Below are 144,179 nucleotides of genomic sequence, written 5' to 3'. Positions count from 1 at the left end.
CTCTAAGTGAGAATCCCTTTCTTGCCTAGATTCTGGTAGCTGTTAGCAACCCTTGACTGCTCTGTCTTCACACGACCTTCTCCATGACTCTGTCTCCCTTTGCCTCTTTCTTATATATACACTCATGATGGCACTTAGGGCCTGCCCAGCTAATCTGAATAATCTCATCTCATGATTCTTAATTTAATTGTATCCAAAAAGACCCTTTTCCCAAATACAGTAAAGTTGACAGGCACCAGAGATTAGGACCTGGACATATCTTTAGAAGCTGTTATCAGCCTTCCACAATGGGTTGCATGGAATGATGTAAATCAGAGGATCAGCACTGATCAAATTCATGTTTTAGAGAAAACAAGAACTCTACAGCATTATAAATATAGGTTAAATATAGGTCAAAGGGAAGGCTGGGGAGGGTGGGTGGGTGAGAAGAAGAGATCAACCAAAGAACATGTATGCATAATCCATGGACACAGACAATAGGGTGCTAAAGGCCTGGGAAGGAGGGGAGGGCTAGAAGGGGTCAATGGAGCAAAAATGGGAACATACGTAACACTTTCTTTTTTTAAAAGATATATTTTGTTGATTTCAGAGATGAAGGAAGAGGGAGAGAGTGATAGAAATATCAATGATGAGATAGAATCATTGATCGGCTGCACACCCCCTACTAGAGATTGAGTCTGCAACCTGGGCATGTGCCCTTGATTAGAATCGAACCCTGGACTCTTCAGTCTGAAGGCTGATGCTCTATCCACTGAGCCAAACCAGCTAGGGCTGTGTTACAATAAAGTTTTCATTAATTAAAAATAAATAAATAAATAAATGTTAGAGTTAATAGTGGAGGTGGGAATCTTTACAGGAGGCTTGGTCAATAGTTCAGATGGTTAATTATGAAAAATTATATAAAGGCATTAATGGTGGGAAGGAGAGAAGTGGCCAAAGATATACCTCGAAGAAGGTAAAGACAGATTAGATAAATATATGGATGAGAGAGGCCTAGAAAACTGGGATGATTCCTAGAGTTCTGAATGGGGTAACTGCATGGGAACTTCCTCTCACTGAGGTAGGTCACACATAAAGAAGCAGGCTTGGTGAAAAGGATTGTGGGTTCAGTTTTGGCAGAAGTGCAGGAGGAGGAATATAGAAGAGGTGCACAATCCTGTATGGTTGTTACAGATCTCACCAGAAGATGGCTCTCATACCTTTTCTTTGCTTCCTATTTCCACCTTGGTTGGAAAAATAATTGTAAGTTCACACTGACACAACACATTGACATATGACTTAAATAAATTGATAAACCCATGTCCCATAATGTAAAAATTATTTCCTGTCCTGCTTCGGGGGTCATCAGGACATTGCATCTGGATGACAGAATTCTACATTAAACAACTGAGGAGGGAGGCATACTACAGGGTGTGGTGCACAGCTGTATTGAGCCTCAGAGATCTGGTTATGATTTCTGGAAGTGCTGAATTGAGGTGTGACCATAAAAGAAGCAGGTGGAGTTGTCTGAGAGACACCCAAGTGTTGTGTACCTGCCAGTGCAATCTAAAGACATTTTATAAGAAGACATGTTCCATTATAGCTATCTCAACAGAACCCTTAGTACACATTTAGAAGAATTTAAAAAGGTTTTAAAAGGCAGAAAAAGATGTAGGGATCAATCACATGAAGATCAAAATATCAACTCTATTACCATGTAAGGCTGTGTTGGAAAATATGATTTGTGTGTGAGGGAGCAAACTTCCTAATAATTCTCCTGAAGTTTATTCCCTGTGATAACCCCAAAGCCAAGGGAAAGTTTGGGTGTTGATGTGAACATGATGAGTTCCCCTAGAAACAATGGCAACATGTCTTGCATGCCCTTCCCCAGCTTCAGTGACTTTGACTCCCAGAACCTGTAGCTCCTCTACAGGGGATTTTGTGGGCTACTGGCGCACTCTGCACATTCACACAGCCTTTGGCCAATGGCTGACAAATGTAGGGAATAAAAGCCCAACTTCTTCAGATTCAGGACAACTTTGAAGCAGAATTTACAGCCTCTAGTTCCCCTTTGCAGGCAAGTGAATCTGTCCACCTTGGGACTTTTCTCTTGCTTGATTTCCTTCTGTGTTCTGCTCCCCCAAATCCCTCACTGGCTCCCAGCTGAGAACACTGCCTATTCAAAATGCTTGTGCCCAGCCCAGCTGGTGTGGCTCAGCTGTTGAGCCTCGACCCAGGAACCAAAAGTTTGTGGGCTTGATCTCCTGTGAGGGGCATGTAGGAGATAGCCAATCGATCAGGTTTCTTTCTCGATGTTTTTATCCTTCTCCCTTCCTTTCTCTCTATATATATATATATATATATATATATATATATATATATATATATATATATATATATATATATAATAAAAATTAATAAATAATAAACAAACATATTAAAATGCCTGCACCCACATTCCTGCCTCTGGGATTTATTTCTGAGGAACCCATCCTAACTCAGGGGTCTAGAATTGATGCAGTTACTCAGAGACCTGCTTGAATTTTGGCATCTATAAGCAGCTCTACTTCTTGCTAAGCCTTTCAATTCCAAACTCTTCCAGATGTCATTTCTAAACTGGCAAGATCTCTTCCCTTTCAAGTTGAGTGCATACTCTTTTGGAAATCATGAAAACACCACAGATGGCCTTATGATATAAATAATTCGTTATGAAGACAATTATTGCTCATCTGTGATGAATCAAATTTCTTTTTATTTAGTCAACAACAAGCTGGACACAGTCATTATATTGCCCTTGGGTCTGTGCAGCCACACATTTGAAAAAGCTGTCCTATATTCTTGCCTCGTGGGGTCATGTGCTGAATATTTATCTGAAATGTCACTACTCATATACTCTCAGACTATCTGTTTCTATGTTAATATTTTTCTTGGCAGTTGGTCACAGGTTCTGCAACCAAAACTACAGCCTTTATTTACAATAGATTCGCATTTCAGTACTTTGCTTAATACCCTTCATAAAAAGAAATCGCTCCTCTGACAATTTAACTAAGATACCCAAAAGGCAAACAAGTCCTTCAACATGAGGAAGATGACTTATTGTTTTGTACTCAGTTTTATGAAAACTTCTAATTTCAGCATCCTTTCTGACCTTTATTGATTTAAGTTGAGATGGTTACCCTTTATTTTTTTTAATATATTTTTATTGATTTCAGAGAGGAAGGACAATGGGCAGGGAGATAGAAACACCAATGATGAGAGAGAATCATTGATCAGCTGTCTCCTGCACACCCCACATGGGGGATCAAGCCCGTCATCTAGCTGTATACCCTGACCAGGAATCGAACCATGACCTCCTGGTTCATAGGTCGATGCTCAACCACTGAGCCACACCAGCTGGGTGAGATGATAACTTGCCCCAGAAGCACATAAAGATATATGTTTCTAATTAGAATGATTAGTGAAAGACACACTGGACTAAGAGTCAGAAAACCCCACTATCTTTTTCCACCTGCTTTGACTTACCCAGTGACTGGGTAAGTCACTGAACCTTTAACTCAGGTATCACAGGAAGGAGTTTGGCCTCATTACCACCAAAGACTACTTTATCTCCAAAGTCCTGTGACTCTGAGTTTTGATTTGACCTGATTAGCCTAAATACACATCAACCTTTGAAAAATATTACAAATTAGTATTTATATTTTTGGTTCTCAAGATGTGATCCTTAAATCAACAATATGAGCATCAGCTAAGAATTTGTTAGCACTACAAATTATTGGCCCCACTCCAGACCTACTTAATCAGAAACTTCAATGCCTGCCAAAGTTTGACACCCACGGATTCATAAAATACAACTCAGAAACTATCATGATGGCAATGATAACAGAAAGTGACTATATAAAAGCCAGTGGTCATCAAAATTATTAAGTGTGGTTTCCAATGGCCACCTAAGAAATTTAACTCAATAGGTCTGGAATAGCTTCCATGAATCTACCTTTTAAATAAACAATCTGGAAGATTTTAGGAACCAAACTTTGGACAGTATATATCTGAAAAGCAGTGACTGAGCTGCTACTCTACCTTCCCAGCATCTAGCACAGAGAGAGTGCTCAAGAACTGATTTATGGAGAAAAGAAAGAAAGGGTAACAAGAGAGGTTAATAGGACAAGAGAAATAGCTGCATATCATGTCACTGCCACGTTCTCAAGGCTGGAAAGTACTAGTATATGTGCCCACTTATTGCATGTCCATTGCTAGAATACCAAGTCCCACTATAATAAGTACCAAATGATTCTTAAGAACAAGTATGTGGGTGGTGTTTTTTTTTATTCTTGATTTCAGAGAGAGGATGGGAGAGGGAAAGAGATAGAAACATCAGTGATGAGAGATAATCATTGATCGGCTGCTTCTGCATGTCCCCCACTGGGGATCGAGCCCACAACCCAGGTATGTCCCCTGACCAGGAGTCAAACTGTGATATCCTGGTTCATAGGACCATGCTCAACCACTGAACCACACCAGCTGGGCCAAGTATGTTTTTAATATAATTTTGAATAAGTGATGAGATGGGCATTACTATGGCATTCTACTCATTATGGAGTAATGGGCAGTCTATACTGGTTATATGTCAAAGCTAAGAGTCAACATGAAAAAGTGTATGACCCTTTGTCATCCCATTATCTCACAGGGAGGGACTCTGTGCACTCCTGCTACTCCACATTCTTATAGTACAAACAAGGGGGGAATATGGAGAATTCACCCAAGAAACCATCTGAATTTACAGGATTGTCATCCTCCTTTGACAATGTGAAGCCTAGTGACCCCCTCTTTGAATTCTCAGACTTAGTGACTCACTCCTATCAAAAAGAATGTGGGAAGAGTGAGGATGCATGAAACGCTGAGGTTAGGTTACAGGAGGCACTGCGGCTTCTGCCTTGCTCCCTCTCACCCATTCTGGGGGAAACCAACTCCCATGTCATAGGAAGGGACACATGGAGAGGAACTGAGGCCTCCTGACAACAACCAACCCCAACCTGCCAGCCATGAGAGAGAACCACTTTAGAAGGGGATCATCCAATCCCACCAAGCCTTCAGACAATTAAAACAAGCATTTGGCATAAATAATATTAGGAGCTCTAGAAAAGACAGCCTCCTGGCACCTGGAAGCCTTAGTTGTCTTCTGAGAAGCTTCAGCAACTCCTAATGGAATGATACCACAGCTGAATTTGGGCAAGGTCTACTGCTAGAGTCTAGGTGGAAAGCCGTTGTCAGGTGATCAGAAAGCTCTAGGAATCTTTCTAAAAGTGCTGCTTATTACTTCACATGCAGCAAGTGGCAGTCTCAAGGCAAACACTACCACTTTGCCTGGGAACTACTACCTCCATCTGGCACGTGGTCTGAGGAAGTTAAAGTGGAGATGGGGAAATTTAAGAAGTTACCCTGTGAAGTCCTTCTGGTTCTTTAATTATAGAGGTATATCATCTACCATGTTTGAAGTAGTTTCACTGTATCAGTGAGCTACTATTGCCACATAACAAACCACATCAAAATGTAGTGGCTTAAAACAATGAACATTTACTTCAGCAACATTTGAGTTGGCTGGAGGTTGGCTGTCCTGTGACAACGTTGCTCACACAATTGTGGTCAATTGGCTGGTAAGCTGAGTGTTGGCTTTATGATCTTGGCCGGGTTCTCTCAAGTGTCTGTGGCCTTAATTGGTTGAATCAGTTGACTCATCTCAGCTCCATGGTAATCTCTCAACCTCCAACAGTCTAACCTAATTCTAGCCTGGTCCTCATGGTGGCTAATAGGTTCCAATAAGGTGGATGGAAACATACAAAACTTTTTGAAATCCAGGCTCAAAATGGAACATTGTCCGTCTGCCACATTCTATTTTATTTCCATTTTTTTAAGAATAGTTTTTATTGATTTTTTAGAGAGAGGGGAAGGGATAAGAGAGGAACATCAATGTGAGTGCTTAACATCCATTGGCCACCTCCTGCACACCCCCTACTGGGGACTGAGCTGCAACTGGGCATGTACCTGATGGGAAATGGAACCAGCAGCCTCTCAGTACATGGGATGACACCCAGCTGAGCCACACCTGCCAGGGCACCTCTGCCACATTCTATTTGGCCAACGCAAGTCACACACTGAATGTAAAGAAATAGATTCCACCTCTTTACAGTAGATGTTGACAATTCGCATTGCAAAGATCATGTATATAGGGTAGAATAAAAATCTGTAATCATTGTTACAATCAATATTTCAAATTTATCAAACCTGATATTAAAGGAGAATCAATAATTATTTTACCAATATGCACCAGATGCTGTGCTACACAGTTTATTTACACTGTCTTGTCTAAAAAGACAAAAAACTATAGATGGTCATATCGTCCAAGGAAGGAAACGGAGACTTAGAGATGTCAAGTGACTTCTCTAATTTAAGTGAATAAATGATTTGGGAATGCCAACAGCAAAAAACTAATATTTAGATTTTTCAGTAAAATAAATAAAAAGCCATTAGGATGCAACAGTTCTGAATATATTAGCAATGCACTGAAATCCATATCTGGCACTTAGCAGTTATTCATTAAATGTTAGTATTCCATCAGCAGCCAGAAGGGAGCTTGCTGTTGAAATTTAGATAGAGACACACACACATACGTTATGTTTTGGCATTACACATGCTCTTGAGATTTGTGAAATGCTCACATGTCCTTATTTGAATCTGCTGTTTGTGCTTTAGCTACTGTGATGGTCATTTTCCTGTTTGCATTCAATCCCCATTTCCACCCTTATCTGCATTGTAGGTGGCTGAGAGTCTTCAAACCACATTTTCCAAGCTTCCTTGAAAGTGGTATCTGACCAGTTTGTGCTTATGGGAGACCCTGGTGAAATATTTGAAGTTGAGAGGAAGGGAGAAGTGAATGTCCTCTGGTTTCTGATTTCTGCATGTGTCTCCATTAGCAACAGCAGCAAGAGAGCCCAGGTCTCCAACCGCACCCAGGGGCCTTAGCAGCTTCACATTCTATCCCTCCTTCCTCCTTTTGGCTCATCCAGCACCTCTTTTGTTTTGCTCTTATATCTCTTCCAGAATCTGTCCAACCAATTCTCTTTACTATATTCCCTCTATTTCAAGTATTTACAGAGGTTTCTGTTTTCCCAACTAGAGATTAATTTGTTTAGAGACAGAGCATGAAGTGCTTAAAATTGTATGCAAAATGCTGTGTGTATTTGAATTTTTAAGAGGTTCCAAAATTTGTATTACATTTCTCAAAGGGGACAATATCCTTCAGGAAATTAATAATGACTTTATGCCCTGGCCAGGTGTCTCAGTTGGTTAGAGTGTTGTCCCATATACCAAAAGGTTGAGGGTTTGATTTCTGATCAGGGTGCGTATCTAGGTTGTGGTTTTGATACCCAAATTGGGGCATGTACAAGAGGCAACAAATCAATGTTTCCCTCTCCCAATAATGTTTCTCTCTCTCCCTTCCTCTCTCTAAAAATCAATAAAAACAGGTGAGGATTAAAAAAAAAAATTACTGCCCTAACCAGTTTGGCTCAGTGGATAGAGCGTCGGCCTGCGGACTGAAGGGTCCCAGGTTTGATTCTGGTCAAGGGCATGAACCTTGGTTGCGGGCACATCCCCAGTGGGAGGTGTGCAGGAGGCAGCTGATTGATGTTACTCTCTCATTGATGTTTCTAACTCTTTATCCCTCTCCCTTCCTCTCTGTAAAAAATCAATAAAATATATTTTTAAAAAATAATTACTTTATAACAGGGTCTAAATTCTGGAAAATCTTTATGTTCAGCAGCCACTGTTCCATGCAGTTTTTGAACTCCTGATTATAAGACCTTCCCTCCTACCTCTACCTTCCTACATTTGTGTTATCAATAATGAGAAATTCCTTGATGGCTGGACACATTTTTGTAACTTGAGCATGATCAACAGAGCATTTTTCTAATTCACACATAAACATCAATCATTTCTTTAAGGGAGCAGTGTAACAAAGCCTGCATTCTCTATGAGTGGTAATAAAAGATGGCACATTCTGTACATTTAAATTATGTGCTACATCACAAGTTTAACAGCTCCCTCAGAAGGAAGTGTTGTGGTACTTACAGCCAGTCACAAAAATAGGACTAGGGAAAACAGAGTCTAGTCTTATCCCCACATTTAGCAAGCTGTGTGATCTTGGGAAAGTCCCCTGGCTTCTCTAGGCCAGAGATTCCATATGTAAAGTGGAGGATTTGGGATACTTCATCTCTTAAAGATGTCTTTCATGTGTCACATTCTTTGATTCCAAATTTTAATATATAATTCCATTAAAAGCCTCCAATTGTGCATCTAGACACAGGTCAAAGGTACCACTGAGCAAGACTTTGAAAAACTAAGAGGGGGCTCTGAACAGAAAGGTGTGGTATTCCCTTGAAGACAATGACATTTTTCAACTTTTCAAAAGTATTCAACTTGTATATTTATAGTGTGGGTTTCTGTAGGTGTATGCATATGCATATGTATGCCTGCATGTTCATAGTATGTGTACACATGTATGCTTGTTCATAATATATATGTATGTATATGTCCCTAGTGTGTGTATGTGTGCCTACATAGTTTAATGACCTCAGTTAGTGGCCTCTCTACATCCATAGCCTTTGGCAGTGCCCTCCCAAACTCTGGCCTTGGCTATGTGATTTGCCAACAGCAAGTTAACAAACTTGACATGAGCAGAGACTTGATAAGTCTTATCCATGTTTCCTTCCTCTCTTATACCTCTACAATGCCAAAAGAACATTCCTGTCCTAGCCTATCGCAGGATGAGACAGGTGGGCTTGAGCCCGTCATCCCAGCCAAGGTCCCTTGAAATATAAACCTCTCTGTGTATATGCACTTTTCAGAAGAGAGGGTTTAAAGCTTGCACGTCTATCAGGCTATCTTTTCTATATCCTATTCCACTTGATTTAAATCAAAGTAGCCAATGAAAGCAAGCCAAAAGTAAAAGCAACACTCAGACTAATCACTCAAAGGCATCAGCAGCATTGTCCCCAGCAGCTTCTTCTGCAAGGAAATACCATGTTAATGGTTCATCAGTGATGAACTCTCTAAATATGGAAGATACACAATATGGCACAGATATTTATGAGTGCGCACAGCAGCAGTGAGGAATTCTCCAGGGATCAGAGAGTGACAGCTTTGATGGACAACAGCTGCCATTTTAAATGTGATAACCACAGGGGTCTTCAACATAGCAATTTAGAAAAAAAAAGACCAATGATCAGTTAAAGCAACTCCCAGCCATTTTGCTGTCTTTAGCCCCCAGGGTACCTGAATGTGTCCTGGGACAAAGTCCCTGAGATGGTCAAAGAAAAGCCAAGGACCAGGTATATGCACTGGTGAATTCTACTGTACACTTATTGAAGAATCCACATCAATACTTCTCAAACTCTTCTAAAAAACTGAAAAGGAGAAACTACCCCCAAATGTATTTTCTAAGGCCAGAATTACCCTGATACCTATGTTAGATAAGGATACTATAAGGAAACCACAAACCAATATCTCTGGTATTTTATTGCCTCAAAAGGATAACAAAGAGTTGATTTTTTCTCCAAGAATCAAGTGCATTTCTGACTAGAACTTTTTTTAAAAATGGTTTGTGTAGATTATAGTATTGGAAGTAGAGACATTTGATTGCAAGAGCCATGGCTTTTTTGAGAGAAACCCTGGTTTTAAGAACCAAGGCTGGGGAACTCAAAGCGTGACATTTGCATCGTAAGTCGTAGCATAGGAAGAAATGCACAGGAATGTAAAGTGATCTCCTGGGCTAGAGATAATGGAAATTGTAGTGGGAGGAATGAGAATCGAAAACAGGAAATAAGAGAGTTGGGTATTAATCTCTGTGAGGGCCCTAAACTTTACCCCATCTATGGTGAGATTCTGGGGGTTGGGAGAAATAACTCAGCTGATTTCTCAGATCACATGAGATGATGCTGGTGCCCCGCTCAGAACCCCTTCACCAGCAGGTTCCCCCATCCTACAACTCTGCTGTGTGTTTGCTAAACTCACAGCTGCCCCCCACCCCTTGTCAGAGAATGGCCTTTATCTGCCAGTAGTTGCATCTACTGGGATATTGCACTCCTCTACCCATGCCTCTTGGAAGCAGCCTATAGCCAATTACTAACTGATGCAGGGAACAACCCAGACCACTCGCCTGAAGATGAAAAAAGGTTGTGTCACCATTTACTTTACAAAACAACGCTTGGGGTCAAAATGAGGCTGGACTTCAGCTGAAATTATAACATTTTATTAGCTTTCTCTTCTCCTAATTGCTTCCTTCACTCTTATAGTATTCACCCTCCTTCTTCTGAAATCCCCGAGTCCCTTTTCCATCAATAATGGCAAGTTACATGAGCTGCCAAGTCAGCATCTGCTCATCAAATACATTCCTCTTTCTCTCTACCAAACTTTGTTGCATTTTAAGAATGCTTGCTTAAAATCAGAAACCCGTTGGAATTCATGAAAATCTATTTCTTTTGACTCTGGTTGAAATGCACAGAAGATAATCTGGTATATTTACATCAAATGCTCCATCTTCTTTATGGTATCTCTTGCTCATCTTCAGGTAAAAACATTAGTGTGTATATATATATATATATATATATATATATATATATATATATATATTGCTTTTTATTATTATTATTGGTGTGAAAAACAGGAAAGAGACACATTTTCCACACTGTCAGGTTTCATAGCTCTTAGCTATGTCTGTCAATCATTCGAAATAAACATCTTTTTCTGTTGTTGTTAATCTTCACCTGAGGATATTTTTTCCATTGCTTTTCAGAGAGAGTGGAAGGGAGGAAGGGAGAGAGGGAGAGAGAAACATGAGAGGGACATTGATTACCTCCCACATGTGCCTGGACTGGAGCCTTGAATGGAACCTGCAACTCAGATATGTGCCCTTGACTAGGAATCTAAACCTGCAACCCTTCGGTGAAATAAACATATTTAAACTACGTTCCTGCATATTTTCATCCACACAGCAACAACTAAATGTCAAGGAAATAGTTTCCTGGGCCAAGGTCAAATAAGCTATCTGATATCAACAGCTTTTCAGAACGTAAAAATCTACTTACTTAACTCAATTAAAGATTTTAAATGGACCCCTGCTTTGGTATCAGGTTGGCTCTTACAGATGGATAATGAGAAAAATGCCTGATATGATCTGAGATCAGTGGAGTTGAAAGTGGGCAGCAATTTCAACACTGTATCTCCACACCTTCTTGGGTATCAGTAGCTTTTCAGGAAACAAAGGCAAATCTTTGTTTTTTACTTTGGTTGTTTTTCTATATTTTTATTTTTAATTATTAAATAGCTCAGGAAGACATAACTTGTAAAGAATAAGATGAATCATTGCATGCCAAACAACCAACTTAAGCTCTAAAGTATTAAATATTCATTCCTCATTCCAATTCCTTTATGTGTTCCTTCCTCTAAAGCAGCTACTAGCTGTGATGTTTATCATTCCCTCATTTTTAAATTATTTTCCTACCTATGTATCGATCAATAACACATAAAATTCTATTTTATGCTTTTAAATTTGTGGCATCTATGTATATCATTTTCCTTCAGCATTATATTCTTGTTTGTTTGTTAATCCTCACCCGAGGATATTTTTCCATTGATTTTTAGAGAGGGTAGAAGGGAGAGGGAGAGACAGAGAAAAACATTGATGTGAGAGACACACAGATTGGTTGCCTCCCTGCACCCTAACTAATTCTAGGGATCGAGCCTGCAACTGAGGTATGTGCCCTTGACCAAAATCAAACCCAGGGCCCTTCTGTCGGAGGGCTGACGCTCTAGCCCCTGAGCCAAACTAGCTAGGGTTTCAGCATTACAATCTTGTGATCCGTTTTCCACATGAGTTAGAACTGTTACTCATTTCCACTTCTGTACAGCACTTCATCATAAGATTCATTCTTATGAATGAATGATGCATACATTGAGAAGTTTCCATTTTTTTACTTTTGTAAATAATGCACCAAAAATAATTCTTATATCTATCTCGTGTTCAATGGCAACAGACTTTCTAGAATACCCATTGTCAATTTTACTTTATTGCCAAAGTTTTCCAAAGTGATGGTACCCATTTATCGTACACAAAGTGTAGAGATTGCAAAATTCCTTTTGCCATGTATGGTAGGTAACAGGTCCTGAAGATCAGGATGTGGACATCTTTGGACGGGGCCATTATTCTGCCTAACACAGAGTTTTCCGCTCAATCACCCATTAGAGGATCTTTGCATTTTCCTAGAATAGGCTTCCCTTAATATCTCTGCTGTTTTCATGCTTTGGCTGGGGGAGGTCTCATTAAACACGCACTCAAAAATCTGAAGGCTCATTTTCATGGCTGCCACATGAACCAAGGAGAGAAAATAAAGAACCGAGATTGTAACTTATATAGGGATACAGTGCCAGTGAACACGTTTCTTTTTCTCACCTCTGTATCTCAATGTCTGACTTTTTTTTTCTTTCTGAAGGCTATTTATTTGAACATATTTTTTATTTATTTATTTTAATATATTTTATTGATTTTTTACAGAGAGGAAGGGAGAGGGATAGAGAGCTAGAAACATCGATGAGAGAGAAACATCGACCAGCTGCCTCTTGCACACCCCCTACTGGGGATGTGCCCGCAACCAATGTACATGCCCCCCCCCCCTTTTTTTAAGCATCTCGCAAGTATCTTTTATTTTTTTTCCAATTTTTTTTATTAAGGTATTATATGTGTACATATCTTACCAGTACATGCCCTTGACCGGAATTGAACCTGGGACCTTTCAGTCGGCAGACCGACGCTCTATCCACTGAGCCAAACCGGTTTCGGCTGAACATATTTTTTAAAGGAATAGTTCATTGATTTTTTTTGAGGGAGAGGGAGAGGGAGAGGAAGGGGGGGGGGGAGGGAGGGAGAGAGAGAGAGAGAGAGAGAGAGAGAGAGAGAGAGAGAGAGAGAGAGAGACACATCGATTTAAGAGCACATCATCAATAGGCTGCCTCCTGCATGCCTCCTGCCTGGGATCGAGCCTACAACCTAGGCATGTGCCCTTCCTTGACCAGGGATCTAACTGGCAACCTCCTGGTGCACAAGAGCCAACACACAACTAACTGAGCCACAAGGGTCAGGGCAAGGAGCCTGAACATATTGCTTGTTCTGGGATCTTGTGAAACTTGCTACAGTTTCTCCTTTTCTACCTAATAACCAGTTACTCAAAATGACAATTTATAAAAGTGATCTAAAATTATAGGGAAGTAGGATAAAAAGTCCCCCACATGAACCCAATTCTGCCTTCTTTCACCAATGGCTATTTCTGAAAATTAACTGAAATCCTGGTTACCATATAACTCTGGCCCATCCTCAGTTGCTCCTTGAGTATATGAGCTTTGAGATGATCTTTCTCCAAACACCAGAGAGTGTAGGTCTTGGGAGGCAGTTGTGGGGGTTTCTTCAAGAGAAAACATGCATGATAATGCAAAAATATGTTAATTCCTAAAGAATCTGGAACTGATATAGACTGTTATGTGTAAATAAACCTACTTAAACACTATATCACAATAAATATATTCAGTCCGTCAAACCCAAAGATTGTGTACTAGTGTGACATTGGTGTTGGCTATTATTTATCCTAATTCTAAGGAAGAAATCAATTAAACTTGAAATAATAACTGTATATAAAGCCACCCTCCTAAGAATCAAGGGAGTTTCTGAAATAAAGCATTAGACAAGCAAAGCCATATTCCCCCCCCCACTCCTCCCCCCCCCAAAAAAAAAATTCCTTTCTCTCATCACTAAAAAGAGATCAAAAGGAGTGTTTGTCAAGAAAAATAGAAAAGAAAATGCTGAATGTTCTAAACACATGGTACCCAGGGGTTGATCATTTTTAAAAAGACTCAATTAAAAAAAAACAAAAAATTGGCAGGAAACTTACAAGCCAGTTACATCATACTTTCTAGTATTTATTTCTGCTATACTAAACTCTAACAGTTCCAAATGGGTTTATTCTATATCCACCCTATCACTTAAAAAATCTCAACAAAATTTAAAGACTGTGGCAAGTTATGTATCTAACTCATTAACCACACTACTATATCAGAGTTAAAAATGATGTTTTGGGGTTCATTTATTTTAATTGAGAGACAGAAATCTCTGAATCTGAATGACCCCATTTTGGAATTTTGGGGAAACTTCCAAAATAGTGAAAAAACACAAATGTTCGTAAGCATGCTCAGAGGTATACTTCCTATATTAATATAACTACTCAATAATAAAGATAGTGATCTCAGGTAATACAAATTAGGAGTAAAACAGTCAATCACATTTCTGGTGAAATCTGTACCGTCTTTCTTTCTCATGAGGAAACAACAGAATATGGATTGTGTCTTCCTCCTTTTTACTCCTCACAGGGATGCAATCTCTTTCTTTACCCCAAAGACCTTTCTTCACTTTGATGTTCTTGGTGCCTGACCTTGACCTTTCCTAACAGAAGCATTGCCTGGGGCCTGAAAGGATTCTATTTTCCAGCCCAGGCTGCAGCCTCTGCCTTCTTTCTGAAGCCATCAGTGAGACTAGAGTGGGCAGGAGAGGGAAAATAGGGGCTATTGGTCAGATTCATCTTTACCCTACTGGGCTCATGCCCATTTTTTCTTTGTGCACACAAACTGCTCCTTTAGAACTTGGGAGCTAAAAGAAAATAGTTTAAAGGAGGACGCTGAGTTTTACAAAAGCCATTTCTTTGCTCCAGGTGCTGTTTCTTCACAGGGCTGAACAACATTCATCTACTCATTAACAAATGTATCCTGTGTCACTTTTCATGCAGCGAGTATTTTTTAGTCCTCGTTTCTGTTTGATCTTCAGCATCACGTTGGAGGTACATCAGAAAGAAATTTCTGCCCACAAGTGCTGCTTGAACCCAAAGAGACCTACATTCAAATTACATGGCAAAAGCAAAATTTGATGCGCAGAATGAAAGATGTGGTTTTTATATTTTATTCATCCATAGCTGTGACCCTATTTTTTAAAAATATGTATATTGTGCTATAAACTCACTCTGACCCATGATACAACTGAAAAGGCTCAAGGCAATACCACATATTAATATTTATTGCAGTTACAATAGTAATAATGATAGTGACTAACATTTATTGGACACTCACCATGGCAGGTACATGGCACTATATATGCATTATATGCTTTCCCTTTTTAAATATTCTCAACAATCCTCTGCGGTAAATGCTGCTTATTTTATAGGTAAATAAACTGACACTAAAGAGATACACTTGCCCCACCCGCGTCTCTCGACTTATAAACCCCAAGCCCATATTGTGAACCATTATTTTATACAACCCCCGTGAATGTTACTGAATTTCCTCACAGGAATTCAAAGAGTTTATACAAGCAAAGAAACTAGTCTATTGGTGACCAAGAAGAACACGTTCACAATCTGCTCAGATATATAACAATTTCCATTTACTCTTTAGTCAAAAATCAGTAATGTTTATGATGCAGGTGATCAATTTTAGGATATATGACACAGCAATAGCAGAGAAAATCCAAAGGAGCCTGACATACTACCGATGATATCAATGAGGCCTCTTCAGTCTCTTTCAGCTCAGTGCTTCTTGAACATTAGCACAAACACAAATTATCTAGAGGGCTCTCTAAATATCAGCTTTCCAGGTCTCCTCCTCAGAGATCCTGATTCAGTAGGTCTGGAGCAGAGCCTGAGAATTTGAATTTCTACTAAGGAACCGGGTGATGCTAATGCTGCTAGTCTGCAACTTCACTCTGAGCAGCACTAGTTTAGCTGATAGGAATGATAACCTCCTATCCCCAAGTTCAATTTTGTCAAAATGGAAGCTACAGAACATCCCCACCCTAAATTCTTATTCATCTGGTGGTGTGCAGGCCACACTTTGACAATCACTGCTGGTCTCTATATTAGTGAGTGAGAAGCCCTGGTGTATAGTTGGCGCTTCCTCCCCCTCCCCCCTACCTCCTTTACCAATGAGGGTCTAAAAACACCTGAAATTTTCTCACTTATTATCCCATGAACTTATAATAATTTAGTCCTTTGGGTGCCCCTTATATCAGGTTATATCCTCATCTTCTTGATTCAGCAAACACTTCCTTCATGTCTGCATGTACCAGATATTGTTCAAGATGCTGAAAGCACAGCAAAGAACAGAATAGAACATGCCCATGCTTGCATCAAATTATAATTCCCTTGGCAGATCCCATTCCGGAACCCCAGTTAACTGGGGAACTGTAAACGTCTAGCCTCATGCCTGCCACCCCTTTCTCTACAGTAGAGCCTATTTTCAGCATCCCTGACACCAACCAGATGTCATTATATGATATGATACTGACACCCTATTAGAGGGCAAGGATTGTTCCTACCTAGCAGTCACACTCCCATCTCCCATTCTCTTACAAATATTGACCCTGGGAAGCAGAATTCATTAGGCCTTTTAGGACATGAAGATATTGAATCCTGGCCCCACAGATGATAGGTCATTACCTCCTTGTAAAGTCTGATTTCACTCAGTCATCCTCAAGTTGCCCTTCATTCTTGTCAAGCATCCCCAGCATGGGCCAGGCCAACTATGGCAATCTCTGACCACATAGCCATTTAATCTTACTCTTCAGATTCCTGCAATGGCAGAACTGGTTGTTTCAATTGATCTTCAGCATCCAACTATTGGGGGACAGTTGGAAGCCAGTGATTCAGGGAAGCAGTGTGAGGAATAGCAGAAAGAATTTATGCTTTAGAGCGTCAGAACTACTACCCTAATTCTACCACCTAGCATCTGTATGATTGTATACAAGTCTAACATCTTCAAGACTCGTTTTCTTCATTTGTAGAATTGCTTTCATCAAGTTGGTAAAGTCCCTAACACAGTGTCAGCCATCAAATTGGTAACTGAAAGAGGTTGGTCATTATAGTAGACTAGAAGCCCGGAGCACGAAATTTGTGCATGGCGGGGGGTTGTCCCTCAGCCCAGCCTGTACCCTCTCCAATCTGGGACTCCTGGAGGGATGTCCGACTGCCCGTTTAGGCCCGATCCCACGGGCCTAAACGGGCAGTCGGACATCCCTCTCATAATCCAGGACTGCTGGCTCCCAACTGCTTGCCTGCCTGCCTTCCTGATTGCCCCTAACCGCTTCTGCCTGCCAGCCTGATCACCCCCTAACCACTCCGCTGCCAGCCTGGTTGATGCTTAACTGCTCCCCTGCCAGCCTGTTTGCCCCCAACTTCCCTCCTCTGTCAGCCTGGTCACCCCTAACTGCCCTCTCCTGCAGGGTTGATCACCTCCAACTGCCCTCCCTTGCAAGCCTGGTCCCTCTCAACTGCCCTCCCTTGCAGGCCTGGTCCCTCATAACTGCCCTCTCCTGCTGGCCATCTTGTGGTGGCCATCTTGTGTCCACATGGGGGCAGGATTTTTGACCACATGGGGGCAGCTATATTGTGTGTTGCAGTGATGATCAATCTGCATAGTACTCTTTTATTAGATAGGATAGAGGCCTGGTGCACGGGTGGGGGCCAGCTGGTTTGCCCTGAAGGGTGTCACAGATAAGGGTGGGGGTTCCCTTGGGGTGTGTGGCGGCCTGAGCAAGGAGCCTGTGGTAGTTTGCAGGCCGGCCACGCCCCCTGGCAACCCAAGGGGAGGCCCTGGTATCTGGAATTTATTTTCCTTCTACAATTGAAACTTTGTATCCTGGGGCGGCAGCCATTTCTGTGGCAGTTAATTCACCTTCTACAATTGAAACTTTGTAGCCTTAAGTGGGTGAGCCCGGCCAGGGTGTGCAGAAAGCTTTGCTTCCCCTGTTGCCGCCAGCAACCCTGGCATGCTCTCTCAAGCTCCATTCTGCCGCCATTTTTTTGAATTTGTTTACCTTCTATAATTGAAACTTTGTAACTTGAGTGGAGGCTTAGGCCTGGCAAGGGCAGGCAGAAAGCTTGGCTTCCTCTGTTACCTAGGAAACCTTGCTCTCTGTGGCTGTAGCCATCTTGGATCGGGTTAATTTGCATACTCACCCTGATTGGCTGGTGGGCGTGGCTTATGTAGCGGAGTGATGGTTAATTTGCATATTACCATTTTATTAGAGAGGATGACTACAAAAGAAACCTTAGTTCTCTAGCCCACTCTATATCCACAACTTGTGTATCAGTCAGCTCAGACTGCCATAACAAAATGCCAAAGGCTGGATGGTTTAAACAACAGAAATTAATGTTGTCACAGTTCTGGGAGCTATAAATCTGAAATCAGAGTGCCAGCAAGATCAGGATCTGATGAAAGCATTCTTCTTGGCTTTCAGAAGGCTGCCTTATTGCTGTGTCCTCACATGGCAGAGAGAGAAAGAACAAGCTCTCTGTTTTCTCTTTTATAAGGGCACTGATTCCTTCATAGGGCCCAATCCTCTTGATGTCATCTAACCCTAGTTATCTCCCAAAGGCCACATCCACAAGTAACATCACATCAGGAGTTAGGCCCTTCAACATATGAACTGGGGATGGGACAAAATTCAGTCTAAAGTACTCATGTTGAATGTGACTTTGCAATTCCTCCATCAAGAGGCCAAATTTCTCCTCCATCTCTGGAATCTTGGCAACATTAGACTTGATTTGGCCAAAAGAAAGTAATACCTGGTAAATACGATGGAAGCCAGTTCTGAATCTTGGCTTTAAGAAGCTCTGTGAACTTCTCACTCATTCAGATCTCTTCCCAATTGCTATAGGAATAAGTCTGAACTCACCTGGTGGATGAGAGACCTTATGGAGCAGAGCTGAGTCAGCATAGTATATCTTGGCCAAGTCCTCAGATATAAGAGTGAGCCCAGAGTAAACCAGCAAATCGACCTTGCTGAGCTGCAGCTGACATCAGAGGAGTGAGTGAGCCCAGCCAAGATCAGCCAGTCTGGTTCATATCAGCAGAACCAATACACTGATCTATAAACACTTTAAAAAAATTAAGTGGTTAGTATTTTAAACTATTAACTTTTGAGGTGGTTTGCTTCACAGCATTATAGTAGTATTTCTATTTAGTGGATAGATTTTACAGCTCTTTCCCCCAATTCCTTTGACCATCAGATTCAATATTATTCATCAAAAACCAAAACTAAAAATGTCTTTTTTCACTTTAACTCCTTCCTCTCCCTGCACACCAACACAAAACTAACCAGTCACCATTCCAAATTGTCCCAGTGACTTGAATGCTGGCATCCTGTAGATCTCCAGGGAAGTTTTCTTCCCTGGGGATAAATGCTCTTCCTCACACCCTTTTCCAGGGGTTCTGGCTACATGAAAAGTCCTCATAATACCACCTTATGTATAGTCTTTCTTGTAAGTTAAACAGTTCTCTGGAACCCTTTCTGGAACAGATCACATGAGAGCAATGGTTTTTCTTCCCCAAAGCTGCACAGGTGTGTGGGCTCAATGTTTCACTGCTCAGCTCCTGGGTTCTGAACTGGGTCCTGTCTCATCCAGAGAAGTGGGGTTCTGTCCCACCCCAGCATTTCTCCCTCCTGCCATGCTCAGCACCCTGGCACGATGATTGTGTTCTTTATATCACTAACCCCAGGTTCACTGAAGTTGCTTTTTAGACATGTGTTCAGTGAGAAAATTAAAACTTGATAAATTAATGCTCTTTCCACTGAAAACATTTCTCCCCCTTTTCATCTATTAACTTTTTTGCTTTTGTAAGCGCCCGCTAAAGTGAAAATCAGAACACACTTTTTGTAACTCTCTGGGAGCACATGATCTTCCTGCATTTTCATAGTTAACTGTCTGTGTGACCTTTGGAATAATATCTATCTAATGTTTAAATCTTACCACCTTCCTCAGTACTATAAACTCTTTCTTGAAATAAACTGAATTTAAACGCTGAATCAAAATCTAAGTGAAAGCTTGTTCCAAGCTGAATTGGAGCCATAGTATATAAATTTCCCTTGGTTTTAGATAAGGAGGAATAAATAGAAAAGGCTAAGCTAAATATTCAAGGGGCCACAAGCAGCTTAGAGATCTACTGATGTGGGAAGATTGAATAGACACATCAGGCTGTTCTATTCAATATATGCTGCATAACAAATTCAGTGACTAACAACACACAGTTTCTTATCATTCCTATGTCTCCAGGTCAGCTGGGATTTGGCTGATCCAAGTAGGGCTCAACCAGACTTGGAACCAGGCTGCAGTTAGAGTCCAGATCTGAACTACATGGCTGTCATCCTTCTTTAAACAGTGGCTACTGGAGGCAGATTCTTCTCATGATAAAAGGCAAGAATATAAGAAGTCAAGTTCATTTGGCCATAGAGCCCATTTAAATCTCTTTATGCAGAAGATCCACAAATATTCCATTGGCCAAAGTATATTCCATGGTCAAGCTCAGCATTAGTGGATTAGGGGAGTAAACTCTATGTACTCTAGTGGGAGGAGATATAAATGGACAGTGAGTATGATTCCAGAAAGGGATAAATAATTGTGGACAGCAATATAACACTTGTGGATGGGAAATTAATGAATAGCAAATACATGCATGTGGAGTTCACAAGATCTAACAGAAGTATCTCAATTCCAAGATGTTCCTTTATCACTGAATATATTTAAGCCATCATTTTATATACATTCTAAGCTATAGGTCAATGGAAAAGAAATGCAGCATTAGAATTAACTGCATTAGTGGATGTATTTTAGATGGCAAAACAGAAAATACATTTCAATCCCTTTTTCATCTGTTCAACTGAATTATAATAGTCAAAAAGGTTGTTTAATTTGGAAATGGCACCAGTAACTGGAAGCAGCATTCATATCAATTTATTACTCAAAGAACATTTTTGTTCACGCATGCATTTTCTGCTTTAAGAATTGCCTCTGAGATCAAAAACAGTCATTATTTAGTACAAGTAAAATGCATTATTGGCTAATATACCATATAACATAGATAATCTTAAAATCGTGTAGGAGGTATAAATTTGTTACCACTATGATTCAAAATCATATGTACTCTTTCCATCACATTAAATCCAACTTCAAGCCTGGAGGGAAACTAAACCTTATTCATCAGAAGGAGCTATCCCACGACTCTCCCTTTACCCTGCCTCATTCCTCCACCCTACACTTGACAATGCCTCGAATGATACTTGAATGGGATCTCAGACACAACAGAACACTCGGTGAGGACATGTGATCTCCAGTAAATTCTTTATCTTCCACTAACCTGCCCCCTGAAGCCTGATAGCTCTGCAGTATTGCAGGCAACTTGAGACAAGAATTTTCATGTGCTATTAAAATCCCTCCACTCTGTCCAGACTCTTAGATGCACTGCACAGCTACCCACTCAGAGGTCCTGATGATTTCTGGAGTGCGTAGGGCTAGGGGAATGGAATCCTGGGTTACTGCTTCTAGGTGGACCAACAGAGTTCAGTTTTCTTTCCATCTTTGGAGAAATTTTTCTTTCACTTTTTTTTTTATGCCTCTCCTCCTTAACAAGCACTCATCTCCCTCTCTTCTCACTGAAACACTTGGCTAGCTTCTCAGGAGTGCCTTACTAAGTTTTAGCTTTTAAAACATAATACAATAAAAGGTACTTTCAAGGGATTTACTTTTCTCTCTAAAACTACTTTTCTCTCTAAATTTCAGCCAGAGCAAGAGAACAAATGGGAAGTGGCATTCTATTTGATTGGAATGGGTGTGGGTTGGGTCAGGGTAGAAATACAGAATGCAAAACACTGTAGCCCTCATTCAGTTTGCTTATTACACAGCAGTGTATTCAAAACAGAAATTAATAAATCTGTAGTTATCCTGCCACAAAGGTATTTATTTTACCATTATTTTATGTCAGCTTCAGAATTATATTTCTTCCATGCCATATTACTTTATTCTGTGGAACTGTTAATTAGAAGACTTAATTAATACAGAGATGTTCTTAGTTTAGTTATAACATATATCTCTATTGTCAATTTCCTTTATTTTTACTCTTGGCAGTTGTAATTTAAAGGGTAGAATTTAAAAATTAACTTTAGCAATTTCTGAGAAACCCTGCACACAGCAGAAACTAGAATATCAATATCTCACAAGAGGACATCTCACAGCTTAATTTCTTTTATGGATCTTCTTGCAATAACTGGATTTATTATAGAGGAAATTTTTACTCTAATTCATTCTTAGAACTGCATGCTAACTTTTTCATCCTTATTCCTTTAATTACTTTAATTCAATAGATGAAGTGCTGGAAGTTTTCTTCATCAGTCAAAATAAGAGTAAGCTTTCCTCCAATGTTATCCCATGTTAAACACTAATTACATTTCATCTAGAACCTATAATGTGCAATGTGCCCCTGTAGAATATATATATACATATATATAAAATTTTATATATATATATATATATATATATATATATATATATATAGAGAGAGAGAGAGAGAGAGAGTCAGATATATATAATTTCAATTATATATATTGTTTCAGTTATATATATATAATTTGTTATATATATATATATATATATACACACACACACACACACACATATATGTTCAATTATGGTCTCCCCTCTATGTAATTCTAACTTCAGCTATCTAAATCAATATACAATGTAGTCGTCATTTACACACAACCCTAATTTAATAAAATAATTGATAAGTACTTGTAAAATTCCTTCATTAAGCAAATACTTAGTATTTATTATGTGCCAGGTAAAAACCTTGTTTATCTTCCCCTGAGAATATTTTTTCCATTGATTATTAGAGAGAGTGGGAAGTAGGGAGGGAGAGAGGAGCGGGGGAGAGGAAGGAGGGAGAGGGGGTGAGATAGGGAAGGGGAGAGGAAGAGAGAAACATGGATGTGAGACACATAAATTGGTCGCCTCCTACCCACACCCCAGGCTGGGGATGGAAGCTGCAACCCAGGTACTAGTACATGCCCTTATCTGGGAATCAAACCCTTGATCCTTCGGTACTTGGACCGACACTCTAACCCTGGCCAGGGCCAGGCAAAAACTTTTAAACTACAAGACAATACAGAGCATGGGACAAAAAAGCATTATGTGGTTTCGGTCTTATTAATTCAAAGACAGTTGAGGTATAAAATAATGTATGTCAATGACAAAATTACTATATTCACTGCTGTTTGTCTAAAAATATACAATGAAAAGCATAGCATAGGAAATATAATCAGTATTACTGAAATAACTATGTATGATACCAGGTGGGTAATAGACTTATGGGGGAATCACTTTGCAAATTAAATAAATTTCTAACCACTATGCAGAACACCTAAAGCTAATATAAAATAATATTGAATGTCATCTGTAATTGAAAAAATAAAAAACCCTCCCCTCATTCAGCATGAACTAATAAATCAGTCGTTCAGTTATTTCCCTATTTTCTTGACTCAATTAATAAATTAGGTGCTGTGTTGAATTCAATAAAATATAAGATAGTCATGGTTGCTGTCTTCATGAACTTTACAACCTTTAAATTACATATGAATTTAAAACATTAAAGTACAAATATCAGAATGTACCCATTCAAATAATATCTCATTTGAAAATATCCACCACAGAATTTCATAGTGGAAATAGTTACCTCCTCTGAAGTTTTTGTTTTTTTACAGAGTCAAATTATGCTTAACTAAGAACAACACTGCTCTGCCCTAGCTGTTTTGGCTCAATGGTTAGAGCATCAGCCCTCAGAATGAAAGGTATCAGATTCGATTCCAGTCAAGGGCATTTACCTCCGTTACAGCTCAATCCTGGGCCCCAGTCAGGGCATATGCAGGAGGCAACCAATTGATGTGTGTCTCACAGAGATATTTCTCTCTCTGTCTCTTCCCCTCCCTTCCATTCTCTCTAAAAATCAATGGAAAAAATATCCTTGGGTGAGGATTAACAATAACAACAAAAATCAAAAACAAAAAAGCCACAGGACTGCCCTGTTAAATTCTACAGCTTGGTACCCAGACTTCTGTATTACTTGGGTAAGTAGCCAATTTCAGTGATTCAACTCCTCCTCCGCAATCTCATTCCCTGAAAGCCCAAAATGAATGTTTGATTGGATGGCAGCCCTGCATGCTCATTCAGGGCCCTGTTTCCTTCTGCTTTATTCATTCTCCTTCTAGGGTTTTAGATGGGGAAAAGAGAACACATTCTGAGAGGTTTCTGTAGTCCAGGCCTGGAAGAATTGTATATTACTGTTATCATTGTCCTCATACCAGATATGGTCACAGGACTGCAAATAACTGCAAGGGAGGCTGGGAGATGTAGTGTAAGGTTGAGCCTAGAGGAAAGAGGAAATTGATTTTGCACAGCATTTCTCTGCCACAACTTGTATCTAAATGCACTTCAGCTGTTCATAGACAAAACAAACCTGTCTTCACAGAAACACATGCTTGTCCTATACAAGGCTATCAAAAACCTATGTCACAACCTCTAGCTATTTCCTGATTAAAGCTATGCTTTGAAAAAACTATTTTGAGATATTTTTACAGAAGAGTTGCAAAGATAGTATATAGAGTTCTTGTATACCCTGTACCCAGCTTCTCCTAAGTTTAAATCTTACATACACTTAAACAAATTAAGAAATTAACATTGGCACAATACTATTATAGATTTCACATTTTCCATTGATCTTTTCATTCTATTCCAAATAATACCATTCACACACACACACACACACACACACACACACACACACACAGTCCATTCTTTCTTTTTTGTTTCCTAATCTCTCATGTAAAAGACATTTCTCCATCCTCATAGGTTTTCTCTCTCCCTCCCTCTCCACTCTTGCACAGAAGAAAGGCCATGTGAGAACACAATGAGAAGGTGGCCATCTGCAAGCCAGAAGATAGCCTGCACCAGAAACTGATTTTGCCAGCACCCTGCTCTTGGACCTCAAACCTCCAGAACTGTGAAAAAATTGATTTCTGTTGTTGAAGCCACAGGTCTGTGATATTGTTATGGCAACCCAAGCTGAATAAGACAGGTGAGAAAGACAAGCTCAAGGAGGTTTAATAACTTGGTCAAGATTTAAAAGCCAGTAAATTGCAGAGATAGGATTTTAAAATCAATTACGCAAGATTATGAAGTCTAAGATATTTGCATTATATACAATTCCCACTTGGTATTTGTGAATGAAAGCGTTCTATTTAATCAAGAGAGATGGAGAAGAACTTCTCACAACTAAGTCAACAGCGGTCTGGAGCAGAAAGCAAGAGGATGAAGGGATGACTGAACATGATGAGGAGAAGAGCACCGCCCAACGCATCGTGGAGTGCGGTTATATCTAGCCACGCATCAGAAGTATCCACAATGAGGAACAATCATGTTGCAGAAGACTGGAGAAGAATCAAGCAACACTTAGAGAGATGGAGTTCCACTTTATTATACACTGGTGGGCTCAGAGAAAAATGTCTTTCAAATTCTGGCAAAGCAACAGCAGGAGTTTTCTTTTTATTAAAGAGCCAGCCCTATGTGTGCTTAGTAGTTATCTCGCTGGAAGCTTGTGGACTTGAAAACAACACAGTTCTATTCAATTAAAAAATACATCTGGCATGAGCATGGGGGTATCTTGTCTCTGGCCTACAAGGTCAGGCAGCTAAGTTTATCTTCCTTATTATTCAAGCAGGCTAGAAAGCAAAGTGTTTTTGTTTTTGTTTGTTTGTTTTTTCAGAATAAGGGGCTGTCTAAAAAATAGCAGAGCTGACTTTACAGAATAAGGGACTATCTAAATAGCAGAGAATCTCAAACAGTAGTTTTCCAAAATAGGGGTTAGCCTTCTCAATCAGACACAGATGTTAGAGGAAAACAGCATGATGTTGTTTGAATTTTGTGCTTTTATTCCTCATAGTTCAGCTTTTACCTAGGATAACAAATGTTTCTTCTCCCCCCATTGTCCAGAGCCAAATGGAAAGCAACTGGTTGGAAGAACAAGAGCTGTGATTTTGAACCGTGATACTTTCTGGGCTCCACATTCAAAGATTTAGTCTTATTTTCTGCTTGTGCTTCTTTCTCATCTTTGCAAATCTGAATTCTTCCTGGCAGCCTAGTTTTGAGACTAATTCCTTGGCATTCCTCCTCTAACATCCTCTGCCCAGACCATGGATGCATAGAATTCCCCAGTGTCTGCCAGTGGGGAAGGCCAGGCAGGGCCTTGCATGAATATCAGCTGAGATCTGTTTTAGAAAAAAATCTATTCCATAAGTGCCATCATTCTCAAAATGTGGTGCCTGACTAACAACATCAGTATCATCTGGGAACTGGTTAGAAATGCAAATTCTCAGGGTCCTCATCCCATCTGCACTGACTGAGTCAGAAAGTCTGGGTGATTGAGCACAAGGATCTGTTTTCACAAGCACCCCAGGTGTTCTAGTGTATGCTAAAGTTTGGAATGACTGAATCAGTCTTTTTTAAACATATTGATTTCAGAGAGGAAGGGAGAGAGAGAGTGAGACACATCAACGATAAGAGAGACTCATTGATCAGCTGCCTCCTGCGACCCTATACCAGGGATGAAGACTACAACCCAGGCATATGCCCTGACCTGGAATCAAAGCATGACCTCCTGGTTCATTGATCGACATTCAACCACTAGCCCCACCTGCTGGGCCTGAATCAGTATCTTGTATTTTACATTCCTTGTGATGCCTTTTGTACAACGGATTAAAACGAAGAGAACTTAGTGTTTGACAGCTCAGCAGCTTAGATGGATGCATGACCCTGGATCCTTGCTCAGCTTCTGTGCTTTTCTATTTTCTCATTTTAAAAAATACACCAAAGAGCTATAATGCAGCTTCACATTTTTTTCTGAGTTTGCTGATGAGTAACTAATGTAAGGATGTGCTATCCCACGTTAATCTGTCTGACTGCCTAACATTTAGCAATGGCTTTTGTCCTAAGCTCGCCCTTGTCACTGCTGAGCCTCTTCTCCTGCTTCGGATTTAAACAGCAATACTCCAGCACATTTGTATTCCATAAACCATTAGGGTATGGACTGGAATGCTATATGCCCATCTATTTATAATTAAACTTAATATGGATTTAACCATTAGTTAAACTCTCATGCTTAAGTATTAGCTATAATGGAAAAAGGCTTTGCATTATTCTAATATGGAAGGTCTCTTTTCCTGAAGTAGTTAAGGTCAGCGAATGAGAGAGGACGTTCCTGTAACACACAAATATTCATTCCTCATAAGAAAATCAAGTAAAACATTTTCAAGCCAGAGTCCTTCAGGCAATTAATCCTGATAAAAAATCATGAGATGAAGCTGGTGGCCACAGAAAATATCAATCCTGCAGTGAGAACCAATCATGATCATGTGTATTCTGACTTTTCAGGAACACTTCCGAAGTCTTGAAGTGTCATATAGAAATCACTCTGTGGAAATTGTTTCCTTTGGGATCAAAACAGAACTTAGAAAGATGGATGAAAGGAGAAATAACAGTGCAAATATGTGTTTTAGTTTGGACTCTTCCAGAGGCCGGTCTTGAGCAAGAATTTTAGTGCAAGTGCTTTATTTGGGATGTGCTGCTAGAAAATACTGGTAGGAGAGTGGGGAATTGAGACAGGAAGGGGAAGGAGGGCAATACAGCTTGTATTGCCAGGCAAGTTGTCACTATCAGCAACTGAATTGTAGGGTCAGAAGTTCAAGTTCAGGCTCTGTGGCTTATCCATTTGCTCCCTTGAAAAATCATACCACCTCACTGTGCATCACATTCTTCTTCTAAGAAACGGAGACAAAAATACCCACCTCATGGGATGCTGTTGCTATTGATAATACATAACTACCATCTATTGGACACAAGCTCAGTGCTAATCTCCCCTCCAAACCCAAGAAAATAGGTAAATACTCTTTGTATTTTACTGAGAGGACATATTGACCACACAATTTTAAAAACATAAAGGGATTTTGTAAATTGTAAGATGATGTTAGAGAAAGCTTTGTACAGCTTTTCATGAGTCATCAGGAAGCCTGGACTTTAGTTATAACCTTGTAATTCATTACCCATAGGTGTCAACCACATCACTTTATGTATGGCTCTTATTTTAAAAATAAAGATTTTTTTTTAAAAAAAAAGATTGTGTTAACATCAGGGAAGGCTGGATGAAGGTGCATGGCACCTCTCTGGATATATCTTTACCACTTCCTATAAATCTATAATTATTTGAAAATAAAAGTTTCAAAAGCAGGGAGTCCATAAGGTTATGGACTGAATTATCCCCCCCAAGTTCATATCCTCAATGTGACTGTATTTAGTACAGCCACTTTGGAAAACTGTTGGGTAGAATTTACTAAAATCAAACACTTGGCACATGTGTGACCCAGGGATTGCATTCACGGATAGATACGCAGTAGAAATAGAACTTATCTACACCAAAGATGTGTACTAGAATGTTCACAGTGAAACAGGAGTTTTAGGAGAACATAGGCAGGTTTAGGGAATTTTTAGAATTGGGGTTCATGGAAAAAACACAGGGGTACAGAACACAAGGAAGCCAGGTGCAGTTACATTTCCATAAGACAAGGGAGCAGCAACAGTTGCATTTACATAAGACAAGGAAGCAGCAGCAAGAGGTACATTTCCATAAGACAAGGGAACTGGAAGTAGCCAAAAAAAAGGTCTGTATTTATAAAATAAAGAAGGAAGAAAGCCCTGAAGGAATAGGAGGACAATGGGGGAGGAGGGCCTCAGGAGTCACTATAGTAACCAATTAGAAAGGGAATATTGACCAATCAGAGGGGATATCAGGACACAGGAACTACAGCCTTTATAAACCATGGAAACAGGAAGTCCGTGGCACCCTTTCCCCTCCCCCCACGTGGGAGTCCATTCTGTGGGACTCCTTCCCTCTTCCCACGTGGGAGTCTGTACTTGTTCTTCAATAAATCTCCACCTTTGCTGTACTACCCTCTGTCCGTGGATTCATTCTTCAACTTCAGCAGACAAAGAATCCGGGTTCCAGTCTAAAACTTCAGTATCAACAGCAGGATAATTTCTGATAGTCAAACCTGGCAACCACCTAAGTGACCATAAACTGCAGAAATGAATAAACTGTGATCTGTTCATGTATTGGAATATTATAAAAGTGAAAATGAATTATACAGGAATACATTAACAATAAGAATGAGTCTCAGGCATCATATTCAGTAGACAAGCCAGATGCAAAGGAGGATGGTAAATTCCCCTTGTAAAAATGTTCCCAAATAGGCTAAACTTACCTATGCTGTTAGAAGCCAGGATCAAGGGGAAGAGGGTAGTGAGCGGAAGGAAACATGAGGAGGTTCCTGGAGTGTTGGCAATTGTCTATTTCCTGTTATGGCTGCCAACTACCTGGATTGTTCACTTTGTGTACTCATTGAGCAACTAAATTATGATCTGCTGTGTAGTTTTAAAAGTTTACCTTACAAAAGTTCTGAGAGTAGGGTTAAAATGAATTCAAAAGTTTCTTCTGGCTCTAAAATCCTGATCCTGAGATGAGGGTCAGATGTCACGCCACTGCTACTGGGATGAAGCTGAGGCAGATTGGAAAACTTGACAAAACTAGGTGAATAGACTGGCTCTCTTCAATTCTGCCACACAGGAATGTCTCTTAGCTTGACAGTTCATTTTACCTTCACTGGCACCCAGCACAGAAATTGACACAAAGAAGTGCAATAGTAGCTATATGTCCAATGGTTTGGGATAATGCAATTTCAGAAACTTCCACAGAATGGCAAAGATGGTATTTCTTTTTTTTTTTTTTTTTGGGGGGGGGTAGGAAGGAGGAGGGTTCCACTTTATTATTTTTATTTTATTATTTTTCCACCACCATTTATCCACTCTTCCACTTCCACCCACCCCTCTTCCCCCTACAATCACCACACTGTTGTCCATGAACATGAGTTATCTTTTTTTTTCTTTTTTGATGAATACCATTACCCCCACCCAACACACAACCCCCCACACACACACACACACACACTCATACACATATACACTTCCAACAGAGCTATCTGCCTGCTCTCTATGAGTCTGTCTCTATTTTGCTTGGCAGTTCAGTTTGTTCATTAAATTCCACATATGAGTGAAATCATACAGTGCTTGTCTTTTTCTGACTGGCTATTTCTTGAGAAGTCATTGCACATTTATTGCCTTTTCCCAATCTCTTTCACACTGTGCAGTTTACCTATTAAGAAAAAACTCCAGAAAAAGGACAAAATAGAGACAAGCAATCTTCCAGATGCAGAGTCCAAATCACTGGCTATATGGATGCTCAATGATCTCAGTGAGAACTTAAAGATATAGGAAATATAAAAATAAAGACAGAAAATATTTAAAAATCTACAGTAATCAAAACAGGGTGGTTATGGCAAAAGGACAGACATATATATAGACCAATGGAATAAAATGGAGATCCCAGAAATAAACCCTTGCATATAAAGTCAAATGATTTTTGACATGTATGCCAAGACCAATCAGTGAAGAAAGAACAATCTTTTCAACAAATAGTACTAGGAAAACTAGATATTCACATTCCAAAGAATAAATTTGAACCCTTACCTAATACCATAGATAAAAATTATCTTTAAATGGATCAAAGATCCACACATAAAAGCTAAAACCATCAAATTCTTAGAATAAAACATAGGGGTAGTATTTCATGACATGGTAGTTGGCAATTTCTTGGATATGATACCAAAATACAAACAACAGGAGAAAAAATGGACAAGCTGAACTCTATCAAAATTAAAAAGTTGTGTGCATCAAAGGCAAAAGGCAACACTTAGAATGAGAGAAGATATTTGTAAATCTTATATCTGGTAAGAAGATATTTGTAAATCTTATATCTGGTAAGGGAATAATATCCAAAGTACAGAAAAAAAAAAAAAAAACCTCAACAACAACAAAATCCTGCAACAACTCAATTCAAAAATAACCAAAGTATGTGTATAGATATTTCTCCAAAGAATACATACAAATGACCAATAAGTTTATGGAAAACTGTTCAACAACACTAATTATTGGGGAAATGCATATTAAAACCACAATGCGATAACACTTCTGTTCTAAAAATGTACCTAAACTTGTTTTAATCAGGTATAATAAACAGACATGAAAATGATTGTCATGAAAAAGTTTATACTTCCTATTTCTAGAAATCCAAGTATGTGATGACATTCAGGACCAATGGGGAAGCAGAGGTAAGTCTGAAGCAGGAGAAAAAGGGAGAGCAAGGCTTAGACTCTTTATTGGAGTTTTCCGAGGCAGGGTGGATATACTAAGTTTGGGATTGGAAAGTTTGAACGATTTCAGGAGGTTCTAGATTATAGAAATTAAGGGTGATCCTTAGTTTTCTAGATCCTGGACTTTGGGTAACTTAGAGCAGGAAGAAGATTATCTTGGTGTGTGAGAGTTTGAAAAAGGAGATGTTTGGGAATGTGGGCTCTGAATTGATTGGTCTGTATGTCAAAAGTATCTTCACAAGGGAGTCACTTTCTATCTCTAGGAGTTGGCTAGCCCTTGGAGGGGCAGTCTCTCCAGTATCAGATGGCAAATGCATCAAGAATACAGAAAGTATTCTCAATACAACGTCCCACCCATTAAGATAGCTATTGTCTAAAATATGGAAAACAAGTGTTGGTAAGAATGTGAGAAAACTAGTACCCTTGTGCACTGCTGGTGGAAATGTAAATGGCACTACTGCTATGGAAAGTAGTATGGCAGCTCCTTAACAAATTAAACAGAATTAACATGATTCAGCAATTCCACTTCTGGGCATATATAAAAAAAAAACCTGAAAGCAGGCACTCAAAAGGGTATTTGTACATCCATGTTCGCAGCAGCATTATTTTATTCACAACGGACAAAAGATGGAAACAACCCAATGTCCATCAACAGATGAATGGATAAAAAATGTAGTATATACATACAAATATTATTCAGCCTTAAAAACGAATATAATTCTCATACATGCTGCCACATGGTGAGTGAAATAAGCCAGCCACAAAAAGGATAAAGATTGTATGATTCCACTTACGTGCAGTATTTATAATAGTCAAATTCATAGAGACTTAATATAGAGTGGTGGTTGCCAGGGCCTGGGGAGAGGGGAAAGTTGCTCTTTAATGAGTATAGAGCTTCACTATAGGATGATGAAAGAGTTATGGAGATGACAGTTATAATCTATCATTCAAACTTTTCCCAATTAAAATAGAAATTTTATTTAGTCTACCTTCATGTTTTCTATTAAATTTTATTCTTCTCATTCTTCCTCTTCATTTTCCACATAATCTATACTTACAGCCTCTGCTATGACCACACTAAGAAGCAAAAGGCAGCTATTGACATTTCCACGGACCAAACAGGTTTGAAAACTTCCAATAATCACTAACTGTTTGTTTCAGACACCCACAGAGAAAAATAGAGGAGCAGAGCAGGAAGTATCATGCCATACGGAGAGCATGACTTCCAGATTTTAGTAACAGAAAAGCAAAAGATTATGGCCTACAGAAAATCTAGTTTTGTAAACAGAAACCAGAAATCTCTAAGATGTCATTTTGACCAAGGACCATAGTCTTACAAGGAATCGGTGACTTTTCTTCCCATAAAAATGAACTTTGATATTGGTCAGGTGCTTTAAACAAAATTTACTTGACTAGAGTAATGAAAATGGTTTTTATTTATTGAAGTATTTTAGTAGCTGTTAAAATTAGTGGTTAGCTGGAAGGACAGATAAGATTGAGCTTCCGGAACAAAGCACAAACCATGCTGCAGAATGGGTGTCATCCTGTGCACCAAAAGGCTGCCAGTTTGATTCCTAGTCAGGGCACATGCTCTGGGTTGTGGGCTCAATCCCCAGTAGAAGACATGCAGGAGGCAGCAGATCCATGTTTTGCTTTCACATTGATGTTTCTCTCCCTCTTCCTCTCCAAAATCAATTATAAAATGTTCTTTAAAAGATAAAATTCAATGAAAACGTTTTTAAAAAATGAAGGGATATGAGAGATGTAATTAAAGTCATAATCAGTTGATTTTAAGTAATTGAGATTATCATTGGATGACCTGAGTAAGCTTTACTGAGTCAGAAAACCTAAAAAGCAGGGGTGAGGCCTGTTAACATGAAGTTACATCCTGTTCATCATCATCTTCCTTTCCTGACTGCTTGTCCTACAGATTCTGAGCTTGCTCAGTCAACTCACATAATTGCCTAAGTCAGTTCCCTGTAACAGATTTTTCTAGACAGCTAGAAAGTTACAGAAATAAGTACATACATAGAAACAGAATTCTGACTGCACCACTCTATGACAGGAATCTGACTTTGAAACCACTTCCTTCCCTCCAATCCAGAGGCTGCCTCTAAGCAAAAATAGAATCCTACTCAAAACAATTTCCTCCTGCTCCCCACTTCCAAACCAATGTCTCCCACAGGTATACGTAAGTCAAACACCCACATGTAGCTGCAAAAGAAGCTAGGAATGCAGTTCAAATTTTTACTTTGAAAAGACAGAACTCACAAGAAAATTTTCCCAAATACAGAAATACTATTCAAAAGATAGAAAGTAGCCATGGATACAATTACTGCTTCCAAATTTCTGGCTTCTCAAAGGAAGAATTCACTCTTTTTAATTATTAATCTCAAGTAATAATTGAGTAACACAGTGGTCAGCAAACTCATTAGTCAACAGAGCCAAATATCAACAGTACAACGATTGAAATTTCTTTTGAGAGCCAAATTTTTTAAAATTAAACTATATAGGTAGGTACATTGTTATTAACTTAATTAGGGTACTCCTAAGCTGGCCTTTGCTAAAAACTCAAGGGGCCAAAGAGCCGCATGTGGCTTGCGAGCCACAGTTTGCCAACCACTGGAGTAACACATTCAGGTTTATGTACTCCAGACAGTAGCTTTTGTTACATAAACACATGTGATGAATACTAGTATATGCTAATAAATGTATGTCTGTGTATCAGGATAGTATAAGCTTATCTATAATAATAAAAGTGTAATATGCAAATTGACCGAACAGCCGAAAGACCATCCTGACAACCTTCTGGGCAACCACGCTATGACACTCACTGGTGCCAGGCCAGCCAAGGCGAGTGCAATGCGATTAGTCGGGGGGGCCTGCCATCACCCCACAATTGCGCGCATAGGGAGGCCCAGGCCACCCTCTGCGCAGAGATCGATGGGGGGGCTCCACGATCAATAGCCCCACAGAGAGAGGCCCAGGCCACCAGCCGGCGGGGCAATCAATTGCAGAGCCCCGGCTGGATGGGCGGGGCCTCCCTCTGCTGGGCAATTGATCACAGAGCCCCATGATTGATCGCCCCAAAGAGGGAGGCCCAGGCCAGCCAAGCAATCACATACCACACCTGTCGCCTGCAAAGGGAGGCAACTGGTGGTCGGAGAGGGGGGGACAGCACCGCACAAATGGCAAAGAGTGGCAGCGGCGGGGGCAGGGCCAGCCACTGGGAGAAGGAAAGCCCCGGTAGACCCTGTTGCCGGCCAGGCCTAGGGACCCTACCCGAGGGGTCCTGGATTGTGAGAGGGTGCAGGCCAGGCTGAAGGACAACCCCCATGCACAAATTTCATGCACCAGGCCTCTAGTTCAGCTATAACAACCTCCAAACCCCCAAATCTCAGTGGATTCAGACAGCAAATATTTTGTTGTTGTTGTTCACAGTACAGCCCTATGTTGTTAGGAAGGGATTTTTTTTTTCATTGTAATCACACAGGAAGCCACAATAATGGATACTTTTTTGTGAAAACATATTTCCATAATTAACAAGACAGGAAAAGAAAACAAGGCATATTGTGCATTCTACCTTAACACTTCTGCAACAGGTGATGGAAGTTATTTCTGTTCACTTTTATCAACCAAACGTAGGCTGTATTAAATTCCGGAGGCCTTGATAAGTATAATCCTACCATATTTTTAAAAGAATTAGAATATTGTGAACCTTCTTAACCATTCAGTTTCTAACACCTCTAAAAGAATGTATATGCTTCATGTTCAAAGGCTGACTTGGTGGTGATTTTTTAAATAATTATCAATTCTAAAGTTTCCATTTTTATAACAGCCAGGGAGTCTGGGCATGAAAGAAGTATTCAATAAATAAAATATCATTAAGATATTCTTTAGAAATTGTATTCTATGACAACTATACAGATATAACTATTCTTGAGATCTCTCAATTAAATGCATTTGTTTTTATTTCCCCAAAAGTGGAGAGAATACTACAATGATGTCCCTTCCATATGCCTATCATCCATACTCAATAGTTATTCTTGTTTCACTTTGTTTTCTCTTTACTCCCTTTCTTCCTCTCCCTTCACTTTAGTCTCTCTTGTCCTCTTTATTTTATTTTTAAGGCTGATAACTTTGATACGCAAATTTAAAGATCATAGTACAGAGAAAAACTTAGAGCGATAGGAACAAAAAAATCCAAGTAAGTTATAAGCAAAGTAAATTCTGCTTTTTCATACACAGAGACTTATACACACAAAGTACCATTAGGGGGAGTTAGTTTTATTCTAAGAATGCAAAGATCTTTTTCATTAAAAATATATTAATGAAATTTGATATAAAATGATTAAAAAAAGAAAAATAATTTTCAACAGATGCAGAAAAATCATTTAATAAAACCAATATCCATTCATTAAAAAATAAATACTTGCAAGCTAAGAATAGAAAGAAATTTGTAAAATCCTGATTGAGCAAATATATTCTTCTAGGTAATGATGAGAAAAATCTGCATTAAGATAAAGATACTCACTGAACATTCCTTTAGTATTGCACAAGAGTTCCTAAAAGGAGTTAAGATATAGTATTTATCTAAATATAAATACTATAAGTAAACAAAATACTCATTGATAATAGATGCTATAACTGTTAATAATTATCCACATAAGAAACTCAACACAAGTTAGTAGAGTTAATAGACGAGTTCAAGAATATTACTAGCTAAAAAAATCTTTATTAAAAAAATACATCTCTAGATACCAGGAATTAACAGTTGAGAATATACTTTTTTAAAAAGCATTACAGTATATAAAGTATAAACCTTATGCGCAGACAGATAAAATTATAATGCAGTATTCAAAAACACAAAAGACTTCAATAATTGAGATATAAACCAAGTTCATGTATGAAAAACCTCAATATTGTAAAATGTCAGCTCTTCTAAAATTAATCTATAAATTCAATGCAATCCAATCAAAATACCAATAGGTTTTTAAAGAACTTGGAAACTACTTTGAAATTCATAAGGAAGAGTAAAGGACCAAGACTACTCAATATAATTGAAGAATATAATAGGGAGTCTCAGCCTACAAAATAATTATTCAAATAAAAGTATTATAATTAACATATTATAGTACTGGTGTAGGAATAGACAAAGAAACTAAACAGAGAGCTCAGAAACAGAATCATAGACAGGTCAACTTGATATAATAGAGGTTAGGCTAGGAAGAAAGGATTGATCAGACAGTAAATGATACAGGGGTAATTATTATCCATTGTGCATTCATAACACAAACTATATGGAAAAAATTCCATAAGTTAAATGTCTTGGCATTAAGGACAGAAAATGCCTTTATAATCCTGGTATATATGAAGCATTTATTTTTATAATGCACAAACAACAGAGAAAAAAGAAATGAGGAGTCTAACCTCACATTGTATTTTAGAACTTCTGTGCATTAAAAGACACCATTTAAAAAGTGCAATGACACCTACGGATTGGGAGAAAATATACCAAAGTAGTTGTGTTCTCTGTATGTATGGGTTAGTTTTTTATTGCTGCCATCACAAATTACCACAAACTTGGCAGCATACAGAATATGTTATTTTACAGTTCGGCAGTCAGATGTATGAAATAGTCTCGCCAAGCTAAAATCAAGTTGTTGGCAGGGCTGTATACCTTTTCAGAGGCTCTAGTGATCTGTTTCTTTGCTCATTAAGATTATGGACAGAATTCAGTTCCTTGTATTTGTGGGACGGAGGTCATCATCTTGCTGGCTGTCGGCTCAGGGCTATTCCCAGCTTTTAGATGCTATCCATGTTCCTTCCTCCATCTTTCAAGCCAATGGTGGGTTGAGTGCCTCTCATGCTTTAAATTTTTTCTTCTACCTCATCTATCTGACCTACCTCTGCCCTGCCTCTCTCTCCTGCTTTTAAGGACTATTTGCTTCCACACAAATAACCCAGGATAATCTCCCCATTTTAAGGCTCTTAACAATCACATCAGCAGTCTTTTTCTCCTCCATAGCAGGTAACATATTCACAGGTTCTGGGCAATAGCACAGAGATATCTTTGGGGTCATTACCAGTGGGTCTATTTCTCCCTTTCTCTCTCTCTCAACACCTTTCATCTTACACACACACATCTTACAAATCAAGAGAAATACAAATTATCTAATAAACATGGCTGAAAGATGAGCAAGAACTTTAAAGACGTTCAAATTGACAATACAAAAAGATTTTTCATTATCATTAGTAAATGATAGAAATAAGCATTAAAATGTGTTTAATTTTACCTGACAATACCTAGTGTTGGTCAAGAAGTAAAACAGAAACTCATGTTCTATTGATAGGACATTACATGTGGAAAACACTTAGGAGAGCAGCTTAGCAATTCTAGTCACATTTAAGATCCTTATCCTTCAATGCAGCAACTTCACTTCTATGTGAGTGTCTGTGAGCAACTGTCATGCACAAACAAAAACAAACATGTGCAAGGACAGTTGCGATAGTAGAGTAAGAGAAGTAAATTGGTGGCAAGAAGAGAATGGATAAATGTTTTGTTCACATAATGGAGTATTACACAGCAGTGAAAATGTAAGAACTAGAAATATATTCATCAACATTAGGTAGAAAATAAAGCTACAGAAGATAATTCAGAACACTAGAAATTCTATGTTTTCAAACATACAACCTGCATACTGTTTAGTGATACAATTAATGTAGTAAAATCATAAAGAATTAGAATTTTATAATATGATTTTATACTTACATGCATAAAATTATCAATATGTAAAAATTTATAAAGAAATTGTAGTATACAGAAGAACTCAGATCTATTTATATATATTTAAAATAAGTGATGAGTACTTATTTTTATATACTTTGTATGTTTGAATAATTTTATAGTTTTACAAGAAAAATATCACTGGGAGAAATATGGAGAAAAATTCAGAAGGAGAAGGTTTAGGTGATGTAGAACTAACACAACTACGCAATGGCCCAGATCCGTGGTTGGCAAACTGCGGCTCATGAGCCACATGCAGCTCTTTGGCCCCTTGAGTGTGGCTCTTCCACAAAATACCATGGTCTGGACGAGTCTATTTTGAAGAAGTGGCGTTAGAAGAAGTGTAAGTATAAAAAATTTGGCTCTCAAAAGAAATTTCAATCGTACTGTTGATATTTGGCTCTGTTGACTAATGAGTTTGCCAACCACTGGCCCAGATGAAAGGTGCCGAAAACCAAAAACCACCCGGTGGGGAAGAACAGAAGTGGGTTCCAAAGATAGTTTGGAGAATTAATATGCATAACCAATTTAACAGAGGTTGCAGTATTATTTAGTAAAAAAATATAAGGTTGGTCTTTGTCTCTGGTTCCTGAAACGGCACTCCTACAACCCTTATAATTAATTTCCTGAGTGACAGAGATGAGAGCAACATCTTTTGTTATTCATAACAAGACAAGTGTAACCATTCTTGAGTTTGCCTTACAAGTGTTTCCGGGGAGAGAGTCTAGGTTCAACTTAATTTTCTGGTGACTTTTTCTCACCAATAAGCCTGCCCACTGACATAAAAGAGAAGCCAAAACATCTCCTGAAGCAGCCAGTAACCATGGAGTGGGGGGCATTGATGTTTATCTACCTCAGCCCCTTCCTGCCAGCCCCTCACCCCCTTCAGTAAACCTTGGGGCTTATATTTCACAAACTCCTGGAGGTTCAGATGGAACTCTAGTTGCTCACTATGCTAACTTGCTTGATGACAGAGCCTCCACCCTGTACTGACTTCCTCCCCTGGCCTATCTCTCTTGCCTACACACTTGGTATTTCCTGTATCTCCCATTTAAATAATTTTCACTCAAGCCTTTAAGGCCTTCTTCTACAGAAACTCAAATGGAGAGAGAAAAATATCCAAACAAATGATGGTGGGTAGTGGAATGGAGAGAGAAGGGAGAATTTCAGCAGCAGTCTTGCCCAGCTATTGACTAGCTAAGCCGGAGAAAGATGAAGACGCCCACCTAACTCACACGGGGTGGGCAGCAAGCTCCTGTCTCGTCGTCAGCATTGCAACCCAATACTGACAGTCTTCCCGAGGGTTTTCCTGTTTATGTTGTTCAGCGACCACACCACGGGTGGCTTGTAAGATTTGCTTAATAAAACAGAATGACACCAATCTATTAGTGTCACTCTCATTAAACGAATTACTACCATTGAGGAAAGAATTTCTCTTTGTGGAAATGCTGTTAGTTGACAGCGGAAAAAAAAATTGTGGTGATAAAGTTAATTAACTTTACCAGGTTTCCCTGGATTATACAATGCCTGTCTATTTTAAAGGCCACCGTCAGTTATCTTGGCACAGCAACTTAAAGAGCTCTGCAACGGTAACTCCACCTTCCTATTTCACAGCAAAGCCTGGTGTGAACAGATGGCACTGGAAGAGCCATGTTCCCCCAGTTCAAACAGCTCTCAGGGGAAATGTCATCACTGGCTATCTTTCAGGTACTGGAGCTTCTAGAACAGTATTTTTCAAAGTATGATGGATACATAGCTTGTATCAGAATGCCCAGTGGTGTTTCTGAAAATATGTAATATTGGGATCAATCCCTGATTTACTGAATCTGAATCAAGAAGCCTGCGGCCCAGGACGCTGCATCTGTAGCCGACTTCTGTGGGAATTCTTCTTAGAACCCTTTATACTTCCTGCAATGCTACCAATTTGAGTTTTATGTGGGTTAGCAGGCATTTTTCATAAGTAAGCAAATTCATGTATTCTAAGCATTTCTACATCAATATTGAATTTAACTAACAGGAGCTCGTACGGTTGCACTAGAGCAGGGGTTATCCATCTGCATTCAGAATATGCTGTGAGGGCCCAGCATACTTGATTCAAATTCTATTTTCAAATATTTTAAAGCTCTAACTTAATAACCTATATACTCATATGTGTTAGAATCTAAATGTTTGTGTTAGAATTCAAATTTTTTAACACTTTGGAGACCACCTACTTAAGCTGTGTTGCCAGTTCAACTAGATTTTATGTGGACTTCTAGTAGTTTCCTACTATCGATATGCATAAATTCAACTTGTAAGGGGGTCACGGATGAGGAGGTTTAAATTCTGCCCTAAAAGTTGTTTGCAGGAGTAGGCATGTCCGTGCGTATGAAATGTCCCTCAGTTCCAAACAGCAGCTCGTGCGCACCGCGTCCCCTCATTTGCCTCGGCGGCCCAGCACAGCGCTCTCTGCTCCCAGCACAGGAAACCATGCACTCGGTGAACACAGACCACAGTTTGCAGGATGGTGTCACAATTTTAGTCTTTATGAACTTTAAATGTTTTGGTCTATCATTTATACATAGAAATGTTATAATATTTCAAGTGACAGTGATAAAATTACTCTTAAAACTGGAAATGGATCACAACTGAAAGAAAAAAACAGTCTGGCCAGTGTGGTTCAGTGGTTGAGCATCATCCCCTGAACCAAGAGGATCCCAGTTTGATTCCTGGTCAGGGCACATGACTGAGTTGTGGGCTTGATCCCCAATAGGGGGCGTGCAGGAGGCAGCCTATATATGTTTATTTCTCATTGATGTTTCCATCTCTCTATCCCTCTCCCTTCCTCTCCCTCTTAAAAAAAATCAATAAAAACATTAAAAACAAAACAGAAAGAGATGTGTTGATACAATAGAGAGGTTTTCCCAGCCCATGCAGACATGACACCCTATCCCACATGACTAGCAATGGGTTTTCCAGCCCCAGGGCATCACATCTGTGAGCGTCTGGTAGCAGAAATTCTCCTGAGTCTCCAGGAGACCACAGAGCACAAGGTTAGCTATTAAGCATTCGGCTTCACCTTTGTTAGGCAATAACAGGTGCCTAAGTGCTCCCTGAGCTTTCTGTGGTGGAAGTTTCCCACCATCTTTGATGGCCCTTCCCAAGTTACAATGCCATATCGACAGCAGTGTAGGTATAAAAATAAGGACTTCAGCTTCTCTCAGAAAAAAAAAACCACATACACACAAAAAAACAACAACACCCCAATGTACCATTTTATATAAGTATGCAAAGTTTCAACATGAAGATTAAAATGTACTAAAGTACACCATAAATAGATTTGCATTCTTCAAAAAATAAAAAAACACTCTCACATCATTCAAAGGAAGTACTGCAACGTGAGGGGAAGGACTGGATGCGCAGGCGACAAGGACAAACAGCAACAATGCTGTCAGAACTGTCCGAACCTCGGTCTGACGCTGACAGGGAACATCTGACTACCTTTGTCCAACATATTCCATCGATGAGTTTATCTTTTTAAATTTAACTCAACCGAACACAAAGAGCACTGATCTATGGCCACCCTGGCTTTATTTTTTGAGCAGTGAGTTTTTTGCAGACAAACATCAGGAAGATTGATGTTGGAAAAAAACTGGATATACAAGTGGGGAACATACTGTTAAATGTTTCTGTCTATTTTCAACTTGCCCTCATATAATTCAGCACATGGGTGTCATACTACTCGAGCTGATGGTGCCAGGCGATGATGACACAGAGGTGGAGGCTCTCATCAAAACCCAGCTGAAATGCGTTCCAGCGAGGTGAGCACTCACCGTAGATGCCAGTAACTGTCACAAGTGGTACATGATAGTACCGATGCTGTCATTTTTATAACAGGGTGACTTTCCAATTAGATTTTTGTGCTTCCTCTGAAATAACATGAATGACAATATACACATTTTATCATTACCTGTAGGCATTTATAGGCAGCCCTAGAGCGAGAGGTTACTGAGATTATTTCTGTTGAAATTATATCCTGTATCTCTTTATCCATAAAGTACTAGTATGACTAGAGGATGAGAAGGCACCGGCTTGTGCATGCACACAGGTGCTCTGTCTCTTGAAGTACATTTATCTGGATGACCTACTGCAGTGATTTTTCAACCAGTGTGCGCAAGAATTTTTAAAACATGCAATACCTGACTATTTATTCAGGGGTACTGACCTCTTTTCCCTTACATTGTCAAAAAAAGGCAACTGCCAACAAAACAGCCACATGGTGTGAATTAATCAAAATTATACTATCTTGCCTGGCCAGGGTTGCTCAGTGGTTAAGCGTCGACATATGGTGGTCACAACTCAATTCCCAGTCAGTGTACATGCAGGAGGCAGTCAATCACTGATTCTATCTCATCACTGATGTTTCTGTCTCTCTTTTCCTTTCCCTTCCTCTCTGAAATAATATATATAAAAAATATATCTATCTTTTTGTCAGATTGGCAAAAATGTATTTTTTATATGCCGCAGATTTTTTAGTTATTAGTTTATGTGTGCCATGAGATGAAAAATGTTGAAAATCAGTGACCTACTGTGCATTAACAGGGTGAAGGCAACTGAGGTAGAGCTCATATGGCCAAGATTTAATGGACCTGGGTGAGAAGAGGGGAAATGCCAAAGGAGAGGGGAGGTAATAAACTTGTAGAGAGGAGGAGGGGACTGAATCCCAGGGTGCATTTAAGCCTGGTTCCAACTGTCTTATTTATTCTTCCTTAACCTGAAGCTGGCCACTAGCTGCCCCCAGGTAGAAGGGCACTTTAGTGAGAGTAAAGGGAAAGCAGTTCTTTGATGTCCCCTGTGCTTAGACACACATTCAGAGAGATTAATTAGACTGGGTCAATAATTCCCGAAGTATAAAGAGATTCCATTAGCTGACAACCTCAAAGGAAGTATGGCTGCCCAACCTCACACACCTTGATGGATTTTTCTTTTCCCTGAGCTGAATGAACTCTACGTGGCCTTACAGAAAATCATCAAATACAGGAAAATTTTATAGAATGTCAAAAAAAATAGAATTTGACTTTTCTAAAATGTTAGTACATCGCTGAAGAGATAAGCAGAATTTTTTTTCAAAATGAGATTGCTGAGTATCTCATGTTACCAACTATACTATTGAAAAGCATTTCTGTTGCTCCACATTGAACAGAGAGTTAGATATTAAAAATAATTTTATTTTTGAAACAAAATGTTATTTTATTCCATTTTCATGTTGAAAGTATGTTTTGATATTTCAAGTTAAATTGTTACAAACTTATTACCATTGGCCACAGCTTATTTGTTTGGATCAGGATTTTTTTTAACTCTATTTTAGAAAATGAGATAAATTATATGATAATGTTGGTATAAGACTCCAATGAGCCCCAGTAAGCCCTGATTTTGAATCTGTGTTCATGCAACATCCTTAATACTCTCCTGGTTGAATTTATAAGTACATCTAATGAACTAGAAACTACAAATACATTTATAGAAAAAACACTACTTTCATGTGTCTATTGGAGCATATAGGAGTTTGTTAAGGTCTCACTATTAAGAGTCTTTGCAAACCACAAAGCTAAGGCAGGAGGCATTTGATTGGGAGGTGAGGTCGGGAAGCATGGAGCAAGGGTTCAAATGAAGCCTAGGCAGGGCTGTGGGGTGATGTGGAACTGGGTGGGTATGATGTGGAAGAGGGGGAGAAAGGAATCAAAAGAGGTCTGAAGAGAGGTGTAAAGAAAAAGCACAGACAAAAGATTTTCCTGCCAACCTTTCTCCAGCTAGAACCTCTGGCCAGGAAAGGGACTGTTATTATATTAACATTTCAGAACAAGTACCAAATTGGTATTGTCACTGTAAGGGTTTTTTTCCTTCAGGGATCATAGATGACTAGAGACTTTTTTTATGGCTACAATATCAGACATGAAAATTGCACTCTAGACCACAGAGTGGAGAAAAGCTGACTCCTATGAAGCAAATGGATAAGCTTTCCAAATGGGATGGGAAATAAAAAATGGCTAATAATGTTCATGCATTAAACATAGCTTTAAAGAAACTTCGGTTTCTTAGTACAGTTTTTTTAAAAAAAGAAAAACTAAAAATTCAAAGTTAAAGTTCCCCTTAAGGAAGAGTCAAATTAGAATGAGAAAAATGTACAGAAATCATAAATAGAAAAAAATACTAGTTGTAACCTCATGGACAACCCGACAGAGGTGGAAAATTGTGTGTTTAATAATTCAGGGGAGGCCCAGACACACTGGGCTTTGAACACACCTTGTGGCATTCTCAGGAAAACGGAGCAGTTTATTATCTAGGTCAGATTTGAAGAGGTGGCCTTGGGGGCAAAGGCTTTGCTGCACATTACTAACTCATGGGGCATTTTAGCTCTGTCATAAACGGTTGTCATGACTCCAGTGCTAGGAAGAGTATTTTCAGACTATAGGCCCGGTACATGACAATTATGCACTCGAGGGGGGCGTCCCTCAGCCCAGCCTGCACCCTCTTGCAGTCCAGGAATCCTCAGGGGATGTCCACCTGCTGGCTTAGGCCCAGGGGATCGGGCCTAAGTCGGCAGCAGACATCCCTCTCACAGTCCGGGGCTCTCGCAGTCCGGGATCCCTCGCTCCTTACCATCCACCTATAGTGGAGGCGGGAGAGGCTCCTGCCACAGCTGCTGCGCTTACCAGCTGCATGCCTGGCTTCTGGCTAAGCAGCATTTTCCCTGTGGGAGTGCACTGACCACCAGGGGGCAGCTCCTGCATTGAGCGTCTGCCCCCTGGTGGTCAGTGTGCGTCATAGCAACCGGTTGTTCCACCATTTAGTCAATTTGCATACTAGGGTTTTATTACATAGGATGATTCAATAGCAAAATAATACACCATGATGAAATACCATCAGTTGCAAGCCAGAATTATTAAGCAAAATTGCTATCTCTGACCTGGAGTAGTAGGTTGGTACATTACTGAGCTCTGCTTCGCAGTGAACAGTAACATACACCAGAGGATTCACAGGTTAGCGTGACTTTCCTTGGCTTCTGAGTAGAAAATACTTCTAGCCATGCAAGCAGCCTAGATCAAACCCAAAATGATCTGCCTCCCAAAATGACTGTTGGGATGGATCAGCATTCTAATTTAGATTATAATTTAAAATTTTGATTGCTTATGAGACCTGCTTGAGGTCCTCACAACATAGTGACTGGCTTCCCTCAGAATGAAGGATGCAAGGGAGCGAGGGAGAAGCCAAAATGTATTTTATGACTTATCCATGCTGCTATTTCTGCAGTATCTCACTGATTATACTAGGCATCTCTAGTCACATGCTGGGGGGAACTCCACAGGAAAATACACCACAGAATATGGAGACCACTGGGGGTCATTTTATAGGCTGGCTATCGCATTCCACCAAAAGCAATTTTTGAGGACCCTACTCCTCTCCTATCCCTTTTTAAAAAAGGAATAACTCCCTAACACCCTAAAAGTTAAAAGTGCCTACCAGATGGAGCCCACTAGCCACTGCCGGTAGGAAGACCAAAGAAGAGATTATGGAGAATAGGACTACTGAGGAATAACAACACTTGAGTCTCCTGAGACCAAAGGGGTGCCCAAGAGAATCTGTCAGAAAATCTGTGAGTACCTAGGTTGACCACAAGAAATGAAGCAATCCATGAGACAGAGCTGAGGAGTGCCCTGTCTCAGAGAAAATTTAGTAAATAATATAGACAAGTATTTAAAACAAAACATGAAGACAAAAGAGAAAAATTGAAAAAAAAAATTAAAACCACTGTCTAAGAGTGCTTTCCACATATACTTAGGTGATCTCAATCCATTTTCCTCTTGCCTTCCATTAAAGAGGCTTGGTTCTTTGTAACATGCCAAAGAGAGTAAGGCACCTGGCTTATAACCAGTGCTATGCCGGTAAATACTTAACACCTGATCTCCAGGGGGGAAAAAATCATCTGACTTGTAGAATTTGCCCATTTTCTTAGTGGAAAAATTCCTATCATGGCTGATTTCAAGCTACAACATGATGTCACATGCAGAAATAAACCTGAATTGGCTCCAGCACACCATTTATAACACATGCTGAATACATAGTAGTCTTCTTTTCCCTTCTATCTTTTGTTCATCTGACCATGACTAATGTCTTAGATATCAGTACATTTTTTCTTAAAGAGCTAGATCATAAATATTTTAGGTTTTGTGAACTATGCAATCTCTGTTGCAACTATTTAGGCCTGCCATTGTGGTGCAAAAGCAGCCATAGGCAATATGTACATTGACAGGCATAGCTATTTTTCAATAAAACTTTATTTGCACAAACTGGTGACTGGCCTGTAGGCCACAGTTTTCTGACTTGTGATTGGAAGTGAACAGATGCCCTGGAAGCAGAGCCTAAGACAAGGATACAGATGGTGTGCTGTATTGAGGGAGGACTCTTTAGAAGCAGTTGGTGAGCAAGACAGGGAAGGGCAAGGAGATGAGCAAGGATGTGGTACAAGAGAGAATGTTCTAACCTTGGCCTGATCCCACAAAGGAGTTCTGGAGCACAAAGCCTACTACAGAGTTGTCGCTCCTTGAAGTAAAGAGGCTGGCTTTTGCCTCCCCATGTCAACTGGCTGATGGCCAAGCTCTGGAGTGGTGTGTGGCATTGCCTCTGAGATGTTTCTGTGTCTGAACAGGTGGTTTGGGCAAGGATCACTGTTTGGAGAAGTGTGCAGTTATGGGCTATTAGCTGCCGACAGATAACTGCACCAGCTGGTAAAAGGAATCTAGCCTGGTACCAGCAGTGTCTACTATAGCACAGGTTCTCAAATTTGAACATATGTGAGAATTCCCTGAAGGGCTTGGAAAAACATCAATTGCTAGGCTTTACCTCCAGAGTTTGTGGTTTTTGTTTTGTTTTTTAATCCTCACTGGAAGATATGGTTTTTATTGATATTTTTAGAGAGGGGGGGAGGAGGGGTAGAGGGAGAGACAAAGAGACAAACAGAGAGAGAGACAGAGAGCAAGAGAGAGGAAAACATCAATGTAAGAGAGAAAGATCAATCAGTTGCCTCCTGTACGCATCCTGAGATCGAACCCACAACTTATCAGTGTACCTGACAATGCTCCAACTAACTGAGCCACAGCAGCCAGGAAGAGTTTGTATTTTGATAAGTCTGGTTTGAGACCCAAGAATTTACATTTCTAAGTCCCCAGGTGATGCTAATGCTGCAAGTCCAGGGTACCACATTTTGAGAACCACTATATTACAATGTTGATTCCCTTGCAGAAAGCTTGGCTGACGCAACAAAGTGTTATTATGACTTTGTAATCTGATCTGAAGAATGGAAGGGTAAGTATGGGGAAAGCAAGGAACTTTTTAAATGGTTTTCATTCTCTTTAGCTCCTACTTTCCCATATTTGAGAAATCTTTTATCTGGCATACATTTGTAGCATACTGCATGGATTTAGTGAAACAATCCTACATAATAAAAGGGTAATATGCAAATTAACCATCACTCTGCTACGCCCACGATTGGGCCGGCGGGAGGCGCGGGAGGCGCAGGGGGCAGGACTTGGGGTGGCCGGGGTGGCCGATTGGGCTGGTGGGAGGAGTGGGGGTTGGGGACTTGTGAGTCCCCGCCGCCCGCGCCTCCCGCCGGCGCAATCGGCCGCCGCGCCGCTGAGCGGGGACTGATGGGGTGGGTGGGACTCTGATCTTGCGTCACCAGCGGCGGCACAAGCTCAGAGTCTGCACTATGGCTGTGCTGCGGCACAGAAGCGGCCTCTGGAGCAGCAAGCTCACATCCCCGCCCCGGCCGGCCATGCAGCGGGAGTGAACAGGCCTGTGGGGCCCGGAGCTCAGTATCCGTGCAGCAGGGGAGGAACCAGAAAAATGGATCTTTCCAGTTCCTGATGCTGACAGCCCTATGGGTGCCGGGATCCTCTACCTGCAGCCCCCAGTCACAGCCCATCAGCCCAGTCGCAGACTGGAAGCCCCCTGCCAGCAGTCCAGACGGGACCAGTGTTGCGCCACAGTGGTGGGTGTCAGCGGGCATGCTACAGACATCAAATCACTGCCACCGAGGCCACCCCCCCACACACACTCGCAAGTAGTATGGTCCAAGGGGGTGACTCCTAAGGCAAGGCTCCCATGGCAGCTGATGCTCACCATGCCAGGTGAGGAAGCCAGACCTGAAAGCCCAAGCCCCCGAGTACCCGAACTGCAGGGCGTCGTGGGCCAGGGCCCTGAGGAGGCCCCAGGACAAGCATCTTCCCAGAGGCTGTGCAGAAGGAGGGGAGGAACCTCTGGCTAGAGGCTGGGGTGAGGGATACTGGCATCTTTGCAGGCTAAGACAGGGCTGAGGGACACCCACCCCCCACCCCTGCACCCCCGTGCATGAATTTCGTGCACTGGGCCTCTAGCCCTATATAATAAAAGGCTAATATGCAAATTGACCGCACAGTGGAATGACTGGTTGCTATGATGCACACTGACCACCAGGGGGCAGACGCTCAATGCAGGAGCTTCCCCCTGGTGGTCAGTGTGCTCCCACAGGGGGAGCGTTGCTCAGCCAGAAGCCCTAAGCTGGGCTCATGGCTGGCAAGCACAGTGGCGATGGCAAGAGCTTCTAAGGATGCCCTACTGATGGCTACCGGACTGCGAGAGGGCACAGGCCGGGCTGAGGGACTCCGCTCTCCTGAGTGCACAAATTTTGTGCACCGGGCCTCTAGTTCACAAATATTTAAAGAAAAGTTAAGAATTTAATTCTTTTGAGTTTATCATCTTACTTCTGACTGTTGATACCTCCTATATTCCATGAATTCAACAACACCTTTAAGGAAATAAATTATGAAGAAGTATAACTTTTAAAATGAACATGATCTTTATCATCCAAGTTGCATGATGCAAAGACAGCAGCAAACTAACAGCTTATCCACAGGACTTGCTGGGACAGCTGCATGAGGTTTTCCCCTCCAACAAGCACTGACAGTGAAAACTAGGAAGACAGCTGCTCCTGCCACCGCTTGCTGCAGGTGGAAAGGGAGCTGTTTGTGAAGGCAAGCAAACCCAGTGGCAGAACTGCAAAACCATGAGATGTAAACCAGCTCTGTGCTTCTGATCGGGCCTTTTAGTCCCATCACCTGAATTAGCTTTCCTACAGTTAATGCATCCCCGGCAGCCTCCAAAATCATTAGCTCCTCTTTAAGAAAGAGAAAAAAAAGAGGACAGTGCTCCTGACATTCCCTACTTATAAACATGTTGTGTTCTAACTTTGCATTTTTATTTCTCCCTTTTCATCGTATAGAAAGTTCATGGCTTGATTTCTATAAAAATAGAAGTTTAGCCAGGCCAATGTGGTTCAGTGTTGAGCATCTACCCAGGAACCAAGAAGTCACTGGTTCGATTCCAGGTCAGGGCACATGCCTGGGTTGTGGGCTAGATCCCCAGAAGGGGGCGTGCAGGAGACAGCCGATCAATGATGTTTCTCTTTCATCAATGTTTCCATCTCTCTATTCCTCTCCCTTCTCCTCTCTAAAAAATAATAAAATACATTTTTAAATGGAAATTTAGAATCTAAGAACTATAAGGATTATAGAAAAAGCTAGGACATTTGTGATACCTTAACACACCAGAAAGACACCTCAGTTTGAAATATGATCAAATAATTTGTTTCTAATAACAGCAACATTTGAAAACAATTGTTAATGTCTTAGAGTGGACTTGAGTTACTTTCATAATGTTAATGTCATACACATGCATTATAAAAGCTTCTGAGCAAGGGACAAAATTTTGATATTAAAGCTAATGTTTCCGGAATTGTGCATCTCCCTGTCTATGCCTATAGGGCTATCTCACTTGGAAATATTGATGGCATATGCTCAAAGAACTATTGGTACAACTACCATAATCCATGGAAATATCTTGTGATCCAGAAAGCTAAATCACATATGGAATTTTAATGTTTCTAGTAGTCATATTAGAAGTAAAAAGAAACAGGTGAAATTAATTTTAGTAATATATTTTATTTCATCCAGTATATCCAAAATATTATTTCCACACACAACCAAGATAAAAGACACTAGTCATTTGAAATTTTTTTCCATACTATATCTTTGCTAGACTGAGCAAAATCTCCATTTGGCCATATTTCAAGTGCTTAGTAGCCACATGAGGCTAGAGGCTACCAGAATTAACTAATCCCTTTATTTCATGGCAAAGAAACCAATTCCAAGACTCAAAGTGAATTGCCCACGGTTGTAAAACTTACAGAAGGGAATTTAATCTATTCCCACTCTGTCCCACACCAACAAACCTCAACACCTCGATTATTCAGAAGTTATTTTAAGTATGTCCCTCTTAGAAGAAAAAGTTGAACAAGAACAGACAAACCGGGGCAAAAGAGTGTGGTGGTTAAAGCACATGCTCAGGGCCAGAGTGTTGAGATTCCTACCCTGGTTCTCCCATGCAGTGTAGTCTCGGGCAGGTAACTTAGATTCTCAATGCCTTAGTTTTCTTATCTGTAAAGTGGGGATGTTACAAATAACATGCTTCCCAGGGTGGTATAAGGATTAAATGTGTTTATACATATGTGTACATGTACATATAGATAACCATACAAAACTCAGAAAAGTAACTGGAACATAGAAAGAACATGTAAGTATGAGCTATGTATTACTAAAATTTTTCAAAATCTAAGGCATGATTTAGGTAAGTGTAAATTAATCCCAAACCTTTTACTTGACAATCCTGCACTATATTAAAAGGAAAGGGTCTACTGTGTCATCACAATATACTTAATAAATTTAGAGAATTTTTAATTTTAAAAAAAAGTTTGGGGAAAAATTTGAGTTCCTGATTGACTTTTGTTTAGCCGCAATCTGAATATAAACTGCACCATGTCTCCAATAATTGAGAGAATTAAGGTTTCACTATACTGTTTTTGTCATTTTTTTCCTTATTTCAAAAGGAATGTAGATGTAGTTGGCTATCCTTTGCATTAGAAAGGTATGCATGATTATCTGAAATCGAATTAAATGCACAAAAATTGTGAGGACCCAGATTCAACATGGATCAAAACAATCTATTCATGGCCAAGTTGGTACAAAATAAGAACCACAGCTAAAAGTTCCCCCAAAGTATGGTTTTCAGCTAAAAATAGGAGGGTTTATTTCTTTTACAAATTTAAGCACACAAAGGTCAAAATAATTTTCTTTATTGCAAAAACACAGAAAATTGTTCTGCAAAACATGTTCTAAAAATAATAGTATCCGATTACCAAAGAAGGTCACTTTATCTCTTAGTGAGAGGTTTTAGTAGATGTTGTTTGGAGAATTTATAAGGTGAATTTGTTGTGGGTAGGCTGTGAAATGGGGTCATAGCCCCCCAGTTTAAAAAAAACAACAAAACTTTCCTAAATGAACTGAGCTATGGGAATACGTAATTTCACCTCAGCTGATAGCATTTGTTCCTGGAATCCAGGAAGGTTTTATGTGCTAGCAGTTAGATTATTTCTCAGGGACTCTATTGTTTTAGATTTATATACAGTGCCTATTCCCTAAACAGGTTTAAGTCCTTTTACATATTAGTAATGTTATCCTTTGAACTCAAAGATAACTCCTATGCTGGTGGTTCTGTCAAGAATGGGGGTATTTGGGGTGATTTGTGGGGACCCAAAAGTCTTTTGCCACAGCACATTAACTGTCAAACTGTGCTGTTGGGTTATGATTGGGTGTCCACGTCTGATTCCCATTTCACATTGGGACTATTTCTTTGTCTTAAGTGGACCCTAGTTTCCCATACAAACATAATAATAAAGTGGGCGATGACTAGACACTGCATGCCAGCTTTTCTTCCTTATCTGCTATTGAAACACATTTGATTATAATGCTACATTATCTTTCTTTGTCTGCACAATTCAGCTGTTTTCCTTCTTGATTCCAGTCCAGTCAATTTGCCTTGACATAGACGTTTTATGTAATCACTTAATATCCATTCTCCATGCTCAAAGAAATTCTTTAGTGCTAAGCATCATTGTAATATTTGTTGATTGTCAACATTTTTAGAGCCCTGGTGAAAATCTTAGCATTTATTTTTCACCAATAACTTACACAAATTTTGGAACCTTAATAGCTTAATTTCTCTCCAACTCATGTGAAGTAAAATAGCACAAATAAGAATTTCACCGATACCGGCAATTCAGGGACAGGTGCATTAAGTACATGTTCAGGCTCATATGTGCAGTTAGTGCCAAATCATGATCAGTACTCCATGAAGGAATATTGAATCTAGAATCAAAGGAGATAGATACAATTGTGTGCTCCACAACTTATTGTCTTCCCAGATGACCCTTCTTTAGTGACACTAGTCTGTTCCTACCCTATGCCTTCCTGACAAGGCTATCAGTCACTGTCCATAACACTAACCATAGTGGGACAGGTGACACATTTTCTTCACCAAATTTGAATCCTGAATGCATATTCACAGCATGGAAAGCAGAGGAACTGACTCACTTTAGTAATTCCATGAATTCCAAATATTTCATTGAGAACTAAGCACCAGACATTGTTCTTAAGTTTTACATAAATTATCTTTAGTTCTCACAACCACGTGACTTATACTACCTATCTATGAGTTGGATATTATTGCCTTCAATTGGATTTCCCCAAAAGCAGAAACCATGGAGGAATTTGGGAGCAATTATTTCTCTAGGAGGTAATCCTAGGAGGCATGGGGTGTTTGCAGGGAGAGAGAAAGCCAGTAAAGATGATGTTAATTACTTTCATGATGGCCAGTGTGAACTGTAACCTCTGCAAGGATCCCAATCATAAGTAAAACTGTCTTCACTCTTTGGTGAGTGGATTTTTGTATGATTTTCTTTTTTATTATAGTGTCTTGTACAGATCAAAGAAGACTTATTTTGGTGTCAACGTGGTGTGGGTGCAAATGCTGTAGATAGAAACAGAAGCTTGGAAACCGAAGACACTGATTTCAGGACTCAAAAATCATGGGGTGAACTTTCAGATGTCACAGGATATGAAATGGCTGAGAAAGCGGAATTGGAATTTGCACTGCTTTTTTCCCCTCCATTCTCAAGATAGCTAATTTAAATTAAGAAAAATAAGCACAAAGTCACATCTGTCCAATTCTCCTGAATATCATAATTATTTATTCAAATATTGGGACATGGTAAAGTATAAATTCCAGATTTGGAATAATTCTCAATAAAATATGTTCTACCCTTAAGGCCATCACCGGGTAAGTTCACCTTTAAATATAAACAGCAGCTGGTGGCTCTATAATTGTATATTATTCCCTATGATGCCACCTAGTAATATAAAGCTTTGCCAAGAATTTGAGATCCTTCAAGTAGGAAATATGAAATTCAAATTCTATCTTATTTTTCTATTTCAATATAGATGATGGGTCCCAGGAAGGAGAAAAACTGAGTTCATTTTCTTTACACACAGAAAAAAATTAAAACAAAGGCTTTACTCAGCAAACAGGCTGACTATATCCTGACTACATCATAAGGTTTTCCAGCAGTATCTTCAATCTGGGTTATTACTCCAAGTTGTTTATCTGGTACTTTGTATTGCTGCTGACAGATTTAGGACATAATATCAGTCTTGCTTTGTACATGAATCTTTGAATAACCTGAAGATGGATAACAGTAAAGATAGAGTTGGTTCTGAGATGGTTGCAAGAAACACAGCCTCAGTAACATGGAATAAGATATACATTTTAAGGATATCTATCTTGGTTTCCCATAGAAAGTGCGCATGATTCTCACTGCTGTCAGAGAATTCACATGCATAGATCTAAAATCTCATATACGGATGGGGCAAAAGTAGGTTTACAGTTGTTTGTATGGAAAATACAATTATTAACAAACAATGCAATAATAAACTGTTTTTTAAAAATGTATTTTATTGATTTTTTTTTTTACAGAGAGAAATAGAGAGGGTTAGAGAGTTAGAAATATTGATGAGAGAGAAACATCAATCAGCTGCCTCCTGCACACCTCCCACTGGGGATGTGCCTGCAACCAAGGTACATACCCTTGACCAGAATCGAACCCGGGACCCTTCAGTCTGCAGGTCAGTGATCTATCCACTGAGCCAAACCAGTTAGGCCTAAACTCTGTGTTTTATGTACTCACAACTGTAAACCTACTTTTACCCCAACCTATACTTTTCAGAAATGAGGATCAAGACTTGGTAGAGGCAACATTGGCACAAGAACACTGGGGCCAGGTGTCACCTGGGGGTGCTCCTAACTCTTCGGAGCTAGGCAAGTTTGGTCATGTTCCCAGTCTACTCTCAATGGAATATCAAAGTCTTCCCCCTCAAGATATCTGAGGAGTACAGGGATGCTTGCATTCTGAATATACCCCTCTGTGCTCTCACATCTGCCAAAGAAGACTGACATAACATCCGATATACTAGTATTTAGCACCTGTTAAGCTGCTCCCTTATGTAAGCCCACATGTAGAAGTCATTCCCATGAACACTGGAGAAACAAACAAAGAAGCACCCACAATGCATGTCAGTGTGCAGCTTAGTTCATTTAGAATTTAGAATGACACATTTTGGGGTTATATAGTAGCCATGGGAACAACTCATATGGAATATTAGGTATCACTGTTCATAAAACTCTTACATTTTGCACTACCAGTAATTGCCCACTGGTCTGTTCGTTTCATATAACTCATTTAAATCTCATATCACTATGTATTAGCAATAATTATCTCATTCCCCTTTACTGATGAGAAAGTGAAAGCTCAATAGGGTTTTTTTCAAGGCCACTCATCTACAAAGAAGTGGGATTTGAATCCACATTCATCTGAGTCCAATCTTATGTTTTAATCACAGTGCTCTTCTCAAGCCACTCTGCCCTACCTACTTCCCACCAAATCCTCAAGCTGATATCCCATGTATCCAACCTCCAAGACATTCAGCTTATAACTCTCAGCCTAAAACAGTTCTTTCACACTTCCACCTCCTGCTGGAGAACTTGCAGTGGCTCCCTTAATATCAGTGTGGTTCAAAACCCAACACACCATCTAATAATGCCAACTCCATGTCAAACTCTTCCTTGAATGCCCACCCAGCTTCTCCAGTCTAAAGAATATCTTTTTCTCTGACTGCAGTTGTAGACTGAAAGCCTAGTAATTGTTTATCATTTTGACATGTTAGCTTGCTTTCATGACTAAATTGAAGGCTAGTCTAAGACAAAAATGGTGGGTTATTTTGTTTTGTTTTTACTGTTTCGATCCCCCACCCCCACCCCAGAAGTAAACAGTGTATGTGAAATTTAGGTATTAAATGAATGCTTATTTATTTACCTCAAAAAACCATATTTGTATTCTGTTCATCCTTTGTTTTTTGTTTTGTTTTTCAAATAGTGATAAGAAACAAAGAAAGAAGAATAATTAGAGTTCTAGGGAAGAAAAGATGCCCAGATTATGAACTGTTTTTGCCTTTAGGTGTCTACTCCAAACACTGCTTTGGTCGATACAGTTTAGGCTACAGGTAATTCTTAAAGATGACTAATTCCAGGTAGATCAAATCTTAATATTCTTTTGAGGATTATTCACTTCAATTTGCTGCATCATTACTTTTAGGAGGCAGCAAATACTATACACTCTTGCACATTCTCTCCAACTTCCCTCCCAAGTTGAAAACCATTTAAAAATAATTTGAGATAAAGTTCAGTCAGTTAGTTAGTTATAGCATTCTCTTAGGGTAGCATTAGCATTAATTAATGTTTGTGAACTGCTTTGAAAATCACAAATTTCAAAGAAGTGCTGACTATTAATTTAGTGAAAGCACACTCCATGAAAGCTGAAATTTAAAGACAGTTGCACACGGCTGAAATGTTTTAATATTTAAATGAACCAGCCTGAAGAAAGTCTCTGACATCCCATAATTATAAATCAGGGAGGAAAGTCGTCTGAATTGGAGATATTTAAAATGATTTAGAAGAGAATACTGAGGTGGAAGTGACTAGGAATGATAGTTACTATTAGAGAAGCATGAACAAAATCATGTCATAGCAAATGGTCGAGCAGTCGACCGGTCGCTTAGGCTTTTATATATACTGAGTGGCCAGATTATTATGATCTCAGAATGCATAATAATCTGGCCACTCTGTGTGTGTGTGTGTGTGTGTGTGTGTGTGTGTGTGTGTGTGTGTATTTGAGGCCAGATGCATGAATTCGTGCATGGGTGGGGTCCGGCCAGCCTGGACATGGGCGGCTGGCCGGCCTGCCTGCTGGTCAAACTCCTGGTCGAGGGGACAATTTGCATATTAGCCTTTTATTATATAGGATATACACTGAGTGGCCAGATTATTATGCGCTCAGAGATCATAATAATCTGGCCACTCAGTGTATATAGATAGCAAAGAATGAAAAAAAAAAAAAAAAGAAAGACTCATGGACACAGACAACAGTATGGTGATTGCCAGAGGGAAGTAGGGGTGGGGAAGTAGAAGAAGTTAAAGGGGGATTAAGTGGTGATGGAAAGAGACTTGACTTGGGGTGCTAAACACACAATACAATACAAAGATGATGTATTATAGGATTGTATACCTGAAACCTGTGTAATTTTATTAACTAATGTCACTCCAATAAATTCAATAAATATATGATGCTGATGAAACTGGCATTTCTACACTGCAAGTCAGCACAAGGAGGAGTGATGTCACAATAATGACTCCAAGTTGAAACTGCCTCCTGATTCCATCCTCACTAATAGTCATCTCCAAATCCCCACTCCATGGCTGGCTGACATGTGGACCTGAGTGAGCAGATTTTGTCCCCCTCCCACCCTAGGACATCTGCATCTTTTTGCACTAAAACAGATCTTCCTGAGGTAAGGCTGGCATCCTCTACCCCTTCTCACCCACATCCTCCACTTTGACCAAAACATTGCCCCCTCCACACATTTTCCTGTGTGACTGTTAAATTCCTTCTTAAGACTGTTCTTGATATTCACCTTTTCCAAGGAAGTCACAACATTAAACATTTGTCTCCATAGAACTTCTGTTTTGATGGCTGAGACTTACATGCTCTTTCCAATGAAGATTTAAAGATAATGGATTTCCATGACTGCAAAGGTTGTTAAACCACTGAACTTGTTCCTTGGCTGGAACTTTCTAGATAACATTGCTGTGGTACTACTGGAAGTTAGGGGCACGAATTAAATGACCTTTACAGCAACTTGTGATTTATAGAGTCCATATAGAAGAGATACAAAACTGTCTTCCTCCCCTTCCATCTTCCGTCTTTTCTTTGGTCTTCCTTTTGGTTAATTTTATTTTAAGCATAACATGTATTTATATTGCAGGATATTTGAAAAATAGGGGAAAAAACATATGAAAGTAAAAACATAAATGTAGCTCATCTGCCAAGGTATACCACATATGCATTTAATCATAGTCCCTGTCTTATCTTTGTCTACACTTATACTAGTATAAGATAATATACATATATAATGTTATATTACATATAACTGAATATTTATATGTAATATAAATATGATATTTATAAATATACATGTATTATATTTAAGTATTTTATAATATACATATGCATATGATATAAATATAATTAAGTATATGTTTACATTATATATATATATTGAATGTGTTATATAACATGCAGATTATAAAATATTTTCCACAGATGTTTTCATAATGGATGGTTAATATTCTGCCATATGGATATACCTTTAAAGTTAGAATTATACTTTTATTGTTCTTACAATATTTATCCTTATAAGTAATGTTGTAATAAATATCTTTAGGCAAATGTTTTTGTCAGATTTTTATTAAGTGAGGCAAGGCCTGTTTTCAACAAAGTCATTTAAATTTTATGTTTTCTAATATTCTTAGCATAACTTTCTATAAATTATAAACTATCCAATTGAAAAAAGGTTTCTCCTAGTCAGAGTAATCAGGTAATCTTTATGAGTATGATAATCATCACATTTTAACAGAATTTCAACTCTCAGAGTTTCAAAGCCTATGTAAGGAGCACACAAAATGAATTAAACTGTTTCTAAGATATGTTAAGTGCCCAAATGTGTCAGGTGCTGAGAGTACCAAGAAGGTGCTAAAGAAACCAAGATGAATAAAACATGGTCTCTGCCTGTGAAAGTCTCCTGACCCTTCCTTTGGTCTGTGTCATAGATGGATTGCTAAAATGGGCAGAATTCTCCCTCTCCCTATATTCACATCAGTGACAGTGTGATGTTGAAGTGTTTTCTGTCCATTCCCGCCCCTTGAGTTTTGGCAGGCCATGTGACTTGCTTTTACCAAGGGAATGGACCATATGTGACTATGTGCTGATTCTAGTCTGTGATTCAGGGACTTTGCACACCTTGTTTGCTCTCTTAAAACCCAGCTATTGACATATGGACATGCCTGGACAAGCCTACGGGAGGAGGAGAGACCACATAGAGCAGAGGTGAAATGGTCTACAGGGGACACCTTGAACAACTACCCCCCCAACAATGCCAACAGTTGACCACAAATGCATACCAACTAAGGTCAGAAGAACCACCTGACTTCTCCAGCATCCTAAGCTAAATAAATGTTGTTTGGGATGGTCTGTAACACAGAAGATGCTAATTAATACAGCCTGTAAACCAATAACACCTTGTGCTTAGTATTATAACAGAGGAAGAGGCAAGGAGCTGCAGTTGGCTTCTCTTTTTTTCTTTAGCTGCTTTTGATCTCGTTGACATTACAGTTTAAGGCAATAAGTGTTATGTTCTTAAGAGGAAACTTTCTACAAAGCAGTGAAAACATTCTGATAAAGGAGAAATTTTTTTTTCCCTTAAACAATGTTAACTTCCAATGTGTACCTTCCCTGGGCTGGGAAGCAAGTTAACCGCAACGAGAGAGGTGACTGCTCTTGAAATGAGCCACAGATTCCCTTGTTTGTGGCTCTGGTGATGGGTGGTCACTGCTGCTGCCAGGAAAGCAGCTGCATAGGCATTCTGGTCCGGAGAGGCAGTTATTCCGGAGCCTCTGTGAATTGTCCGATGTGTGAAGTTGATAGTGTGAGCCAAATAGTTCTTTTCTGTTCTAGTAGCTCTGGATTTGCACCTCTGGTTCAGCTAAGCCAACATCTCATGTTCTCTGATCTTCCTCTCTTTGGTAAACCCATAAATAGAAATGTGACTTTCTTTCCCAAACTTTGCTGTGTTTCCATCAAAATCTAGCAGCCAACTGTACCTTTCCCCAGACTCCTGCTTTCTGGGACATCAGTACATCTCAAACTTTAATGTCCATAGGAATCACCCAAGGCTTTTGTTAAATGCAGACTGTTGATTCAGTAGGTCTTGTGTGGGGAACGAGAATTTGGTTTTCTAACAAGTTCCCAGATAATGCGGATGCTGCTCTTCCCAGTACAATATTTTAAATATTGAGTCATGACTAATGAGTGAATCCCTGCAAACCAAAGGTTGGTTCATGGATAACCTGAGTTAGAGAGGGTATGATCTCAGTTAAAATCTTTTTGCTCAGATTCATTCATAGTCCGGTGAGTAAATCATAGCCTCTAACATCTAGGAAGAGACAAAGAATCAGACTTACTGTAATGAATACTCCAATAAAGGTGTATTGTCAGGTATAGCATCTTTTATTTTTAAGGACTCACTTGCCAGAGTTCAATCATAACAGGCTGTAATGGTTGTTCCCCATGAATTCCAGACTTTCCACTTATCTTTTCCTTATTTCATTCCTAACCGTCCTATTTGTGGCCATCTCTTATTCTTTTGTTCCTGCCTTGTACAGTCCCTTCAAATTAAAATAGCATTGGCCAGTTTTCCAAATCTCCCAACTCCTATTTAATTTTGTGAGTTCCAAGAGTTCCTACTGAAAGGGCAGAGCAGGCCAGCACAAAATGTACTGTACCCTCCATCCTGTGTAACTATGTATATGACTCCTTTTTCTTAGAAAACCGCGAGAATGTAACAGTTGCATAAACCTGCCAATAGGAGTGTAGAGAAGTAGACTCAGTCCAAATTAAGAAATCTCTGTAACCCACGTCACTTCCCTAAGCCCACCCAAATGACCAACCCTTTATAAACTACCCCTCCCCCGGGGTTCTCTCTCTTGCCCCACTGCTGCGTCAGGAGGAGGCTGGGAGCCAAACCCGGGTTTGAATAAAGACTCTTTGCTTTTGCATCGGAGAAAAGGCTCCCTGGTGGTTGATTATTGGGGACCCTGAACTCTGGGCATAACACCTACACCTAGTTCTACATTTGTTGGCCGTTCTGCTAGGATATGGTTGATTTTTTAAAAATATATTTTTATTGATTTCAGAGAGGAAGGGAGAGGGAGAGAGAGATACAAACATCAATGATGAGAGAGAATCATTGATTGGCTGCCTCCTGCACACCCCCTACTGGGGATTGAGCCTGCAACCCGAGCACATGCCCTTGACTGAAATCGAACCTGGGACCCTTCATTCTGCAGGCCAACGCTCTATCCACCGAGCCAAACCAACTAAGGCAGCTATGGTTGATTTTTAACACCTGTTTCTCCTCAAAGTAACTATTCTATTTTATAGTTCAGGCATTAACTCTCTACCTGGCCATGCATTCAACAATACAGACCCTCAACACTCCAAGTGCTATCCATGATCAGCACTCTCACCTAGGAGCTTGTTAGAAATGCAGAACCTCCAGCTCCATTGCAATATACTGAATTAAATCCTCAATTTAACAAAATTCAAAACTTAATAAAGGTGACTTTAATTAAAATCTGAGCTTTACTAGTGTGGAAATTTTAAAACATCTAGCTATTCCTGCAGTGAACATTGCAGGGCAACTCTTACTGTATGATATAGAAAACATCTGGCTTCAAGCTACTTCTTCCAGTCACCAGGTGTATTATCCTTTACATCTGAGAATAGATATTAGGGATTGCATCTACTTATAGAGTTGTGACAATGAAATGAGTTAAGATATATAAAAGCACTTTTCTTGGTTTCTAGCACACTGGTAGTGTGGAAAAAATAAATTATTTTGTTTAAGGAAAGATAAATATGAAAAACTTTGAAAGATACTAAATTGAGATTAATGCATTTAAAATGTAACGTGACAATAGAGTTGACATTGACAAGTAGTACTTTATAAGCACAGAGAAATATACCTAGGTATAATTCTGAAGAATTTGATTATTAGCTTGAAATGCAATGAGTTTTTGTTATTCATAAAGTATATAAATGCATGTATTTTGAAAATTAATTCTACCAAGCCTTGAATAGTTCTACAGATGTGAAATCAGACACACATTTGCTTTACTATTTTCCAAAAATTCATATGGCTGCTTTGTGCTCATAAATATAACATAACATCCTTCCAATACAGAATATAGATGTTTAAAGAGCCAAATTACTGCTGACAAAGGCAAGATTTTGAATGGAAATTACTTTCTAAACATTGCAACTCAAAGGAGAGTTGATTAACTTAAATCATTGGAGCTTGATGTTTCCTTGGAACCCCATTTATGTGACTATAGAAAGGTAGGGCTCCTTTGAAACTAGTTGTTCTTGAGGAGTGGTCGGAAAACTCATTAGTCAACAGAGCCAAATATCAACAGTACAACGATTGAAATTTCTTTTGAGAGCCAAATTTTTTGAACTTAAACTTCTTCTAATGCCACTTCTTCAAAATAGACTCGCCCAGGCCGTGGTATTTTGTGGAAGAGCCACACTCAAGGGGCCAAAGAGCTGCATGTGGCTCGCGAGCCGCAGTTTACCAACCATGGTTTTTGAGCAATATTAATTGTCCACAAAGCTGGGTTTTCTATATCTTGAAATCAACAATAAATGAAAAAACTCAGCATGATCATTCACTCCAGTGTATTAAAAAATAATACAAAAATATACACAAAGATATTTTTCTATCTTGAAATCAACAATAAAGGGAAAAATCCTCCACCTTAAGCTATCTCTCTTGAATGTCATTTTGAATATCAAGAAAAGGAATCACATTGCTTTCAAATGCCACAGCTAGAGTTCATTAAACCACTTCATTGATTATCTCTAAATATCCTTCTCTAGACTAACAGGATATTAGAGCTAAATTTCTTTTTTCTTATTTTTTTTAAATAATCAAATCCATTTTAATTTCAAATTACCCTTAAGAAAATGTGACTGATTCTTTGGGAAATCTCAAGCCATCTACCAAAAGTATCCAACTTGCATTTTTTAAAGTCGTTTTACATTCAAACTTTAAATAATAGTCTAAAAACACATGCCACATCATCTGTTAGATTGAGCCACATGATATTGCTAATATTTGATGATTTCTGAGACACGATAATGGCATTTTAATATGGTTCAACTTAACAGTTTCCTCTCCCCACACTAGCATTTTCTATTTAGGGTAATGTCAGTTAGAAAACTGTATTTTTAGATGGCTAAGAACCTAAGTTGCTTTCGGATTCAACTTTTGGCATTTCTTAGATCACAATCATTAGAAGTCCTTCATCTGCATATATAAACCACCTGGGAAGTAGACCAATCTTATACTGTTCTGGTTAATTCTTGGTAGCTGTGTCAGCAGCCATGAAGTTGAGCACTCCCTTATAATTAGAGGAGAAACAAGAAAGTAGGGTGCTTTTCAAAAAGCTTCACCTGGAAAAATTTAATAAAATGGCTTTTAAAAATGTTTCTTTCAGGTAAATACTATGACCAAAAAGTCTTATACATGGATCAATTATAACATAAAAAGCTTGAGTTAATCACTCATGTCTCTAACTCTAGTTTTAATGGTGAGTGATGAATGAAGTTACCAGATTTTGCTCAATAGTTAGAGTGTCCTGGAATAAAGCAAAATTAGCCCATGCCTCCACCCTTTCATGTTTGCTGTCCAGCACTGTGAAAAGTGTTGTTTTTAATGATTACACAGAGGAATGGGGAAATCCTGAACTGCCTTCAAAGCCATTAAGGAGATTTAGTTGTGCTCAGTAGAGCATTAGACATTCGTGTACTTCATTGCTTCTTAATTTCCTGAAAACTTATAAATTGCTGATTCTCACAGATTGATGGTATACAGAATTAACTTTGATGGGGGCTAACCAAAAGTCTATATATACTACTGTTCTGATTAGTAAAAAAAATTCTGTTGTAAGGAGGCTTATAATACCCTGCCTCCTTCAGATGGTAAATAAAATCCTGGCCCTCAGAGCATGCGTCTATGAGCCAATGTCTTAGAAATTAGGGTGCACCATTAGAAGGTGCAATGTTCCATACCAGACCAAGATGTAGCCTGCAAAGCTCCTCACTCTAATTATTAACAGCTTCTTTTAGCCCACGCTGCAGTGAGAGGGTAGGTTTTCTTATACTTAGTGACCACTGTAATCACATAAGGAAAGGCCTCACCCGAGTGTCCATGTGGAGGCTCAATTTCCAGGTGAACACAACAGACAGGCAAAGCCCAACCACTTAGAGGAAACCACTCTAAACTTAACATTATCAGTTGTAAGAAAGAAAACAAAACACTGAATTTATCCAAGGTTCATCTGCCCAAAACACAACATATTCAAACTGAACACAAAAGCAAGCAATGTGCCTCTTAGTAACTATTAATCTTTATTGAGTGAGCTATAAATCATCTCTCACAAGCAATAAAGTATTCTTGGAAGACTATCTAATACTGTATGTCAGAAGCATAAGTGGATCTGGCCTGGAAAAAGGCTTTATGAATTTATGAACATGTCAAATCTCCATGATGAAGATGGAAGATATATTACAAAACAATTATTAAGCAATAACCAACTGTAGCAAGAGAGGACTGAAAGTGAACTTGGCTCAAAACTTCCAAGAAGGAAATAATTTGACACATACCTGGCCCAGCTGTATTCAACCTGGGGTTCAGAGATTAGCACTTTTTCTTCTTTCACACAGAGAGAAGTTGGAGACCGCAGAATGGGCCCTGTGTCTTCAGGCGACTGCAGGAACTGATGCAGGGGAAGGAACTCGGGCTGGGATGAGCATCAGGAGCCACGCAGAGAATGGTGGAATCAGGCCCCAAGCATAACAGCCAGGACCACTCTGCCCAGAAGCAGCCCAATCTCGCGGGATCTCGGGAGTTATATGGGTAGGAAGGAGAATGATGAGATGAGAAACACCTGGGTGCCTGGGGTGCCAGAGGCCCCTCCTTCCATATTCCTTTGTAAGGAGTCTGGCTCACATCACCCATCACACAAATACTGTACCAATACTGAAGGATTCTTGGGCCCCATCCCTGAGAGGCACAGTACCAGGGAGCCTCACCCCAGAGGCCGGGCCAGGTGCAGGGAAGGGCTCTGACCCAAAGGCGGTGTAGGAGCGGGATCTCCTGATACCAGAACCAGATCCCGGTGTGGACTGAGCATGCTCAGGTGCAAATCTATAACCTTACTGGAGCACAAAGGGCCTGGCATCACGCAGGCTGTGGAGCAGAACCTTGGGACTCCAAGCCAAACTAGTTCTTATGGTTCTGCACTGAGATTAGTACAGAAATGTCAAAAAATTCAATAAGTTTTTATAACAATTCAACCAAATCATTTTATGTCTGTTGAATCTAATATTAATATACTGCATTTGCACTGGAATTTTAGCTTTCTAAATGTATTTAGTAACTCTTACATTGTATTTTACAAAAATATTGGTCCACAATGGATTGGAAAATTTTAAAATTTTCGTTTAAAATTTTAAACGAAAACAAGAACAAGAAACAGTTCTTTCTTTACAGAAGTTCTAGTCCATCTGTAGCTCCCAAACAAATTCTTACTAAAGGCAGCCATTGCCAGATGCTTTCCTCTTGTTTTTAAAGATACCAAGACGAGTAATTTTATGACCTCTCTTCGAGTTCCTTTTGGTGTTTGGTGCCTTCATTATTCAGAAGCCGGGGTTTGTAGCTAACATAAATCTGGGGGGGCTGCACTTCGGTGCCCCTGGTAGACATGGGGAACAGGCTACCACATTCTTTCTAGTCCATTGTCCAACATTGAGAAAAATATTGCCTGATCTCTGTGCCCATCTTCCCCCCAACCCCACTTCCCCTTTATACAAGGGAAAAAGATAGAGAGAACATGTAACTGGTTGATTTTTACTTGAGCTAAATGTTAATGGTGTTTAGAATAATATGCAGACCACCATTACATTTCTTTTCTAACTACACGAGGCTGAAATCAGACTTGCTTTATCCAAAGCTCATGACGGGTTCCCAGACAGAAAAAAAGAATTCTTCTAACTAGGTCAGGGTATGGCCCTGGTATCGGAGACAGAGTATGTCTTGAAATTTGACATATGGCGGTTGTTTTGTACTTCAAACTAAGGGTTCTTATCACTTTACCACCAGTGGAATCTTTTAAGTCAGCCATGGCTTTAATTATTCACCAATTAACCTTAATTAAGACAGTTCTTGTGTAACAGCACAGCCAGAGAGTTTACTAAACAAACAGCTTGACAAATGCTGTCATTTAAAACCCTTTCCAAACATGTTACTTTCTTCATTAGGAAGTCAGGTTGTGAAGACTATGTATATTCACAGACAGTATTTGGGATATTGGAGTAGAGAAGATGGGGGCAAATTCCTCTTCACGTTCCTTAAATGCACCGGTTACAGTGGAATGTGCTGCCACGGATGGATGCACAGGGCACTGCCATGAAGAATACCACTGTGCACATTTGCTCCAGGTGGCAAATAAAATGGTATAAGATTACTAAAGTCAGTTTCATTTTCAATAAAAGGAGGCATTTTTTCAAAATAATGTTTCTATTAGGCTGAAAGTCACACCTACAGTATACATTTAATAGAAAATACTGACAAATTTGGTGTTTTACACTATATCTTTGACATCTTTATAATATGGGATCCTCTTTTTAAAAAGACATATTTATGCTATTCAACAGATTATATACTTATATGCATAGCCCATGGACACAGGCAGTAGGGTACTGAAGACCTAGCAATGTGGGTAGGCGCTTACAGGAGGGGGCTGAAGGAGGGGAGAAATGGGAGATATCTATAATACTATCAACAATCTATATATATAAAACCCAAATATGCAAATAGACTGAATGGCAGAACAACCAAACAACTGAACAACCAGTTACTATGACATGTGCTGACCACCATGTGGCATGCGCAGAACATGGTGGGCATCGGCTGTGGCGGGATGGTGGAGCAGGTGAGTGGAGCACCAGACCAAGGCAGGGCACTGGTTGCTGTCATGGGAGCGAGCCTCTGGTGGTTACTGAAAACTCTTTGCTCCCGAGTGCTGTGGTCCTGTCAGGTGCTCCCATCTGCTGCCGGCACCTGCACCTGCTGCCAGCGCCAGCCCCACTCGCACCTGCTGCTGGTGCCTGGTGCTGGCCCTGATCACTTGGCGCTGTCAGTGGGTGCAAGTGGTGACTGCTGGCCCCAATCACCCCTCAGGGATTCTCCACCTTCCCCTGCTCCTGAGGGGCAATCAGGGCAGCAGTCGTCACTCACACCTGCTGAGAGCACCAGCCCCAATCGCTCCATGCCATCAGTGGGTGTGAGTGGGGCCGGTGCCATTAGTGCATTGGGAGCGGCGGTGGTGGGAGCAGGGCTGCCTGCAGACAGAGGACCAGGGGGCCATAGCGGGAGGGGCCAGGTGGGGGCACAGAGGATGGGCCAAGACCTTCCCCTGTGCCTACCACAGCCTCGCAGCCACAGTTCCTTTCAAGATGAACAAATTCATGCACTGGGCCCCTTAAAAATTAAATAAAATTTTATTGGTAGTTCATCTCATGATAAAATTGTATAACATGTAATGAACCTAAAGTAGTCATATTATAGTGCAAAAAATTAAAATTTAAAAGCTATCAAGACTACATTATAAAATTCTCAAAAGCATCCTAATATTTAAATAAAAAAAGGGGGGATAGTAGAAGAATATCATGTAAGGAAAAATATCCTCTAAGTAAATTACATCTAGAAAATTTGTACTTTAGAAAATTAATTGTAAGGCTAAAAGCAAGACACCCATGAAAAACACACATGGTGTCAAAACAAGCCAGAGGAAAATCATTTGGACAAAAAATGAAAAAGGATCCCAAGTCAAATTTATAGAAAATATTCCTTTATTAACTTTTGGTCGAGAATATGTTTGTATATTTTTAGAAAACAACTCCGAGACCATGTGGATTTCGGCAACAGAGAGGAATTGACAGGACTACTCCAGCCATGAAGACAGAAGAGAAGCAGTCCAGAGATGGAAGACGCTGACGTTGCCTTGCATACTAGCAGTAAGCAGCTGCGTGTCACTGCAGGTTGCCCAGGACCAAACCAGAGAGGGTCGGACCTGCATTACCACCATTTGTCCACCATCCAGAACTGAAATATCATTGCTGACATGTACACATAAGGAACTGTTTGACATTGAAATTGGGTCTCAAAAGAACTGTTGGCCCAGAAAGAAACTCACTACAGACTGATTAATTTGCCTTTCAGTATAACCATTATTGCTTGTCTCATTTTCGGTTCTTATAAGTGTATTTCTAGTAGCACATGATCTCACTCATCTAGGGGAAATGATGAACAACATAGACTGATCAACAAGAACAGACCCAGAGACAAGGAGGCATGGATCAGACTGTCGGGCCTCAGAGGGAGGGTAGGGGAGGGTGGAGATAAAGGGGCGAGATCAACCAAAGGACTTGTGTGCATACATATGAGCCTAACCAGTGGTCAAGGACAACGGGGAGGGGGGCATGCATGGGGAGGGGTTTGGGATGGGAATGGGAGGATGAGGACAAATATGTGATACCTTAATAAAGAAATTTAAACCAAAAGAAATAAAATATGTTTTTATTGATTGTTTTTATTTTTTTTTATTTATTGATTGTTTTTAGAGAGAGAGAAAGGGAGAGGGATAGAGAGATAGAAACATCAATGAGAGAGAAACATAATTGATTGGCTGCTCCCTGCATGGCCCCCACAGGGGATCAAGCCTGCAATCCAGGCATGTGCCCTGACCAGGAATTGAACCAGTGACCTCTTAGTTCATGGATCAATGCTCAACCATTGAGCCATACTGGCTGGGCTCAACAGATTTTTATGTTGACTTTGTACATTTCTTATAGTTTTCTTGCTTTTGTAAATGGAATATTTTCTTTCAACATATTTAATTTTATTTTAAAACAATTTAATGTGAATATGTATATGTAGTGGAATATGTATGAAATATGTATATGCAGTGTTTTAATAAAATTTATATATTTAATATCCAGCTTAAGAAATAGAACATTAATAATAATTTTAAATTCCCATGTTTTCTTCCCTAATATATCTCCTTCCTTCCTCCAATCCAGAAATATCTTCTCCTACATTTATGTTAATAAATTTCAGTATGTTTAGAGTTCCCCCACCTATCTTGTATATAATTACGTACATTTTTTGCATTTATATAAGTGAAATCATACTGTGATATCATTTAAAAATTTCTAGCAATGTATTTTTGACATTGATCCCAGTATATATGTATAACTCAACTTCATTTGTTTTCACTGATATAAGTTATGTTGACATGTAAATATTATGAAAAAAAATCTAATGATCTCTAATAATGTCGAAATTTAAACTGTGTCACAGGCAGAATTCCAGGATGATCCCAAAGATTTCCAACCCCTGGTATACACATCCTTTCTCCTATTTATTCTATTAAACACTAATCTAGATGCTGCTGGGAAAAGTGTTTGCAGATGTAATTAAATCCCTAATCAGTGGACTTTAAATTAGGCATAGATTCATGGCTGGGCCTGATCTACTCAGATGATCTGATAAAAGAAGTCAGAGAAATCTGAAGCAGGAGAAGGCCACATAGCAAATAACTATTGGTAACCTTGGAACTGAAAGTGGCCTCTAGACAACTGCCAACACCTTGATTCCAATCTTATGAACTCAAGCAGAGAATTCAGCTAGGCCAACCACCTACAGAAACTGTGAGATAACAAATGGGTATTGTTTTAAGTCATGTAACCTGGGGTCATTTATTATGCAGCAATAGGAACAAGGTGAGTTATTTGCAGAATTGTGCATTTAATAGAGACAATACTGCTCTGAACACTTCTGAACCCGTTCCCTGAAGCCCACATACAGGAGTTTAAGGCACATACCTAGAAACAGAATAGAATGGAGCCATTACATGATATGCACATTACTGGATAATTATGTCAAATTATTTTCCAACTTATTTTCAACTTATTCTTTGACCAGCAATCAAGAGAGTTTACTTTGTTTTACAACCTTCCCAAAATGTGGTATTGGCAGCATTTAAAGTTTTGCCATACTAGTGACTGTGAGATGATATTTACTGTAGATTTTAATTTGCAGTTCTCTGAATTATTATTGACAATGAGCATCTTTTCATGTTTATGTGCCATTTGCATTTCTCCTCCTATGAAATGCTTTTTCAAAGGAGTCTTCCTTATTGATTCACAGGAATGGTCTATCATCTCCCCATTAATCTGCTGAGCCACTTTGAACCATATCAGCTTTCAGATTCATGGGTCTGCATGTATTTACCTAACTATATTACTCATTGTATTCATGACTATTTTTGGCCCTTGTGCTTCCAGATACCTTTTAGAATGAGCTTATCACATTTTATTTTTAAAATGACATTATTTCTATTATATTGAAACTATAAATCAATTTGAAAACAAGTGGCATCTACAAAATGATGAGTTTTTCTATTCAATAAAACAGTATGTAATTTTTATTCATTAAAACAGTATTCAATATATGGTTATTCTTTATTGTCATTTATTAAAGTTGTGTAGTTATATACATAACAATCTTCCTTACCTTTTGTGAAATATTTGTCCTATGTACCAAATATATTTATTGCCATAGCATGTGGTATTTTTAAAATTACATTTTTGGAATTGTTTAGGGATAGTGTATGGAAATACAATTGAATTTTTGCCTGTTTATCTTATATCCCCAAAATTCACTAAACTTTTATTAAATCTAATAACTTTTCTGTAGGAATGTTTCTTTTGTTTGTTTGTTAATCCTCATCCAAGGATATTTTTCCATTGGTTTTTAGAGAGAGTGGAAGGGAGAGGGAGAAACAGAGAGAAACATTGATGTGAGAGAGACACATCTATTGGTTGCCTTCCGCACTCACCAAAACCAGGGCCAGGGATAGAACCTGCAACCCAGATACATGCCCTTGACTGGGAATTGAACCTGTGACCCTTTAGTATGCAGGCCAACACTCTAACCACTCAGAAACACCAGCCAGGACTATAATTCCTGCTCTTTATTCTTTCTCTGTCTTTAGGTTTATAATGCTTTATTTTGTTTAGATTAGTTTTATTTTTTTTCTTGCTTTTTCTTAAGTTGAAATCTTAGCTCATTAATTTTCATCCTTCTTTATTGCCATAAAACTTTGTGGTTATTATTTCCTGTGTCACACAAATTTTAATTAGTAGCAATTTTATTATTATTCAATCCTAATAAATTGTTAAATACAAATAAAGTCCTTTGCTTCCTTTCTTTGGCTATGCAAACATGTGAATATCCAAAATTGGATTATCTCATGTTCTGCTTTTTTTATGCTGTGCTTTACTTTTGTATTAAGACTTTACCTTCCATATAAAACTAATGATGGATCTCAATTCACTAAAGAAATATCTGATTCATATTTTGGCCACACAAGCAATGGTTTATCTTTTTTCATATCCTCATTTAAGCTGTGATCACCTGAACTTCAGTAGATATACTTCACAGCTACCAATTACTGGACTAAGAATGCTGATCTTAACCATTTCATCTCACTTTATGACATTATCGTATCCTTTAATCTAAATGTCCTTTGATTCTGTCTCCACACAAATAAGGAAAACATTTATTTTAAGCCTGAACTTTTGATTTAAAAAATAGTGTCCTCTGGACCAACTGGACATGGCCATCGTTGTAGGAAACAACAGACCTCTCCCCCTCTGCTATGTCTGTCTGACAGGGATTGAACAGGCTTCCTGAACATCAAAGGCTGTACAGAGCTAAAGGACAGCCTCATCATGCCTTATAAATCCTGTATCTTTCCTTTTCAAGCCTGCAATGTGTAAGTATTCATTTTATGCTACTTGCATTCAAATTTCTGCTGTTCAAGCAGAAAAATGTCTTTCATCAACTTTAAATTCTTTAAATATTTCCTAATCCTCTACATGTAGGTTAGAGTGAGCAGCTATTTAAGAAGATTCAAATAATTCCTCCTGATACCTGGACTTAAGCAAACTATTTTGACTGCAAGTAATACAAATATAATCGCACAAATATATACATAAAAATGATTTTATGAGTACGATACAGCATTTTAGTGGACTCTGTGACCTGTTAGGTCTGAGAAGAGTCTAGAAGGTCTGAGAAGAGTCTAGAAACTACATATAGGCTGTTAGAGCCCAATTATAAATTCTCAAGAAAGAGAAAACTCTATTGATCTTATCTTGGGACAAATGTCCATTCATTGTCCAACCAACAATGGTGATAGGAGAAGAATAGATATGGCCCTAGCCAGTTTTGCTCAGTTGATAGAGCATTGGCCTGTCGACTGAAGGGTCACAGGTTCAATTCCAGTCAAGGGCATGTGCCTGGGTTGCAGAATCAATCCCCAGTAGGGGACATGCAGGAGGCATCCAATCAATGACTTTCTCTCATCATTGATGTTTCTACTTCTCTCTCCTTCTCCCTTCCTCTTTGAAACCAATAAAAGTATATTTTTTAAAAAAGAATAGGTATGAAAGGGAGTTTGGAGATCAATTGCTCTCTGTGGGGATAGTAATTCTTGGAGGCAGAACTGTAGCTGTTTCATAAAGAGGATAATCCTGCATTAAACCATTTCTGCCAGAATATGGAGGTAAGGTAAGGTAAGGTAAGGTAAGGTAAGGTAAGGTAAGGTAAGGTAAGGTAAAGTAAGGGAATCATACCTTTTACTTGAATTGGTGGGAGGAAGCAACTGGAACAAAAGGAAAAGAGTAGTAAAAAGCAGTAAGGAAGAGTCTTAGCTAGGGCTGCTACAACAAAATATCACAAACTAGGTGGCTTATGAACAACAGAAATTCCTTTCTCACGGTTCTTACTGGGTGCCAACAAGGTTGGGTTCTGGGGAGAACCCTCTTCTGGGTCACATTCTGAACACTTCTCCAATGGAAGTGCAAGCAACCTCTCTAGTGACTTATAAAGGTACTAACCACATTCATGAGGGTCTGCCCTCATGACCTCATCCAATCATAATCACCTCCCAAAGATTCTACCTCCTAATATGATCCCACTGTGGGGAAGAGTTTCAACATGTACTAGTATATTTTGGGGACACACAAACATTCAGTCCGCAGGTAGACTGCTGGGCACAGGATCTAAGGAGGGACCCCAAGAGTTCTGCTTGAGGCCTCCTTCACATCTGAGTATGGTATGTGAATAGTTATTGAAGGCTATACGGAGTGGATAAAGAGATGGATGGAGGAATTTGTGAAAACATGGAGAGAGAAGGGGTGAAAGCTAAGACGAGAATATTTTTCTCTAATCCCAGTAGAAATCCCTCTCTTTTGCATAAATTTGTATTGAATGAGCAGAAATTGGTTGTGTGTCCCAAAGAAATAGATTTTAAATGATACATCTCTTAGATAGGCTATTCTCTTCAAATAGTTGACAAGGAAAGCTACTTTTTCACTGGAAAAAAGGAAGTTCTTCCTATTATGCCTGTTCTGTGTAACTTCAGCCTTAGAAGGAAAACTATATCCCAAACAATAGCATCCTGAAAGTAGTAAATTCTCTCCAGCTCCTTTTGTAATGGGAGAGTTTTCACCACCCAAGTGACCAGTTCTGGGCTTTGCCCCTCCACACCACTACAGTTTCTCTGCCTGTTAAGAAATCCATCATTTGTTGAGGTCACAGGGTAATGTGTCTATGCTTATGTAAGTGTCACAGAATATTGGCATAGGGGAATTGCCCCAAGTGGCCCTTCAAATAGGATTAGGCCAAGTCCAAAGGCACCAGTGGCATTCTACTACTAGGAGACATCCATAGGTGCTGTGTGGATGATTGTCAATGGGAGTTCAATATTCATAGTGAGAGATGAGCAACTAATACAGCTCCTCTCTCTGGGAAACAGACACAAGCTGGCAGCTTGGCTTAGCTCTCAGTACTGGACACTAGCTGGGTATGGCTCTTTCACAATGCCGATTCCAAGCACTTCTTAGTGGAGTTCCTTTGGGTTAGTACTTTGACACCACACCTCCCAACCCAGGCAATGTTCTGGCTTGGTTTTTCCTAAGTTTTTATTTATTCAAAACTTAAAAGTTATCTCTCCCATGCAAATTCCAGCATATAATAACAAATTCAGTGTTTATAATTGCCATTAAAGTTTTTAAATATTTTAATACATGTTTTTATCTATAAATATTATATGTAGACTATGAAACCAAGGAAAATAGACATATTTCAAAGGTCACATTACCAATCAGTGAGTAAATAATTATATATAACAAATCCAGGTTATAAAATTTTTGTTTAAATTATTTACATGGATTCTCATATTTGTCAGCTTAATTTATCTACTTGTGATAGAGTATTTTAAAAATCTTCAATGTTTCTGTGTGTTTGTTAATTTCTCCTTATAATTCTGCAAGTTTTATTTTTATTAGCTTGAAGCTTATGTTGTTGATTGCCTGCAAGTTCATGATTAGCATAGATTCTCATTGGCTTGTTCTTTCTTCATAATGACACTAGAGGCCCGGTGCATGAATTCGTGCATGGGTGGGGTCCCTCTGGGTGGCCTGCAAGGCTCAGACTAAAACCTGCAGTCCAATGCCACCTGCAGCTCCTACCTGCTGCTCCCACTCATCCCAGCCCCACTGTGCCTGTCATGGGCTCCTGCCCAATCAGTCCCAATTGGGAGAGGCCTGTGCTGCCACAGCAGCACTCACCAGCCATGAGCCCTGTGTCTGGCGCCCTCCCAAGGGGAGTGGCCTGCGGGATCAGGCTGAAATAGGCTCTCTGACATCCCCTGAGGGTCATGAATTGCAAGAGGGTGCAGGCCAGGCTGAGGGATCCCACTGGTGCACGATTGGGTCGGGGAGGGACTCCAGGGTGTGTCCGGCCCATCATGCTCAGTCCCGATTGGCTGGACCCCAGTAGCAAGCTAACCTACCAGTCAGAGCATCTGCCTCCTGGTGATCAGTGCACATGATAGTGACTGGTCAACTTGTCGACTGTCTGCCCCCTGGTGGTCAGTGCATGTCATAGCAAGTGGTTGAGCAAAGCATAGGTAAGACTGTTACAGTTTGCATGTTAAGTAGGTAGTAGTTGCAAGAGGTTTGGGTTAATTTCAGGTAAAGAGGACTAAAAGTGTTCTTGTAGGAGATTATAGATGCTTGGGTTGACACACCACAGATGACAGGAATGTTAAATTGTTCTGCCAATCCTTTCTTGGAGACAGAATTCCTAATGAGCTGAAGTCTGAGAAAGGTGGGAACATGGACACATGTTCATATCATTAGCATATTACACTTTAAATGGTTGTTCAGATGTTCTGCTGTTCTATTTACATATTACCCTTTTATTGTATAGGATGGTATCTTTTTTATCTTGATCATGTCTTAAAATTTATTTTGACAGATATTACTTTGGTTACAATGCTTATTTTACTTAATATTTTGATTTTCATGCCTTTTAAAAAAATATTTCTATGTGGTGTTGTTTTAGGTGTGTTTTTTTGTCTTATGGACAAAAATTTCAAATTAAATTATGCACACTGTGATTTTTAATAGGAAAGTTTAATCTATTTATCTTTTCTGTGTATTCAATGGAATAAGTCTAGTACCCATCTGTTACCATAGCTGAGTTAATTTCTTATCACCTTGTTTTTGGTTTGAGATAGGCTTGCTTTTTCTTTACTGCTGTAATTCTCTTTCTCTGCCTTCTGTTGATTTGGTAAAATATTCTCTTTCCTTCTTAATTTGTTTTGCAATAAATTGTTTTTGCTTGTCTGTTTTTGGTTCACAGTTGTCTCATCTGGTCCTCCAGGGTCTTAATCTGGAACTAGGTTCTATTACCAACAGCCAAATTGGGAATGTGGTTAATCCTTGCTCAGATGAATGGCCCAGTTGCCACAGCTCCTGGCCACTCAAATGTGTCCATGTTCCCACCTTTCTCAGACTTCAGCTCATTAGGAATTCTGTCTCCAAGAAAGGATTGGCAGAACAATTTAACATTCCTTTCATCTGTGGTGTGTCAACCCACGCATCTATAATCTCCTACAAGAACACTTTTAGTCCTCTTTACCTGAAATTAACCCAAACCTCTTGCAACTACTACCTACTTAACATGCAAACTGTAACAAAGTCTTACCTATGCTTTGCTAACCATTTTGTTTTTCTATTCTGTTCCTTAACTGTGGAAATGGCTGACTTTTGTTGAGCCCAGCTATGTTTCTCTATGTATATATTTTCCCCTCTTGATATATGATTGGAATAAAGATATCATCTTGACCTGAAGACTTCCTATTCTCTTTCTAATTCTGTGATTATGGCCTAAACATTGCCCTTTATCTCTCTCAAGTCATCCTTTTTGATTCTCAAAAGAATATTTTGGAAGTCAGAAAATTGAACATTAACTGTTTCTTTCTTTTCTTTTTTTTCATTTCTTCTCTAATGCTTTATTTATCCTCAAGGCGATGTAGATGCCTCTTACTGAGAAGGGGAAAGGTCATGATAAAAAAAGAAATGCTGAAAAGTAAAATCTTAAAAATTACTATTTTGAGATGTTTTCTATATGTGTCCTTAATGAGGTCTATGCTTCAAAGTCTAGCTTAAGTGTGCATGGAAATAAGCATAACAGATCATTCTAGCAACAACTACTAAGACGAAATTGATGTGGCTTATTGAGTTCCTCTAGCATTTTCTATTCCTTCTAGTGTGTTAACTACAGAAACTTGAGAAAATGAGGAGGAGAATGCCACATTCGTTAGTCCCTACTGCCTCTGGGAAGTGAGGAGCAGGGAGAAAGAAGGTTTGCCATAATGGGAGGAAGAAGACATGATGAAAGCAAATTTATTGCATGGAGACAGTGAACACAGGACCAATTCTTGGTGTTCATGGGGTTGGATAAAGAGATAACACCTGAGTAAAAGATAGTTAACCCTCAAATAGGTAAGGGAAGTAAATGACTTGAAAAAAGTCCTGACATAATAAAATACACATTTGCTGAGCTGGCCACTGTGCTCTCATCCAAGATCTGTTCACTATCCATTTTCTTCTGGCTAACCTTTTGTGAAACTATTTTTCTTGTCCAGGACATGCTGAATGCTCCAATGAACCAGGTTCTACACAGACTTTAATGCTGTCAAACAAGACACACACAATATGGTACCCATGACTGATTGGGGCACATGGATCATTCAATACTGTGAACTCAACTAAAAAAAATCTGTCTTGATACATATTTTAAAAAGTAACTACACCGGAAATAGAGATAACAAAAATTAAAGCAAAGCATGGACAGAATTTCACTTTTTTTAAAATATATTTTTAAAGTCACTAACTTTATTTTTTTAATATATTTTATTGAATTTTTTACAGAGAGGAAGGGAGGAGGGATAGAGAGTTAGAAATATCAATGAGAGAGAAACATTGATCAGCTAGCTGCCTCCTGCACACCCCCTACTGGGGATGTGCCCAAAACCATGGTACATACCCTTGACCAGAATGGAACCTGGGACCCTTCAGTCTGCAGGCTGATGCTCTATCCACTGAGCCAAACCAGTTAGGGCCAGAATTTCACTTTTTGAAACCATCCTTAGTAGATGGTGTGATGGTCATTTTCATGTGTCAGTTAGCTAGTATACTCCCCAGTCATTCAATCAACCACTAAACGCATTGCTATGGAGGTGTATTATAGATGTAACTATCATCTCCAATGAGTAGACTGTCAGTAACAGAAATTATCCTCAAAAATCCAGAGGGGGGCCTCACCCAATCAGTTGAAGGGCCTTAAGAGCAGAACTGATGTTTCCCTGAGGAAAAAATAAGTCCTGCCAGTGAACTGCAGCTTAAGCTTGTGCCCAAGAATTTCCAGCCTTTTCCTTTTAATGACCTGCTGCTATATGGATTTCAGAGTTGCCTAACCAGCCTCCACAGTTACTTAGGCCAATTCCTTGCAATAAATCTCTTTATATGTAAGTGTGTGTGTGTGTGTGTGTGTGTGTGTGTGTGTGTGTGTGTGTCCTGCACATGCATGTGTCCTACTGATTCTGTTTCTTTTTTGGAACTCTGACTGTTATAGATTTTTATGTTACAAGTGTTTTGAGAGGGACAGAATCTTAAGAACATGTTTTCTTGATCAATTCTGAGTTTTCTGGAATGGGTTCTCTAGTTTGATTAGATTAAGAGGCACTAATGAATATTGCCAGTGGTAAGGAGGGCACTGATAATCCATCGTATGATATGGCAATAGAGATAGGCAAAATATCCCAATGGATACTCTTCATCAAATACCTATAAAAGGCAAGATTCTTGGCAACCATATATTAGATACTATATAACATTTTAGACAAACTAAGCAATAAAATGGTGTTAGCTGGTTGCTCCTACTTAACACTGGAGAAAGTAGTGAAAGGAAATGATGAGCTCCAAGCTCAAGTGCTGCATAAATGACCTGGCAGTTTCTATGTCTGCCCTGAAAGAAACCTTTATTTCCTCTAGCTGCAGGGCTGAGATTTCTAAAAACCGAACTCTGACTCTTGTCCTGAGAGTGGCTGAATTAGAATGCAAATTGAATTATCAGCCTAAGAATGTCCCCCGTTAAGGTGAGGTCATTGATTGAGAAGGAAAGAGTCCTGAAAACTGGAATGGAGATATCTGGGAAGGTCTCGGTGAAGCAGAGCACATTGAGCCCCTAAATTCTGCTGCCTCCTCTTTGCCAGTGAGGAGGTTAAACCTGCTTTGCCTGAAGAAGCCATAATGGCTTCTCCTTAAGGTTGTTGCCTTAAAAGACACTTTTGGTTCCCCTCAGGATCTACACCACCATTCCTCTTTGCTTCTAGACCTATAAACTCAATTCCCAGCAGGCCTCAGAGGATGAGGTTCAAAGTGTGACCTGCAATAAAGTATACTACACATCAAATGAACACCATGATTTTTCCAAATGATACAGACAGAAGTTGGGTGGGGTTGGATATTAAGGGTGCAGGATCATGATGTGAGGAACATAAAGTGGGATCAGGACAGAATTATTGATATGGGCCCTCTTAGCAGAGAGCCTACACTTAATGTTGCAGCTCAGGAAAGAAAATGCTCTACCAGTTTATTTGGTTGATTTGCAGAAACATGGACCAAAAGGTGCCTAAATGAAGTTGAATTTCCAGAACTGCCTTTGTTTATGGTAGAGGAAGATATAAAAAGTCTTAGGGAAATTGTGATATTAGAATAGATTTGATTTATCATTTAAAACCTGCTCACCCACCCTAGGACAGTTCAGGAAACCCTTTTTTCACCAGGACTGTGAGAAATAAATGTGTAAGGGCATCTCAAAGAGCTCTATGATTCCTCTTCTCTGTAGGTCAGAAATTACAGTGACTGACCCCCAACTCTAATCCCAAAATGCAATGGGAATAAGTAGGTCTCAGGATGGGAGGTTCCCAGTGGCACAACTTAATTGCCAAAAACAAGGAGGGTGTGGTTACCACAATGGACAGTAGAATTACAGCAATAATCAGAATAGTCTGACTGCCAGTTTCCTATGGTGTTGACTAATTGATCATGGTGTCCCTAGAAACGAAATCTATTAAATTCTTACTTGATGTGTATCAAAAGTGGAAAGGTTCTAGGTCAAGTCAATAGAAGTCTAACTCAAATCATTGAAACACATAGACATGTTTCCTCAATCAATTCCCAGAGTTGAGTCAAATTACAGACCCAGAATTCCTTTAATGAAGAGGAGGCACTGTCTCCTTGAGGAAAGACCCTATAACACTGGCAAAAATTAGCACATTCTTACTAGAATAGACAAGCCAATATGGGTTTGTTTTTCCTGCACACAATACTTCTGCCAAAACTGTGGACTTACAGAATGACTTATTCACTGTCAAGGTATTCCATACAGCATTGCTTCTGATCAAGGAACTCACTTCACAGCAAATGAAGCACAGCAACCGGGCCAGGCTCATGAAATTCACCATGTTCTCCATCATCCTTCGAAGCAGCTACTTGAAAGAACAGTGGGATGGCCTTTTGAAACAAGCTGAGCTAGGTGGAAATACTTTGCAGAGCTGGGGCAATATCTAAATCAGCATTAATATATGGTGCTGATTCTCTCATAGCCTGGATTGGCAGACAGGTCCAGGGATCAAGAGGTGAAAATGGGAGTGGTATCCCTCACTATTACGCTCAGTGACCGACCAGCAAAAAATTTGCATTCTATCACCATGACTTTATGCTATGCTGTTTTAGAAGTCTTAGATGCAACGGGAGAAATTCTTCTATCAAGAGATACAATAGCCCTGGCCAGTGTGGCTCGGTTGGTTATCCCGTGAAGCAAAGGGTTGCCAATTTGATTCCTGGTCAGGGCACATGCCTGGGTTGCAGGCTCAATCTCCATGTAGGGAATGGGGATATGGGAGGAAGCTGATCAATGTGTCTCTCTCTCTCCCTTCCCATTCCTCTCCCTCTAAAAGTCAATTTTAAAATCTTTTTTAAAAAAGAGATACAACAATAATTCTATTGAAGCAAAAGTTAAAACTGCCACCTGCCCACTTTGGTCTCCTAGTGCCTCTGAATCAACAGGCAAATAAATATGTTACTATACTGACTGGGGTAATTGAACTTGATTACCAAGTAGAAATTGAACTACTGTAACACAATGGAAATTTAAAAAAAGAGTAAGTCTGAAATAAAGGAGATAACTTAGGGTGTTTCTTAGTGTAACTATGCCTTGTAATTAAAGTCAATGGAATTATGTTTCCTTTAGGAATGAAGGTTTGGGTCATACCACCAGGAAAAGAACTATGACTAGCTGAGGTACATGTTGAGGATACATATGGAATGGGAAGTTGAAGAAGGTACTTATAAATATTAGCGATGTGCTAAAAACCATGTGATCAACTACAGAAATTAACACCTCAACAGTTATGACTATACCTACCTTATTTTGTCATGTATATGTTTGTGTGTATAGCAAATATTTTTTTCTTTCCTTTTTTTTATCACCTTATCATATAACATAATATACTAATAGTAGTTAAGTTTACAGAATATAAAAAAAGAGTGATTATCACCCAAGTATTTTGTATTCTCTTCTGGGAAAAAGGTTAGAACATTGTCAGTTGAACAGAATAGTTACATTATTTTAGATGAAAATATGTTTTTAGCTGAATATTAAATATGGATTAAGGAGATGCGTATGAGCACCAAGTTGACAAGGGGTAGACTGTGATGGTCAGCTTTATATGTCAGTTTAGCTATTCTATAATCCCTAATTTTTCAATCAACACTAGTTGTGTGCATCTATCTGATACAAATGGGCAAAAAAAAAAAAACCCCACAAAAAACAAACACCCAAAAAACCCAACCCCAAAACTTCTCATGTTCCCTCCATAAAAGCATTAATTTTTTTAAAATAAGGGTTATATATAATGTTGATTAGTAATAGTTAGGTGCTGTATATATAGCATCTCATTTAATCTTCACCATGAATTGTGAGATGAATGACAGCAATATAGAGAGTGAATAATGCATGTAAAATCCTTCAGCTAGTAAGTTCAAGATCAGAATTTAAACTCAAATTGTCTGACTCCAAAACCCTGAGATACATGGACTGCCCCATTATAACTACCAATTCCATAAATGCTTAGAAACAGCTTCTATGCAAATTGCTCACCCCTAAGAGTACATCCTTCTTTTTCATGAATCCTTATCTTATTTACAACAAATGAGATTCTTTTCTGAACCAAGTGATTTTTTAAATACCTGTAGGACTTTGTAAAAAGTATTGTTTGTTAATTTTGTATTTGAACCCTTGCTGAAGGGAGACTGCATAAATTAAAGAACACAGGGAGTTGAAGCCAGACCAGCAGTCCTCCCATTCTTTGGTTGTGTACTTGGGCAAATCACTGAAATCTACTGGGCCCCAGTTTTATTCCTCAATTATTAAGAAATAATAATAATAATGAAGAGGTGATCATCTTTATCTAAAAACTTCACAAGATTATTGTTAGGATTCTTTGAGATACCATAAGTGAAGCTACTATATAAATTGAAGAATTGAATTCAACTCAGTTGACTTAGACTCTAAACTGCTTAATGGTAGTTCTATATCTTGCTCACCTTTGTAAAACCTGTACAGGCACATGACCTTATACAAAATAGTTACTACAATAAATATGCATTGGTTTGGATAAATAGTAGGTACTAAATTTTAAAAGGTGATATACCTCATAAATATAGTGGCTATGTCTGTTGTTTTCACTGCTGTATTCCCAGTATCCAATATTAGTCTGGCATACAATAAAAGTAACTGAATGGCAATCAAAATGGCATGATGATCAATACACTAATTAACAAGTCTTTCACTGAAGAACATTGAGAAAGGAATTATATGAACCTATCTACTTTCCATTTTCTCACTATCTCTTTCAAGCTTCCTTATTTATGGTCATGCTTTAAAAAAAATCAAACTTTTTAAATGTATGGCCTGGATGATAGCAATCCTTTCCTTACTACCCATTCTTTGCTCCTGAGAGTGTGCCCTTAGAAGTCATCAGTAGTCACCGTTCTGTGGGTCATAATGAAACCTTGGGATCCCCTTGGACTCTATCTAAAATATTTTAAGTTTAAGTTAAAGTTTTTCTCTTCTTTCCATCCCAAATCATTTAGAGATTAATACTTATCAGTATTCCTTCATCTAGGATGTGATGATGACTTACTAAGGAACGAACATTTGGAATTACACGTTACAAGTAAGTATCAATAACAAAGTCCATTAAATATCTGAAAAATTAATGATTGTATTAATTTTTAAGGCACAATTTTCTTGTCTATAAAATTAATCTTTAGTGAGGAATATTCAAAAAGGTCTAAAACATCAAATTTAAATTGCATACTCAGATAATTTGTTGGTAACATTCTTGTGAAAAAGTGGTATAAAGCGATGTAGGTATTTTGCCTCTAATAATTTACAGTCTCTGCCTCCCTCCTGCTCCTTTCCAGTGCCTTCCACATTATAGATTGCTCTCAGTCAGCAGGGGCTTGAGATAGGGCTATTCAGTGCACGGTATCCATGTTATCTCCCCCCCTCCCCCCATAGCTCTTGGTTGCCAACTCATCTACTCTGGCCAAGGCGGAGTTAGAATTCTAGTTAACCCAACAGGATCCTTTACTGGAAGAAAGATGGAAGAAATAAAGGAGGAAGGGATGGGGTGGGGGGCTGGGCCGGGCGGGGGGGGGGGGGGGGGGGGGAGGAGGAAAAAAGAAAGAAAGAAGAAAGATGGAAGGGGAAATGCTTAATTTCCATGAAAATGTTCATCTAATATTTAGTAGTAGGAGAGAGCAGATTCCCACAATACTGTAAAATACTCAGACATGAAATACTCATCTTAATTTTTGAGTTAGGCGTCAATGTTAAATTAATAATTTTGAAGGTGAAGAAATGAGACACAGGGGAGAAGGGGAGACTTTCCTTTCCTTGTATTTTAATATAAACAGCCCGAGGCTCCTAGAATAATTGGATAAAGACCCTCTCCCCACCAATAATTGCCTAATGAGATGCAGAGCTCTATCTGCTCTTGGAGGAAAACATGTGGTTGAGAAGCAGTGGTCTGGGCCCAGACGACTGAGCTACTGGGACATGAACCCAGACTGTTGATGCATCTCTGAAGAGGACCGAAGGTGAGTCCGAGAAAGTTAGCTTTGACTTCGGAGACAATCCGAGAGAGGCTGTAGGAAAATGTTTCCATACTCAGTCTCTAAGTATGGGGTTCTCTTCTCTTGTGTTAACAAGCTAGACCACGTAGGAAACTGCTTCTATGGCACATAAGAAATCTCCAAACCTACTCTTTTCAAAATCCATATTTCTCATGCTTGGAGGAGCCAAAGCTAGAAGCACTATCTTCTGGCTTACACCTTAGGCTCTTGTTATGGGAAGTTATAACGCTGCCAGCAATGCTGCCCACTTGCAGTGGTTAATGGCATTCAGGTCCTCTTTCTCAATTTGAGTTTTCTCATCCATAAAAAGGTGAGTGGGAACAAATAAATTACTTGTAAGAGTATTATGATGTGAAGTCTCTATTATTGAGCAAAAGGATGCCGGCTGAGTTATTATTCTCCAGCACATTTACTTATTTTGCCAGGGAGTCCTGATTTGGGAAGGAGGGTAGGAGTACGTGTATATTCCTTTGCCTGACTCCAGGGGGCAGTAGCTTCCTGAGTAAAGAGAGGTCAATGAGGAATAAACAGCACACAGGGCACACTGTCATCTTCCATCTCTTAAACCCTGAGGTAAGGAAACAGCTCCACCAAAACGCACTTTTTAAAAAAACATCAAATTTTAAGAAACCATGCACCCATTCTAAAGAAATTATAGCTCCAAGGAGATCCTCAGAACGCGAAAATCAGTGGTGCATGGGTAATATTTCTCCTGAAGGGTTTCCCTTAGATTTTCCTGGATGGGTTTTTGGTGAGAGCAGATTTATTTTTTTAACAAGTGCACACACATGGAATCATCTTTCTTGATGACAAGGGCTTTTGCTTTTTCCAAAGTATGTCTGGCAAGCTCCAAAGCTAGAGAAACAAAACTGAGAGGCCTGATGTTACACAATGAGTTACAAGTGATAACTGAAGCTGTTCTGGTTTCCTGGTGCTTCCTGATTCCACAGGGATGTGTTGCATCAGCACTAGGGAGTTTCCTACCTAGCAGCAATTCTGCATCTTGACTCTATTTTTCTATTTTCATTGGTGGGAAGGAAGGGAGAGAGGGAGGGAAGGAGGGAGGGAGGGAGGGAGGGAGGGAGGGAGGGAGGGAGGGAGGGAGGGAGGGAGGGAGGGAGGGAGGGAGGGAAGCGGAAGCGGGGAGGAGACAAACAATAGCAGAAGACTCAAATTATTCTAACAGAATTGCCAGCTTTAAGCCCAATGCTTGTATCAGAAGCCTTTGAAATTCTTGCAGCTAGAAAGTTGTGATGTCTGAAGAAATGAATATGCATGGCACACATAATCTACAATTTATTAGCCTGCTTCACTGGTCATTATGTAGATTTGATTGTAATGCTTAGTGGCATTAACATCCTCTCCACATCTCCCTAACAACATTTATGGTCAGTAATAATATTAGCTCAGTCCTTGAGCTGTGCTCTGCAGAACGAATCTGCTAGGGCTCATCTTGCCTCATTACCCCTAACAGGGCTCCCGTAGTCTTGTCACACTCCAGTGACACGCCAGACACAAATGACATCTTTTAAATATTTTTTCTGACATATTTCACTTGAAATGCTAGCCTTTCCATTAGTGCTATACACCAGGAAGTGACAGATTATGAAGGAAGAGTTACCTCTTCAGGTGAGCAGGATAATGGGATGATGTCACAACAGTATTGTGGGGTGGGGGAAGGGGGGTTTGATTATAAACGACTTCCATGAATATGCCCAGGAAAGTCCCTTTGAAGTTGTTTTCTCAGCCCAGATGGAAAAATGTTGGTGTCCCATCCAGATGCCCTCATACCACTTCTTTTTTAAATATGTTTTTATTGATTTTAGAGGGAGAAGGATAGAGAGATGGAAACATCAATGAAGCAAAGACATCTATTGGCTGCCTCCTGCATGCCCCCTACTGGGGATGGAGCCTGCAACCCAGGCACATGCCCTGACCAGGAATGGAACCTGAGATCTCTTGGTTCATGGGTGGATACTCAACCACCAAGCCACACTGGCTGAGCCCCTCATACCACTTTTATTGGCATTGTGCACCCATTCCCCTAGTTTTGTCCACTACTAATGGCTGTTTGTAAGAGCATTGCAGCTCAGACCCTCACCCACAGAGGAGCACAAAACTAATGGCTGAATAGCACAGAGGGCAAAAGCCCATCTCCTTTGCCTTGAGGCTCAAAAAAAAAATAGGAGGTGTACTTTATGGTCCAGAAACCCTTGCAGGATTAAGCTGTGGCTGGGGCCACACTTCCTCCTTCTCCTTTTCCTGCTTCCCATCATTGCTTACTGCCCTCTCCAGGGACCTTTCCTTCATAAACCACTTGCCCAGGAATGTTTGGCTCAGGGTCTGCTCCTGGGAGAACTCGATGCCAGATGCTTTAGGCAGCCTTTTGACTCTCCAGCTGTTGCAAGCCTCATGGCCATTCTGCTTCTGAATTTGCTCCTCTACGGCAGGAAAATCTCCCAGCAGCCCAATGTTTATATCCTCCCAAAGGTCTCCACCTCCACTCCAGACCTGGGGTCCTCCAACATCTTGGGCCTTTGGTTCAAAATGACTTACAGGGAGTCAACATTTTTGGATGGCTTACTATCATCATTTATGTACATACTTCCATTTTATCCTCTCACCTTTTCAAGTACCTGTTAGTAGATCCATTTTATAGTTAAGGAAACCAAAGCTCAGAAAGATGATCTAAACTGAACCCATCAAGTTATTTTTCATCAAATTCCCACACCCAAAAAAATGTGAGGTCTTTAACCCAAGTGTTCAACTCCAAGTCCAGTGAATTTTTTCACACATTTTACTACTACAGTTCCCCAGGCAACCAGGATGTGATGTTCCCAACTGAATATAAGTAATGTTCGGATGAGGCCCGTCTATAACCACTGCAATGACTAAACACCCTCCCTTTTGACTAATATGCCTAACTTGTTCCTTACCAATGACAATCCTAGCCTCACATTGCTCTTCCTGCCTCCTAGATAAAATTTACTCTAATTTCTTGACAGCATCTAAAACCAGCCTCCACTTCTTTAATTCCTGCTTAGATTCATCCAAAGTCCAAATCAGAAGCCCTGTTTTATGCCTCCTAACTGAGAAGCTCCATGTCTTTATTCTCCATTGCTGCAGCACCCAAATAAACCTAAGTTCATTTACTTTAAGTATGTGCCTATGGTTTCATCATCCAGATCTATCACCCATCAAGTTATTTTTCAAAAAAAATTCTAAGAATACTTATGCCATTGCCTAGCAGCACGTTTCATGAATGTTAATTATAAAATGCTCATGTACTGATCAAAAGAAAAGGTGCTGCTGATGCAGGTGTTCTGGGCGTCCAGGGACTGAGGGTCTGAGACTCACTGTGGGTTCCTATCTTCACACAGGAAAGAATTCAAATTCGAGCCAGCATAGAGTTTAAAGTGAAAGTGAGTTTATCAGTGAAGCAGTGAAACAGAGAGTGACTACTCCACACAGGGCTGCCCCCTTTAGTAGAATTAGCTTCCTTTATTGAGGTTCATTTAATTTTGGGGGGTAAGGTATTCAACGAGGGGGAGGAATATTCAGGAACTTCCCAGGAAAGGGATGGAGATTTTTCAGAGGAGCCCCAGGGAGCCATGTTGTATCTTCATATTGACTTTTCATTTCTTATCATGGCAGCATGAGGTATGCCACTTGGAACCTCAATAACATAACTTTACTCTTTTACTTATGAGATTCTTCCTTTCCATATTCACTTAAAGCAGTTGGTGTGGCTTTGCAAGAAAATATGGAAGTGCATTCATTCCTCCAATATCAAGTATTTGCTTTATTAATAGAGCTCTATTCTTGTGTGTTTCTGCCTTCAAAATATTTTGTTTTAATGCCAAGTTATTGAGGACAATTAAACATAACGTAATGCCAACAGGATACAGAAAGTAGGTGAGCATGTTTTCCCAGGCACGGGCAATGCTGCCAGGTCCCAGCTTTCCCCTGACCCAGGGAGGGTGTGAAAAACAAGATGCATCAAGATTTTGGCAATATTAGGATGTGGAAAAACATGCATTTTAATGTCGATGAAATATATGAATGTAGCTGCAAGTAGTTTTTATTTGAATAAAATGTTTTATTATACTACTTTACAATTAAGTATAAAATAGACAAAGAGATCTGCTTTTTTTCTAAATGAGCAGAACTAAATGAGAATGGTGTTAATATTTCTTTCAACTAAAGGAAACATGTGAAGGCACATAGTTTAACTTCTTTTAGAAAAAAGATACAATTATATCTTTAAAGATAAAAATATTCCTAGGACCTATCCCTAAGTAGTAATGTTAGTAATACTCTCTACTATGTTTTCAATGCCTAGCAATTTTGTCATCTGAAAAAACAAACAAACATTTTGCTCCACATAAATGATATAATGCCGGTTCTATAGATAGGTGAGAAAGAGAAGATTGGGTTAGATGGCAGAATGTTCTTTGACTCCATCCCAAGCCAGGAGTCAAATGCTTATAAGACATTTCCCACCCTCAGCTAAAGCCTAGTGATCCCTTTCATTGTACCAAATAGTTGGTGACCTACTCATTTCTTTAAGTGGTCAAACATTAGCATATGGGGTAGGTGTCTTTTCCAAACCTCCTTTAATGTGCTGTTTTACCCATTCCCCTAGCCACTGTGAGTATTGGCTGTTAATGGCTCAGAGCAGCCCTGTATTGTAATTGGCTTTAGTCAACTGAAATTTCTTCCCCTGTATGTAGGTAGGAAGTGAGATAAGTAGGTAAGTTGGTTATTCCCCCACCCCCTGGGAAAGGCCTATAGCCAATGATCTCAGCCTTTGACATTAGGGGCAGGTACAAATTGGCTGTTCCTTGCCTCAAGGTGGAAATTATTCTGTGGTGCATTTCATGTTCCAGAGCTCACGGTGAGATTAAGCTTAAAGCTAGACACGTGTCCTTATGTGACCCTTCTCTCTGACTTAGCTTGCTGCTTTCAATTCCCCTGCTCTCATCTCCATTAAAAATCCCCCTCAATAAATCACCTGCAGCCCAGCCAGTGTAGCTCAGTGGATGAGCACTGACCTATGAACCAGGAGGTCACCATTCGATTCCTGGTCAGGGCACATGCCCTGATTGTGGACTTGATCCCAGAGGGAGGCAGCTGATCAGTGATTATCTCTCATCATTGATGTTTCTATTTCCGTCTCCCTCTCCCTTCCTCTATGAAATCAATAAAAAAATATATATATTTTAAAAAGTAAAATAAAAATCCCAATCTCCAGCCTCAGTCCCAAGGAAATCAAAGGTGAAAGTAAACCCTAACTGAGAGTCTTTGTTTGTATTAACCTGTTCCTTTCTCTCTCTCCACATGCAGTAGTTCTCACAGAGCCTAAATCAGCTAGAGTCCAAACATGTCAAACTCACGGCCCGCAGGCCACATGCCTCATTTATTTGCCCCATGTTAGCCTTTGAGTTTAACATGCGTGAGCTAGACAAACCTGGCTTCATCTTAGCTAAATTAACTCGCATCTGCTCTGACGCTGTCTCATAGGGAGAAGAGGAAGAGAAACTTCAGCCTGTATCCTCCATCCATTCATGCTAGAGTGAGGAAATGAAGAGATGATGACTTCTCGACCTCTGCCTAGAGATAATTTCAGAGCTTATAGAGAAAGTCTTAAGAAAAAGTCACTTTTGAAACCCAGGGATTTCCTGGCAATCATCCATCTTTTTACTACGTATCATACTTACATGTGGTTTTAGAAGACAGCTCTTTGGGTCCCCATCTCTCTATGTAGTGTCCTGCCCTAGGCCAGCTAAGCTATAATTGGCAGACTTAACCTGTCCTCAGCTTAATTGCCTCTCGGCCTTCTTCCCTCCTTACAGTGCTTATTGTCCTAAGTCCCTTCTTTTTCCACATTCAGCGATGATATGGTGGCTACTTTTTCTCTCAACAGTTATGAAAACAAAGCCCCCAAAGGATTTGAATCAAAATGTCTCTGTGTTAGAGAAAGAAGAAATATCCTTTAGAATCAGAGACCTAGAAATTTCTTTGAGGTATGTTTGCTAAAGTTAAAGCTTATTTATCTTCCTCCACCAATACTTTCTTTTCATTATAAAATAACCCCCTCTTTTTTGTTGGTGATTTAATTATCATTATATCACAGTCATTTAATAGATAGATATTCAGCTCAAAGTAGTCTGTATTTCATTTCTTAAGAATTTTCACTCTTTAAATTCCATTCTTTCCTTCCACATAGTTTATGTTGGATGTTGGCATGCTTATCTATTTCTTCTATTGCATCCAGATTTATAGTTCTTAAACTCTTTTAGGAGATTTCTATAAGATATAAGAAAATAAAAGATTAGAATAAATGACTTCTCTGAGAGCCACTGTTTTTGGAGTTCTTTTTCCAACTAGCGTCTCTTCTTCATTTTATAAAAAGTAGAGATTTTGATAAGTTTTTGAAGTCCTAAATAAGCCGAGGTTGCCCACCTGGTCAGTCATGGTGAAATAATTAATCTTGGACTCAGAACTGCTCAAATAGGGTATCACAGCCTCTGCCCAGCCTTTCTGCCCTGGCTCCGGAATGAACTTGCCTTCTCTCATATCCCCAAAGTGTCAAGGGGAGACTAGATGTGCATTTCAATAAGAAGTCAGTTATTTTCTTTAAAGGGTCACCTGGTAAAAATGTTAGGCTTTGCAAACCCTGAGGCCTCTAGCACAACCACTGAGCCCTGCATTGTGGTGCAAAAGCAGCTGTACCGTAGACAATGTGTGAACAAAAGAATGTGTCTTATTCCAATAAAACCTTGCTTACAAAACAGGCCACAGACTGGATTTGGTCCGTGGGCCATAATTTGCTGATTCCTGAGTTAAAAGCAGAGGAGGTTCTGATTTTTAAAGATAAAAAAATTTTTGAACTACAATAGTGTGGGTAGAGATTGTAGAGGTGCAGGAAGACATACAAATGTAAAAGAGGTGCCCTGGACTTTATCCATTATTTTAATACTATTGTTAGTTAAAGGAAAATGCCTAATATTAAAATTTATAATAATTTCACCTTCTTAGATTTTCTCTTCTGTGGTTTGTTGATCCCTGATGCAAAAATTCTGCTTTAAAGAAATGATCAGATGTATTCACACTAAGGTGAGGATGGCTAATGAAGCTTGATAAATTATCATTTCCAAAGTCATTTGTAATTTAACAGAGGCTAAGCCCACTTAGCACTGAATAGAAGGCAAGGGGCATCAGAAGGACTTCTGTCATTAAGAAGCTAGATCAGAGGAGTGAAAAGTAACTAACGTTTGTTTGCCACCTACTGAGTGCCGGTGCCTACGTGCCAATCATGTCATGCTTTTATTCCTCTCAGTAACCCTGTAAGATACAAGATATAATTATCATTTTAAAGATGAAGCTTAGAGTGATTAACTTGATCATAAATAATTAGTTCATAAGCATCAGAGCTGAAACTCAACCCTAGGCCTCTCTTTCCCAAAGTCTGTTTCATACACTGTGATGGCTAGTCCTTCTTTTGTTGAAGCCCCCAAGGGTTCAGGGATCCCAGCCTCCTTTGAAATTCTGTTGCAAACTACAGATCCCAGAAAAAAAAAATATTCCAATGCACTTTTGTACACAACTTCACACTATTTTGCATGATGGGTTAAGGGCCTCACAACCCCAACCCCCCCCCCCCCCCCCAGGTCCTATTCTCCAGAGATCTAGTCCTTCAGAGGGATTTTCTTTAGAAGTTTGAGATTGTCATGTACCAGCTGCCTACTGACCCTCAGACCCAGCACATTAATTCTGAGCAGCCCTAACAATCCCAAACCAGCCCTGCAGCTGTGTTAGATGGAGAAATAATAATGCATATCCTTTCAAAGAATTGTGTAAGAGTTTTCACTGCAGCTTTATTCATAAGAGAAAAGGTAAATCTTTTTTTTGAAATTTTGCTCTTTTGAATGTGTTGAGTTTATATACATTACCCATGCACCAGAGATAGGGCTTCATGTTTTAGACACATTATGTCACTTAATACTCATAACAACTCCAGGAGGTAGATTTGTTAGTGGAACAGCGTGTGAAGTAGGACATTATGGACCATTAGAGAGACAAAATAACTTGCCTTAATCACTAACACCACACCCTTACTCCACTTCCTGCCTTCCCCACCCACCCCCCCCCCCCCAAAAAAAAAAAAAAAAGGCAAAAAGACTCAAACCAAGGAAGTAGTTTTTTCTCCAGGGCACCTGTTCTTAACCACGTACACATCCAGAAAATCTTCCCATCGACCTGTAGGTGGAGACAAGCAGAGCTCTCTGTGTCTCACATAAAAACAACAGGCAACCTCTTTGATGAATATTTATACTGTAAAGTGCCTGGAGTTTGTGCTGTATGCATTGTTGTCATTAAAAATGTGAAGGTAAATATTTATAAACAGCTGCTAAGAAAACTAGACTTCTGGGGAAGAATTTTGAGCTCAAATTGCTGCCAGGAGGCTTTCTTTTTAACATGGAAATATGCAAACTGACTCTAAACAGGAGCCTTCCTCCTATCGCAATTCCTGGCTTTCACTGCCTACCTAAGACTCTCCTAGAATTCAGGTCCCAGGAAAATGACTGCTTTGGAAAAGTTTAACTACAAAGAGATACTTCTTCTCACCCACTGCAATAGCGAAAACAATCAGGACTAGCAAACACCAGACTGAAAGGATGTGGAGCAACTGGAACCTCAAACACTGCTGTTACAACTCCTTTGCAAAATTGTTTGGCAGTTCCTAATAGTGGTAAATTCAGTTCACCTACCCTAAGATTCAGAAATTTCACACAAAGGCATTTACCCAAGAGAAATAATAACATATATCCATCCAAAGGAATGTATAAAAATTTTAATTGCAGCTTTACTCATAAGAGATACAAATTGAACACAACCCAAATGTCCATGAACAGATGTGCGCATAAACAGTGGAAGGCTGCTCAATAAAATGGAACGAGCTACTGATACATGCTACCAACACTGGCTACCACATACAAGATGAATATCAAACACATTGTTCTGGGAAAACGAAGCCAGACAGAAAAGACTATATACTGTATTCTTTCATTTATCTGACACTCTAGAATGTGGACTATAGGGCAATACAATCCTTAACGGCCATTTGTAAGTTTCCTGCCACAGGAGGACAAAGACCAGGAAAAACTTGCTGGACACCAGGACTCAGACCATATAAGGAATTGAAACTGTCCTAAAGACATCTGATTGCACACCTGCATTCCATCCAAATTCCAAACCCACCAGCTCAGCTCCCAGACCCACTGATGACAAGAACTTCCTGCCAGTGACTGTATATAAGGATGAAACTCCAGCTCCTGGTGCTGCCATGTCCCCTGTGCAGCCCTTCCCTTTGGATATGCCATCCCCATCTCCTTTCCTTAAATAAATTCAATTTTTCTTTACCCACCATCTGAGATGGCTATTTAGCCTGCCTGCGTACCAACATGTTCAACTTTCAGGAAACATCCATCCAGCAGGCCATATAAGGCCTGCAAAATCATTTGGTCTGGCCCTGCCCAGGCATTAGGGGTGAGTTAATTAAATGTTTGACTAAATATAGAAGGGTGATTTTTAAGTTGATAATTTTGTATGGCCTGAGAATGATGTTATAAACATCCAATGGCCCTTTGGAGAAAAAAGGTGCCTATTAGCTAGATAACCCTTGTGTCCCATTGTTTCTGAGTTGCCTAGCAAGAATTCTTCCTCAGTTACCAGTAAATCGCCCATTTTCACTTCTAAAATCTGATACCCCATTCCCCCCTTCTCTCCTGTGTCCAAAATGTTATGTATTCCCAATGTTGTCTCACTGTCTTTGGACTTTTCATGCTTATATGAATTCCCCAGGTGCATGTATTAAAATTTGATTGTCTCCTGTTAATCAGTCTCTGTTGGTTTGATTACTAGTCTAGGTAGAAGAATTTAAAAGTGGGAAGAACAGTTTTAATATTTTTTTAGCCCCCACAGAGTCTGCATCTTATTCTCTCTCTTGATGGGTGGCAGGTGCTGTGGGTGATTGTGGGTGCATCTGTATCCTGTTCTGTATCTTGATAGGTGGTGGGTACTTGTTAAAACTCATTGATCAGTATCCTTAGAAATCTGTGTTTATTGTACGTAAATTATATCTTAATACATTAGAGTTGAGAGAAAAACAAGAGAGTTTAGAAGGTGATTTACATCCTAAGGCACAGGCCTCCACAGACTCTCCCCAGGTTCGTTGGCTGCCCCCTCACCCCCATTCCCTGGCACATGGGAGGGGCCAGCAGGAAGCATGCCTTTGAAAACTACTGCCCCACTCTTCCAGCACTCTGTATGAAGCTAGAGAAAGCTTCCAAATCCCAAAAGGCAGGAGGATGAAAACAATGTCTTCCCTCTCCCTGTGTTTAGTTTCTGGAGCCCGGGACCTGAGAAATGACTGAAACTCCACACTGAGCTTTGTTTGGGTGGCTTCGATGTCCTTCCTGGTAGATCTCATACTAGTTGGACTACACTTGGAGATTCGACCTGGGGCTTGGAGACATGGAAAGGGGCATGCTGTTACAAGAAGATACAAGCCAAAAGGAAGGTATTTTCCATAGGAGCTCTCCCTTTGCCATTCTGATCAGTCCAGACCTGCTTGATGGCCGCTCCCAAGGGAAATGCATGGGGCATGTGAGCAGGGGCAGAAGTGAGGTCATCAGCACAGCCTGCCTCAGGAAGTTGTCTCCGCCAGTTTCCAAGAGGCCCTCTGGGGTGACTAAGCCTCCAACACACTTAATGAGTGTAGAGACACATTAGTTTGAATTTGAAAATAATACTTTTTAAAACACACGGTTGCTTAGGAGAACTGTCTTCCTTCTTTCCTTCCCCAAACTGAACTGTAGCGTTACAAATCCCCTTCCAGAGAGCCGCAGGGGCAAATTTGGCAGAGGAGAGAGAGAACATGGAGCAATCCATGCTTCGCAAGTGCCAAGAGGGAAAGCAATCTGGAGTTAGCTGGCAAGTCAATCCCTAACTGCAGGGTGGACGCGGATCCCAAAAATCATTCCGTGTGTGTGTGTGTGGGGGGGGGGGGGAACGCATTCCCCTCTCCTGGAAAACAGTGCTGCCTGCCGGTTTATCTCAGCTTCCTGGGGGCCCTCCAGTCATTGGAAGAGCAGAGCTGTGAGGGGACAGAATGCTTCGCGGTGGTTGTTGTGTGGCTGCCAAGAGGCTGGCCTGCGCTGGGCTCTGCAATGTGGCATGCTGCCAGCCCCAGGAGCAGTGGCAGCCTTCCTCGGAGCACCTGTCCTTCCCTCCTTGCATTGGGAATGTGCCATCTTCTTCCACCCCATACTGCTTTCCCCTGCGAGGCTCCGTTTTGTCTTCAGATAGCAGATGCCCACTGCCTTCTTCCCAGTACTTGTGGGGCACTGGGGGACAGGATGGCCTTGTCGGAAACATCCTCTCCCAGGCACGCTCCTACCTGGCTCCCAGGTAAGAGTCAGCAGCAGGTGCTGTGACATTATGACAAACACTCAGGCCCTGATGACTGGATGCGTCACAGGCTGGGTCTCGGAGTCTCTGACATCTCATCAATCATGACCTCGGTCCCCTCTCAGGGTCTCCTGGCTCAATTTTGGGCTTCGAACAGAATTTATTGTGAGCTAAACATCATTATTTCCAATGTGGGCAGTCTTGTTTAAAATAGCATAATGCAGCTAGACGATCACACTTGCACACCCAAATCGGCCACCCTTTTCTCTTGTCAATATTTCTTAGGTGCGCATCAGTCACAAGAAGTTGCTGGAGAATTTCACTCATCTCCATCCTCCCACTGTGGCAGGCAGTTAGATAGGCATGAGCAGAGCAGGAATGAAGGGCCAGGTGCAGAGGGTCACCAGGGCAGAGAGCCCCAGCTGCCTAGCAATGAGCAAAACTATAAACCCTTGCACAACCACTCTCCTAAGCATTAACCGCTGGAGATGGCATCTAGGCCTCAGCTGTTTCATCTCCAGGGCCAGCGGGGCAGCAAAACTAGATGAAGTGACTCCAGGGCTGACATCAGGACCTGCTGCAATGGCTAATAACTGACACCCTCCCTTAGTGCCTACCAATCAGGAGACCACAACCCAGAGGAGACACACGTGGAAAGCTGATGAGTATTCTATTGAGATCTTCCCCTGAGGCCTCAGATAAAAGCCCTCAAGATGGAGGACCCAGACCCACTTTCTCCATGGAGCCCGCCCTCCCCTTTCTCTTCCCCTTCTTCCTCCAGCATATCCTGTTGTATTCCTCTATACTTGGGCTCATCACATCATCTTTACCTGGGGCCCAGTCCTCACATATTTCTCTAAACCAGAGGCCAGCGAGCTTTTTCTATAAAAGGCCAGATGCTAAATATTTTATTTAAATATTTACTTATTAAATTGTAAACCAAGAGGCAAAATCCAGCAACAATTCTTGCTGAAAGGTTAATAAGTCTTGTTTACATTTTATTTGATTACATTTTACATTTAAGAATGTAAAAACCATTATTAGCTCATGAACCATTCAGAAATAGATGGTGGGCTAGTTTGCTGACCCAATCTAAATCCTATTTGTCTTTTTTTCTTTACTTTATTGTTGAAAGTATTACAGATGTCCCTTTTCCTTCCCCATTGACCCCCTCCAACTCACACCTGACCCACCCCCAGGCTTTCACTGCACTATTGTCTGTGTCCATGGGTTATGTATATATGCATATAAGTTCTTTGGTTAATCTCTTACCCTCGCCCCCCGCCACCTTCCCTCTGAGATTCATCAGTCTTTTCCATGTTTCTGGATCTATTTTTTGTATTTTTGTTTGTTTGTTTGTTTGTTTAAATCTTTACTGTTGAAAGTATTACAGTATTACAGATGTCCCTTTTTTTCTCCCATTGACCACTTCTAGCCCATCCCCTGTACCCCACCCCAGGCCTTTACCTCCCTATTGTCTGGGTCATGCACATATGCATACAAGTTCTTTGGTTGATCTCTTCCCATCCACCCACCCACCTACACCTTCTCTCTGAGATTCAACAGTCTGTTCCATGCTACTATGTCTCCAGATCTATTTTGTTCATCAGTTTATTTTGTTCATTAGTTTCCGAATATGAATGAGATCATGTGATACTTGTCTTTCTCTGACTGGCTTATTTTGCTTAGCATAATACTCTCCAGGTCCATCCATGCTGTCTCAAAGGGTAAGAGATCCTTCTTTTTTTTACAGCTGCATATTATTTGTCTTTCAAGACTCAGCTCAAACTGCAGTTGCTGTGTAAAACATATTTAACACCCATCATCCAAAATTCTTCTCTCTCTTAGAAACATCTAATTTATACAATTTGTCTAGCAGGTATTCTTACATTTATGAATGCATCTATCAGGCCATATGGTTGGCAATTTTAAAATTAGACAGAATAAAGTTTAAATGCTGGCTTTTCAACTTATAGGTAAGTGGCACTGTGAAAACCACTTAAATTCTCTGAGAACATTATTAAAAAATACATCAAGATATGTTTATATCTGTGTAGATGGTGATAGCTCTGTGTTTCCTTACCTAGATTTTCTGAAATTATTTATATTAAATATGTATCCCTTTTATCATACAAATGTGCTAATTACCGGAAATGTTGCAAAGACAGTAAATATTTTCTTTCATCACTTCATGAATTCTTTCTATTTCTTTCTCAGGGGTACAGGTCTCATGTCCAAAACTAAATTGCACTTTTTTTAGGACAATGTTACTACCTTATACTTTAAGCCCTCCACAATGTTTAATTGAGGCCAGTGGTCAAAATTATTTGCTATTAATTTAAATGGTACCTGAAACTCATTTACACTAGAACTTTTCAAAGGAATTCTGTATTCATTTAAATTTGCTTGGTCTACTCCTCAATCTAATTCAATCTACCTTCTTTAACCATCACTCAGTCAACCTCCAGGTCTCCAAATCCAGTGAACACATTTTAGGGCTCACCTTATTTCACTTGTCATCAGCATTGGACTCAATCATTCCCTTCTTTATGACACCTCAATCCCTTTGAATTCCATACCAGGATTTCCTGGGCTTCTTACTCTCTTATTTCCATTTCTGTCTCATTTGTGGGAGCCTCCTCATGCAGAGACCCTTAACCATTGGTATTTCTAAAGACATTGTCCTTACTATTATCTCCCTATGCATTTCCATCCCTAGTTTCAGATGACATATATACACAGATGTGTCACAACATTTAATCTCTCCAAAATCACCTCTCTGATGTGTAATCTCACTCAGAAACCTTTCAAAATCAAAATGACAGACTAAAATTATGATCCATGCGAACTTCTAATGCCTACCATTCAAAGCTAGTCTTCCTTCTGAGTTTTCTATCTCAAGAAATGGTGTCACCATCCTTCCTGTCAAACAAACCAGAAACCTACAAATTATAAGCACCTACCTCTCATCCTGCAAGCTAATTCGTCACCAAGCTCTGGAGATTTTTTTCTCTCTTTTAATGATGAATGCCACCACTATATAGACCAAGAGCCATCTCACACTGTGCTAGCTAACCTCCACTTCTCTGCTCTTCCCCACCTGTCCGCTACACCACTGAATGGTATTCTCATAATCCAAATCAAAATTTAGAATATCCTACTTACCCTTCATATCAACTCAAGTTTCAATTTCTAAGGGACAGCTTCTCTTAATTCCATCTTTTAGAGCATAATTTCAAACTTATTCCTTTTGCTTTAGAATTCTTGTTTCAGCATGTAATTAATCTCTCAGTTGGATTATTATCTGATTATTTATATCCCTATCTAAACTAGAGGATCTCTGAGAGTATCTAATATGTCCAGGTTTGCTGATTATTAAAACCTAAGGATGTGGCCAATGCCTGGCAAATATGTGCTCAATTAACATTTTTGCCATAAATAAATCGATGGACACATTGGAAAGGATAATTTTTAAAATTTGGCTACCAAATCTTTTAGGGTTATCTGAAGATTCAACTATAAATCAGTGTTTGAAGTTAAAATGTTAATATTTTTATTTATTTTTTGTGTTTTTTAAAGATATATATTTTTATTGATTTCAGAGAGGAAGGGGGAAAGAATAGAGAGATGAAACATCAATGATGAGAGTGAATCATTGATTGCTGCCTCCTGCACACTCCACACTGGGGATTGAGCCCGCAACCCTGGCATGTGCCCTGACTGAGAATTGAACCATGAACTCCGAGTTTATAGGTTGACGCTCCACCACTGAGCCAACCAGCCAGGCGATATTTTTATTTAAATAAATTTGATTATTTGAGGAGTTCTAACTTGCACCATCTGTTCACACTGTATCCAAATGCTTCTTTTCCTGGTTATCTTACTAGTCAATTTATATTATCATTCCCTTCCAAGTGAACTCAAGTATTAAGAATTGATTGTAAGAATAACCTGGAAGCAGAGAAAGTAGAACTTTCAGGACTTTCCTCCAAACCAGATTACAAGAGGACTAGGCCTAATGGGGACCGGAAGCAAAGAGCTATTTGAGGTGAGTTCACCTTGTTTGCCTTTCAGTGGCAAAGGGCAATGGGGCTTCATTCTCATAGTCATCCATTAATGTAAGGCAGGTGCCAGCTGAGACCTGACACTTTGGATCTAACTGGTTCTTCTCTAGATGCCAAATGATTGCTGAGACACAATCTAATCGAATCAGGTAGCAAACATTTAGCCTGTTTAGACAGATTTTTGCCTGGGCCATCACCCAGCCTGTGGACTGTTTTCCCAAGAGGTCTACATAAATAACAAGGAATGAGGTGCAGAATATGGGCATAACATTGACTTCCTGTGACCTTGAAACAACCTGGAATTAATTCTCTCAGCAAAGCATGGCAGCAAATGCTTCCAGGCCCCACTCAGATCTCTTTGAAGATTTGTTTGGAGGCCATACACTAACCCCCCCAGATGCTTTTGGCATTGGCTGCTGAGGTACACCCATCTTCAGAGAATTGACATTACCTGTTAGAAGTGACTGCCTGCAGCCCACTAAAGGAGTTGGTATAACAGCACAGGCCCCTCAATTCTGAGTGAAAAAAAACCTTAGAGTCTCAAGAGAAGAAAAAGAAAAGCCAGAGACTGAGAAAAAATACTAGTATTTGCAAATGACACATCTGATAAAGGACTATCATTAAAAATATGCAAATAACTCTTAAAAGTCAATAATAAGAAAGTAAACAACCTGATTTTAAAAATGGGCAAAAGACCTGAACATTCACTTCACCAAAGAAAATATACAAATGTCAAATAAGAATAAGAAAAGATGTTCAGACCTAGCCAGTTTGGCTCAATGGATAGAGCATCGGAGCATGGACTGAAGGGTCCCAGGTTTGATTCTAGTCAAGGCCACATACGTTTGTTGCAGGTGCCATCCTGGTCCTGGTTGGGACGCATGCAGGAGGCAACCAATCCATGTGTCTCTCTCACATTGATGTTTCTCTCTCTCTCTGTCTCTCCCTCTCCCTTCTACTCTCTTTAAAAAGCATTGGTAAAAAAATATTCTTGGGTGTGGATTGACAAGAAAGGAAGAAAGAATAAAAGAAAGAAAGAAAGAAAGAAAGAAAGAAAGAAAGAAAGAAAGAAAGAAAGAAAGAAAGAAAGAAAGAAAGAAAGAAAGAAAGGACAATGAAAGGAGGGAGGGAGGGAGGGAGGGAGGGAGGAAACAAGGGAGGGAGGAAACAAGGGAGGGAGGAAGGAAGGAAGGAAGGAAGGAAGGAAGGAAGGAAGGAAGGAAGGAAGGAAGGAAGGAAATATGTTCAGCATCATATGTCATATGTCATTAGAGAATTGCAAATTAAAACAACAGTGAAATTACACAACTGTTAGAATGGCAAAAATCTAAATACTGATACACCAAATACTGGTGAGGATGTAGAGCAACAAAAACTCTCATTCATTGCTAGTGAGAATGGGAAATGACATAGCCACTTTGCAAGACAGTTAGGCAGTTTCTTATGAATGTAAACATGCTCTTACCATACGATTCAGCAATCACACTCTTTAGTATTTACCCAAATTAGTTAAAAACTTATGTTTACAGAAAAACCTGCATATGGATGTTTATAGCATCTTTATTCATAATTTCTAAAACCGGAAAGCAACCAAGATGTCCTTCAGTAGGTGAATGGATAAATAAACTGTACATCCAGGCAATGGAATATTATTTAGCACTAAAAAGAAAAGAGCCATCAAGCCAAGAAAATATATGGAGGAAACATAAAGGCATATTACTAAGTGAAAGAAGTCCATCTGAAAGGCTAAATAATGAATGATTCCAACTTCATGGCATTCTGGAAAAGGCAAAACAATGGAGATAGTAAAAACGTTAGTGGTTGCCAAGGGTTGGGGGGATGGGAGATAAATAGGCATAGCATAGATGATTTCTAAGGGAGTGAAACTATTCTGCATGATAGTACATGGTGGATACCTGTCACTATACATTTCTCAAAACCCATAGAATGTGCAACACCAAGAGTGAACCTTAACATAAACTATGGACAAATTATGAATAAAGATGCTATTTGGGTTATAATAAGTGTCAATGTAGGTGCATAGATTTTAACAAAAATACCACTGTGATACAGGATGTCAATAGTAGAAAAGGTTGTATGTGTTTGGGGTTAGGGGTTATATGGGAACTCTCTGTTCCTGGGCAAGGGCATGTATCTGGGTTGCAGGCTCGATCCCTAGCCTCAGTCAGGGCACATGCAGAAGGCAACCAATCGATGTATCTCTTTCACATTGATGTTTCTATCTCTCTCTCTCTCCCCCCCGCCCCTCCACTTCCCTTCTCTAAAAATCAATGGGGGGGGGCGGAAATCTTAGGATGAGAACTAACAAATATATATATATATTTAAAAGCCTAAGCAATTGATAGGCCGACCAGCCGGTAGCTATGATGTGCACTGACCACTAGGGGGCAGACGCTCAATGCAGGAGTGGAAACCACAGGCATGGAAACATGGACCAGACTGATGAAGCTCAGAGGAAAGTGGGGAGGGGGGAAGGTAGGAAGAGGTTAACCAAAGATCTTATATGCATACTAGAGGCCTTGTGCACAGATTCCTGCACCGGTGGGGTCCCTCGGCCTGGCCTGTGGGGATTTGGCCGAAACTGGCTCTCTGATGTCCCCTGAGGGGTCCTAGATTGTGAGAGGGTACAGGCCAGGCCCAGGGACCCCACTGGTGCACAAATCTGAGCCCGGGCCTCTAATATATATATATATATTTGCTGTTCAATTTTGCTGTGATCCTGAAACTATCCTAAAACACAAAGCCTATTAATTAAAAAACCAAAAGCTCTGGTGTCATTTTTTCCGTGTGGGATTTCTGAAGTTAGACCACATAAACCCACATCTTTTGCTCATTGTATTCTCCTGCCTTACCTACTTCTCCCTCTCCTTTCTCCTGAAATCATTTTCTCAATATATCACTTAGGGCAGTGGTCGGCAAACTCATTAGTCAACAGAGCCAAATATCAACAGTACAATGATTGAAATTTCTTTTGAGAGCCAAATTTTTTGAACTTAAACTTCTTCTAATGCCACTTCTTCAACATAGACTCGCCCAGGCTGTGTTATTTTGTGGAAGAGCCACACTCAAGGGGCCAAAGAGCCGCATGTGGCTCTTGAGCTGCAGTTTGCCGACCATGGACTTAGGCAATAATTCCCATCACAGGCTTTGCTTCTATAGAACCAACCAAATCAGAGCTGTAGGTGTGGCATACATTATTGCTGACCTGTTCAGAACTTTTCTTCTACTTGAAAGAGTGGGACATGGTAGACTGTTTTTTTATTTATTATTATTTTTATTATTTTAAATTTGGAAGAGAAAGAGTTCACAGAAGTCTGGAATATAGGTGCTGCTAGAAAAAAAATAGGTGTGGAGAGAGTTGAAATGAAACCTCAACAACATTACCATCACTATACCTACGAAGATGGACATATGCCAAGGACAAATTGCACCTACTTTAAGAAGTTGTCTGGATGCCAGCTCCTAATTCTCTGTGAAGGAAACAAAATGTTCTCAATTCCTTTCACTCACTATATTTGTTTCCTGTGGCTGCTGTAACAAATTACCACAAACTGGATGGCTTGTACCAACAGAGATTTATTTTCTCATAGTTCTGGAGGCTTGACCTCAAAAATCAAAGTGTTGACAAAGCCACACTCCCTCTAGGCACCCCACTGGAGAATCCTTGCTTGTGTCTTCCAGCTTCTTGTGGCTGCTGGCAATCCTTAGCTTCCTTGGCTTGTGGCCACATCGCTCTAATTCCTGCCTCTGTCTTCAAGTGGCCTTCTCCTCAGTGTCTGTAAATCCACCTGACACTAGATTTAGGGTTCACCCACATAATCTAGGATGATCTCCAGATCCTTAACATAATTACATCTGCAAAGACCCCTGTTATAAATAAGGAAACCTTCACAAGTTCAGAGAATAGGAGGTAGCCACATATTTTTGGTGGCTGCCATTCAGTCTACTATGGTCATCAAATTCTTTTTTTTCCCTAAAGTTGTATAATAATATTTCTTAAGCTTATATGTAAATTTGTATTCTGCCTAGTTGTTTTGACTAAACAGCTTATTCATTACCGTAATAAATAAACATAAGAATGAAAGTGTCAACTATTAATGCATATTTTCTTGTGTCCCAGAAATATCCTGTAAGCTGTTATTCTTCCTATTTTGCAGCTGAGGAAACTGAGTCTGAGATGAGCTTTAATTTTTCATACTTAGTATTTTAAACTTGGTAACTCCACTGTGCTTCTGTCCCCTGTGAGAGCTAGAATTGAAAGGCTTCTCAGCAGAATTCACTTTGATCCCTGGGTGGCTGTTCTGAGTAGGAGGCCAATAGTAATATTCTTAGGATCATAGTAGACTAAGAAGAGTTCAGGCTGGCATAGATGGGCCCTCATTTGTACTATAGAGTGATGTGGAAGAAAGAGCAAGTGTTCTGTGTTTTGCAGGGGTACTGTGTTTTGCAGGGGTAGCTAGAGTCTTTTCCTGGAATTTGGGCAAGTCACAAAATTTCTCTAAGGCTGATTCCTAACCTATTAAATTAGGATGCACCCACTTCACCCATGTGGCTGTTTAAGGAGTAACTGAGTTAAAAGCAAAATCACCTTCACTAGATCCAGTACACATTTATACCCATATCCTTCTGATGCATTTGCACACCACAAGCAAAAAAATAAAAAAGAAGGCATCCAGAAAAACTTCCCATCTCCCCATTTTATAATCCTTGACAAAGACCCCCCCACCCACTCCCCCATGCTGGCTCCCTTCCTCTACAAGTTTGGAAGACAAACCTTGAGAATATAAATCTCCTCAATCGATGCTTCCCCTACTTTGATATGTCCTTTTCTTCAATTACTCATAAAACATCCATTTCTAAAGGATAACAGGTTTACATACAGAGCAGACTATTTCCTTTTCTTACCTTTACAACCCCTACGTCACCATCACTACCAAATGTTCAAAATTTACTGTATGAACCTCCTAGACCAAAGAGATAATAAAGTCACTATTTTGCAGAAAAAGGAAGTCGTTCAGCAAATCAGGGCCACCATTAGAAGGCTTCAATGGCGTCTTCAACCTCACTTCTCCAAGTGTGGAGCCTAGACCAGTAGTCGGCAAACTGTGCCTCGCAAGCCACATGCGGCTCTTTGGCCCCTTAAGTGTGGCTGTTCCACAAAATACCATGGCCTGGGCAAGTCTATTTTGAAGAAGTGGCATTAGAAGAAGTTTAAGTTTAAAAGATTTGGCTCTCAAAAGAAATTTCAATCGTTGTACTGTTGATATTTGGCTCTGTTGACTAATGAGTTTGCCGACCACTGGCACCATTAGCACCAGTAGCATCACCTGGAAACTTGAGAGCCATACATTTCTTCAGGGAACTCCATAGTCAGAACCTCTGCAGTGGTCCCAGGAGTGTGTGCTTAGCGAGCCCTCCAGGTGATTCTGATGCCCGCTGGAGTTTTAGACACTCCTTGCCACAGCCGTGGTTCTCAGATGTGAGCATGCATCAGAGTCACCTGGAGGCTGTTACAACGGATCATTAGGCTCCTCTCCCAGAGTTTGTGAAGTTTGTGATTCATGGGCTTGGGGCTGGGCCAGAGGATTTGCATTTCTCATCAACTTCCAGATGATGCCGGTGCTGCTGGTCCAGGGACCACAATTTGAGAACTGCTGTAGTACTGCATGTCCAGAGGTAAATTCATCAGTTTGTTTTTCATTTCTCGATATAAAAACTTGAATAAGGAGCCTTGTCAGAAGGAAAAGAAAACAATCCATGGTCTGGAAGATTGCTTTTATGTCTGGCTTTCCCATTACATGTAGGGTTCTTGTATGCTACTTAGATATTTGTTAAGAGCCAATTCCTCCATTCTCTATGGGCAGGACATCACTAAGTCTCTTCACGTCTCCATCAAAATCTCTCAGACCCATCCTTTGCCTCCTGAGCCTGGTTATTGCTCCAAGGTGGTCCGTTCTGCCTCCAAATCTATTCTGTTTCCCCTTTGTGTTCTTCACATTATCACAAGGCACACCTTCCAACATGCTGGTATCAAAGTATAAAGTTTGTAAAGTTTTCAAGGGCTCTGTAGTTCCTACAATATCTAATCAAAACTTTTTCTGAGTTTAGACCCCATCATCTAATTTCTCTTTACAACTACTCGTCTCACTCATTCACTCACTCCGTTTTGCTCACATTGGTCCCTTTACTGTGCCACACACACAGGAATTCATTTTTCTTCCTTGTTACTGTCTTTATTTGGAATGCTCTTATTTCCTCATCTAAAACCCACACATCCTTCCAGGCTCAGATGAAGTGCCATTTCCAACCCCAGTTTGCACACCAGCCATCACTTCTCCCTGTCTACCGCACATAATACCAGTCAGTTGTGTACCTTAAACTGAAATAACCTATACCACCTCTGGATCCTACTTAACACAACACTTCAGGCCACTGCTGCCAATCAAAGTGTGCACAGAAGATGACTTCTGTATCCTATCCCTTTGTGGCGGTTAAACTACCGATAGTCTACCATCGGGTATCTATTAATTGTACTCCTTCAGAATCTCACCTAGTCTTCAATATAAGGTAAGACCTGAGGAATACAAATTTGTTTTCTAATTAAACAGAAGGTATTGTAACAGATACCAGTAACTCTTACACTTGATCTGGCTGACTTTACTCTATGGAGAGCCAAGTTCCCCTGAATTCCTCATCTACCACCTCAAAGGATAATACTAGAAATATTTGAATTCATTCCTTAGATTTCCACAGAATAAAATGGGAATTATCCTCATCTTTTCAGTAGTGAAGGAAGCAGACAGATATGAAGTGTCTCTGGTCTCAAAAGGAAACTAGCACCAAATAAGTCAATGAACCAAACATTGTGTCTCATGTAAGAGCAATGGTATAAGATAATGACAATGTTTGACAGTGGCACCATGTAAATGCCGAGACTTATCTTGGTTTGAATTCACATATACAGCAGCTAATTTTTTAAAAATCTGAAATAAACTCTTGAATTCAATTCTGTTGTTACCTGTTCATATCTTGAAATACAAAGTACTAAGAGAGATGTGGGAGAGGCACAGAGGCTGCAATTAAATCTGCTTCTTGAATTCTTTATTGTCTCTCTTCTCATGAGCTCTAATTTAAACATCTTATTTATAGTATAATGTTCTTAAGAGTTTGCTGGGTGTATTTAAATGGGATCATTCATTGGGATGGTTCTAGCAGAAGTTGAGTCCTATCTCATTTTGTTAAGTGACAGTTCCTCTCGACTTCTAAAAAATAATGTAATTTCCTTTTTCAGTCTAATTTTTATGTTCATTGTTACTGCTCTGTATTTTTTTTACCTCGGGCTGTGGGAGTTTAATAATGTTTTTCATTTTAATATTATTACTAATATTTGTAATCTTAATATCATGAAATTGGTATCTTCCTATACAACTTCCCATACCTCTTGACATTAAAAAAAATAAGTAAAGTTTAAAGTAGAGAATAAGCTAAAAGTAGTGTGAATTAGAAACTGAAAAAAGTGAAAACTATATGCTATGTTTTAAATATATATTTATAAAATGAGCTTAGAAAATAAATAGAAGTGATTTTCCAACTGCACATAAAGTTGCTTTCGCCACCTACTCTTGTTATCAGCTAATAAGTGACTTGAGTAATAAGTACAATTCTATTATGTATGGCTTACTGGAATAATATGATGCCAGTATATAGGGCCCCATGCAAGTTTAGATTAATTATACACCAGTCTCTCTTGTTCTCCCCAAATTACCTGTTTTAGCTTGAGTTCTCCAGAAGCAGACCTCGAGACCTGTGTAAGCTCTTTATGAGGGACATGGTCCAGCAGAAACTGGTAAGAGATGGGAGAAAGGACAGGGAAGGGGAAGGGACCACAAAAGGGTGATTTCAGGTCTCAACCTCTGCCTGATCTGTGAGGGAGCTCCAAGTGTTTATCCCTCCTTGAGACAAGGGGGGCGGGCTTCCGCACTTACTAGTCATTGGCTACTGGAAACTTCTGGGGAACATAACCTCCCAGGGCCTTCTGCCTCTCAGTATGTTTAGGCAAATCATCTCCAATTGCTAAGAGTGGGTCTATAAGGAAGACTATAATTGCCAGGTGTTTCCATTGATCATCTTGTTCATCAGGTCAGCTATGAGGATGCATCATTGCTTCATCTAAGGATGCTTTTTTTTGTGTGTGGAGAATAGCCTCTAGCCATACTCCTTCCAGCCCATCAGAACTTCTCTACAAAGAGTATTTTGCCAGGTCATAGACCTCCACAATTCCTATTTGCCCATACTTCCAAATGCAGGGACACCATCTTTTCTTCATCAGGTTTCCCCGCTCTTCAACCAAGCTACTGCTACATAACAGAGCATAAACAAAATTTCAATGTCTTAAAACAAGAACCATTCATTTAGTATAGAAGTCTATGGGTTGGCAAGTTGGCCTGGAACCAGCTGGATGGTTCTTCTGGTCTTGCTGGAAGTTTCCTCATGTGCCCGAAGTCAGCTGCAGGTCAGGTAGGAGGCTTTCCTGATCTTGAATAAACTCTATCTTATCTCTCAGCTGTGACAAGTGGAATCATTCATGTCTCCTCGGTGTAGAATGTGTTCTCTCACCCTTCAACAAGTGATCCCAAGCTTATTTATGACCGTTACATGAACACCTACAGAACAAATAGCATTGTGTAACATCTTCTGAGGTCTAGGCTCAGCACTAGCTCGCTATCACTTCTGCACAGGTTTTGTTAATCAAAGCAGTTCACACAGCCAGGCCAGGTTCAAGAGGTGGAAATTAGATGCAGAGTCATATTGCAGAGGGCATAGATACAAATGTAAACAATTGTGTTTATGCTTTGCAACATACCACTACCCTTCTACTCACAGAAACATTAACTTAATTCCAAGATGAGCCTAATCTTCCCAACAGTTTCAGGTAGAAGTTGCCTCCTGACAGACACCCAAAGATGCTATCTCTCACTCCAGCACAAAGTCTTGTCTGCTATTGGGCAAGGAATTAGTCAAAATTCTACAGACAGAATCAGTAAGATATATAGAGACATATAGAAAGAGACTTATTGTGAGGGATTCACTCTTCCAGAAACACCCTCACTGACAGAGAAATAACATTTACCAGTTATTTATTTACTAGTATTCTCTTGATAATCAGAAAATTTGTTTAAATGAAGGAAAAGTTATCTGCTGAATAGCATAATAAATCACTACAAACACAAGAAGTTAACCAGATAATAACAAAAGCTAACTCAATTGTTACACTCGCTGTATGCCAGGCCACTGACCAATGGAACCCTCACATTTTCATGTGGTCTGAACTACTGTCATCTCCACTTTCCAGATGAGGAAGCAGTAACACAGGATTACATAGCTTTCCTAAGACCACAGGTCTGTTAATGGGGAAGAAGATTTGAAGATGAGCAATCAAGCTCCGGAGTCCAAGCACCTACATTTTGATGAAAAAATAAGAAATGAACATGAATAAGCAGATCAGAGCCTCAAGAAGTCATTCTATTTTATGACCTCTTTGTAGCTGCACTGTGAATAGATAATTTTGTCTATCTACACCCCAATTTCCTTTTTTTTAATATGGGTGTACTGGCATTAATAACTGGCCCCTTATGAGGAACAAATAAAATAATTAATAGAAATATGTTTTGTAGACTGTCAAGTGATGTGTATATATGCTATTAGTAATACCATCCTCTTTCTCCTTGAAGACATGGGTAAGAAAACAGGAAGTGGTTACTTCCCCAAAACTCCAATCACACTGCTTTCTCCTATTCTGACAATAAAGTACTGACCTATTTTTTCGTATCTCAGAATTACAATCAGTAGCTATAATTCTCACTGTGCTATCTGTGTGTTGCTCGGGATTTCACAACCAACACAGTAAATGCAGCGCACACAACAGACATTGATAATCAAGCATAGATCTCATGCTGGCTTTGCTGAAGCTCAAATGCTGCCTCTGAATCCTTCTTGAGAAGTGATCTAAACAGACACTTGCTATTACCAGCCAAACATAATAAACAGTTGATGTAAAACCTATTTGCCATTCCTGCTGCAAGGCAGTCAAAAGACAGAAGTTAGAATTAAAAAGTAAGAGGAACTCTTTCAAATATGAAGTTTATATTATAAGTAGGGCTACTTCTGTTCTGACACTAATTGCAGGTGAGGTGGCCTTTTGCATCTCCATTTCCTCCTGGTTCTAAAGAAAGAGTTGGATTCTGGTCTCTAGAAAAATGAGTTTTAATTTAGACCTATTCTTTTTCTAACTTCTAACATCTTCAAAATTAATTTCTACCTTTCCTCTTATGCACCTGAATTTCCACCCCTAATGCTTTCTCTCAATCCATATTTTGACAGTCTCAAACTTCATGTCTACTACAAAGCTGTTTTTTGGCTACTACTGCAGCTGATAGGGGCCTCACCTTCCACTGACTGACTTTAACATTAGTCGTCCACTCAGTTGGCATCATAAATTCTGGTGAACTAGACTGCAAGCTCCCTGGGGGGGCAGGCCCAGGAATCACATGCCTTTCATTCTCAGTGCCTTCTACACAATTTTATCCGTGGTAAAATCTTAATGATAAATGCGTGAGTTTACTTTAAGCACTATAATTTTCAAAGAACTTTCAAGTTGTTTTGTTCTAAATTGACTGCCTCAATTTCCCTGATAATGTTAACCTTGGAAATGTTGGTTAATGCTAATATTTAGGAAAGGAGTAAAACTGGACTTTCAAGTTGTACTTTAAAAACATCTATTTTTTTCCCATAAAGACTATAGTCTATGTCAGGAGTATACACTGGGGAAAAAGAAAAGGTGAAAAAAAAGTCTCAAATAATAAACTAAGGATAATTTCTTAGGATTCAGCTTTAGCATGCATCATTCTGAGGCTGATTTTAAATACTTCTTTTAGTTATTTTATTTCATGTTATTGCATACATTTAAACATATTTTATTATTGATGTATAATTGAATTATAATATGATTGATATAAAGCACAAGATAATGTCATTAGTTTATAATGTGAATATGTTTTGTAATTTGAATATAAATATTATATATTATAGTCAAATATTTTATAATTATATTTAATACTTTGTACAATTATTATTATTTGTACCTTATTTTCCCCCCTAAACATTTATGAGATAGATATTTAGAGTATAGTTGAAGTAAGATGTATATAATAAAAGCTTTATATAGTTTCAACTCCAAGCCCACTTCCCACCCATGTCCCTTTGTTTTTATTTTGATGTGAAACATTTTGCTTTGCTTTTCTCTTTCTAATGCTGGCTTCCCCTATAGTTAGCCCTGTAGGTAGGGCTGCAGGCCTACATCAGAAGGTATAAAGAAAGTAGAAGGGATTAAGACACAGTTGGATTATATGATAAGGAATCAGCCTGGGATAGAAATTCCATTATCACCACCCTGGAATTTGAGATTCATTTTTTTTATTTTTTATTTTTACATCAAAGGGTAGGGAGAAAAAAGGGGGGAAATCTTCAAAATGGATTTCCTTTCATTTCTACTTCAATTCACTGTAGTTGGGTGTTCAGTACATTCCACACTCTCAGACCCTGAAAGAATTTGGATTTGACTTTGACACATTGGAAACTTCAGTTCAAGCAGATCTGACAGGAGGAGACAGATGCCTAAACAGATGCAGCTTGTATAGAGAGAGATTATTTTTTTAACCAAAAGTTGCTGATTTTTCTTCTATAAAAACCTTTTTCCCTGATGAGATAAGTTTTAAAGTGTGAAATTTTTGACATTTTTCTTTGCACATCACGGGCTTACTCTGTTTATGTGTGTGTGTGTGTGTGTGTGTGTGTGTGTGTGTGTGTGTGTGTGTGTGAATGTAATGTAATTGTCCTATGGTGGGTTGAGAAGCCAATATTCAGATTCTGTCAAAACCCTGGGGATGTTGCCGTGTTTTTGAATCTTCTAGCACTTCACTGAGCTTACCAGGGGCCTGTTTTCCCCGAGGTGTGAATTGCTGCAAAAATAAAAATGTGGCCGAATGCTGGAATCTCTGTTGACAAGCTGATGAGGTCCATGTCCCTGAAGTTTCTCCTAAGTCTCTCTGATCCTGTCAGAGAAATCACTACACCTGCTCCTAATTGCTACCAGAGGAGAAGACTAGGACTTCACAGGCATCTGAGAAGGTTGTGAAAAAGAGGTAAGAATTCTAGTCAAAGAAAGAAGAATTTCATATAGCTGAGGGTGAAGTGAGCTGGTGTGAAGTGGATAAGTGACCTCATGTTCTATATCTACATTAACAAACATCCAAGAAGAACAAATACAGACATAAAGACAATGAAACAAGTACTCTTCACAACAGTCCTACAGTTTCTGTGACCATACACAAAACATACCACTTAAGTTGGTTCACTGGCCAACGTTGGCTGACCAACACTGACCCTCAATATTTCTGAGACCGGAAATCCAAGAAAAAATGTGCAACATCATTAGTCATTTTAAAATTCAAATCAAAAGCACAGTGAAGTACCGCTTTGTGTAACCTACGAAAACTATAATTCAAAGACGTGTCATAGCAAATGTTGGCAAGAATGTGGACAAATTAAAATCTTCACATATTGATGCGTATATCACAGTTTCTTTATCCAGTCATCCATGGATACACCCAAAGGGAGAAGCTATGTAAACCCTTCATGTTCCAGAACTTTCTAGTGAGAGTGAGATTAAGCCAAAACTAGATTCCATTGGCACCTATATTCATGCCTGACTTCTTCCCTGTCCATCCTGCTTCCTTCACTTATATGCAGGTTCCTCCTGAGAGCCCCGCTGTCAGTCCAACATGTATACCAAAATCCCTAGCACAGGTTGTTTATAAGGACCCAACCTAAGATAGTTGTCATTTAAAATGAATATAAACATGTCATTTAAAAATTACAGTATTTTATCTTTTCTGACGTTTGTTTTATCTTTTAGCATAGTCTCTAGGAGAGGTACAAAATCTGACAGAAATCCTGAACAAGTGAAAGGCTGATTCGCTTTTTGAACCAAGACTCAGGGAAACAGGTGTGCCAGCCATCTGTTGGTGGGCTGGGGATGATCTTCCCCAAAATGTGCCAGTCCAGGCTTCACTTCGCATAAGACTCAAGACCTGCAATGTGTTGAGGGAAACGAGATAGAAGGAGCAGCTTTGTAAACCGAGGCAGGTGGATGTAGTGGAATGCCATGGCGCTTTAGAAAGTGTCACTTGGAGCCAGCTAGTATGCTTTTTCATTGAAGAGTCCTTTCACTTTATCTCCAGACGGGAGACGGCACAGGCAGTCAGCACAGATACCCGAGCTCCCCGTGTCATCTGGGCCAACCACCAGCTGCCATCCTGCACTTCCTGGGCCCCTGTGAAGTGCCCAGTTTTGTCACCTCAGGCTGCTCATTGTTTGACAAATGCCAAGGCTTCTAGGAGGATGCCTCTCGAAGCAGTGTGCAGACTACAGAAAACACACCGCAGGCTCTGAACAAGAACAAATGGAAGCTGTCCATACCAGTCAAATACAGACCCTGGGAAACGTAAGCCAGAGAAACAAGCACACCTTAGCTAGTTAGGACACAGTCGGGCTCTTTCACTTGCAGTAATTTATTTATTTATGCAAAAAAAGTAATTTATTGATTTATGCAGAACTCCCCTTTCAGAGGGTTTTCTTTTTCTTTTTTTTTTCCCCTACAAATTACCAGGCTGAAATCACCAGCATTTGCTGATGGTTTTGTAGATAAAAGGGAGAGGAAAGGGCAAAGGAATGGGAAGAGGCTGTGATGGAACCGAAAATAGAATTCCCAGAAGCTCAAAAATCATCCCTTAAGTACCAATGAGTAATTAATCTGATACTCTGCACAAAACAAAAAACCCTCATTCCCTTGCTAATTAGAAACCAATTCCCAGAATTGGCTAAATAAATTCTGGTTCACTCAGGTAATAGAACAATATACAGCCATTTATGAAAAAGGAGACATTATATGTGTTGATATGAATGCTCTCCAAGATAAAACGTTTAATGAAAAAAATGAAGATGCAAAACAGTAATGCAAAATATTTGTAGCAAAACAATGAAGATTCATTTTTATATATGTGCATGTATATGAATGCATATATGTGTATGTAATATATGAAATATGATACATATAAACACACACATGTATATTTGGAAGGAGATTGGGAAAGGGGTGTAGGAGGGAGATTGTTTTTACTATTTACCCTTTCCCTAGAATTTTTTTCCATGTGCATCTACAACCTACTCAAAAACATTTTAAAAGAATACAACCAAAACAGGTGATAATGTGTTAAATAATATGGCTTTATGTGGAGGGTGGGTAGTTAACTATTGCTATTCTTACTTGCTAAGTCAAATTTTCATTATGTTGCCTCAGTTGGGTGGCTCAGTTGGTTGGAACATTGTCTCATACACCAAAAAGGTTTCAGGTTTGATTCCTGTTCAGGTTGATCCCGGGTCGGAGCACATATAGGAGGCAACCTATGGATGTTTCTCTCTCACATTTTTTACTATGGATACACTAGAGGCCCGATGCACAAAAATTTGTGCAAGAGTAGGCCTTCCTTCTCCCAGCTGCCGGCACCGGCTTTCGCCTGGCAGCTTCCCTCTGGCCCCGGTTTCATCAGGAAGGATGTGCAGTCTAATTAGCATATTACCCTTTTATTATTATAGATTATTCCTTGAAATTCCCACAGATGCTTTAAAAATATTGTAATGACTGTAGCTTCCTGTGTACCATGTTGTGCTCTTAAACCATAATTGCTATGTCCTAACACAGTGGTCTTAAAGACACATCTGTGTTTACTGATTTGAGTCCCTAGGGGAAACATATGCAGTGGGAGATTCCAGCCTTCCCCAAACCCAATGTAGTTCCCAAGGCTGCTTTGGAGAGAGATTGTCGGGAACAATGGGTCAAAGTCCCTGCTAACTCACAGGAGGAAAAGACTAAGTCCCTTTGAATAAATAGGGTATGTATCCAGTAGTAAGAAAGAGAGAGATTCTGAGGTAGGTAAAGGCTCAAATCCAGACTAATTCTTTGGCACCTGTAATTAGGAGTAGAGTCCTTAATCGTTTCTAAAAATATTAGGAGTGAAAACACGTATCACTAAAATGTTTACTTGAGAGCAAAATGTAGCATCCTCCTGGTAATTCTCAAGGATGTAGCTAAGAGCTAAAAATATCTCACGCGGGAGGGCTGTGCAGATGGGGCGTTGAGAGCAGGGGGTGCACAGAGAACCCAGAAGAGCAGCCATCTGAGCAGATTTCACAGGATTAATAGGGAGTTTGTGGGCTGGTGGACTTTAAAAATAGAGCCTCATTTCTGAGGGGTGAGTGCCCTGCTCCTAGCAGGAGCCTGCTGAGAGGGATGATTAAAATGAAAGATTGTGCAGCTTTAAGGAAATGTTGGAGTAAAGAAATGGCAACAATTACTGATGCTCCAGCCACCTTCTAAAAGGTTTCTGCAAATTGCTTTCCTTGGATGAAATACCAAATATCTGTTCCCAAATGTTATGAAGCAAAATAAATCACATTCCATTGACACATCCAATATGTCGTATCAGAGACCCTGAATCCAAACAAAGCAAAGCTGCCGTTAGCCCGGCGCTTTTACACCTCCTTCCCTGGCTCCTGTGTGAAGGCTGCAAGATGAGAACGTGTTCCTTGTAAACAAGAAATCACCCCTGCCTCCTCCCTGCAGGAAAGGCGAAATCCAATCAGCCACTGACAAGTTTTTAGGATTCAAAACTCGGAAATCATTTACCCTGACCCCTGACTTATTTAATAAATGAAGAAGGTGAAGCTGAGCAAGGGGGAAGCCCTTGTGCAAGGTCACCTCGCTGGAGATGCACGCAGGCTGAACTGGAGTCCAATCTCTCAACTCTCAGCTTATCAATAAATATCCCTTCTGCTAAGTACTGTATACTAACAAGGGGCTAGGGCCGTATTTCTTTGTGAGACCTTGCATTTCCCTAGAATCAGAGCTCTGAGAGAAGGGATTTCTCAAGCAGTAGCTGGTGCATGAAGAAGGCTTTTTTTTTTTTTTTGAGGTATGCAAAAAAAATAGGGTTTAATTTCTTGATCTACAAAATAATTCAGTGTTAAAGTGACATGCGCTTTGGGACTGTGTTGCACTTCTCAGATGTAAATACTGGGTCACAGTACAACCAACAATATGTACCAAGCTGAGGTGTAGGAGCTATTGCTGGATCTTCCTCACCAGCAGGTGCCCCCACCTCCTGGCTATTGGGAGTGCTGGCTGCTAAGAACTCAGGGCTGTCCCCTTCTCCAGAGAATTTGCCTGAAAAGGTCTGAGAGAATTACCAATGATGAATTGACATGGGGTACAAAAGGCCAGCCCCGTTGCCTCAAATCTGTGGTTTTATTCACTTCAGAGCTCTCTGTGAGATCAGGCTGAGGCCAGATTCTAGCTGTAACCACATCCTTATTCAGCTCCTTCCCCTGTGTGCCTCCTTCACTACCTATTGGTGTTCCTCGGAGTCCTCCTTCAATATAGCAAGTGCTTTCCTGACATCAAATACCAAATGCGTGTGTAGGAGAGATAATAAATGCCTGATAGCAACAAGTAATACCCTATGACTTCTTCATTCATTTCCACTTTGGTCTCCATGCAACTGTGTATGTGAGACAGAGTTCTTCAGGTTTCTGCTATAACCAGATGCCTGAGCTCTCCTTGCCTGATAATAAAGTTTTTAGGATTCAAAACTCGGAAATCATTTACCCTGACCCCTGACTTAGTAAGGAATATTTCCCAGCTTTTCTGCTTAGTCATATGCGTTCTGACTTGTCCATCCAATTATGGAACACTCAGTTATCTTTACATTTTTACAAATGTAAATTGTGACTCACTAACCCCTTTAATAGAGGTTGAATAGTTCTCCTGCCTTTGGTTTCCAGAGTTTTACTTATGTGTAGTAAGAGGCATGATACCAGGTTCTGAGACCATGATCAACACTGCGGATTGAAGGACCTCAGCAGATATACATAGTGACAATAATTTCATGGATTATCTCTATTGAGATTCTTTGGCTCTCAGTTTAAGCAAACAAGGTGTTTATTGCTAAGGTACAAGGAAGCTCAAAGGATTAGAGTGACAATGGCAGAGGACAAAGAATGCTGCATGGCCTTGTTTGGTGCTGCTACAGAATGTTTCTTCTACCTGATAACAAGATTCATGGTTCTGGGAGGGAGTCTAGCTGGTGAAGCTGAGGTCACAGTCCCACTGCTTGACTGTACTGGGTTAATGTGAATCTAGGGAAGGGGTTGTCTGACTTGGGCTACACATTAAAATCACTGTAGGAAGCTTCATAAAACCCTAGCCCTGGCTGGTGTGGCTCAGTTAGTTGAGCATTGTCCCATGTACCACAAGGTCTCCAGTATGATTTCTGATCAGGGCACATGCCCTGGTTGTGGGCTCAATCCCCAGTAGGGGGCCTGCAGGAGGCAGCCCATCAATGTGTCTTTCTAACATGGATTTTTCTCTCTTTTTCTCCCCATCTCCCTTCTTCTCTCTAAAATCAATAAAAACATATGTTATAAAAACTGATACTTAGGCCACACTACAGACTAATCATGGATAGCAAGACCCCTTTGCTGCCCACTGCCTGTAAATTTAACATGCTCATTAAGATTAAAGCTGAATAAAGAAAGAAAACATACCCAATAGGTATAGCATGGAAAAACTGATCTCTAAAGAAAAAAAAGAACATCTAACACTTTTCAAGGCAGTAAAAATAACCCCTAAAAATAATGTCTTCTCACCAATATTGGATAAGAGAATAGGGGTGCATCAATATCATTAATCTCTCAAGGTGGACAAAAGCTATTTGAGGAGAGGAAATAATTTGAAGGGAATATTAAGAAGCCCATCTAAGAAAAACACTTTGAAGACTCTATTTTAACAACAACTGAGAAATTCAGAAACCTGAAAAGATAAAAAAAGAGTGAACAATGATTCTATATATTAAAAGCCTAATATGCTAAGTGTCCAGTCGTCTGGTCATCTGTTCAATCAATCAAAGCATAATATGCTAATGATATGCTAAGGCCACTCAACCGCTCACTATGACGTGCACTGACGACCAGGGGACAGACACTCCAACTGGTAGGTTAACTTGCTGCTGGGGTCCAGCCAATTGGGAATGAGTCAGACAGGCTGGACACACCCTGGAGCCCTCCCGTGGTCCCTCCCCAGATGGCCAACCTCCCATGACCCTCCCCAGCCCCGATCATGCACCGGTGGGGTCCCGCTGCCTGTCCTGTGCCCTCTCGCAATCCAGGACCACTCAGGGGATGTTGGAGAGCTGATTTTGGCCCAATCCCGCAGGCCAGGCGGAGGGACCCCACTGGTGCACGAATTCGTGCACCGGGCCTCTAGTTATATATAATATGCGTGTTAAATACACATACATGTGTATACGTGATATATACAAGTTCATATACAGTTATTAAGCTAAATAGACACATAAAAAAGATTCAAAAATGAATAAGGATAGGTTATATAGCAATGTGTAATACCAGAAATGAATGACAATAATACAGAGGAAAAGTTAAATCTTTGTAAAGTTCTTAAATAGTACACTATTTGTCAAGCTTAGGAAAAGTGGCTACTAGGAAGGCAGCAAAAAGACTTCAATATCTCCTTAGGGAAAGATAAAAAGGAGGGAAGGAGAAAGGTTTTTAAAATCTCAATTTATTGAAATTTATAGGAAGAAACCAGTGTTTTGTTTTGTTTGTTGTCCTGACAGGAAGGGTGAATCTTTTTTTACAGAGTAGTAGACATCGCCTTCTGATCTGTTAGATCAAGAGAATAAAAATTAACCATAAATGACAGGAAGACTGCAGTAGACTTTCCAAATTAGAAAAGGGGAAAAGAAAATAAACAGGAAAAGTAAAATAAAAGAAGAAGAAACAATGATAGAGCCACTGGTAAACATAAACTAGGATAAATGTGACACACCATGGATATTAGTCACTGTGCACAATGTAAAAGAATAGGAGGATCCTGTCACGAAAGGCAGAACCAACATATCTATAATAATCTATAATAATAAAAGCATAATATGCTAATTAGTCCAGACAGCTGGACGACCTTCCAGACGTCATTTCGGACGTTCCTTCCGGATGACTTTCCAGACAAAGTTGCAGAGGCGGGAGCGAGGCAGAGGCAGTTAGGGGTGATCAGGCAGGCAGGTGAGTGGTTAGGGGCAATGAGGAAGGCAGGCAAAGTGGTTAGGGGTGATGAGGCAGGCAGGCAGGTGAGCAGTTAGAAGCCAGCAGTCCCGGATTGTGAGAGAGATGTCCAACTGCCAGTTTAGGCCCCATCCCGTATCGGGCCTAAACTGGCAGTTGGACATCCCCTGTTCGTGCATCAGGCCTCTAGTTTCTTTATAATACAAAACACAGCCAGATGTTATATATAAGGCACACTCTTAAAATAACTTTAAAATAACATGAAGATAAATGGAGTGAACAAAGAAATACCGGGAAAATTGAAAAATAAAGAGCAACACAAAGCAGCACTATTAATACCAACAAAATGTAATTTAAAGGTAAAAGAACCAAATAAGATCAAAAGGAACATCATGTAATGACAAACGGCACAATTGTAAAAGAGGCAGCAGTCATAACTGGTATCAGCCAATCACCATAGCAGCTCAACAGTTACATTTATTTTAAAAGCAAGAAGAACTTGCTAGAAATATGTAATTATGGTGGGCCATACACTTCTCTCAGAACTGAAAATCTAGTTCAATACCTAAAGGACACAAATTGAAAAATACAATTAATAAACAAATTGATATATAGCCTATCTTTGAGTGTACTTTTTCAAATACTCATGGACATTTGTAAAGGTTGGTCATATATGTGGCCATTAAAGAAAAAAGAAACTAGAAAAATGTGTACGTGAACAGTTTTTATAAGTTACATTCTCTGATTAGAAGCTAATGCAATTAGAAATAAATAATTAAATGGTAACAAAATATATCTTAATAAGTAGCTTACTTCTAGATAGTTTTGATTGAAAAGAAAATTAAAACCTGACTAGAAAGCAAGGAAAAAGAACACTCCATAACAAAACCTACAGAATACATCAAAAGCTATATTTAGAGGAAAATTTATAACCTTAATTGCCTTCATTATTAAAAAAAGGAAGCTGGCAATTTTGCATGAAAAGCAAAATTAAACACAGTTAAGAAATGAAAATTTAAAAGTATTTTTAAATGGGGGAAAACTAGAAGAAAGGACAAATGATCCCAAAAGCTCTTTCTCTGAAAACACTGATCAAGTAGATAAAATATCGTATGATTCTGGTAAAGGCAAAGGGCAAAGGTAAATGGAACAAAGAATAGGCATAAGACATAGCCATGACATAAGAGAGATTCACATCATCATGAAAAATGCCACTTGCAACTCTATGGCTACGAATAAATGTTAGCAAAATACGTATCTTTAGCTCACCAACTTTTCATAATTTCTACCCTATTTCACCATTTTACTCTACTGTTTCTATATCTCATTTTGATCAATGAACTTCTTTTTCATGCCCAACTCCCCACCTTGATGGACATATTTCCCTTCAATCAAGGGTCATTTTAGTTTGATGGGCCTATTGTGTGTCTGTGAGGAGACTTTGTATATTCCAGCTCAAATTCAATGAGGGTGGATTCCATACTTTCACTTTGAACCTTACTTCCACATTCTTGGAGCATCTCTCATGTAACTCTTTGATCCATACATGACAGCTCTCTTGTTTCTTTTAATATTTCAAAGCTCTTTCACATTCCTTATAGTAGCACTTTTTTAAAATCTAGCATATGAGGAAAATGTTACCACTAAGATAAAAGTTTTTCACTAGTTTTAATTATCAAATGTATTTCACACACACCTGCTCACACATACACATACATAATCCTATATAATAAAAGTGTAATATGCAAATTGACCCTAATGGCAGAATGACTGGGAACGACCCCTCACTATGACATGCACTGACTACCAGGGGGCAGATGCTCAACGCAGGAGCTGTCCCCTGGTGGTCAGTGCGCTTCCACAGGGTGAGCTCCGCTCAGCCACAAGCCAGGCTGATGGCTGTGAGCACAGCAGTGGTAGCGGGAACCTCTCCCACTTCCTTAGCAGTGCTAAGGATGTCTGACTGCTGGCTTAGGCCGACTCCCTGGGGGAGTGGGCCTAAGCTGTCAGGTGGACATCCCCTGAGGGATCCCAGACTGGGAGAGGGTGCAGGCCAGGCTGAGGGACCCCCCCCCCCAGGGAGTGGTGCGGGGAGATGCATGCTCTTCAGCAATTATCTGGCACTTCCAGCCTGCTATAAATATGTGCAGGCAGAGGAGGCACCAGCAGCCAGAGACAACCATCGGCAAGAAAGGCAGGTGCTGGCGGTTGTGAAGTCTGGCACTTTTTATGCTGAAGTGGTAAGAGTGAGGGTCAGAGGGGAAGCTCCTGGATGTCATACTTGCCCTAGTAGATGATATAGCAACTTCATCAGACTCCAAAATAATAGGAAATGCTGAGTTTAGTATTCTGTTACACAGGCAATACCCTCAAAATGTCATTCTCTTACTCCCAGCTCCTTTCAAAAAAGTTTTTTTTTCCTTCTAGCCAGTCTTTACCATTTTTATAGATATTTCTATTTTTGTTGTTCAGAAAGCCTTTAATCATAAGATTTAGATTCATTGCCTTATCCCTTTTCCTCTACTTACCATCAGTTCTCTATTACTCTCGATTCTGTCCTGCCAATATCTTCTCAGATGTATGTCTGCCATCTACTACAGGGTCTGACTCAACAAGTATTTCTGGAATAAATGAATTAATAAATGAGATTCATTATTGTTTGCCATGAGACATCTAGGGTATTTTCTGTGACAATACCAGATACAGAATATTCTTGTCTTTCCTCTTCTCGGCTCCCTTGAGAGGTGAAGCCTCTCATTACCTGAAAGTTTGCATTAGTTTTAACCAGTTGTTTATTATGGAAGAAACTCAACCTGACACCTCCCATTTGTCATAGTCATTCTATTTCCTGCAACTTAAAGAAAAAAAAAATTCTGAAGGGCTATGCCTATCACTTTCCATGGTGTAAGTATAGATTATCATGAATTTTATTCATGATGCTCTAAGAATAAAGAACTGCATTTCTCTCTCCCTCTCCCTCACCTCTCTCTCTTTCTCTTTCTGTCTCCCTCTGTCTCTCCACCACACATACAAGCACAGCCTTAAAATATGCTTTTCACATTGTTGTCTCTCAAGAACTTCATTCCCTTCTCATCATCACCTATACACCTCAATTGTTTTCAGTAAATTTTCTATTGAGGTCAAAACTCCCAAGTAAAAAGTGCAAAACTCATAACACACAGCTCTGTGAATTCTCACAAATGGACACACATGTACAGCCAGGGCTCCTTCCGCAGCCCTGGGGAAGCCAGTGGCGCACCTCTAGCCTCTCTCAGTTGGGGGCGCCTCACTCTTCCACCAGAACCTGTGACAACCCCACTAAGGCTCTTTCCCCATGACAGTCCACACCCAGGCTGTGGAAATCCCCAAGCCTCCACTGCCTGTGGAAGGCAGATAAAAGATAAGCCTCTACTCTGCTTATCTCCTTTGGAAATACTTATGGAAATCCATGGTGTTATTTTTGTTTTCAGGTTTTGAGTGCTACCTGCTTACTTACTAGCCCCTTCTTTGGTCTTATTATCTGTGTTTGGTCTTCTCTTATTATATGAGTTTCCTTGTGCTCTGTAATTTCTATGAATGAATAGAGAGTAATTCACACAGGAAGTTTCCCATGAGCATTCTTGACCTGCCCTTTGCATATGACCTTCATTTCACCTTTTTGGAGGTTAAGTGTCAGGATTTCTCTATCTGCTTGCTTCACATTGTATCCCCAGTGCTTAGAACAGAATTTGGCACATTGCCTATGTGCAAATATTTTCTCAGTAAATATGGAATGACTCTGCCTACTTTCTTTTTTTTAAAGTATATTTGTATTTATTTCAGACAGGGAGAGAGAGATGGAAACATCAATGATGAGAGAGAATCATTGATCGCTGCCTCCTGCACGCCCCCTACTGGGGATCAAGCCTTTAACTTGGGCATATGGCCTTGACTGGAATCAAACCCAGGGCCCTTAGTCCGCAGGCCGAAGCTCTATCCACTGAGCCAAACCAGGTAGGGCTCTGCCTACATTTTTATGTTGGAGACCTTTGCCTTATTCCTAGTCTTTGAATGGGAGCTACACTCTTCCTACATTGAATTTACTGAAAAATATCCAGATAGATGTATAGGGCAGGAGTGTATATAGATAATTAGAATACTTAGTGAACCCTGGCTGGGTAGCTCACTTGGTTAGAGCATCATCCTGAGACAGCAAGATTGTGGGTTTGATCCCCAGTAAGGGCACATACAAGATCAACCAATGAATACATAAAATAAGTGGACCAAGTCTCTCTCTCTCTCTCTCTCTCTCTCTCTCTCTCCCTCTCCCCCTTCTCTTCCTCTCTCCCTTGTAGGAAGCGGTTATAGGGTTAAGCCTCGGACTGACCTGCTGGCAAAGTCACAAACAAGTCCCAAGCTTGGAAGGGCACAGTCCTCTAAGCATAATTAAGCTTGATCCTGTAACTGATCCCTAGATCTTTCCTGGGTACCTAGTGGGCTGTGGGAGGGGCAGCAAGTGCTGCCAAAACAAGTGAAACTTACAAGAACATTGTCAATTGCCTTGTTTGTCCCTGATTATAAATAAAGCCTCAGCTTTGCAGTCTGGATAGGTTCTGTGGCCTCAGCCAGGCACAGAAAGATCCACCCAGGCTCCCAGCTTCATGAATCTATTTCTGCGTCTTGTTTTTTTTATTTCTAATATTTCTCAATCCCTGGCCGCCTCCATTTAGAACCGGTTCGTTCATCTCTCTTTCCACACGGGACACGGAAAAGGGAGATCCCTGCCATGTCTGGCCCCCGCCGCATCAGGCCCCCGCACTCCCTCTCTCTTTCTAAAAATCAAATAATCAATAAATAATAAAAAATAAAACATGTAGTGAAATGGGCCAGCCAGTATTGTGAAAATAGCTGTCATATTGTAATAGTTTCTTTATAATTTTCTAGATTCTGCCCTAGGAGTTTTCTATCAGCTGTTAGTACCTCCCCTCTCCCCCACACAAATACACCACTATCATTATACACACAACCCAATAAGCATTCTGCATAGTCAACAATGATGAATAGCTATGGTCCTGTGTCCTGAGAAATATCCTTTGTCTGATAATGACCAAATATATAACTGGGCCCAATGTAGCATGCATGTATACCATCCTCCTACCATACAAGCAGTCAATGGCCATGCTGCATGTAGGCACACTTCCTCTGCCCTCTCTGCTTCAACTTCCACATTATAGCTGGATATTCTGCTGCCCCCTGCTGCCTCCTGGCCATTAGGATCTTTTTAAGCAAAGGGTTCAAATTAATGAGTTGTTTCTCAAATTGGGTTCCACAGTGCACTAAGGTCCCATAAAGATATTTCATGAGAAAAGAGGGGTACTTAAGGAAAAGCTGAGTATATGAGCCTTGAGCCTCTTCACCATCAGGTCTACCAGTGGAACTTTGTTTTTATACAACCTATATATGGGATTCCTGGCATAATGCTGATAAAAAAGGAAAGTTCTACTGATAAAAAAAAAAAAGTTGGAAAACTTTTGTAACCCAGATGATTCTGATGTATCAGTCTTCCACACCACAAACCTCTTAACCTGTAAATCTACATTTTCATTAAATACTTTGTAATTAATAATGGTTGGGATATTCAAATAAAGGAATTAAATTTTATTTTTCCATCTGTCCTTTCCATTAGTACACAAATTAAATCAATGGTCTTTCCTCTTTCTCCCAGGATTTGTGTGCTAGTGTTCTAAAGCCTCTTTCAGACATATCATTGGGTGAAAGGGGACTGGGGATGGAGGACATGTTTTCCAGCTATGATCATAAGGGCTGGATGGGAGAACTCACTCCCATCACTCACTGAGTACATTGGTAGCAATTGGTCAAAATCATAATTAAAATCAGCTTTGTATCAGCTTTAGCATAAGGTTCAAAGGTGGCTGTCAATAGTTGGTGGTTCTGAGAATATTCAGACTGGTGGGGCAGACATGTATGGCCAGAGTCTCTCAAAACCCATCGCAAATACAAGAACCCAAACACTCAAACATCAACCTCTTACTGTCCTGCTTTAATTTACTCTACAGGATACGTGGCATTTGTGCCATCCCCCTCCCAACTCTACATTCAAGATTAATGAACATCACTACATACTCTCCTAAATACAGATATCAGCAACACTTACAGGCTATAGATGCAGTGTTACAACGTTCTTTGAAAAAAAAAATTTACAAATTCTATGATTAAATATTTAAATGGCATAAAATAGTTTCATAGTGCTAAAAAAAAAAAGAGCTGAAATCAAGTGTTTATTATTAGCCAAATGTGATAAATCTTTTTTTTTAAGTTGGGGATGGAGAGGTATGTGTGCATGTGTATGTTGATCACAGCTATTAAAGTTAATTTGGTGCTCACTGAATTGTAAAATAAACAAAGAATCACACTACATTCTTTATGCCAGCCGAATGCTGGGAAACTAAAAATCACCTGAGATCCATTCGAACAGGTGCACATGGAGTTTTTCTGACACTGGGATACATCTGCAAGCAACAAAATTTTGTTTTGCATCCCTGTTCTAGCTAGAGGGATTGTATTTTTTGAACCTTGACTTCAGCTCAAAAGCAAGTGTGGCCGAAACTGGTTTGGCTCAGTGGATAGAGCGTCAGCCTGCGGATTGAAAGGTCCCAGGTTCGATTCCGGTCAAGGGCATGTACCTTAGTTGCGGGCACATCCCCAGTAGGGGGTGTGCAGGAGGCAGCTGATCGATGTTTCTAACTCCCTATCTCTCTCTCCCTTCCTCTCTATAAAAAATCAATAAAATATATTTTAAAAAGCAAGTGTGTATGTCTTGGGGGCTGATCTGGTGAGATGGCTGATTGAAAAGACTGACTCACATAGGTACCCACCCGCACACATACACACATGCAGAGACATCGATGGATAAATCAGGTGTCACCTTACAGGACCTCAGTCCTGCTCCCATATTTTTAGCTGCAGAAGAGTAGAGTAAGAGAAAAGGAGCATGGTTGTCTATAACCTGCTTTCAAATAAAGCAGCAAATTCTTAACCACAGTGGAAAAGCATTGGTAAATAAAGCTTTTGAGAGTGGTTTGTGGCTTCTGTAAGTATACATACACAAAAATAGAGTGCATATTTTTGTTTTCTTAATTTTTGTGTACATACAAAAATATTTTTATAATTCTAGCAGATGTATATTTTCAGCAAAAAATGGAATATCACTCTGTCTTTCAAATTCTGCCCAGTTGTGTCAAGTTGTAGAAGAGTGAAGCTAGGGATCTTATTTCCACCCAGAAGAACCAGCAGGTCTTAGTTATCCTGGGGAAACTCAAGGTCTTGGCTGCCTTAAGGAAATTCTCCCGCCAGAGTTAGGACATCCCAAGTAGAACCAGAATTAATGGCTTATTAAAGGGACTGAAAATGGTATCTGTGTTAATTGATTTGAAGACCACCTTCTCCCAAATATTCAAAGCACCACTGTTTTATTTTTCTTTAAATAGGTAGTTAATACTTCTTTTGAAATGTAAATGCCCATAGGGAAACACAGTACATCATAGAACAAATGAATTTTACAGACTTTCTTTCTCCACCCCTGACATCAAGATGAACGAGTGGAATCAAAGGGAAAAGATGAAGGTTTTGACAGAGAAAGATGATAAGAAAGGATACTGGGTCAATAGCAATTATAGCTCTGTGTCAGTTCTGCTTAAGTCTGGTCCAAGGCTATCTAAACTTTCTGCTCCCCAGCAACATTGTCCAGTTTTAAAATTCATCAATAAACACAGAAGCTATGCTGATAAGATGCAAACCATCCAGCAAAATGACTAAAGAGATCAATAAAGAAGTTTAGTTTATTGCAAAGTCTGTTGCATTCACCTCCTAAATGTCTCTCTACTTCTACTTCTTCCCACCTCCACCTCCACCTCCACCAGCCACATGTAAGTCATTATCACCCTACAGCAGCCTTCCAAAGGCTTCCCCACATTTATTTTCCCCTAACCCCAACTCATGTTCACAAGGCAGCCAGAGTTATTTATTTTCAAGATGTAAATCTGATCAGATCAGCTCACTACTCGAAACTCTTCATTGCTTTTGCATTGCCCATGGGGTAGGATTTAGAATCCTAAGTGGTCTACAGGCTCCACAGGTTAGGACCCCGGCAGCCTCATACTGCTTTTTCTCTTGCACTGTGTTTCCTTGTCCCACCTGTTCACCATGAACTCCCCTTCTCAGCGTCTTTGCACTCTTCCCTCCTTTCTTTTACCTACTCATCTTTGAGATCCAAGTCTCACTCCTTCAGAGAAGACTTCCTGGCCTCTCTAATTAGGTCAACCAGCTATAAGGAATATTCCTCCCCTTAAATAGAACTGTCACAGTCAAAATTGACCATTGGTTTGATATGTTACCTAATTAATGTCTATATCCCAACTATATGGCAAGGGCCAAATGAGCAGGAAGAAAGTATGTTTTATTAATTATTTGGGCACATAGCTAGCCTACATATCTGAGCTTGTTGGGTGTAGCCATATGACTGAATTCTGGCCAAAGGAATGTGGGCAAAATAAATATGGACCATTTCAAGAACAGACCAATATAAAATTATAGTGCAATGCTCTGTACTTTTTTCTTAAACTGAATTGGACCAAGAAAGATCTTACAAGCCATGAACTGAAGATGTCAAGAACCTGAGTCACAAATAGGAGAAAAGTTATCCAAAGCAGAATGTCCACAATGGTCTTTTCTTTGTGTTAAGCCATGGATGTTAGAGAGTTTACTTTTTGTAACACAATTGTATTTCTCATGCCCAGCACAATATCCAACACATGGTAGATATTAAATAAGTTTTATTGGTTAAATGAAAAGTATTGTTGCCCAGGCTGGTGTTGTTCAGTGGTTAGAATGTCTACTGGGGCAATGAGGGGTCATGGGTTAGACTCCCAGTCAAGGGCACATACTTGAGTTGCTGATTCACTCAAGACACATGTGGGAGGCAAACAGTAGGCAACCAATCAATGTGTCACTCACATCTATGTGTGTGTGTGTGTGTGTGTGTGTGTGTGTGTCTCCCTCCCTTCCACTCTCTCTTAAAAGCAATGGAAAAATATCCTCAGGGGAAGATTAATAAATTTGCCCCCATACACAGAGGTCAAGGAGAGACTGAAGAAAGAGGTAGATCACTCCAGATTGATAGGTGGTAGGTTTAATAAGCAATGGCGCTTATATGGGAGGCTTGTCTGGGATGGCTGCAAGATGAGTAGATTTCCACATCCACCTGCCAGAATCTTAAAAGTTTATACAGAGATCTTAATTGGGTTCAATCAAAGTATACCATCCAGATTGTCTCAACAACACATTGCTCTCTCAAGGCTGTGTCATTGAAAACACTCCCATTGTGGAAATGGTGAACAGAACCTACATTCCAAGAACAGGGGAGGGAGTTAAGAGGCTCTGATTGCCTGAGTCAATGGGTGGTCACATCCTCTCAATTACCTCCTCCAACAATTTGATCAAGACTTTCAAGATTGTCAACTAGATGGTCATTGGTACCATTTCAACACCAACAGGAATTCCCAGTTTGGGGTGCAGTGAAGAGGAAAATTGCATTCAGTTTAAAATAGCTCAGTTGTGATCCAGCACTTCTATGAGGCAGCCCTAGGGCCAGGTCCCTCTCTGGCTAAACTGCTCTGCTCTGCTCCTCACTGGTCTGCTCTGTTCTGTGCCAGTCTGCTCTGGCCTTCATTGGTCTGCTCTGGTGAGACATCTTCGGTTTTTCAGTTCAGCCAGGAAAACAGTCTTCAGTCTTTGGTGGAAAGGAAAAGTGTGTTCTCTGAGCCAGAGCCAGAGAGGAGCTGCATTATATAGACAGAAGTCCCCGCCTCTGGTCCATGATTGATCCATCCTCATGCAAATCAAGACTCCAATTTTTCAAAGTTTGATTGATCTAAAAGGCACTGTTGTGATTGGTCAAAAATGAGCTGCTCTTAATGGTCAGTGAAGATGTTGACAGGGATATAGCTGCACAGCTTCAATTGGATTGGAAAAACTTGAATGCTAATGGCTGAAATAAGACTCCAGAAACTCCTTTATAAGGGCTGGCCCAGATGGCAGAAACACAATACAGGCAGGCAGTTCAGTGCAGAGGCAGGTAGTTCAGTGTAGGCTTCTCCAATTAGAGACTGAATTTTCACATAAGTGAGTCATTCTTAATTTTTTTATGTACTTGAACAAAGTAATTGCATGTACATCCAAATTTAATGACCATCAATAAGGTATCAAAATACTAGTTTTAGCCTCAGGGCCTTCCTTCTGGCCTAAATAGAAACTTCTATGAGATAGTGTTGCAGAATTAGAAGGGGTAGAGGCTGTAGAGCAGAGAAAACCTGGATATGATGTTGTCTATTTCAGGTATGGGCTGCTTCACCCTGGGCAAGACCATTATCACTCCAAGCTTCAGTTCATTTTCTGTAAAATGGGAATAATTTAAAGAGTACTTAACATAATTTATGTGAAGCATTTGCCAGAGAGGAACCATTTTTACAATTCAAATTATGGTGGCAAAAATAATGATGATGGTGACAATCAATAGCAGCAGCCTCTCTAGTAGTCACTATGGAAAAAAAGATAGCATTGATTTTGGCTAGAGAGCTGATGAAATCAAATGGTACAGGTTTGATTGGCTAGAATGAAATATTCATTCAAGAAGTCACCTTTTAAGTGTACATTTTTATGAAAATAAAAGTAACATTTACTATATAGTTTTTAAAACATTCAGGCATAAAAAAAGAAAAATATTTTCACTGCCAAAAGAAAATTGGTATTAATATTTTAATGCATCTATGTGAAGATTTTGCCCCATACCTAGTAACACTTCTACAATATAAGCATATGTGAAATTACAATTAGTCCTTAAGAACTTGGGCTCTGATAAGAGATTGTGTTTACATCCTGGCCTCACTGTGATTATCTTTCAGCATTTATTGTGACTTTTTAAGTCTGTAAATTGTGGCAAATAAATGTACCAACTTCTTAAAGTTATGTTAATTAAGTGATGTAATACATGTAATGTGCTTAGAATAGTTCCTGACACAACAGAAGTATTAAATAAATGTTAGCTATCCTAGTATATAAAAACCCAGGCTCTGTAACATCCAAAATGACCAAAGGCTCAAATGACCAGAAGTCAGTCCTGCAGTCAGTGCTGGGTTGCTGTGGCGACCCAGCACAGACTGCCACCACTGCAGGTGCAGCAACCAAGCACTGACTGCTGAGGGGGCTGTGGATCAGGCCTAGAGAGAGGCCTGGAGAGAGAGGCAGGGTCTGATCCGTAGCCCCAGTGGCAGCTGTTGATCAGCCCTTGACTCTCTTTCTCTCCAGGCCTCTGTGGGGGGCTGCTGGTCATCCCCACCTCTCTGATCAGGCCCAGAGATAAGCCGAGAGATACTGACTGGCATAGAAACTGACCAATCAGAACCAAATCTGGGTGAACTGTGAGGAGCCAATGGCTGCCTAGGAGATGGAGCTTTTGAGGCTGACTGGCATAGATATCGACCAATCAGAACCTAATCTGGGTGAACTGCGAAGGGAGAACCTAAGGTGGGGAATGAGGAGGGGTTTTAAGGGCAACAGCTGTTTGGTGTAAGGTGTAAGAAAGTGGTTCAATTTTTTAATGACCGGTTTGGCAGTATGGTGCATATAGCTGGCTATCAGTCCAGATATAAGAATTATGTATTTTTGTCTGCCAGAACATCTTCTCCTGCTGAAAAAGGCTTTTCCCATACATTAAACCAATCCTATCCTATATAATCTATCTATACTAATAAAAGGGTAATATGCTCATTAGACTGGGTTAACTGGCCATCTTTCAGACATCTAACTTCCTTCCGGACAAAGCCATGGTGGTGGGGGCCGAGGCAGAGGTAGTTAGGGGCAATCAGGCCAGCAGGGGAGGGCAGTTGGGGGCGAGATCAGGCCAGCAGGGGAGGGCCATTGGGGGCGAGATCAGGCCGGCAGGGGAGGGCAGTTGGGGGGATCAGGCAGGCAGGCAGAGAGATTAGGGGCAATCAGGCAGGCAGGCAGAAGCAGTTAGGGGCAGTCAGGCAGGCATGCAGGTGAGTGGTTAGGACCCAGTGGTCCCAGATTGCAAGAGGGATGTCCGACTGTGGGATCAGGCCTAAACCAGCAGTTGGACATTCCCCAAGAGGTCCCTGATTGGAGAGGGTGCAGACTGGGCTGAGGGAACCCCTTCCCCCGTGCACAAATTTTGTGCACCGGGCCACTAGTAATAATAATAATAATCATTATGATGGTTATTTATGTATGTACCTGTTTCTCTAGAGGAAATAAATGCAAAAGGGAAAACAAATGTCAACAGAGTAGCATTTCATTTTGAACAAGGACTTTAATTTCATATTAAGTATATTACTAGTGAGCCATTCTTAACCTGTAAAAAGTCATTTAATTATTTACAGTTTCAACATAAAAGTCTATTCTAAGTTTCTATTTCACTTATTTGGTCTACATATTCATGAAACCAGTATCCACACCATTTAACTTTTCTTTATTTGACTATTTCTTTAAGTACACTTATTCAACTTTTCCAAAATATTTTTGAATTAATATGTTTCATTCTTGCAAGTAATGTTTAGGATTTGTAATTATCTTCTAACCTGATTTGGTATTATTTTGCAATTGCATTAACTTTTAGAATTATTTTGGAATGAATTGAAACTTTACAATATTGAGTCTTTCCTTTCAGAACCTGGTACATGTCTCTATTTATTCAATTCTCATTTGTTATATTTCTTAGGTTTTATAATTTTCATTTTTTAAAATAGAAATTGCTATTTCTTGTTTATGTCTAGGTAGTTTTCTTTTTATTGATACTGTGGAATGGATCTTTTTTTCCCCCATTTCATTTCCTAATGAGTTATTTTTGCTATAGAAGAAAAGTTATAGATTTCAGAAAATTGATTTTGTACCTAGGGTAATTACTGAATCCTCTTTGAAAGTTTAATATTTTATTCATCAATGTTTTTGGACTTCTGAGATCAATAATCAAATCATCTACAGATAATAATAATTGGGTCTCCCCTTCATCAATGACTCCTCAATGATTTATGTTTATTAACTTAATTACACTGGCTGAAATGTCTTTTTTTAAAGGTCAGTTATGGTAACAATAAAGGAAACCATATTATTTATAATTTCCCTAATTTTACATGAGGTGCTCCTAGTGCTTTGTCATTAAGAGGAGTAAATACCAATACTGATGTTTTGATACTGATTTTTAAAACTCACTTTAAAGGAGTATTCCTCCAATCCTAGCCTAGTTGATTTTTTAAATTAAAGCATATACTGAAATTTCTCAAGTGAAGTTATCAAATATAAAAATAACCATATAATTGTGTTTTCATTGTACTATTGAGAAGATAGATTATATTAATCAGTTTCTTTATAGTGAAATGTTTCATGTTCATAGAATAAGCCCTACATAGTGAAGTTGTTTTATAATTTTGATCTTTTCCTGGATTGTTCACAAATATTTCAAATAGAGTTATCACACTTTAAGTGTGGTGATACTGTTTTGTGTGTGTGTGTGTGTGTGTGTGTGTGTGTGTGTGTGTGTGTGTGTTTAATAAGGCTTTAGAATAAGAGATCTGTTTTAGTGCAAAACTGTAAGGGTTTATTGCCCCCACATTTTTTCCTGAAATTTTCAACATTGTTGTATTCAATCTACTCTATGCATTAATCAATGCAGGGTTCAGATCAGTACCTATTAGTTCAATTATATCAATGAGTTAATCCAAATCTTCTGTATTCAGTTTTACTTTTTTTGTCTAGTTGATCAGAGAAAAATTGACTGCTATATAAATCATTCACTATATGTTTTTGTTTATTTTCTTGCAGTACTCAATTGTTTTGCTAGATAGATAGATAGATAGATAGATAGATAGATAGATAGATAGATAGATTCAATCTATTATATTGGAATATATCTAATCTACTAAATCATTATTGTGAGCTATGTCTTTTGTCACTAATTAGTATTGATTATATCAGATTTCCTTCATCTTAATGTATACTTTTCACTTTTAATTTTTTCTTTGGTATTAATATTACTTCCCTTTCTTGCTTGCTTTTTATTTGTTTTCCTAATATATGTTTCCACATCTTTATTTTTAGTCATTCTTTATAGCTCTTTGCATTCCAAATTGGGTCTCCTATAAATAAGACACAGTTATAATCTTAAAGGGAAGAGTTTCTTCAGTCTAGAGTAAATAAAAACAACCAATATGTGAAGAACTCCCTATAAATTCAAGCTATGGAAATATATGCATTAAAGATTAAATGCAGTATATCTCTTAGAAACCTACAAATACATCAACATTTCATTTTACCTTCTGAAACTTAGTATTATATCATGATACATTTAATCTTAAAAATGTTAATCTCTATTTCTTATTCTTCCCATCAACTAATAACATTAAGATGATCTGATTATCTCTGCTTTGATTGGTCCTGGATGACAGGGCAGTGAATTTTAAGCTCCCCTTTCAGTTCCTTTGGCAACCTAGAGCCTCTGAGCTCTCTCACCTCTCTCTAAGGATGGCCTGGGCCCCTCCTCCTCTACTACTTGGGCCACAAAAGAAAATAGTACTATTTGAACTAACAGGAACCCAGATCAGCAGAACTCTTTCTTGGAAGACAGACTGGATATCTGAGCACAAGAAGATTGGAAGAAATGGTAGCAAATAGCCTTAGAAAGGAGCATAGACGAGTATGTACATCCAAAATCTTTGTGTCATTTTGATCTTGGGTAAATTACTTACATCTTTGTATTGTAGTAGGCATGAACAGAGTAGGAACAATGGGCCAGGGATGAAATATCACCAGGATGGAAAGCTTTGGGTACCTAGCAATGGACAAAACTGGGAAAACAAGCACCTTGCCCCAGGGTGACCCTTCCTCCCCTAGCATATCACTACTCATGCGGTTCAAACTCTCCCTGACCTTTTCTCCCCTGGCATGTAGCTAGTCAGGTAGTACACCCCTTTTGAGGAGGAGCAAGGAGACCAGAGAATAGCCTCATATGACTCTCATGGAAGCCCTTGCATAACCACTCTCTTAAGCATTAAGCCCTCAAAACAATGAGGTTCTGATCTATATCAAACAATCCTAGGAACAAAGCGTTGGGTTTGTTGACCACAGAGACAGGGTTTAGGTCAAACTAGAGATAACATGTAGGCCTCAGTTGTATTTCAGCTCCAAGTACAGAAAAGCAGTAAGACCAGGCAGAGCGATGTCATGATTAACATCAGGATCAGCTGGGATGACTAATGACCACTTCCCCAGGTGTCAACCAATCAGTGTAGACCACAATGCTGAGAGGACACAACTGGAAAGCTAATGAATATTCTATTAAAATCCTCCCCTAAGATCTCCAGATAAAACCCCTCAAGACCAAGGATTCTCTCTCTCTCTCTCCCCGTCTCTCCCTCTCTTCTTCTCTTCCTCTCTTTCTACCACTCTCTCTCCCCTCCCCCCTCTCCCTTTCCCTCTCTCATGCACCCATGCCTTTCCCTACCCTCTTTCCCCCCCAGGGACATATACCCTTGCTTTCTTTCTCCTAAGTTTCAAGAGACCTTATTTTGCATCTATAAATTGTTTCCTGAGCACATGCAGCCCAGCTGGCTCATGTCTTCCATGGCTTATTCTACTGCTAAATAAATTTTGCTTGTATTTGAGTCTTAGCTCTGAAATCTTTCTTAGCCAAAACTCAAGTACCAAGGTTACTGAACCGAGGTCCAATCACTGGTAACATTCTGGTTGCAGTTTCACTGCTAACAGTATCATATTGTTTTCATTTGTTAAGTGGAGGCAATAAGATTTATTTCATAGAATTGTTAGAGGCTTAAGTGTGAAAATCCATCAAATTTAATGCAATGGCTAGCACTTAGTCAACATTCCATAGATAAGCATTATTGATCATTTTTTATCCAAGCTACTTAGGTTCAATTCTCTTATATATTAATGGTCTGTGAAAATATTTGCTCCCATGCCTTCCTTCCTTTCTTTGATTCTTTTATTTCTCTATTTCTAAATTAATAATTTATTAGTTCAGACTAAAAGGCTGAGAATTTAGAAAGTCGAAAAGGATTGAAAAAAAAGAGGCATTTAACACACACACACACACACACACACACACACACACACACACACAAACTTAGACACACACACACTCATACTCAATATAACCAAAATAGCATTGCCTTTGGCTTGGGGTCCCTAAAAACCTTAGTTCACTTCTCAGCTTAGCCACTTCCCATCTATATAACCATTGGCTCTTGTTTAATCCTATGAAAAATGCAAATGGACCCATAATTCCAGCTCTATATTTACATCTGAACAGGCTACTGTTCTGAGCCTGAATTTCCTCATCAGGGAAACAGCGGTACTAATGATACCAATTTCACAGGCTTGATATGAGACTTAAATAAGGCAATAAACTGGAAATTAACTGTCATATAGGAGAAGATCAATTAATAATGGTTGCTATTGTTTTTATAAAGTTTTAATGAAGCTTAAGTGAGCTAATGTGTAAGAGGCCTTGCACAGAGTAGAAACTCTGAAACTTCTGATTTCCACTCTCCTTTTCTTCCCCCTATGCTCAATTTTTTTAAAAGCCATTTAAATGGGTTGATGGGAATAGTAATGTATACTATTCTAAAGCTGTGTGAACTAGCTTATTTCTTTTAGCCAGTGCTAGTGATAACATCTAATAGAAAAACTCTAAATCAAAACTAGAAGAGAGCCCTGGCCAGTGTGCTCAGTGGTTAGAGTGTCAGCCTGAGGAAGGAAGGGTTGAGGGTTCGATTCCAAGTCAAGGGCATATGCCTGGGTTGCAGGTCCACTCCCAGCCCCTGGTCAGGGCATGTGGGAGGTAATCAGTCTATGTTTCTCTCTCACATCTTATTTCTCTCTCTCTCTCTCTCTCTCTCTCTCTCTCTCTCTCTCTCTCTTTCTCTCTCTCTCTCTTTCTCTCTCCCTCTTTCTCTTTCTCTCTCTTAATGGAAAAAAAATCCTCTGGTAAGGATTAACAAAAAACAAAACAAGAAGAGCTTACTGACTCAACGGGACTGTGAAACCCCCTTGACCTCACCCAGCTGCATCCCTCCCTGCCAGTGGCGGATGCCAAACTCCAGTCTCTTCTTTGCTTTTGACTTTGATGCCTGTTAAACCATTAATCCTCCTAAAGGAAATACTTGAACAAGTATCCCTATCTTTTCTAGAATATGAGAGTAGGAGAGATTTATAAACAGCGTTTTAGAAATTATGTTTAGGGATTTGCATGAGGGAAGAAGGAGGAAAGGAATGCTGAATTCCAGAAGGAAATGGGAGGAGGAGTCACAAACCCGAAAGGCAAAAATAGTGAAGACAAAGAAAGAAAATGTTGCCTGTTTCATAAAGGTGGCCATACTTGATCCTTAGTCCCAACATGGAAGGAACTTCCACTGTGTATTTGAGATATCTAAATGGGTGTCATCCCTGGGAAAGCACGCTTCTTTCCTCTCTCCTTGCGGCTCCCTAGGCCTTAGAAACTGGTAAGCTGGAAATGGACTACCCTCGTTCTCCAGCTCTTTTTTCATCTGGTTATTCTTTTTTGGGATATATCCTTGTGAAATTTACTTTAGGGATTTTGGTACCAAAATACATGTTTGGCTCAGAAGTTCTAAAATGAAAGGTGAAATTACTCTCAGTGTTAACTAGTGATTTCATGGAATAGCTCCCTAGGAACTGACAAGGAAAAGAGAAAAGTGAAAGGAGAAATGTATTTTATTTTAAAACTCTTCCATTTGAACAATCATCCCAAAAGACAACACAACCAGGTATTTTAAGTGAGTTTGTTTGTTTGTTTGTTTTTAGAATATGACCACACATTCTACCCAGATACATGCAGTATTCCAGGAGGGAGGAGGGGAGACTGTTAAAAGTCTGGGTAAAGAAGGTATATGCTGAAGTAAGCAACAATAAGATAGGAAACCCTTCTTACGGTTTCAGATGTATACATCAATTGCTCTATTCTGTTTTTAAGTTTAAATGGAAAATATTTAATTCCATGTTTACCCATGATGTGCAGCATAGAAGCACATATATTTCTCCAGGCATAACCACATGTGTGACAACATTCTCAAGACCCAGCACTGAATTCCTCTTACAATATGTCTGAGGAACACTGACTGAGTGAGAGCTCACATTCTGTGGAGTCTGCCATCTCTTCAGTTTCTTCATACCATGGCTATCTCATTGTTCCACTCAGAATTTGTCTTCTAGGGATCACTTTCAAAGCATTTCACTGCCTGTGACATGACAGGGTAAGTAAAATGCTGATGGGTTTGAATTTCTCTAGCCAGGCCCTCAGCTTCTCTATCTTACAATTTGGCATTTCATTCCTCTGTTACATCAGATGTCATATTAGAAATTTCTGCTTGACCTTGAGATATATGGAAGGTGCTGACTGACAAGGCATTTGGGGCAGCTGAAGTTCAGTCTTTAATCATTACCACTTTCAAACACTGATTGTGCAATTAGGAAAAATTCAGAAAGCATTTGAAAACTTCATATAATGATAAATCCAGATTTTAGTGAGCTTGTCAGATGTTATTATCCCATTCTCAACACCAGGACCAGAAGGATGAGATAATTTCTCGATATATTCAGAAATAATATTTCACACTAAAGTGTGACCTCAATGCCCTATTTGGGTCTGTTTCTTCTCATTTTTGTGTGTTCCCTTCTCATTTTCTGGAAAGATGCTATTTAACTTTTAAAAATTATGACAATCTTCAAAGTTATTCCCTTTTTTATATTTTACTCCTTTATTTTATTGACTGTATTGGGATGACAGTCTTCAAAGTTCTCACTTAAAAAGTAATGACATACGTTTTCTTAATCTGGGAGAAAGTCTGGGAATCATTTTCTGGATCAAAAGATTAAAAGAATTTATTTTTAAATCCATTCAATATGGACTCATTAGTACTCCATTCCATTTTCTAGACTGAGACAAACCATTAGTAGGGCATCTCAACATTTTGAATTAATACATTTTCTTTAAGAAGCCCCAGATAATGGGACTATAGAGAGGAGACCATCTAGGCACATGTTTATTTTTAATTAGTATGTTTCCTAAATAAATCATTCTGTACATTGAGGACTTTTTTTTTCAGTGGGAAAGATGCCACACTTGTTTGGTTTTATTTCATTACTGAACCGGAGCATGTTCAATAAAACAAATAGTTTGCATAGGATATTAAATACAAATCTACTAATGACTTTCACTAGGAAGCTATGACACTTCTCCTGGAGGGTGAGAGATTCAGAGTGACTACTCTCCCAGAAAATCATGTTTGTTATGATATGTTTCTAATGCCTTTCTCAAACCTTTAATTTTACTTTAAAATAGATGTTGAATTTTATGCTCCTGCAAAGACAGAAACCTGAATTTCCAACTAGAGGCACATGACATGAGATACACTAAAAATGTTTTGCAAATAGAATATGCCAGACTTAGCAGAAAAGTCTGCTTTGGGGGAAACTTCTCTTATGGATAAAATTATTGTTACTCACTTTTATTTTACCGGGAGGCAAATTAGTCATCGCATAGCCTGTTCCTTTTTTTTTTTTCTTCCTTGAAATCAGGTCATTTAATCCCTTCTGGGATGTATTCAGAATGAGAGCCTATATTTTCCTCTCAGATTCATCTGGAGAGAATTTCAAGTTGCAGGTCTTCATATAATAGGGCATATGGAAATGGAGTCTAAAGTGTCTGACACTTTTAATGCTATAACTTCATTCACAATGGCATTGCTTGTGAATAAAAAAATTGAAAATGTAGGCGAACCAAATCCCCATATGACCTCAGCAGCTCTAAAATTATACTGTTCCTGTAATGCGCTTTATGCCTCCTGTATAGGAGGTATAAATACATCTGGTAGCCTCTGTAGACAGCATCGGTGGATGAAAACCTATTTCTGAGCACAATATAGCATCTGTTACTAGGATATAACAGTGATTATTCATTCGTCTTGGGCCAGAGTCCATGTTTAATCATATTTATGATTTAAAGTTAGAACCAGCGAAATGCAGGAAATCCAAGAGTTCTGCAGGACAGTCAGTTCTTTGATTCGCCACCTATTCCGTTTTCTTCATGTTTCTAAATACAGTGGCACTCCCTGAGGAGGGAGGTGAAATGCTCTCAGTTCCTCGACTTCAATGCTGAAGAACCATAGCATAATTATTGAACTGATATTATCTCTAAGAGTTTTCTGCAAGATACAATTTTTCCTGTTTCCATAAAAAGAATCAAAATATGGATTTTAATGCCAGCCTAGAGCTCTAATCACATAGGAAAGAGATCTAGGATGAAAATCAAGATTGCTAGGTTAGATAGATAGATAGATTTTCAAATGCTGTGCAGTAAAGGATCAACTTATTTTTTTTAAATTTCCAATCTGTCAAGGGTGCATGATTTTGTAAAAATAAAATAACAATGATTAACAACAACATGAAATAAAAAATAAGCAAAGGCATACAAACTACAAGCCCTGATTTTCATTATGAAATTCAATAGTCCAGGAAATTACACGGCAATGACTGATCAGAAAGAGAATAACAGAGGAGAGTTGGTAAGAAGCTTCTAAGTGTTTACTATTAACTTCTGTACTTTTCCCATCACAGACTGGCACCAGCTCACTGACCATACTTTGAGAAGCACTGAGATAAAACAAATATTCTTGCCTTGCATTTCTCCTAATTATTTGGTACATAGCTCAGCATTTCTAAGTAGTGTGGTAGCAGCAGCATTTTAGTAAAAACAAGTTGTTGTTTGTTGTTTTTTTCTGTGCCTGTCTATTCTTACATGGCTGCTGAGGGTAATGCCAGGAGACTGGGGAAGGAGACATGGTACAGAAAAATGTAAGGTGTAGTTCCTTCCCCAAAGAAATATAACCCCATTAAGAGAGGAATGCCCTAATGAAGTGTTTCTCCACTGAGGTCATAGATAAATGGGGGTCACAGACTTTTTGCAAGGTGCAATTCTTATGTGCAACAAATAATGTCAGCAGACTGAATAAATGCTTTGTGCATATGAATTCTCCCACATTCCAGGCAATGGGTGCAGCTATCATTAATAAAATCTCTGTTCATTTTTAAATGCTGCCTAAACTGATATCACTATATGACATCATGTATACACTATGCCAATGAGTTCTAGAGAGATGACTGCAGTTGTAGGGGTGGCACTCAGAAGGGGGAAACACCAGTAAACATGTGAAAGGAGAGCTAGAAACAAGGAGAGCTAATGTGGTTGGAAAAGGCACTGGGTGTAATAGAAATCTGAGTTTGTGCTGGAGGAACTTTCTCCCGAAGTCATTTTAGATGGAGAGAATAACACAAATGAGAATATAAAGCCATAACAAACTCTCCTATGGAAAATGAAATGGGGTTGTGGGGATGAGGTGGTTGAGAAGAAAATATGTACTTGATTGTGAAGGACTTGGCACATTACTAGTATCTAAAGGTGGACTTTTATCCATTACACCTGGGACAGCAAAATCTTTTCAACATAAATGTTGCAATCTCTGACTGACTAGTTGTAACTTCCTAAAGCTCAGGGTTGAGACAGACTCTGAAGTTGTACCCACACTCAAAGAGGAAAAGTTTTGTAATTGATTATTGATGTCTATGACAGGAACATGCTGGGGAAGCAATGGAATACATTTATTATTTCCGCCCCAGAGCTATGGTTCTCAAACCTGTCTGAAAGTTGAAAATAAACATATGGAGCTTAAAAAATCCAGCTCTACAAAACCCACATCATTTGGTAGCTGGCCTATATAGTAGAGGATAATTAATAACTGTTGAGGACATATGATGGAAAGCTCTTTACTGGATGCAGATTGGGGAAGAGTTCAGAACATGAGCTGATTGCAGGGGGAGTGGGGGACAGTGACCTCCCAAAAATCTCATTTGAGAAGCACTTGAAAAAGTCATAGAATATTAGATTTGCAAATTAATTTTAACATGCCACAGCCAACATTCATTTAACAAATACAGAAACACAGACACATAGCTATTAAACTTATTGCTCCAAAACATCTGTTTGCAACTTAAGGCACAGGAATTAGAAGCACCATTCTCATTTCCCAGCTTTCCCACTTTCATTATTGACATCAAATCATTAAATGTGAAGATCAAGATTGAAGAATCACAGACAAGATTTTGAGACTAAATTACTAAGAGGATAATAGATATATTGCTAATAGAGTTCTTTAGATTTTAATTTTAACAACAAAATATTTGTCAATGAAATGGGCCATCCTATATAATAACAGCCTAGGTGGTGTCACACGCAACATCATCACAAGATGACCGCCACAAGATGGCTGTCACAAGATGGCTGCCGTCATGTCATCACAAGATGGCTGCCATGAGATTGCCAGCAGGGGAGGGCAGATGGGGTTGACCAGGTTTGCAGGGAAGGGCAGTTGGGGGGGACCAGGCATGCAGGGGAGAGCAGTTGGGGGGCAAGATCAGGCTAGCAGGGGAGGGCAGTTGGGGGTGACCAGGCCAGCAGGGGAGGGCAGTTGGGGGCGATCGGGCTGGCAGGGGAGCAGTTAGGTGTCAATCGGGCCAGCAGGGGAGCTGTTAGGGGGTGATCAGGCTGGCAGGCAGAAGTGGTTAGGGGCAATTAGGTAGGCAGGCAGGCGATTGGTTAGGAGCCAGCAGTCCTGGATTGTGAGAGGGATGTCCGACTGCCGGTTTAGGCCCGATCCCAGTTCGGGCCTAAACCAGCAGTCGGATATCCCCTGAGGGGTCCCAGATTGAAGAGGGTGCAGGTCGGGCTGAGGTACACCCCCCCTCCCCGTGCATAAATTTTGTGCACCAGGCCTCTAGTTAAAACTTAAAGCCTTAAGAACAGAGCTACCATATGGCCCAGCAATCTCTCTTCTGGGTATCGGCCCCAAATTTTTGAAAACATTTATTCATAAAGATATATGTACCCCTATATTTATGGCATCATTATTCACGGTGACCAAGACATGGAAACAACATAAGGGTCCTTTGATGCAACATTGGATAAAGAAGATGTGGTACATATGTACAATGGAATAGTACTCAGCCATAAGAAAGGCTGAAGTACTGACATTTGCAACAACAATGGATGGATCTTGAGAATATCATGTTATGAAAAATAAGTCATATCGGAAAATTCAAGAACTATATGATTTCATTCATATATAGGATATAAAATGTAAAAAAATAAATAAACAAACCCACAGACATAGATAACAGTATGGTGGTTACCAGAGGGGAAGTAGATTGGGGAGGATGAAGTAAAAGGGGCCAAATGGAAGGAGACTAGACTTTGGGTGGTGAGTATATAATGCAATAGACAGATAATGTATTATAAGATTGTCACTTGAAACATATAATCTTATTAACCAACATTACCACAATACATATAGTTATTTAATTTAAAAATATATATCTTTATTAGTAGAGGCATTTCTCCCTTAAGGACACTAGATGGCGCATTAGTCAGGACGGATGAAGTTAGCCTGCAGCAACAAAGATCCCTAAAATCCCAGTAACTTAACACAACAAAAGCTTGTCTCTTGCTTTCAAAAAGTATACTTATGGGTAAAGGTGACTTTCAAGGGCAGCTCTCATACACCAAGGGGTGTTAACACTGCAAGGCTCCTGATCCCAATAATTAAATGCTCCTATCCAAAAATGACACATATTACTTCACTCACATTTCTTTGGCTAAAGCAAGTCACATGGCTATGCCAACCTCAAGAGAAAGGAGTGGTATTGGTGCTGGTGAACAGTCATAATGCTACAAACAATAACAGGTGCATAAGATTTAAAAGACAGTGAAGATGAATGTGCTCCAAATGACAAATATTTGATACACAATTGGGTATGTCCTGCTGACTTTTTTGGGTTTTTATGGTATCCCTAAGGGATTGTCGTCCGCAAGAATGTAAATAATTGGTAAAGCTGTGTTTTCTTACTTCTCCATATGGTACATCGCTCAAAGGAAAATGCTGTAAAGGAAAAGTAAGTTTCAGATCAAGACTAGCATACATTTTATTACAACATTATGATAAATAAACATAAGTGTAAAAGACATCCACTTCAGCAAAATAAAGTCCTAACTTGCCTATAAAGATTTACTGATTTTCCAGTTTCAATATCTAGTTAAATATGTGTGTGTGTGTGTGTGTGTGTGTGTGTGTGTGTGTACTTGTTAGAATGCTGCTGTTGACAAGTTATCATCCTGAAAAATTTTTAAAGGTATTATTTAAAAAGCTGTCCAAAGTACTATGCCTGCATCAGTGCCATTAGGTCTAAGCCATAATCTCACAGGACAATTTTGGAGAAAAATAATTGGAGTTTTTTAAAAAGTTGCAAAGCATTAATTCTCAAACCCAATATATTGGTCGAGTAGCCAGCCACAAAAGTAAAGCAAATGATTAGAAATTGAAAAACCATTCAGCTCAGCAAATTGTTTGTTGCCACGGTGCCAAAGGCCACAATTTGTACATTCTATAAAGTTAATGGGTTGTTCTTGTATGCCCTTAACTTTTTTATTTCCATTTCTCAAAAATATTTGAAACTACGATGTCAACAGAGAAAAATGTTGCTTGGTTATTTACAGGGACTCTATACGAGGCTGCTATTTTGTCAACTTCATGCCCCAAAGATGGTTCTCTGGGGACCAATGTGAAGAGCAATAATAAAGGGCCCTTCCCAGATCTCTGTTTGCCTGTGAGGGTTGCTCCTCTACAAGCTGAAAATGACATCTTTTTGTGTTCTGTCACCTCACTGACTTACAAAATGTCAGAGCAAGGACCTCTCCAGTGTACCTGTGTGCAAATTCCTCTGGAGTGGAATTTCCTGGACACAGCTGTTATGCATGTGGATTAGCAGTGCTCACTTATTTTCCAAAGTGGCTTTGCCAATTTCCACTCCATCTATTGATGTCTGAGAGGCCCTCTTTTCCATGAAGTGCAAACAAGTAAGTTTAAGTTCATACATTGAGCCTACTGACCGAGTTCATTTACAGGAACCTCAGAGATGGGATCTGTATAGGTCAGGGGGCCTCCTCTTGTACCTGTACCTCTCTGAAGCTGCCCACAGAAACCTGACGTGCCTGAAGTCAGATTCTGGGAGAGGAACTCCCACATTTGTTCTAAGGGTTTTTAAGAACCACCCTCGAGAGCCCTCTCCTCATAGGATCAGAGGCTCCAACCTAACACAATAAGATGTGCAGAGTCTTGGCCCAGCCCTACCTTCTCAGCTCAGTGTTGATAGCTGGGAGCATAGCAGCTGCCCTTTGCCTGCCTGATTTGAAGGTTGGCATTGAAGCCTTCAGCTGAAGTTTCCATAAAGCTTTGAAGGAGGTCAATTCCTTTTCTAGAAGGCCAGGCTCAGGGTACCAGTCTTGGACATATTAACTCTTATCTTTCACTCCACATCTCTTTCCTTTTCTTTATAGTGTCTCTTTTTATAAAAATTAATTATGAAGTTAGAGTATGTGGTGGGTATGATTGCAAATTTTTTTTAAGCTTTTACCCAAGGACATGCTGAGAGAGAGAGAGAGAGAGAGAGAGAGAGAGAGAGAGAGAGAGAGAGAGAAGAGAGAGAGAGAGAGAGAGAGAGAGAGAGAGAGAGAGAGAGAGATTGCAAATCTTAGAGTTAAGACTTTCTTTCTGGCCTAGCATATCATTAATTTTCATAAATCTTCTAGTCTTGCAAAGAACAATGTTTAAATATATCTATTGTATCAAACTTGTTAATTAAGTTGTTCAAAACTTCTACAGCCATAATTTTGCTTGACTAATCTATAAATCACTTAGAAAGGTGTGTTGAAATCTCCCAATATGTTGATGGACTTTTTTAGCTTCCTTTAAGCAGTTTTATAAATTTTTTATTTATTTATTTTAGGTCTATTTTGCTAGATGCATACAAGTTTATAGCCTATCTTCTTGATGAAAAAAAAATAAAAATATTTGTCACTATGTAAATGGTCCTCTTTCTCTTCTATAATTTTTTACTTTAATTCAATTTTGTGTTGTAGTATTATAGCCCTAATAACTTTTTAAAAATTAATATTTGACATGTACTTGTTCTACTCTTTTACTTTTCAACTTTTCTGTGACTTCTATCTTTTTAAAAGCATTTATTTGTTTTATTTTGTTGTTGTTTTTTATCTAGAAGGGAGAAAAAACATTGAATTTTTTTCTGGGAGCTTAGTTCTTTACTTTATTAATTTTGAGTGTTGATACATTTATTTTTATGTTTCTTGGCTTATTTTCCACC

This window comes from Cnephaeus nilssonii (genome assembly GCF_951640355.1).
Source record: "Cnephaeus nilssonii genome assembly, chromosome: 11".
Lineage (NCBI taxonomy): Eukaryota > Metazoa > Chordata > Mammalia > Chiroptera > Vespertilionidae > Cnephaeus > Cnephaeus nilssonii.
Note: the sequence above shows the minus strand (reverse complement) of the source record.